This window comes from Polypterus senegalus, chromosome 8 (genome assembly GCF_016835505.1).
Source record: "Polypterus senegalus isolate Bchr_013 chromosome 8, ASM1683550v1, whole genome shotgun sequence".
Classification (NCBI taxonomy): domain Eukaryota; kingdom Metazoa; phylum Chordata; class Cladistia; order Polypteriformes; family Polypteridae; genus Polypterus; species Polypterus senegalus.
In genome coordinates this window covers 161,570,537-161,709,966 of record NC_053161.1, presented here as the reverse complement: position 1 = coordinate 161,709,966, position 139,430 = coordinate 161,570,537, and the positions used below count along the sequence as shown (strand labels likewise).

At 40.3% G+C, this 139,430-nt stretch overlaps 2 protein-coding genes and 1 long non-coding RNA gene across 3 annotated transcripts; 1 reads left to right on the top strand and 2 right to left on the bottom strand.

Annotated features, from left to right (window-relative positions):
* Positions 1 to 6,534: 6,534 nt before the first annotated feature.
* On the top strand, positions 6,535 to 7,058 carry LOC120533385. The gene is made up of 3 exons (XR_005634488.1): positions 6,535 to 6,614; positions 6,747 to 6,839; positions 7,001 to 7,058. It is a non-coding gene; the product is annotated as an uncharacterized LOC120533385 (long non-coding RNA).
* Positions 7,059 to 32,054: 24,996 nt separating this feature from the next.
* On the bottom strand, positions 32,055 to 105,226 carry LOC120534658 (zinc finger protein 658B-like). The gene is made up of 6 exons (XM_039762249.1): positions 104,994 to 105,226; positions 92,048 to 92,562; positions 82,894 to 84,128; positions 63,291 to 63,315; positions 62,654 to 63,184; positions 32,055 to 34,413 (listed from the first exon to the last, which is right to left on the bottom strand). The coding sequence occupies exons 2-6, from the start codon at positions 92,496 to 92,498 to the stop codon at positions 32,996 to 32,998; spliced, it is 3,660 nt and encodes a 1,219-aa protein (XP_039618183.1). The 5' UTR covers positions 92,499 to 92,562; positions 104,994 to 105,226; the 3' UTR covers positions 32,055 to 32,995.
* Positions 105,227 to 106,478: 1,252 nt separating this feature from the next.
* LOC120534657 (E3 SUMO-protein ligase KIAA1586-like) lies at positions 106,479 to 134,833 on the bottom strand. Its single transcript, XM_039762248.1, has 5 exons — positions 134,596 to 134,833; positions 131,967 to 132,496; positions 117,230 to 118,003; positions 108,497 to 108,592; positions 106,479 to 108,361 (listed from the first exon to the last, which is right to left on the bottom strand). Exons 2-5 carry the CDS (start codon positions 132,340 to 132,342, stop codon positions 106,479 to 106,481), a joined length of 3,129 nt encoding a protein of 1,042 aa, XP_039618182.1. The 5' UTR covers positions 132,343 to 132,496; positions 134,596 to 134,833.
* Positions 134,834 to 139,430: the final 4,597 nt, after the last annotated feature.

Here is a 139,430-nt window from a genome sequence, read left to right as displayed (position 1 = left end):
TCTGTGAGTATTTGGTGGCAGTCTGACGAAGTTGCTTTGGAAGACGGCGTTAGCCGCGGAGCTCAGCTCAGAGCGAAATGAGATGAATGGGAGGGGAGATGATGACGTGACTCCCCACCCTTAACTGTCAATCCCCACAAACACAGTCTCTCGGAATTTGCATAAGCACACCCCTTCACCTACAATTTTAACTTAGTTACAAAGTGATCAAAACTCTCGTTTATATCCTGCGTCCTCTCATTAAACTTGTATCCCGCATTACCTGTGGGCATGTGAAACGCCAGCGGTAGCCTGTCTATGAACTTAATTTAAAGTTTAGGTTTACACCTTGCTTTTTTTCGAGGTAGCAGCACTCATGAATATGGTAGTATATGTCACTCGCTCGCTTCTTATTGTTTCGCTGCCTTCTCAATTATATAATGCATGTTTTCTTAAGCGCTTTTTGGAGGTCTTCCTGGTTTTCTACGTACTGCGTTGATAGTCAGTTCACGTGATTACGTGGGAGGCGTGATGATGTCACACGAAACTCCGCCCCCACGGCCATCCAGCTCAACTCCATTACAGTTAATGGAGAAAAATAGGTTCCAGTTATGACCATTAGGCGTAGAATTTCAAAATGAAACCTGCCCAACTTTTGAAAGTAAGCTGTAAGGAATGAGCCTCCCAAATTTCAGCCTTCTACCTTCACGGGAAGTTGGAGAATTAGTGATGAGTGAGTAAGTGAGTGAGTGAGGGCTTTGCCTTTTATTAGTATAGATCAGTTGTAAATGATAAAATGAAACGTTTCTGTTTTTCATTACAGAATGACATTTGGTAATACTTATTGTAACTTAAGGCAATTTTAAATATAGCAGTAATGATTTGCAATGCACATTTTACATTCCCGCGAAATTAAACGGCTGTGTTTGAATCTGAAACTCGTGTGCGCTGCCTCATCCAATCACAGAGCAGCAGAATGTGTTTCTGTTCTCTCATTGGACTAAATTATTTCGCGGCTTGCGGCTGAGTTCGTGTGTCCTCTTTAGTAGCGTCTGGAAAATCACGCCGAAAACCACTGGTAAGCTAACAATTCATTTCCTTCAAAATTGAATTACATGACCGTTTGTTGTCACAAGGATACTGCTTTTGTTTGTGGCCAAAGATATTGTAGCGACCCGTGGTTGAGTCTTAAAGTTTTCAGAGCCGAACTCTGCCGTGCACTTCTCCCAAGCTGTCGGCTAGCAGACTGCCAGCGTTATGCACGCAGCTGTACCCAGCTCTTTAAGTAGCGAGCACTCGTGTCCCATACACCGCACGACTCCGAGTGTCTCGGCAATAATTGCTTAGATGAAATCTTAGCAATACACAGCTCTGTCCTGTTGTATCTCTTTATTAGAGCAGATAGTCAGAAAACAAAGCTCAATCTCATTGCATAGCAATTGCCAAGGTCATTAACGAAGCCATCTTTCTCATTGATGGTAACTATTTACAATTAATAACCCCGGACGGCAATAACCCAAACCCACCCCACCAGTTGAATACAAACACATACAACAATTACAACAGGAAAAACAATTCGATTACCTTGCTAATTTAACACAACAGTAAACTTTACATAAATTACCCACAATGCATCATGCCGCCCGCGCTGGCTGCCGGGTCACTACAATATATTTTACAGTCATAACGCCGACTATGCGGGTGTTAATTAGTCTGGTAGGTTTCATGCTTAATGTTGAACTCTTTCGGATGGTTCGTTTTCAGGTAGTTTTTTAGTTCGCCATGCTGTTGTGGAACGGTGGTTTTGGCAGCGTCATATCCGCGATGGGTAAAACATTTAAAAAATGATGTTTTTATTAGTTTTCTAAAAATGATTACCTGCCGTTTTTGCAGCAAAACATTAGCTTCGTTGAGGAGTTACGTGCTGCATTGTAGAGTTTACAGGAACGAACCGCATTGCTCTTTCAAATGTGTTTGTGCAGACTGCAAGCGGACATTTTGAACTTACGCAGCTTTTAAAGCTCATTTCTATCGGGTTCGCAAGGCGCCTGCACACTCTCTTACCACTAGAGCCGTTGTTACACATTTTCAGTGCGCCATTTCGCTATGTGAGCGCCAGTTTCACACCGTGAAAGAACTCGTATATCCCACTTAAAAGAGCGTATAGTGGAGGGGCGACCTGTGGGATGTCCAGTAACAGCTTGTAAAAATACGTTTACTGTGGAGTCATCATTTTACTGCTCACATGTCCAGGAAACACTGGGCTTGTTCAGTGAATAGCATAAGTGACATGTCCAGGGGAAACGTCTCTCGGCATTCTGCTCTCATTGCATGTGAGCTCAAATGAAAGCGTCGGTTTGCCTCAGAATTTCAGTGAGACCTTTCTTAGGAATGTATGCTTACTCTACCTAAAACTGCAAGGGGAGCTCCTCCTTCCAACTTCAACAGTACAGACAGTTGTTGAAGAGCTGTAAAATGTGCACGAGTTGGAACATGATTACACTTTAAGTAAACTACGTTCACTTTTGAAAAAGGACATGTTTCAAACAAATGATGCTGTTGTTAAAATCCGTGATTGTATGAGGGATTCAGATCTGTCCTCTGTCTTGTCATCAGGGACCTCTAAGAACAACCTATTCAAGAGCTCAGATATTTAAAAAGATTTTCAAATACACTGAGCCTACAAAAGTAACATTAGAAAATGATGAAAATATGACACAAACGTTTGCTTACTACATACCTGTGATGCAAATATTAAGTAGCTCATTAGAATCAGAATTATGGAAGAATTCAGTGTCATAACAGTATTGTGAAACAGACTCTGATTATTTTGGTGACCTAAATGATGGACAAAACTTTTGGTCCAACCAGTTCTTCATTGAAAATCAAGGATGCCTGAAGCTAATTCTGTACCAGGATGCTTTTGAAATTGTCAATCCCCTTGGCTCTGCTAGGAAAAAACACAACAGTTGTTGCAGTCTATCTTTGTGTGGCAAATTTACCTGCTTTATGTATGATGCTGATCACATGTCCCTTGTCTTACTGTGTAGAGAGCTTGACCTCAAATAATTTGGAAGTGCCACGGTTTTCTCAGAGATGTTACTGGATTTAAAAGATTTGGTGGAAGATGGAATCACGATACGTGCAGGTGAAAGGGGCGCTGTATTGTATTGCAGGGGACAATTTGGGCTCACACAGCATTGGTGGGTTTGCTGAAAACTTTGGTCATTCTCGGTACTTTTACAGGTTACTGTGAAATCACGCAAAGTGAGCTTCATAGTGATGATCCAAATGTATGTGGTCCACAGCGCACCCCTGAAAGTTTTGATTCTGCTGTTGGTAATCTACAAGCTGAAGACAGTCAAGACATCAAAGGTGTAAAGATAAACTCTGTTTTCAATGCTTTGAAATCTTTTCACGTTTACCACCTTGTTTAGGCCATGATGTATTTGAGGGTATCTTTTCCTTTGATGTTGCACAGTACTTTGAAGCATTTCATTAAGAAAAAGAAATGGCTTACATATTTGCTTTTGAACCGGCGCATCAAGCAGTTCAGGTACAGGATCTGATGCTCTCCCAAAGTCATGTGCTGTCAACTCTGAGGTGTCCAAGCTTTCGGGTCAATCCATTCAGAATTGGAATTTCTTAAGGTTGCTGTCTGTATTAATTGGTGACAAAGTACAAAATCCAGAAGATGATGTGTGGCAGTCAACTCTACAGCTTAAAGATATTGTTTATATGATTTGTGCACAAAAGGTTTCTTTGTCACAGGTAGCCTATCTTGACATTATAATCCAAGACTATTTGGACTGAAGAAAATGTTTACTTCCTGAGAGTCCACTAAAACCAAAACACCATTTTTTTGCGGCACTGTTCAGCACTAATTTTGAAATGTGGCCCCTTGATCAGATTATGGACAATGTGTTTTGAAAGTAAACACAGCTGCTTCAAGAGATGTGACAGACTTTTGAAAAACTTTAAAAAACATCTGCTTAACTTTATCTGAAAGACATCAGATGTTTCCGGTGTATCTTTCAGCCGGTGTCTGGGTGCAGTGAGCTGCTGCAAGTCCAAAACACTTGTACTTTTTATTCAGCCTTTACAGTGACACAATTAAAAACCCCTTATCAAGCGGGGTCATTTTTGCTAAATCGCTTGTAATTTGACCTCTCCAAATTAGAATCATTGCTGTTATTGAACCATGTGGAGTATAAACACATGTTTGGTCTCTTTGTAAAGGTAACATTCTCTAGTTTCACCCTTAGTAGTCAGAATCACTGTAGGTGTGACTGATCAAAAGTTATGCACATTAGAACTCACAAAAAAAACGAATTTTTTGTTCTCGCCTAAGTTTTTTTTATGAAAATAAAGGAAAATAAAGCTGCAGTAGGTAGGTGGGGACAGAAACACACTATGTACCAACAGAATAACTTGTTGACTACTCACATTTCATAATTTTGAAAAGAATACCTGTAAAAATGACATTTTTACACCAGTTTTTATGTGGGCATGTCCAGTGGCTTTTTAGAGGGACCATTATCCACATTTTGGAATGTATGGAAAAAGTGTAATAACTTTTGAATGCTTCAACCCACAGATATCAATGAGGGCTCTACTGAAAGCTTACACCTAAAGGAATCTATATCTACACACAGTGTCACTCTATTAGTTATAAAAATAATAAAAACAATAAAAAATACACATTTCTATGTAAAAATAGACAATACAAGTCTTATGGGCCAAAAATATATTTATATTTTTTACTTTTTTTATAAAATGCACACAAACTATATATATTTCTTTTACAAACTGTTACAACACAGCTCAGCGTTTTTCCATGTGCCACTTGATGGCAGCAATCACTAGCAAGCAGAAAGCACAAGGGCGTGGCACATGTCGCTCTCTCCCATTATACGCCCCGTGTGCCAGTTGAATACTTTTGCAACACGTACATGCATCTATTATTTAATTGAGCGTTTATTTACGTTTAAACTTCTACTTTTATTCATATTTAAAATGCGAAAAAACTTGGCGAAATCACAAAAAACAACCACGCACCAACTCTGCAGACTGGCACAAATGCCACCTTCACGCAGCTCCGATCGTTTTGTTTACAAGTTAGTATGGCAAGTTACCTATCAAAATGCTCGGCTGCTCATTGGCTGTAAGTTTTGAGTGTCAGTCACAGTGTCCAATGAAACTGGTAGATTCTACCAGAGTTCAGAGCTATACGTCATCCTTCAAACTGTCTGTGACACTCGTTGGCTATACGAGGTGCCAGTCAACCCCAGACCCGTCGTAATTGGCCAACTTAGGTGTCGATCAGAAGCTAACACTTCCGTGTTTCATGCGGTAGCATGGTTAGTGCAGACAGAAACAAATTACGTCTGATATGATCAATATAAATGAAAAAAAATTACGTAGGTGGTCTCAAGTTATGAAATGTTTTCTGGAGTTTTTGTCCCTTTGAGGATGTATCGTGTGTTTTGGACCTAATCGTTTTACTGGATTATATTCGCTGGAGCCTTACGGACACAATGGGATCAATACTGCTCGGAAATATTGATGTTTGACTTGCAGGGGGTCTTCAAAGGTAGGGAAAGTCAACTCTTAAAAGAATGTACTTCTCTGTAAAAAAGGCTTTAGTGTCAGTGCTGTGGTTGTTGTGTGTCAAAATGGTTTATATCATCGGAAAGACGAGACTTTGAAGTTTCATTTGATGGGTAGGGTGTCGAGATGTATGGCAGATGGGCATGCACACATTACTGTAACGTTTTTAAAACGCTGTTATGTCCCGGGACCGGTACGTGTGCGCGTTAAGAGTGCAGTGAGTGACTTTGGCGTTTCAGAAAACAATATTTGTGTCTCCACAGACATACTGTATAAAGGAACATCATATCAAAAAGGCAATTTCCTTTTGTCAAAAAATGATGAGCCAGTGGAGTTTGGGGGAACTTCTCATTAGTTTAATTCCAAATGATGCAAGTGTGTATTTTCTGATGAATATACATAATGCTGACTGACATTCTGAATACCACCAGTGACAAATCCGAGCACAAGACAGTAATGTTAGAACATTAATGACTTAGTAGATTTGTATCCGTTACCTTTATACGTTCTTAATGGGCACTCCACTGAAACACAGTGTGTTGTTGAAATAAACACGATCTTGCCAAGTGTGATGGAGAAACAAAATGCATATGTATGCTTAGTAAAAACAATAAAGTACTATTTGAAAAATATGAAAGTGACAGCAGTTTTTACTTTTAGTTGTAAAGAAATAAAGAGTGCAAATCCTCACCCACGTTATATACTCAAAGCCGAGGTTCCTCTTATTGGTATTTATGTCCAGTGTTACTTGAATGAATGTCTAATTATGCCTGTCTTTTATTTATAATCTTGAAAACCGGTGCCATTCTTCCTCAATTCCAGAAATGACTGACTTGGAGCAAATATTTCTACGCAGCGCTATCACTGATCTCTTGCCTGACCTTTCAGAGGTCACAAAAGATATTCTGGAAGAGAACTTGCAATCCTTTGGGGTGGAGACATATGATGATTTGTGGTATATTGAGGAAGCCGATTTGCTGTCAGCGTTGAAGCCAGAAAAGTCCTTGCTGCTTGGAAGCTGAGATGTAAGTCAAGTATTGCAGTACAGGATGCAACCAGTACCCAAAGTAGCCTGCATAAAAGATCAATCATAAATATGGAAACATAGTGCTCCTTGTAATTCTTTTTATATGTGTGTGTGTGTGTGTGTTTTGCAGGCCAGACTCCTGAAAGCAGCAGTTCTTCTGTTGGTGCCTCACCAGGACCTCCCGGATCCTTTGTCTCCTTCACCCAGTTCATCCTCTGTTACTGTAAGCACTAAATCTGCACATACAGTGATTTCTGTACTGATAGTAAGCAATTTTAAATGACCTTAAAAAACTAAAAACAAATCCTCCAATTGCTTTGTGAAATATTTTAGAAATACAAGACTTGTTTTAATTTTGTTTGAATTTTTTTTTTTTCTATTTAGGACAATCCTGCTATTTTTCCAAGACGGCTCATGCTGAGTGTAGATCGAAACATTGTAAGCAACAACGTACCCTCCTTCGTTTCTGCTCTGTGCAGAAGTGATGAAGTTGGTTCATTATTAATAATATGGTCATCTGTGTTTCTTCTAGTTCCCAAAGTGTTTTTTCTCCATCAACCCAGAGAAGGTCACTAAAGTGCAGTAGACAAACACATCGCGTCTTCATGTTAACCCCGGAGTAGTTACCTTGATTCAAGGAGTTTCGGATCATGAGTGACGTGATGTCTGACTATGGACATTAATATTTATGGCATTTATTGATGTGCCTCACTTATAGTTTGAATTTTTGTTTTTCAGTTCATTATCTGCTCAGCTGTACAAGTTCAAGAAGCAAGTAAAAGTTTCAGATGAAATTGTTACAAAGTTTGTAAGCAATATTACTGAGTTTCTGTTGGTCTTGTATTTCCTCATTTCTATGCCTGTACCTCAATTTGAAGAGCTTGTATGAAAATATTTGTACATTTATGTTAGGTAGAATGCCCAGAGGGGACTGGGTGGTCTCATGGTCTGGAATCCCTACAGATTTTATTTTTTCTCCAGCCGTCTGGAGTTTTTTTTTTGTTTTTTCTGTCCCCCCTGGCCATTGAACCTTTACTCTTATTTGATGTTAATTAATGTTGATTTATTTTATTTTCTTACTGTGTCTTTCATTTTTCTATTCTTTAATATGTAAAGCACTTTGAGCTACTGTTTGTATGAAAATGTGCTATAGAAATAAATGTTGTTGTTGTTGTACATGTGTTCTATGTATTCTAGTAAGGAAATGCAGTAGGTGTTAAAAACTTACATTTTCTCATAAAAAATAACCCCTTAATTGTCCTTAAGACCTGTTTAGAATGAAAGTCCTTTCCTTCTTTCTTGCCCTCTTTCTCTATTTTTCTTTTTCGCTCTTTCTCTGCATCTTTCTTCTTTCAGTTACAATAAGATAACCATTAATCTGTTTTGTAAAGTTTGTAATTGGAATATGTATGTTGAACAAAAAACATCTCGTTTTCACTACTTTGAGGTTAATAAATTATTGGAAAAGCAACTTACTATCTTATCTTTAAAACTGCAGAAGACACTAAAACAAAATTTGAGTAAAAAAAATTAGTTTTCAGTTAAATGACAGTCTTATAATGAGGTTTTTACAGTTAAACAATTTTGTTTGGTACACTGTAAAAAAATAAAAATCTGTTGTTTTTACGAAAACAAACTGGCAGCTGTGGTTGCCAGAATAATTCTGTTAAAATACAGTGAAAATGTGAACAACTTTACAGAACAACCTGTAAATTTTACACTTTAAAACTGTTATTAAAATAAAAAAATAAAAAAAATACAGTTTAAACTGGTAAGTCCAACTTCTCTTTTCTGCTGAATTAGCACGAGATCACAGTACAGTTAAATGGGGTTCATTGTAAAATAAACAACAACTGCATGTAAATTTTACCTAAAAAATCGGTTTAATAGCAGTGTGGTCATGTTAATTCGGCAGAAAAGGACTGTTGGATTTACCAGTTTAAATTGTTTTTTTTTTAAAGTGTGAAATTTACAGGTTTGTTCTGTAAAGTTGTTCACATCTTCACCATATTTTTTACAGAATTATTCTGGCAACCACAGCTGCCAGTTTTTTTTTTTTTTTTGTAAAAACAACAGATTTTTTTTTACAGTGTAGGTTTGGTCAATGATTTGGGGAAGAATATCCCGGCGGGGCCACTGCTTGAGCTTTTGAAGAATAACCCATCATGGACATGGGGTAAAGCCCAGCAAGTAGCGCTCGAGCGCCTTAAAGAGCTGTTGAGAAGAGCACCAGTTCTTGTTTACTATGACGCTAACAGAGCTACAGCTGTTTGTTATAATATTAAGGTTAATGTCACCGTCTCTGTAAAACACTTTGAAAGGATTCATTCACATGTGAAGGCTCAGTCTGGCACACAGGCGCTAGTCTGCCTGCATTTAGAAAACCATTACTTTAGCAGTTTGAAGAATGAAGGGGGCAACTGTGAAGGCATTGTACTATTTTTGAGATGAAATTGAGTCCTTTTCTTTGCTTGTTTGGAGACCAGAGAGAGCCTGCACGCGGAGCAGCCCAGTATAAAAGGGCTTGGACAACAGCCAACCCCTTCGAAGCTGACGGCCGGATGATGTTCTCGTCATCCGTCCCGAAAATCCTTTCAGCACAGCAACAGAAAATGGCAGACTATATACATCAAGATCCGACCTTGTGTATTGTCTGCTATAGCTTCCTCCGTTTGTAAAGCCACATAAATCGTCATTAAAGAAAGCTAAGTATAAATCTCTGATGAGATGTGTAACTGCCGTATCACTATGGGAGGGATATTGCCTTTTAATATCATATCTCTATATTTTTCAGTTACTTAAAATGCCGCAATTTAAAAGAACATATTCCAATTAGGGAGCTTTTGCTTCTAAAGGAAACACTGTTTCAGCTGTTGCAAGCAGCTATGGAATTGGTGGAGTTTTACTTCCAACTCCACGAAGAAGAATGGAAGCCAGTGGCATATTGTTCCAGGCGTCTCACAGAAGCGGAAAGATGCTATGCGCAAATAGAACTGGCATGCGTCCGGGCCTGTGAAAAATTTGAAAAGTACCAAGATGGATTAGAGGATTTCAAGCTGGTAACCGATCACAAGCCTTTAGTGCCTCTCATCAACAGCAAAGTTCCACCACGCTGCCAGAGACTTCTTATGCGGCTCATGAGGTTTAAGCAAACAGCAGAACATGCGCCAGGGAAAACTCTCATTGTGGCAGACGCACGATCACGGAGTCATAAATGCTGCACTGACAAAGAAACTGAGACACAAGAGGAGGTGGAGTGCTTTGTGGCAGCGGTTATGGAGGGCATCCCCTCTAAAAATGGATGTGTTATAGCGGGTCCACAGCTCACGTCAAGAGGCCAGTTTTAGATAAATAACCGTCTCGCTTGCAGCTTAGCGAGGGGGTGTGGTGGTTGAGTGGCTGAAGCAGTTCCAGGGGGATGCGTGGTGTGGACGTTTCTCACCTAAGTGCGCAGGTGATAGACCATCCACATCTGTAATTTTCCCCAGGAGCTACTGATTGCTACAGCTTCCGTGTTCTCTTCATAAATAGAAGCACAAGGTGGTTTGAGAAAGTAAGAAGGAAGAAGAAAAAAGGAAAGAGAAAAAAAAAAACCGGAGGTTGCAGGAAGCAGTGCAGAGAAAGCCGGTGTGAGAGAGAGAGAGCGAAGGCTCGGAGGCAGGCAGCTGGACAGTGAGCTCTAGCAGGGGTGTTTGGCCGACACTCGGTGGGGCAGAAGGAAGCAGCCGCTCCAGCTGAGCAGAGAAGGAGGACGGCTGGCTGCATAAGGCCAAGATGGCAGCGGGAGTCGTGGAGTCTTGGGAAGGTGAGCCTTAGCATGAGTGACCTGGCCATTGAGGAACCCAAGTCTCGGCCTGGTAAAGTAGCCGTACGGAGCCAGGGAATGGAAGGCAACCGGACAGTAATGAGGTCAGCTGCAGGAAGGGCAACTCTCCTGTTGAGAAGCCCGCATGGGAGAAGCAGGGGAGCCGCCAGGTAAAGAAGACACCGGTCTGTGTTGGTTTTAAAGGAGTCTGCTTCCAGCATTGTTTTAACCTCGTTTTAAAGGGTTGTTTTTCTATTTGTTTAATTTTTTAACCTCCATAGTTTCACTTCCTGTTTTTATGGATTATTTATTTAATGACTTTGAATGCACTGCACTTACTTAATTTGGACTTTGTTTTGTTGGTTGTTTTTAATAAAAGCACTCTGCACCTATTTGCACCATCCCCTTGCTCTATTTGTTATGCCTCACTGTGAAGCTCATCGGTGACATTACCGACGGTGTCAGGTTCTGAGCTCCCGTGAGGATGATGGGAGCATGCAGCGAGCCTGCATCGTCACAATGAAATGCATTCGAGCAGAAACGGCAAAAGATGAGGAACTGCTGGCAAGTGATTAAGATGATCAAATCTGGGTGGCCAAAGTACATGAAAAATACCCCAGTGATGGTTAGGGAATTCTTCCCATTGAGAGGAGAGTTGTCAGTGTTCAATGGCATAATCACTAGGGGAAGCAGAATAGTTGTACCCCAGGCTATGAGATCAGACATTTTGGAGATGATACATGACGGGCATCAAGGCCCAATTAAATGCAGGGAAAGGGTGAATGCCTCAGTATGGTGGCCAGAGATATCATCAGATATCCAGAACAAAGTTATGTCTTGTCAGTCGTGTTGTGAACTGAAAAGACAGCCTTTGTTATCCACACCACTACCTGACCGGCCATGGAAGAAAATTGCTATAGACCTCTGTGAACATAATAAACACAATTATTTAGTTATATCAGACTACTACTCAAGGTTTATTGAGGTTCTACATGTTACCTCAACCACCAGCAAACAAATTATACTACAGCTGAAAGCAATTGTTGCTAGATTTGGAATCCCAGAAGAAGTTGTGAGTGACAATGGTCCTCAGTTCTCCTGTGCTGAGTTTAAGGAACTGGCGAGACAGTAGGACTTCGGGCATATTACATCAGGTCCTCACAATCCACAAGGTAATGGTCAAGCAGAGAGGGCAGTGCAAACTGCAAAGAGGATTCTTAAGCAAGACAACCCACCACTCGCCCTAATGTGCTATAGGTCAACACCATGTGTCACTACCAGGACCAGCCCAGCCGAGTTACTTATGGGGAGAAGATTACAACAACTCTACCCACCCTGGAGAAAAATCTTCAACATAATGGCCAAATCAAAAGAAAATTAGACTAAAGGATGCAGCTGAGAAGTCAAAACAAGCCTATTGCTACAACAGGCGTTACGGCGTAAGGCTTCTCCAAAACCTACATCCAGGTGACATGGTCCTCACCAAACTGGACCATGAGAAGTCTTGGGCTAGTCCTGCAGTTGTTGTGCGTGGAAGTTGTGGAAAAATAATAAAAAGTTGATCAGTATTGATCAATCTGGTGTACGTAACAAAAGCCACACAGGCCTGTCTTGTCTATAAGTGCATATGACAAGTGCAACTTCCTGTTTTTCCTAACAGACAAAAAACCACAAGTGACCAACTGATGAACTTTAAAAATGTTGATCTAAGCAAATTGTTGTAAAGATGTAATGTCTTGAAATTCTTGTGCAACTAAAGTCATAAGACAAAGCTTTGCCCTATAAAAGATTTGGGACACCGACCCCTCAGGGCAGACGAAGGGCAGGTGTCCTAGGACTGTGCTTCTCTGTCATCTTACCTTTGCCTGGTGTTTATTAATAAAAGATTTTTTACAAACTTTAATTATATTTCTCTGTCTTAAGTCACAAGAAACGACACTAGAGAAAAAGTGTCCACAAAGTGTGACACCCAGGTCGTATATCGTTGAAACGGATTATGGAGAAACACAAAGAAGAAACCAGAGTCACCTCCAAGCAATGCCCAAAACCAATTCAGCTGGTGAACTTCCATCTACATTAGAAAGCACTCTGAGCTCTCGGGAGGGCACACAATTGGACAAAACAGCTCCACCTGAGTCTGCTCCATCTACTTTACGTGCCAGTAAAGATCAGACAATTACAAGATCTGGTAGAATCAGCAAACCAGTGGTCAGACTAAATTTGTAAATGAATAGAAAAGAAAAAAAAAAAGAACAGAAGAAACAAATGGGCTGCTTGCAAGTTTAACGATATTGATAAAAAAAATGTTATTCCTTGTTTAACAAATGGGCAATGTTATTAAAATGCCAATAGTTTTCTCTGAGGAAGGGAAAAGTTACATTAATAGTAATTGAAATAGGAAAATAGAGGAAGCACGTATTAGCCTGTGGAATTCTATTTACTAGTCAGTGAAAGTAGAAATGATGCCTACTGTTTATTTTGAAGTGGGGGGAGATGTCATGTAGTGATATTTACGACAGTTGTATTATCGTAAGGGAAGGGCGTAGCGTGTATGTTTGTATGTGCAGCATTCAATAAAAGGGTTCCTGTGTTCAAGATACTTACCTCCGACTGGACATTCAATGTTATGACAATCACCACCACAGAGAAGCGGAAAAAGAACAGCTAAGACAGTAGGGCTTAATAAGGATTGTGGAGCCATAATAAAGACGATAATTCAATACATACACAGAATATCAGGGTTACACTAAGATGAAGCGATGAGAAAGCCATGTTAAAGTAATGTGTTTTCAGCAGTGTTTTAAAGTGCTCCACTGTATCAGCCTGGCGAATTTCTATCGATCAGCTATTCCAGATTTTAGGTGCATAACAGCAGAAGGCCGCCTCACCACTTCTTTTAAGTTTAGCTTTTGGAATTCTAAGCAGACCCTCATTTGAAGATCTAAGGTTACAATTTGGAGTGTAAGGTGACAGACATTCTGAAATATAAGATGGAGCAGATTATTTAAGGCTTTGTAAACCATAAGCAGTATTTTAAAGTCAATTCTGAAGGACACAGGTAACCAGTGTAGTGACATTAAAACTGGAGAAATATGGTCAGATTTTCATTTCCGAGTTAAGATTCTAGCAGCTCCATTCTGCACTCGTTGCAAGTGATTTATGTCTTTTTTGGGTGGTCCTGAGAGGAGTGCGTTACAGTAATCTAGTCGACTGAAAACAAAAGCGTGAATTAATTTCTCAGCATCTTTCAGTGATATAAGAGGTCTAACTTTACTTATGTTTCTTAAGTGAAAAAATGCTGTCCAAGTGATCTGATTAATATGTGATTTAAAATTCAGGTCACAGTCAACAGTTACCTTTAAATTCTTTACCTCCGTCTTGACTTTGAAGCCTAATGGATCAAGTTTATTTCTAATAACCTCATTATATCCATTTTTCCCAATCACTAACATTTCAGTTTTCTCCTTACTTAGTTTGAGAAAATTACTACTCATCCACTCAGAAACACAAGTCAGACATTGTGTCAGTGAGTCAAGAGAGTCAGGGTCATCAGGTGCTATTGATAAGTACAGCTGTGTGTCATCAGCATAGCTGTGGTAGCTCACGTTGTGCCTTGAGATAATCTGACCTAACGGAAGCATGTAAATCGAAAAGAGCAGCAGACCCAGAATAGAGCCTTGTGGAACACCATATTGGATATCATGTGTCTTTGACCACAACTAACAAAATATTTTCTCCCTGCCAGGTAGGATTCAAACCAATTTAAGACCCTGCCGGAGAGGCCCACCCATTGACTAAGGTGATTTCTAAGAATGTTGTGATCAATGGTGTCAAATGCAGCACTCAGATCTAAGAGGATGAGAACAGATAAATGGCCTCTGTTTGCGTTCACCCGTAAATCATTTACTACTTTAACGAGTGCAGTTTCTGTGCTGTGATTTGTTCTGAAACCCGACTGAAATTTATCAAGAATAGCAGGTTTATTGAGGTGGTCATTTAAAGATGAAACATTTCAGACCTGAGACTGATCACCAAATCATTTTTCAAGGTTTATCAGTTATATAAAATACAAAAAATGGACACAAGTTAAAAAAAAAATTATTAAATTAAAATTATTAAATTACAACTCAGATGTTGAACTGCCTGCAAGCATATTCAGAAGAGTGTATTGTTAACAGTGGAGCAGCTTTGGAAAAACAGTTATTTAAAATAAGCGACATTGATTAATTATTTTTACCACTTCATTCCTTATTCTGGCACCATGAGGCAAGTGAATAAATTAATTTATCATTTATTTTGTTCTTTTGAAAATCAACACATTCTTGAGCCACAGCCATTATAAAGCATTTATTTTTTGCCCCTTCACTGAAGCCTATGCTAAGCGTTTACACAGGTAGGGACATTCCTCAGAAATTCAGTGCAATTGAATGATAATTACTGTTTTAGTAACAATATGTTTGCTTTCCACTTTAATCTTTTAGTAATTAGAAAGTATTTTTAATGCCCACTGTTATTTGTCTACAGCAGTGCTTCCCAAACTCTGTCCTGGGGTCCCACTATGGCTGCAGGTTTTTGTACCCACCGACGTCCGTCCATTTTTCATTGGACTCTTAGCCTAATTAAGTGAGTCGTTATTTCCCAGTTTCTGTGTTTTGGAGTCAATGTAGAAATTACAAACTAAGTTTGGTAGATTTTTATTAAAATGTAATAAGCAGTTATATGGGGAATATGTATATTTTTTAAGTTGTTAACAGTTTGTTCAACCTAATTTTCATTCTGCTTTTCGACGTATTCTGGTTATTTAATTGATTATTTTACTAATATGCGAGTCTGACACTGAAGTCATTCTTGCTTTCATTATCCTGGGTGTCTGCTCTGCTTGTTGTTAATTATTACTATTGGGGTTAAATGAAGGGAGCAAACTACACAGGAAAAGGGAAAAATAATAGGAATACAATAAAATGGGTGTTAAGTGTGTAAGGCTTTAGAAAAAAAAATAGAAATATTCCTAAATGTCTTATAAATGTAAAAACAGTGCTGTTGTTTTTTCTGAATACAGAATAAGAGAACAGTAAGAAAAGACCAGCTAATTAAATGAGATCAGTTGTTGTCGATTATTATTACCAATCTGGCTGGAATAAAAACCTGCAGCCACAGGGAGTCCTCAGGACTGAGTTTGGGAAGCACTGCTCTACAGCATGTCTGGCTCTGCTGCCATTATGTTAATAATCCTCTTCTTGATTCCCAACATGGCACTAATTAACCGGTTTGTATCCTCTGATTAAAAAGTGTAAGGACCCTTAACAATAAAGACTTTAAGGCATTGTAATATAACATATAAGCTGGAGGTCTGCAACTTATATGTACAGAAGTTGAGAAAAGTGGTTCTTGAATATAAAAGGATTGGGAGCCACGGCTCTAACAGGTAGAGTGATTACAGGATTAAGATTTGTATCTTCTCAGCAACAGGAACTCCAGTGCTGAGTATTCCCTACACAGGCTTTAAGGCAGTTTACAAATGTAAAGATCTCAGAAGCTACGTATTATGGCAGCAAGAAACTGGGACAGACACTCCTCTAATTAGGACATCAGTCAAATATTTAGGGTTTACGTGACAGAGGTGGCAGCTGTAGCCTCAACATTCTTATTCTTCTTGTAGGTAAAACGGCTAATGTCTCCATAGTCAGTAATTATGTAAAAGAATTCCCGTAACACTTTATATATATATATATATATATATATATATATATATATATATATATATATATATATATATATATATATATATATATATATATATATATACAGTAATCCCTCCTCGATCACAGGGGTTGCATTCCAGACCCCCGCGATAGGTGAAAATCCGTGAAGTAGAAACCATATGTTTGTATGGTTATTTTTATATATTTTAAGCCCTTATAAACTCTCCCACCCTGTTAACATTATTAGAGCCCTCTAGACATGAAATAACACCCTTTAGTCAAAAGTTTAAACTGTGCTCCATGACAAGACAGAGATGGCAGTTCTTTCTCACAATTAAAAGAGTGCAAACATATCTTATCTTCAAAGGAGCACCGTGAAGAGCAGATAATGTCAGAGAGAGCGCTCGCTAAGAAAAGCAAACAATCAAAAAATCAATACATGCTTTAAAGTAAGCAGAAGCACCGCGATAAAGCGGCATTTTGTAGAGGAGCGTCAGCGTCCTCTGTGCAAACAGCCCCTCCGTCAGGCAGAGAGAGTGAGAGAGATAGAGAGAAGCAAACAATCTCAAGCGCCACGCGGGAAGCATATCGTATATCATTGAGGAGTTTTATTTAATACGTAATACATGCTCTGATTGGGTAGCTTCTAAGCCTTTCGCCAATAGCTTCCCTTGTATGAAATCAACTGGGCAAACAAACTGAGGAAGCATGTGCCATAAATTAAAAGACACATTGTCTGCAGAAAGCGGCGAACCAGCGAAAAATGCGTGATATATATTTAGATGTGCTTACATTTAAAATCTGCGATAGAGTGAAGCCGTGAAAGTCGAAGCGTGATATAGGGAGGGATTACTGTATATATATATAAATATATCTCACATGTACATGGGAGGATCTCTTAGCAGGCTCTGTCGAGGTATGCAATACCCCATCCTGACATGAGGGGGTGCCGTTTCTAACAATGTTTTCACCTCCTCTCCCCAATACTATCCACTTGCAGAGGCACAGCACCATACGTCACCGCAGTTCTAGATCCGGAAGTGGCGTCACCTTCGTTTCAGGACTGACTTCGTAAAATTCTTTTGGAAGGTTTCAGCAGGTCTCGGCAAAGCCCGGAAAGTAACGCCGGGTCAAGGACCCGTTCATAAATTAAGCGATAAAAATAAGAAGGGATGAACAGTACATCAAACCAAATAATACGCATCATTGTACAGTTCAGAGGGTTTCTGCCATCACGTTGTGTCACACATCAAACTAAACAATACGGATCGTTTCTGTGAAATATTAATATTACCATTTACATTGTGTTCGGGTCTGTGGGAGCCATTTAACAGGTCGACAAAATTAAAATCATCAAGATCTGTGTTAATTGAAAATAGTTTTTTAGTTTCCGTTCATGAAATGAAGCAATGTTTACACCACGTTAGAGTTTAGTAAAACGTTAATAATAAAAGTGAATATGTTTTTTAAAATGTACTATGCATGTGTGCAATATTGTTCTAAACCAATTTAGAATAAACATTTAAGCCAATCTAATATTTTTAAATATGCATGTGAAGAAAACGGCAATGCATATTCTTATGGATTTCTTCACTGTGTCCGTATATTTGTTTTCACCTTGGCCCTAATACGCTTCCGTATATTCTACACTGAATTATGCTATATATTAATTGCCTTATACAGAACTGCTCTAGTTTTTGTCACTTATTATTATAAACGATGTGCCATCAAAATAAAAAAGAAAAAAATACTAATAAGAACACAATTTATTTATATAGCACCCTGCCCAGAATTCAGAAAGAACAATGGGACCTATATAACATTGGCTACAAATTATATCTCACTAAATAAAGATAAATACAGGATATACAAAACATTCAAATAGAATAAAATACAATAATGCAGACTGAAATACAACATATAATACTACAAAAAAAATCTTGAACAAATAACATAAATTGTGATAAAAATGCAAACCCTGAGTACCTGGACAGACCGAGGGGGTAAACTGAAAGAAGGGGCCGAATGTCAGGTCTGTTTAACGTCTTCTTAAACAAATGAATGGAGTCAGCTGATCTCATTAATTTCGGGAGGTCATTCCAGAGTCAGGGCGCTATATACAGCTGAAGGCCCTGCCGTCACCCACAGAGTGCAGGTTAGTGAGGGGCACAGAATGAGAGGACCTTAGTGGGCAAGTTAAGAACAGAATTTGATATTCAATCCTGTAAGACACAGGGAGCAGTGAAGGTGCAGCAGGATAATAATAATAATAATAATAATAATTCATTACATTTATATAGCACTTTTCTCAGTATGGCTGTGATGTGCTCGCTGTTGTTGATTCGTGTCAGGACTCTTGCAGTTGAGTTTTCAATCAGCTGGAGCTATGACATAAGATTAGTAGTGACACCTGCCAGTAGTGACTTACAATAATCAATGTGGGATGTGATAAAAGCAGGGACAAGATTCTCAGCATTAGAAAAGGAGAGGAAGGAGCAAACATAAGAAAGGTGACACAGGTGAAAGTTTCTTAATATGGCTTACATGGTGTAATGAGAAAAGGAGGAATCAAAGTGACGCCAAAAATCTTTGCAGTAAAAGAAGGTCTGATGAGATCATCACCCAGAATGGCGGAAGAGGAGCTTGTTTTCTTAAGTTGCACTTTAGTGCCACTTTGCAGGAGTTCATTTATGTTGAAGAGTTTTGCTCTGCTCAGGTTTTAATTTTAATTTAATTTCACTGAGGCAAGTTGTGAGCTGAGAAAGCTGTGATGAAGTGTCAGTTTTAACACTTAAATAGATCTAAGCATCATCTGCATAAAAATGATAAAGCTATGAATAACTTGCTCAAGGGGAAGCACAGAGGAGATACAGAAGAGCAGAGGATGTCATTTCATTAACAAAGGGAAGTCAGATGGAGGAACTCCTGTGAGAAATTAAGGCATGAGGGTTGCCCTGGACATGACATAAGCTACACGGCCACAACGCCATATGCAATAATTTACTTTTACACAAACTGGGACAGGAGCTCCTCAAGAGGAAGGTAACAATGCTTAGCACAATAAGGAAAAATAAGCCAGAGCTCCCATCTCAACTGCTGGCCACACAGAATAGGACAGTGAAGACCTTCACGTTTGTCTAAACATATGAGACATCTTTGGTGAACAATGTGACCTGCACAGGGATAGGAGATTCCATGGCCAGAAATGATAATGGACGCTAATGCTACAAAAAGAAGAGCGGAGAATTTAGACACAACATTATGCTGGATGCTGGCCACAGGCAATTTTTTCAACAAATTGAACATCTCAGAAAAAAATACTTTTGTCATCTGGACAACCTTGACTGGAACAGGGAGAAGGAGACAGAGCCATCATGAGGAGCAGGAGAAACCATTGGTGACACCTCACAAGCTACTGAGATGACATGTGCCAAAGACGCCAGCATGTCCACCCATTGTGTTGATTTAACAGTCCAATCCACAGAGGAGTCAATGATGGCACCCATAGTGTGTATGCATAGTGTGTGTGTGTGTCTCACTGTGTGAACTGTACAGTTACTGTATTACAGTATTGTGTAGAAAATGAAAATATTCAGTTCTGTTTGATAAACACATAGAATGTGATCTGAGGGTGAAGAGTAAACAGGTTATTTACATTGCTTGTTAAAATAAAGTGGCCATCTGATTTATAAAAAAAAAAAGTCCCTCAATAGTACATAAATCATAAATTGAGATTCACCACAATTATATTTCATGCTTCTCAAAGAGAAATTAAAATACGATGTTTGTAAACTACTGCATTTGTGAAGGACTGAAGTGTGAGGCTCTCTAAAACTATCATTGAGTTACTTCAGTAATGTGTGAAGTGACTTAGAAAACCACAATATTACATTAAAATATACTGCTCAAAAAATTAAAGGATCCCTTTTTAATCTGAGTATCACATCAAGTCAGTGAAACTTGTGAACTATTGATCTGCTCAGTGAAGTAGCAGAGGGGCTTGTTCATCAGTTTCAGCTGCTTTGGTGCACTAGAGGGGCAACACTGACCCCCAAAACAGGAATGAATGGTTTAACAGGTGGAGGGAGGCCATGGACATTTTTCCCCTCCTCATCTGTTTTGTCACTCGTTTTGCATTTGGCTACGGTCAGTGTCACTACTGGTAGCATGAGGCCATACCTGGACCCTACAGAGCTGGTACAGGTAGTCCAACTTCTCCAGGATGGCAGACACATCAATATGTGAAACGCCAGAAGGTTTGCTGCGTCTCCCAGCACAGTCTCAAGGGCATGGAGGAGATTCCAGGAGACAGGAAGTTACTCTAGGAGAGCTGGGCAGGGCACCTCGTAGAAGATCCTTAACCCATCAGCAGGACCAAAGGGAACAGGATGGGCACTGCCAAAGCATACAAAATGATCTCCAGCAGGCAGGCCACTGGTATGAATGTCTCTGAGCAAACAATCAGAAACAGACTTCATGAGGGTGGCCCAAGGTCCCAACATCCTCTAGTGGGCACTGTGGAGCTCAACTGGAATTTGCCATAGAATACCAGGATTGGCAGGTCCACCACTGGTGCCCTGTGCTTTTCACAGATGAGAGAAGGTTCACCCTGGGCACATGTGACAGACATGAAAGGGTCTGGAGAAGCCGCGGAGAACGTTATGCTGCCTGTAACATCATTCAGCATGACCGGTTTGGTGGTGGGTCAGTGATGGTCAGACTGGGGAGGCATATCCATGGAGGGACGCACAGACCTCTACAGGCTAGACAACGACACCTTGACTGCCATTACGTATCGGGATGAAATCCTTGGACCCATTGTCAGACACAATGTAGCTTATGTCATGTCCAGGGCAACCCTCATACCTTAATTTATAATATAATAATTAAGTTATCTTAATTTTATAATAATATAATCTTATATCACAGCTCCAGCTGATTCAAAACTCAACTGCAAGAGTCCTGACATGGACCAACAACAGCGAGCACACCACAGCCATCCTGCTGCACCTTCACGGCTCCCTGTGTCTTACAGGACTGAATATCAAATTCTGTTATTAACTTGCCCACTAAGGTCCTCTGATTCTGTGCCCGAATCAGACCCGAACACAACGTAAATGTTAATATTAATATTTCACAGATACGATCCGTGTTGTTTAGTTTGATGTATGACGTGATGGCAAAAACCCTCTGAACTTCACAATGATGCGTATTATTTGGTTTGAGGTACTTTTTTTCCTTCTCAGTTTTGTCTTTTAATTTCTGAACGGGTCATTGACCCGACATTACTTTCCGGGCTTTGCCAAAACCTGCCGAAACCTTCCAAAAGTAATTTGACGAAGTCAGTCCTGAAACGACACAGACGTCACTTCCGGGTCTGTAACTGCGGTGACGTATGGTGCTGTGGCTCTGCAAGTGGATGCTTCTCCCTCTCCCTGCAACACCAAGACACCACCCACTGAGGTCACCTAACTCCGCCCCTTGCAGTTCCCAGGCCATTAGAAGCCCGGCTCCCTACAGGAGGTGTCATTTTGGTAAGAGTGACCTGTCAGACAGAGCTCCAAGCAAACTGGCACTAATCCACAGCTAGTGCCGAAACGTTATTGTGTTGTTTTGAAGCCCGAGGTAAGAGATGTAATCAGGAGTGGAGCTTTATTGTTTGGAACTTTCCCTTTTTTTAATTAAATGGGACAGCCTGGTTGGCATCCCAAATTGTTTTCAGTGACCTGTCATTCCTGCACCGGGCCACATTTTATTTGGCTTTAAAAGCTCAATGCTCAAACTTTGAATTGAACTTCAAACTCCCACAAGACTTTCTTTCAAAAGTCTGAAGTGCGCAGGTCAAAGTGTGTGAGATTCTAACTGCTGCTTTGGCTGCTCTTATTGGCTTCAGACACTTGGAAAGCTCAAAGCAAAATCATCAGAATTTGCCCAAAACTTCATCCTTAAGTCTATTGAGTGCAAATACAAACCTTACAATAATTTTCTTCTCGGGATATCAAAATGCATTTTTACATTGAAATTCCAAAGACAATATGAAATGCAGACCAGTCATTCACGGGCAACAGGGGACCATGCCCACCTTATCAGACTGCTAGGCCCAACCAGCAAAGATATATATATATATATTTTATTAGTAAAATACTCATGTATTATAAGAAGGCTGTATTGTAATGTTGCGTAATTCACAGCGCATCACTTTTTCCACATTTTGTTATGTTATAGCCTTATTCCAAAGTGGATTAAATTCATTTTTTTCCTCAGAATTCTACACACAACACCCCATAATGACAACGTGAAAAAAGTTTACTTGAGGTTTTTGCAAATTTATTAAAAATAAAAAAACTGAGAAATCACATGTACATAAGTATTCACAGCCTTTGCTCAATACTTTGTCGATGCACCTTTGGCAGCAATTCCAGCCTCAAGTCTTTTTGAATGTGATGCCACAAGCTTGGCACACCTATCCTTGGCCAGTTTCGCCCATTCCTCTTTGCAGCACCTCTCAAGCTCCATCAGGTTGGATGGGAAGCGTCAGTGCACAGCCATTTTAAGATCTTCAATAAGATTCAAGTCTGGGCTCTGGCTGGGCCACTCAAGGACATTCACAGAGTTGTCCTGAAGCCACTCCATTGATATCTTGGCTGTGTGCTTAGGGTCGTTGTCCTGCTGAAAGATGAACCGTCGCCCCAGTCTGAGGTCAAGAGTGCTCTGGAGCAGGTTTTCATCCAGGATGTCTCTGTACATTGCTGCAGTCATCTTTCTGTTTATCCTGACTAGTCTCCCAGTTCCTGCCGCTGAAAAACATCCCCACAACATGATGCTGCCACCACAATGCTTCACTGTAGGGATGGTATTGGCCTGGTGATGAGCAGTGCCTGGTTTCCTCCAAACGTGACGCCTGGCAATTACACCAAAGAGTTCAATCTTTGTCTCATCAGACCAGAGAATTTTGTTTCTCATGGTCTGAGAGTCCTTCAGGTGCCTTTTAGCAAACTCCAGGTGGGCTGCCATGTGCCTTTTAGTAAGGAGTGGCTTCCGTCTGGCCACTCTTACCATACAGGCCTGATTGGTGGATTGCTGCAGAGATGGTTGTCCTTCTGGAAGGTTCTCCTCTCTCCACAGAGGACCTCTGGAGCTCTGACAGAGTGACCATTGGGTTCCTGGTCACCTCCCTGACTAAGGCCCTTCTCCCCCGATCGCTCAGTTTAGATGGCCGGCCAGCTTTAGGAAGAGTCCTGGTGGTTTCGAACTTCTTCAACTTACGGATGATGGAGGCCACTGTGCTCATTGGGACCTTCAAAGCAGCAGAAATTTTTCTGTAACCTTCCCCAGATTTGTGCCTCGAGACAATCCTGTCTCGGAGGTCTACAGACAATTCCTTTGACTTCATGCTTGGTTTGTGCTCTGACATGAACTGTCAACTGTGGGACCTTCTATAGACAGGTGTGTGCCTTTCCAAATCAGGTCCAATCAACTGAATTCACCACAGGTGGACTCCAATTAAACATCTCAAGGATGATCAGGGGAAACAGGATGCACCTGAGCTCAGTTTTGAGCTTCATGGCAAAGGCTGTGAATACTTACTCAATTTTTTATTTTTAATAAATTTGCAAAAACCTCAAGTAAACTTTTTTCACGTTGTCATTATGGGGTGTTGTGTGTAGAATGCTGGGGAAAAAAATGAATTTAATCCATTTTGGAATAAGGCTGTGACATAACAAAATGTGGAAAAAGTGATGCGCAGTATATATTTGCACTTTGCATCGGGGCCATGGCACTGGAGCTTGGGCCCGTGGCCACCACCATGGGGGTGCTTGGACATTCCAGGAGCCTTGAATTGCAGCACTTCCACCATACCAGGAAGTGCTGCAGGAAGATAGTCAAGGAAGCACTTGGAGCACATCCAGGTGAACTATAAAAGGGGCCGCCTCACTCCATTCGGGAAGCTGGAGTTGGGAGGAAGATGACAGACCTTGAGAGAGAGGAGTGGAGGCGGCAGTGAAGAAAGAGAGGAGCAAAGAAAAGACTGAGAATTGTGGGTTTGTGCATTATGTGGTATTGCAGAAGACAGAAGAACAATAAATGTGTGTCTTGTGTCTGTCTGTGTCAAGACTGAATTTTCCACAATATATATATATACACACACATTATATATATATATATATATATATATATATATATATATATATATATATATATATATATATATATATATATATACTGCTGAAAAGAATTAAAGGAACACTTTTTAATCAGAGTATAGCATAAAGTCAATGAAACTTATGGGATATTAATCTGGTCAGTTAAGTAGCAGAGGGGGTTGTTAATCAGTTTCAGCTGCTGTGGTGTTAATGAAATTAACAACAGATGCACTAGAGGGGCAACAATGAGATGACCCCCAAAACAGGAATGGTTTAACAGGTGGAGGCCACTGACATTTTTCCCTCCTCGTCTTTTCTGACTGTTTCTTCACTAGTTTTGCATTTGGCTACAGTCAGTATCACTACTGGTAGTATGAGGTGATACCTGGACCCTACAGAGGTTGCACAGGTAGTCCAACTTCTCCAGGATGGCACATCAATACTTGTCATTGCCAGAAGGTTTGCTGTGTCTCCCTGCACAGTCTCAAGGGCATGGAGGAGATTCCAGGAGACAAGCAGTTACTCTAGGAGAGCTGGACAGGGCTGTAGAAGGTCCATAACCCATCAGCAGGACCAGTATCTGCTCCTTTGGGCAAGGAGGAACAGGATGAGCACTGCCAGAGCCCTACAAAATAACCTCCATCAGACCTCTGGAGTGAATGTCTCTGACCAAACATTCAGAAACAGACTTCATAAGGGTGGCCTGAGGGCCCGACGTCCTCTAGTGGGCCCTGTGCTCACTGCCTGGCATTGTGGAGCTTGATTGACTTTGCCATAGAATACCGGAATTGGCAGGTCCACCACTGGCACCCTTTGCTTTTCACAGAAGAGAGTAGGTTCATCCTGAGCACATGTGACAGACGTAAAAGGGTCTGGGGAAGTCGTGGAAAACATTATGCTGCCTGTAACATTGTTCAACATGACCAGTTTGGTGCGGGGTCAGTGATGATCTGGGGAGGCATATCCACGCGGGGACGCACAGACCTCTACAGGCTAGACAACGGCACCTTGACTGCCATTAGGTATCAGGATGAAATCCTTGGACACATTGACAGACCCTATGCTGGTGCAGTGGTTCCTGGGTTCCTCCTGGTGCATGACAATGCCCGGCCTCATGTGGCAAGAGTATGCAGGCAGTACCTGGAGGATGAAGGAATTGAAACAATTGAATGGCCTTCACAATCCCCTGACTTAAACCCAATAGAACATCTGTGGGACATTATGTTTCGGTCCATTAGGCGCCGCCAGGTTGCTCCTCAGACTGTACAACAGCTCAGGGATGCCCTCATACAGATCTGGGAGGAAATGCCACAAGACACCATCCGTCATCTCATTAGGAGCATGCCCCGACGTTGTCAAGCATGCATACAAGCTCGTGGGGGCCACACAAGATACTGAAAAGCATTTTGAGGAGCAGAAATTAAGTTTTTGAAAAAATGGACTAGCCTGCCACATCTTCATTTCACTCTGATTTTACGGTGTCTACACAATTGAGCCCTCTGTAGGCAGAAAACTTTTATTTCCATTAAAAGACTTGGCATCCTTTTGTTCCTAAGACATTGCCCTGTCGTTATATGTATAGATATCCAACTTCATATTGAGATCTGATGTATCTAATGTGTTTCTTTAAAGTGTTCCTTTAATTGTTGTGAGCAGAGAGAAAGCATTCCTAGTTTATCTAATAAATATAAAAAACATTTTTTGTAAAATCAAAATTTTTTATTACTGAAATTTTGGAAAACCTACAACTACTAAATGTATGCCCATTCTATACATTTTATTAATTTCAATGTATTCATTTAGCAGACACATTTATTCAAAGAGACGTACAAATGAAAAACCCCTGACATATAAACTGTCCAGAGACCCCCACAGCCTGCCTTGTCAGTTCCCATTGTTCGCCCCCCATGCTGCTGTTGCCCCAAACTTCCCAGTGTGGCTTGTGCTTTTTGGGTGTTGACTTTTTTCAAGAGCCGTTTAGAAAGTCAAGACGCGGTTTCTTTAACTTTCTTCTTTGCTGTGTGTGTTTCGGTGTTGATGACACAGTAAGCCTGCACTGCTCGCTCTTTCTATCAATTCTTTCTTACTGTTCAATTTGTGGATGTGCCGTATTCTGTTCATTCAATTGATACACAAGTAGTAATTCTGTATTTGCATTTAGACAATGGTAATCTGTTTCTGTCTGATTAATCACTCTATGGCCACACCACCAAGCAGATGATTCTCCGTTCATTTCTAGCATTGGCTTTACAAGGTGCCCACGCTTTTGTTCTGCAGATATTTTTAGTGTTTTTTTCCATCTTTGTACCTTTACCCTCATTTGCATCCAAATATTTCTGGTTCTGAAGACAAATACAGTAATCCCTCGCTATATCGCGCTTCGACTTTTGCGGCTTCACTCTATCGCTGATTTTATATGAAAGCATAACTAAATATATAACGCTGATTTTTCGCTGCTTTGCGGGTTTTGCGGACAATGGGTCTTTTTACTTCCTGTACATGCTTCCTCAGTTGGTTTGCCCAGTTGATTTCATACAAGGGACGCTATTGGCGGAAGGCAGAGAAGCTAACCAATCAGAGCACGCAGTTAAGTTTGTATGTGCTGACTGGCTCAGCGACGCAGCGCCGCATTTGATACCACGGCGTTAACCAGGAAGTCTCGTCTCGCTCATTCAGCATCAACGTGTTTCGCTGTGTAAAGAGTTGTGCTCTTTTGTGTTTATCTTTGTGCGTAGTCAAGCCCTTCATTATGGCTCCAAAACAATCTGCTCCGGCTACTGCTTCAGGGTCTGTGCCCAAGCGCCAACGGAAGATGGCAACGATTGCCGAAAAGGTAAACGTTTTGGATATGTTGAAGGAAGGGAAAAGCTACACCGCTGTAGGACGCCATTACAGTATGAATGAGGCTACAATTCTTTATATTTAAAAAGGTGGAACAGAATATAAGATCTACGGCCGCAGTGTCCTTTTAAACAATGAGTTGCAAGTGTACTTAATAAGGCAGTAGTCCAGATGGAATCTGCTTTAGGGATTTGGATTGAAGGAGAACAATGGCGGTGCTTCACATTCGCCTGAAGAGGCTCCTTTAAGGGCTGTAACGCTCTCCTTTGTTGTGCAGTAAAATTAAACTCATTGTTATCGGACAAGTCATCGTGTCATTGTTGGTGAGTAACCATAATTAATTTTCTACTTACAGTACTTAGTACATGTACGTACGTTTAGTGTCACTGTACACACATTTTACTGTATACAATTTTTCTTGCATTGTACGTATTTATTGCTGGTGGCCTGTCTATCGTAATGGCTGTAACGTGATATCAGAGACAGTCAATATCTTTAAAATAATATTTAGGTTTTACTGTATATAAACAGTGTGTTTACATACATAATTTCAATGAATCTTACCTAATATCTAAGAGAATACAAAGGGATTATGCTGTATAACTGTGCAGGAAATGTTTAGAAGAATGTCAGAGTTTATAAGGGCTTAAAATATATAACAACCATATGAACATATGGTTTTTACTTCAAGGATTTTCACTTTTCGTGGGGGGTTCTGGAACGCAACCTCCGTGATCGAGGAGGGATTACCATACCACCCAATTGTGTCTTTTTTTTGTGTCATAGTGGCCACCAATCACCGTGGAGCATCACCTACTGGATCCATCCCTCTTGGAGAGCCGCTGACAATTGTTGTCGTGTATCGTATTTATCCCTTTTTTTGACACCCACTGCACACCTAACCTACCTGAAAAGGGGTCTCTCTTTGAATTGCCTTTCCCGAGATTTCTTCCATCCCCACCAAGGTTTTTTTTTCTTGTCTTCTTACGCAAGGCTCGCTGCTGTCAAAAGACAGGGCCTGTTAGAGCCCATTGCACCACTCCTTGTGTGATTTTAGGCTATACAATTTATTTTTGTATCGTATTGTATTGTATTGTCCCTTACCTCATGCAGAATCACCGCCATTCATCAGTCTTTGCTGGTCACAAGCGCCCCCCCCCCTTGCCTGCAGCGGGCCACAAACTGCTCAAAACCCTTTTGTGATTCACGACTCTGAGAGACCCAAGTTCAGAGATCATGTGACCCAGACACACACTGAAGGTGGTCGCGTTGGTCCCCTTAGTGGGCTCAAATGCCACTATGATGACCCTTCAGGAGTTTATCATCTCATGAAGATCAGAACGGTTTTGCCTGCTGAACCCGTGTGTTTGTGTGTCCATCCGCACAAACTAGGTGATTATATTCTGAGGAATTCACTTGGTATTAAGTCTGTGCCCTTGGTTTGGTTTAATGCCAGACCGGTAGGCAGTGATGGCCGAGATTCTCCACAGTAGTAATCCTTACCCAGCCTTCAACCTGAGGAAGTGTGCTGACTGAGATGAAGGCTATGCCAGGGCATTCAGTCCAAGATGTTGGCACAACACGAACAGGGTAGGGGCTTCACTCACCGGTTCAAAACTTTGTTCATCTGTTACAGTTTTACTTGCTGAATTTTTAAAAATGCAAACAAAGCAAACCTCCTCCCACTCCACACAGAATTACTGTGCATAATAACAGTGCCATCGTTGCCATTTGCCTCAAAGAGCCTCTACAGCTCACCATAGTTAAGGCCCTCACTAAACCTCAATCTGGCAGTGAGTGAACTTGACACAGGCGCAGCTTTGAGGTCCTCACATCCGTCACGTGAACGACTAGAGGAACACACAATGGGCCAAGCGAGACGCGGCCATTCCAGTCATCAAGTGCACACGGTGGACGAATAGGCCAGCTATCACAACACCTCTTCTGTGTGTCCAGATGTTTGACTCAGCTGTACCACTTGGTATTTAATTGAAGTCCCATGATCCTCTATTTCCTGGCTCAAATCTTCATTTCCATTGGTGGGTGTCCTCGAGCACATGACTTACTGGTTAACTGAAGGAATGCTGCTGCATAAATTTAGATGAAGCTTCAGGGGCCCAAATAGGTTAAAGAGGTTTAACAGAAAGACTGCCTCAGAGAGATCCCAGCATGCATTTGGGCTCTCCTCCCTGGACCGCCACAGAGAAGTCCCAGCATGCATTTGGGCTCTCCTCCCTGCCCAAACAAATGCTTTCTGACACGCAGTCTACGACACGCTCAGGGTGCAGCCTTTCTTGTGACACTCCACGAGTATTTCAACAGTAATGGCGTCGAGTGAACGTCTTTATCCTCATTCCATGTTACCACCCACATGTGTTTGTGATCCAGATGTTTGTAAATCCTTTTGGTAAATTTAAAATGCTTGTGTATGCTAGCCGTGTATATTACAGAGTGGCACTTCTTTGGCATATGTGTCAGTTCTGACTTCCAGAACAGCAACGTGACTCATGTGTCCATGACTTGTGGAGGGATGTCTGTTGTTTTTTTTAACTCCGATGTTGGCTGTAGTGGTGGTAGCTTTTGGCTAACAGCAATCCCATGTTTTGTTTCAATATCCTTGGACATCACATAAAACAAGAACGGAGTGGCCTAAGCGATCATCTGTGTTTCTCAGCAAATGGTGTGTTCCTACATTTCCGTTCACTCTGCTTGGGTATTTGTCCTTAGGTTATCCTGCTCTCCTAATGTTATATAAAATACTAACATTATAATGAACACAACTAGCTGGCCCAGTCTACAATAAATCGTGCACTTTGTGGTATCGTGCCTAATTCATGAATTCAGCAAAGTGGAAACACAGTCCCCAATAGCAGCAACGTCACACTCTAGACGCTGACTCAGGGGCATCCTTCTTAACACACCCATGCCAAGGTTACCTGTCGTGTTTATTCATATAATTACACTACATTTTCATTTCAACAGATGGCACTTACACCCTACACTATAACTTAGTAAAGGAAATTTTAAGCATACAAGAATGGTACAAAAAAAAATGGTGGCTAGAGGAAGCACTAATCCCAATGAAGCCCATGGACTGTCACACAGTAGCAGATGACCTGGCTGCAGGGGTCTCATAGGGTCCAGGGAGGTCAGTGTGCCCCCCCCCCGCCTTTTTAGCTATTAATGGAATGAGTTTTTCATTAATATATTCCTTATTTCACTACACTATTGAGAGCAGATCACCAGAATATTTATTTAACTCAAACAGATTAGTACAACCTCTGATTCTTTATTTCCTACTTTTATTATTCACTAGGGGGCTTTGCCCCCTGCTCGTTTCACTCGCCAACCCCAGGCACTATACACCAGCCACTTCGCGTTTCTGCTTGAGTATGTGGATTTCACGTTCACCAAACAACAAATCTTTTAATTCTCACGGATATGCCACTTCATTGGGAAGAAACACTACTTTTCCCTGATGGCAAAACGAATTAGATGATCTACAAGTCTCTGACTTAAAGTTTAAAGCCAAACAATACACTTGTTCTCTTTTCGCTGTTCCGTTACTTCACAGAGTAATATTTTCCGTTTGTTTGCTCTAACGTGCTCTTTACTATCATTTTTTGAGACTTTCGAATTTTCATGCTTCCATTATCTCCAACTTGCAACATTTCTGAATTCTTTACGACGTTCTACTTTGTCATCTACTCTTTGTCTTTTATTTCCAGCCCGGGTGTGGTTAAATGTCTTGGCACAAAGTCTCTTGGGACACGATAGTGTCTCTCTGAGAAAGTCGCATCTTGTCCCAGGATTTTTTTTTTATTATAATAGAGAGAAATGTTTTTTTCTTAGCCATAAGGTCAGTTTATCTGTTGCTTCAGTTACAGGACAGCTGGTAAAGATCTCTCAACAGCAGGGCTAATAACTTCAACAGGCCATCTGTTGGCACAAAAGATACCATTCACCTTAATACCACATGCAGTACACAATAAAATCGCAGTAGACGGCACAATGTAAACATTACTGCTGAAAATGCTTAACAGAGTGGAAGCTTTATCTAGCAATCTATCTATTTATTACAAAAACAAGAAAATACAAACATAACTCCAGTTCTGAAATCCTTACATTGGCCCCCAGTGAAGTTTAGGGCAGACTTCAAAATCCTCCTTTTAACATATAAAGCATTAAATGGCCAAGGTTCGGCTTACTTGTCTGAACTTATCATGACTTACAAACCAGAGCGCACATTAAGATGTCAAGATGCCGGTCTGCTTAGGATTCCAAGGATTAATAAAATAACAGTGGGAGGTCGAGCTTTTAGTTACAGGACCCCTAAACTGTGGAGTGGTCTGCCTGTTACTATAAGAGATGTCCCTTCAGTCTCGGCTTTTAAATCCCGGCTGAAGACTCACTACTTCAGTTTAGCACACCATGCCTAGAGCTGTCGATTAACTGTACAGACTGCATCTCTGTTGTTAGTCATTAGCACTATAAAACAATTTGTTACTAACCCTCCTCTATATTCTGTTTTTCTTCTCGGTACTCAAATCTGACACTTGGTGCCATGGCCCACCTGCCAAGTTATTTTGCCTACCTAAGGGTAAAGTCATCTCTGATGGAGGATCACAGGAATTGTCAGAATTTCATCAGATTGGCCGGCCCACCACTGACTCAGCTGTGCATTGGCTAGTAGGTGGGAGGCAGCTTGTTGGCGGAGGTCTCCAGGACTCTAAACAAATTGTAATCACATTACCCGATATCAGCTACTCTTGCACTTTGCTCTGTATTTGTAATATTACTATTAAATTGTATTGAGAATTACTTGTGTTCTGCGCATTGTATTTACCCCAATTTTTGATACCCACTGGATACCTAATCTCCCTGGAAAAGGGTCTCACTCTCTGAATTGCCTTTCCTGACATTTCAACCACTTTCTGTCTACAAGGTTTTTTTTTTGTCTTGTCTTCTTAGACAGTTAAGGTTGGGGACGTTAAAACCCAATTACAGCCCTCCTCCTTTGACTTTGGGCTAAATAAAAATAAACTATTCTATCTATACACACATGGTGGAACGATCAATTAAGTATGGAGCCCCCTTCACTTTTTACACACTTGATTGCATTGAAGATTTCACTTTAAAATGTTTTCATATCCCATCTTTTGCCCATCAATCTACACTCAATAACCCATAATTACAGAGCGGAAGCAGGTTTTCAGAAATGTTAGCACATTTATTAAAAATCAAAAAGTGAAACTCCTCACTTGTATAAGCTCTCAGAGTCTCAGCTCTTTCCCTTCAAATTGTGCTCATCCTTGAGACACGTCTAGAACTTGACAGGAGTTCGCCTGTGGCAAACAATTGACTGGACGTCGTTCAGAAAAGACACACACCTGTGTAGAGAAGGTCCCACAGATTGCACGACATAGCAGCACAAAAACCAACCATGAAGTTGAAGGACCTCTCTGTAGACCAGCATGATCAAACTGTGGTGACGCACAGGTCAGAGTAAGGGGATAGCACCATTTCTCAGGTTTTGAGTGACTCTAGGAGCACAGTGACCCCGATCACTGGGAAATGGAAGAAGTTTGGAACCACCAGAATTGTTTCTACAGCTGACCAACTGGATAAACTGCGTAATGTGGTTGTGTTGGTGACCAAGAACCCAGTGGTTACTCTGTCAAAGCTTCACAAGTCCTGCATTAAGATGGCAGAACCCGTCAGGACGACCACCTCAGCAGACCTCCATCTATAAGGTACCTAATAACAGCTAGCTGGGAGTTTGCTGAAGAGCATTTAAAGGAATCCGAGAGCCCAAGGAAAAAGATCCTCTAGTCTGGAGACAAAAATGGGACTGTCTGGACAGAACTCTAAAAATTAGTTGTTGTAATTAGGCCATAAAAGCAACAACTTGTACCATCTCTTTATCTTTTTTTTCCTGTTCCCTTGTGTGTATTCTTAAATGACTTCGAAGAGTACTTTTATCAGAGAATCTCTTGTCACATTCAGAACAAGAATAAGGCTTCTCTCCTGTGTGAATTCTAAAATGGCAACGAAGACTGCTGTTGGTGGAGAACCGCTTACCACATTCAGAGCAGGAATATGGCTTCTCTCCTGTGTGTGTTCTTATGTGGATCTGAAGATGCCTCTTGTACAAAAATCGCTTGCCACATTCTGAACAGCAATATGGCCTCTCTCCAATGTGAATTTTTGAGTGTACTTGTAAATTGCAATTGGCAAAAAATTGTTTCCCACATTCAGAACAATGAAATGGCTTCTCACCAGTGTGTATTCTTGTATGTATTTGAAGACGACTTCTGTCGGTGAATTGCTTGTTACATTCAGAACAGTGATATGGTTTCTGTCCAGTGTGAATGCTCATGTGTTTCTGCAGACTGCTGCTTGCTGAAAATCCTTTGCCACATTCAGAACAACAATATGGCTTCTCTCCAGTATGAATTCTTGAGTGGCTCCGAAGTTGATTCCTGTTAATGAATCCTTTGCCACATTCAGAACAGGAATGAGGCCTCTTTCCAGTGTGAATTTTCATGTGTCTCCGAAGACTGCTTCTATCAGCAAACCGTTTCCCACATTCAGAACAACAATAAGGCTTCTCACCGGTGTGAATTCTTGTATGGGTCTTAAGAAGCTCGCTGGACGAGAATCTTTTCCCGCATACAGAACAACAAAATGGCTTCTCACCTGTGTGAATTCTCATGTGAGTCCGAAAACTGTTGCTGTGCAAGAATCGTTTACCACATTCAGAACAGCAATATTGTTTCTCTCCAATGTGAATTTTTATATGGGCCCGAAGATGGCTCCTATCATAGAACTGTTTGCCACAGTCTGAACAGCAATATGGCTTTTCTCCAGTGTGGATTCTTGTGTGGATCTGAAGATTCCCACTGGTGGAGAATCGCTTGTCACATGTGGTACAAGAATATGGCCTTTCTCCAGTGTGAATTCGCGTGTGTTTCTTTAGGCTGCTCTTTAGTGAGAAATGTTTCCCACATTCAGAACAGCTATACGGCTTCTGTCTATTTTGACTCTGCTTGCATTCCGATTCACTTTTAAATTGTTCTTTCTGCTCTTGACAGACATATGATGTTGATGAATTTGCATTGAATGCCTGTAATTGAATGTCAATTGTATCACCAAGCAGAGAGTTACTCTCCAAAAAAGCTGATCTCAAACTCTCTGATTCACATGTTGATTTCTTCATATTTTCATCATGTGGTGGCTGTTGTGGTCTGCACTGTAGATAAGTCTGAGTCAATGAAGATACGCAGCTGCCACTCTTTATGAAATCTGTAGAAATACAAAAAGTGTATGATTAGGAAATATCAAAAATGATCTGACATTTAATGTTACAACATTCTGCTTGAAAAGACCCTAGTCCAATGGGCTCTGAAGCTTAAAACTGCTCCAGGGACACAGTACAATGGTTGACCCTGAACTATGATACCAAACAGTCATGTGAAATGACAATTTCCTCTAACGGATTAACAAAGTATTTCAAAACAAAAATCAAACCAAATAAAAAAAAAATACCCCCAGAATCCCTATAACTCCTATTTTGTCGGTGACAGATTCAGTTTCCTTTGCTTAGCAGTTTGGTTTTCCAGCAATCCTAATTGACAAAGAAAAAAATGATTTTTACAAAATGTTGATGGCTGACCAATGCCTTGAGAAGAGAATGGAAGAAAAACTGTTGGAAGTTTTGGGTCACCACCATGAAACCAAAGTTTAAAGTATGTCACAGTGATCTGTTAAGTTTATTTCATTTCTGCTTTAATTCAAATGTACAGAAACCAGACACATTTAGGTAAGACGGCTGACAGAAAAAGACACACATCTCTCACATTACACACGAGACAAGGGGATTGACAGAGGGGGCAGATTCGCTAGGGTTAGCAAAATGACAAAATGATAAGCAACAAACAACTGTTCACTGCCAAGGAAGGATATACCAACAGAATCCAGCTGCAGAACAGACAGCCTGAAGCTTCAGCAACCTGAGACATTGAGGCTCGTAAGCGGTAGCCCTTGTCAGTGGCATGTCTTTTGACTCCACCCACTTTCCAAGAGCCAATCCCAGTTCGCCGGGGTACTGATGCATATATTATTATTATAAATAGTGAGGTTTCTAAACTCTTTTGGGACTCCCCCCAAATGGGACAACACAGCGAAGAGCGTCCCGAAGTGCAATCACAGAGTCTGTGGAAGAGAGCTTATCCGTTGCTGGGGCAACTGCAGCAATTGAGGTCAAGCTATAAGCGCCTGCTGTCGACGGGCGATGCAAGGAACGTTATAAATGCAGGAAACAGTATTACTTGGCCACTAACCTTGCCATGACCCTGCCTGACTGTGTCTGTGTATAGGAGAGTGGCAGATCACATTACAATAAATAACTGTGCTGTTCCCGTTTCAAGCTGAATAAAGCTGGTTTTGCTAAGGGACTGAAATTCAGCCTTGTGCTTTAGGGTGCAAGACAGGGATTCACATGTCACATGGTACCAGAAGAGGGGTCCTTGCAGCGATGGATCCCCAATAAATACAGCAACCCCCCAAGCCCCCAACAGCCATGAGTTATCCTTGTGAAGATGGCTCCCTCAGACGACCCGACGGTTTCCTATTCTGCTTTGAATTTTGTGCTGGAACAGGGGAGCCTGGGCAGCTATTAGGGCCCTTTTTTAACCGGAAAAGCCCGCCAAGCCATGCGGAATCTCCCTCCCAAAACACTCAATAATTTTGACTACCTGATGCAACAGATCCTCCTCCGCACAGCTGTGAGCCAGGTGGTCAAGGGCTGCCAGTGTCAGCTGCGGCATATTGATCCGGATCGCCCTGTACGAGGACAGATCCGGGGCTTAGTGTACCCGCTAAAAACTCACTATTGATGCAGTTCTGGGAGGGATAGATGAGAGCATTTATGACGAAATGCTATGGAGCGATGTCCACTTGCTGCTGGATCTGACCCACACTCTCGAGGGTGCATACACCACCTGGAAACAATGGGACTGTCAAGGCTTGACCCCGATTTCAATGCAGCCAGCACAGACCTTCAGGGTCTCCAGGGCCACAGGTGGAAGACTCCATAGTGTGAACTCCATTAGTATGGACTAATAGCTGCTTTTGCTGTGATCAGCTGGGACACCTGGCTCGGGAGTGCCATCTTTCACCTGTGCAAACAATGGATATCGGTCTGGCACAGGTATGCGGCTCGCAAGCTTTCCCCAAGAAGTTAGAGGAGGACAATTTTAAGGTCTATTACGTTGGCCAGACGGGAATTCTAAGCACTTTTGGACTCTGGTAGCAACCTCTGCGTAGTCTGCCACGAATTGCTCCAGCAAAATGATATTCTATATGGTGTTCCACAAGGCTCTATCCTGGGTCCGCTGCTCTTCTCAATCTACATGCTTCCGTTAGGTCAGATTATCTCAGGGCACAACGTGAGCTACCACAGCTATGCTGATGACACACAGCTGTACTTATCAATAGCACCTGATGACTCCGACTCTTTCGATATACTAACACAATGTCTTACTGGTATTTCTGAATGGATGAATAGTAACTTTCTCAAACTAAATAAAGAGAAAACTGAAATTTTAGTAATTGGCAATAATGGATTCAATGAGGTTATCAGAAATAAACTTGATGCACTAGGAATAAAAGTTAAGATGGAAGTAAAAAACTTAGGGGTAATTTTTGACTGTAATCTGAATTTTAAATCGCATATTAATCAGATCACTAGGACAGCATTTTTTCACTTAAGAAACATAGCTAAAGTTAGACCTCTTATATCACTGAAAGATGCTGATAAATTAATTCACGCTTTTGTTTTCAGTCGACTAGATTACTGTAACGCACTCCTCTCAGGACTACCCAAGAAAGACATAAATCACTTGCAACGAGTGCAGAATACAGCTGCTAGAATCCTAACTAGGAAAAGAAAATCCGAGCACATCTCTCCAGTTTTGATGTCACTACACTGGTTACCTGTGTCATTCAGGATTGACTTTAAAATTCTGCTTATGATTTATAAAGCCTTAAATAATCTCGCTCCATCTTATATATCGGAATGCCTGACACGTTATATTCCAAATCGTAACCTTAAGCTAAACTTAAAAGAAGTGGTGAGGCGGCCTTCTGCTGTTATGCACCTAAAATCTGGAATAGCCTGCCAATAGGAATTCGCCAGGCTGATACAGTGGAGCACTTTAAAACACTGCTGAAAACACATTACTTTAACATGGCCTTCTCCTAACTTCACTTTATCTTAATCTGGATACTCTGCATGTTCAATTCATCATGATAACTATTCATGGTGGCTCCAAAATCCGTACTGACCCCTACTCTCTCTTCTGTTTCTTTTTCCGGTTTCTTTGTGGTGGCGGCCTGCGCCACCACCACCTACTCAAAGCATCATGATGCACCAACATTGATGGACTGAAAGCCAGAAGTCTACGTGACCATCATCATCAGGTCCTTCCATGAAAACCCTAAATCCAAAGAGGACTGTTTGACTTATGTTAGGTAGATTGCCCAGAGGGGACTGGGCGGTCTCTTGGTCTGGAACCCCTACAGATTTTATTTTTTCTCCAGCTTTTGGAGTTTTTTTTTTTTCTGTCCACCCTGGCCATCGGACCTTACTTATTCTATGTTAATTAATGTTGACTTATGTTTATTTTTTATTGTGTTTTCTATTTTTCTATTCTTCATTTTGTAAAGCACTTTGAGCTACATTTTGTTTGTATGAAAATGTGCTATATAAATAAATGATTGATTGATTGAGCAGACCCCTTATAAGACCACGGACAAAGTTAACATCCGCTGCGTCCATGGGGATATTAAAACATATGAGACTATATTACTCCCTCTGAAATTTAAAGGGAAGAACTTTAAGGTTTGGACTGCCATCTCAGACACTTCACTCTGGCCACTCCTAATAGGAAAAAGGAATGCCCTCTTCTCATGGGTTTTGGCCACCTGCAGAGCGCCTAACTGTGGCTAGATAGAGATAGAGGATAAAGAGGGGCTCACCGCAGACAATGTCAGTCAAGGAACCGGGTTTGAAATTGAACCAGAGTTAGCCAGTGAGGTGGGAGACAAATCCTCAAGTGAACACCCGGGACAGCCTGCAAACTTTTTCAAGCCGGCACACACACCAACAGCTTCCCCAGACCAGACATTCAATACGGATACGCACGAAAATGAAACCGCAATGGTGGGTGAGTGTGATTCTGCATCGGACACAGAGGACGCAGAGATGGCAATCCAGGTGGAGTTTGCTCACTACAACAATTTGGATTTTGCATTCAGACAAGCCCACATCGCAAATGACCAATTATCTGGAGAGAGAGAGAGAGAGAGGACCTGAATTTTAAAACACCACAATTTCTACTTAACACTAAAATTACCTGAGCCAACGAAAAAAAAAAACTCGTAAATCCGCCCACCTTAAATCCCTTTGCACCTCTCCCTCAGCGACTTTTGGCTTCTAAATGTGTCGATAAGCCCAAGTAGCCTGCTATACTATTCCCCCACCCCGTTGTCCCAGTTCCTGCCTTGATTATCTGGGAGTGCACTACCCAGAACTATAACAGGAAATAATTTGATTTGTGTTATGTCCACAACAATCTATGTAAACACATCGCTAAAACAGAAATTTTTTCATGTTTTAGTAATAAATAACAAAATGTAGGGAGAGTGTGAACGTGAGAGAATAAAATTGAAAAAAGTCAACTTTTAGAAATACCATACAGTTACAGCTGATCTGACATTGATCGTTTTCAAATAATATTGCATTAGTGTGATGTTTTTTGATTAGTACTATTCAGATCATAAAATGATTTCATTAAAATGTCACATATATTTGTCTCTTTCTTTTTTGCCCGGTGCTGCATTGACATCGTGCACCAGAAGGCAGGAGCTTATTCAGTGCGGCCGGAGCAAGCAGGTTGGCGGTTGCTTGTGCTATAACAAGCTTGACTTGGCGGTAATCAATGCACATGTGCTGTGCAAGGCATGTACGGGGTCCACTGAGAAAAGAAGAGTGTTCATGGCTCACCTTGCAGAGTTGCTTCATCGTCACTTCTTAAAAGGCGATGGATAAAGCAAAAGAGGATTCAACATCGACAAGCTTCTGTTCCAAGACCGTCACTCCCACCCGGCCCCTTCAGTGTAATAGTAACCACAGCACAGAGAGAAGTGTGTGCATTGCAACAGGTGCACATGTCGTAAATGTGAACTGTTAACTTTTGAATCTGAGGATTGCCTATAGTGCGGAACTGACCTCTCTGTACTATTCTTTCCTCTGCATGTCCTGGAGTACAAAAGAAACACCCCAATGAACCCAAAAGTGGACACTGGCAAGATTTATAAAAAAAACGCGGTCACTGATTACAAGCGCAAGAAGGCGTGCGAATGAATATGAATAATATCAATAATGTTGCATCAGTGTCACAATGTTTTCCGAAATGTGCTATACAGGCCATAAAATGAATAATTCCAAATATCATATATACCTATGTCTGTTTTTTTTGTCAGTGCGGCTTTGACATCATGGACCATAAGGTGCATACTAATTCAGTGTGAGCAGGAACACTCAATAAAACTGAATAAAAAAAAAAAAATCAAATAATGGTGAGCTACGAAGGCGGCAGATTCACTAGTGTTTGTGCATCAGCTTTTATCCCTCCAGATTAGAGAATTTCCAGTTCCATTGTTTCAAAACACCAATCGCATCTATAGTTATTCCCAGTTTCAGATAAAAAGTAACCGCGTCAGATCAGGGGTGTGGGATCTTGGGTGTTGTATTGTGATCGAGAAAATAAAAGTCAAAAGAAAAAAAAAAGCTAACTTTTACAAGTGCTATAAATTTACACCAGCTGTTCCAGACACAAATCAAATGTACGTTTTTCTTGTATAATATTAACATTAAGAGCAGCTCACTACTCAAAACGATAAGTTTGCCGGGGAGCTGGTTTTGAACTCACGACCTCTGGATTATAAGTCAGCAGATCTTACTGCTGCACCACAGAAGCTGTAGTGTTGTACTTGGACCTTCTGTGAAAGTGTTGATTTGATATTTGGCCATCAGACTTCACACATTATACATGTCTACATTTTGTTATTTATTACTAAAACACAAAAAACGTTTCTGTTTAAAACGATGTGTTGACAAAAAGATCGTTGTAGACACAAAACACACATCAAATTATTTCCCCTTACAATTCTGGGTAGCTCACTCCCAGTTAAAGCAGGAACTGGAAGAACTTCTTGCTCGTTTATCAGGCGGTTGGGATGGTGTAGCAGGCTGCTTGGGCTTAACACATTTAGAAGACAAAAGATGCTGATGGAGAGGTGCGAAGGGATTTAAGGTGGGCCAGATTTACGCGTTTTTTCATTGGCTCAGGTAATTCTAGTGTTAAGGATGGTTTTCTGTATTGTATGGGCAATGGAAGTATCAAGCAGTTGGTAGTACCAAGTGAGCATAGGGAGAAGGTTTTATAAATTGCTCACAGTTACGTTTGAGGGGTCACTTTGGTGTGGAAAAGATGAAGGAACGCATTTCGAAACACTTTTATTGGTTGAATATGGGCCAGGAAGTGCAGCAATTTTGTAAGGCCTGTCCTGACTGTCAAATAGTTTCCGCTCACAGACTCGCCAGGGCACCCCTTATACTGATGCCTTTTTTTAGACATCCCCTTTGAGAGGATAGGATTAGATAATTGCTAGTCCGCTTCCCAGGAGTAAAAGTGGCTTTCAGTATGTGCTCATGTTAATTGAGATACCCAAATGTAGCCGTGCTATGGTGGGTGGACGCCTGGACTACTGCAAAAGTACTTTTATGTTCACACACATTGGTATCCCTCATGAAATTTTCACTGATCAGGGTACGCCCTTTTATGTCTCGCATCATGAAGCATCTATGCAAAAGTTACAGAATTAATGGTTTATCATCTGCAGATGAATGGTCTGACTTAACAGTTTAATTAAACCCTAAAACAGATGATTTGGAGGTTGGCCCATGACTATTCAATCTGCTGGGATATGGCAGTGCCTTTCTTTCTGTTTGCTGTCCGGGAATCCCCCGCAACCATCCCTTGGGAGGAGACGTTTCAAACTATTATTTGGCCACCAACCATGCGGGGTGTTGGACACTTCTCAGGAAGAATGGATGGGGACTCATGAGACCCCCTGTGGTGGGAGGTTTGTCGACCGAGTTGTTTTCACTGCAAGAGAAGATTACCAGATTGTCCTCTATTGTGGTAGAACATCAGCAGCATGAGCAGGAGGCAACAAGGAAAGCGATACATGAGGAAGTCTGCCTGATGCTCCAATTAGACGTTATTCAGCTGAGCAAAAGTGAATGGCAAAGCCCAATTGTACTTGTCTCAAAGCCGGATGCTTCGGTTTGGTTCTGTATTGATTTTAGGCATTTGAATAAGATTTCCAAGTCTGATGCCTACCCAGTGCCACATGTGGAGAAGCTGTTGGAAAAGCTCGGGCAAGCTTCATATATCTGCACCCTAGACCTCACAAAGGGTTATTGGCTGGTCCCCTTGGAGGAGTCTACTTGCAAGAAGACCGCATTCGCCACTCCGAACGAGTTGTTTGAATTTACAGTGCTCCCTTTTCGTCTCCATGGTGCACTGTTGACCTTTCAGCAAATGATGGACCAGATCCTGCATCCCTACGGGTGCCTATCCTGATGATGTGGTCATTTTCAGTAATGACTGGGAATCTCATCTCGTCTGCCTTTGGGCGGTGCTTGAAAGTTTGTGGCTTGCGGGGTTGACGGCTAACACTAAGAAGTGCAGGCTGGGTATGTCGTAAAAACATTACCAGGGATATTCCATGGGGAATGGTTTGCTCAAGCCTCAAATGGACAATGAGGGGGAGGTGCTAGCATATTCCCATTCCGAAACACAAAGGCAGGTTCGTGCCTTCCTCGGACTCGCGGGATATTACAGGCAGTTCATTCCCAATTTTGCACATCAGGTCACCTCCCCTCACGGACTTGATAAAGGGCAAAAAAAAAAAAATTGTAGCGTTGCCTGGACCGACGCCTGTACGAGCAGTTTTCTCAGACCTAAAACGCACTTTATCATTGTTCCTGGTTCTGCGCAATCCAGACTTTTCACAGGAATATATTCGGCAAACAGATGCTAGCGCTTTTGGTTTAGGAGCAGTGCTCCAACAATGATTTGAGGGGGAAGAACATTCCATGCAGAGGATTATTGGACTAGTGAAAAGGGGTGCTTGGCGATTAGTGGGCGGTGGAGGCCCTCCGTTACTATCTCTGGGGATGAAAGTTTACCCAAGAGACTTACCATGCCCCACTTAAGTGGCTGTACAAACAGAAGGATACGAATGCTCGGCTTACTCGGTGGTCTATTAGTTTGCAGGCTTTTGATGTTTGCCACCGTCCACTTACCAATGCTGACGTTCTCTTCTGTTCGACTGAGCCTGGTGTAGACAAAGATGGTTAGGCATGTGAGGTTTCTAAACTCTTTGGGACTTCTCCCAACGGGACGACACGCCAAAAAAAGTGTCCAGAAAGCATGATCACCACATTTGTCAGGGCAACTGCAGGCTCACAGCGCTGGAGCAGCTCGTCACAGAAGCAAATCCGGGCCAATCGTGGTCACGCTATTGTCGATGGGTGATATAATGAACGTTACAAATGCAGGGAATACTATTACCTGGCCATGACCCTGACTGATTGCTGTGGCTGTGGCTGTGTATAGGAGAGTGGTAGATCATGCCACAATAAATAACTGGGCTGTTCATGTTCCAAGCTTAATAAAGCTGGTTTTGCTAAAGTACTGAGACTCAGCTTTGTGTTTTGGGGTGCAAGACAGGGACTCACACGTCACATGGTACCTGTTTGTGTGGAAAAAAAAAAAAACAACAGGAACCAAGTTTCTAGGTAAAGCAACACAACCTTAAAAGTGTCCATTGAACAAAAAGTGTCCATCTAACCCCTACTCTCTTTTCTGTTTCTTTTTCCGGTTTCTTTGTGGTGGCGGCCGGCGCCACCACCACCTACTCAAAGCATCATGATGCTACAACATTGATGGACTGAAAGCCAGAAGTCTACGTGACCATCACCATCGAGTCCTTCCGTGAGAACCCTAACTACAAAGAGGACTGTTTCACTTATGTTAGGTAGATTGCCCAGAGGGGACAGGGCAGTCTAATGGTCTGGAATCCCTGTAGATTTTATTTTTTTTTCTCCAGCCGTCTGGAGTTTTTTTTTTGTCTTTTCTGTCCACCCTGGCCATCGGACCTTACTTATTCTATGTTAATTAATGTTGACTTATTTTATTTTCTTACTGTGTCTTTAATTTTTCTATTCTTCATTTTGTAAAGCACTTTGAGCTACATTTTTTTGTATGAAAATGTGCTATATAAATAAATGTGGTTGCTGTTGAATCCAATTAGTAAATTATTTAATTGCACAGTTACACAAGAGATAAAAATAAATGTTGTGCTTCTCACATGAATACAAAAAGGTTCTGGGCATCAGAATCTGAAGTGCTCATATCTGTTGGAGGCCTAAAACTGTCCTGACTGCAGCTCGATACTTTTCAGATATTCAGGGAAAGAAGGAGCATGCAGTAACCTGAACGTTCAGTGAGTGCTTTAAAGTGTGTGTTCTATTTCTTGTGAGTGATTAACCAACAAACCAGAATGTATGAGCTGGCAAGATCGTGTTTCAGACTCTTGAACTGTAGGAAATGTATAAAAGCTTAGACATTACCCAGAACAGCAGAGCTTACCAATAGACAGATGGTAGACTTTGCTCCTGCCCGGGCCTGGACAAGCACCGACTGCAGGAAACACCAGCTGTATCATGCTTAGGCCAAGCAGCTCTTCTTCAAGCATTATATTCTTGTGAGTACTAAGCCTATTAAACAGAAGCTGGAAGAATTTTCCTTTAGTGTTATTGATTCTTTATATATATATATATATATATATATATATATATATATATATATATATATATATATTGTTGGAAGAGGTTCATTACAAATTGCATCCATTACTAACTCAAGGGTGCATGTGCCCCCTGCCGTAGACACCCCATTACTGTATTTAACTGAAATGCACAATTTAGTGCTTCACCAAAAGTGCAGCCAAGCAAAAGAACAGTGACAAGTGAAACGTAACCCACCTTGAAAGTTTGACTTTCTACAAGTGGGATGTAAATGGTGCTGCTCACATTTCTTAATCAATAGCAACCCTCCAACAAGACTCAAGCAAGCTAACACTTGGAAGCAAATTGGTTTTCACCTGATAAGAAAAGAAAACAGGCTGTGGGGTATGTGCTCCACTGTTCAATCTGCCCTACATCCTGGCAAAGGGCAACAGTAGGAACAAAAAAGCATGGAGGGAGAGTGTAGTGTGTCAAAAGAGGAAAGGGAGAACATAAACACACATGAAGAGCACAGAAAGCAATCAGAGAAACCATTAAAACAACAATGCTCCAGCCTCACATCTCTCTACACTCTAGGCAGGAGTAAAGGGAGACCAACCTTGACAAACTGATTGGTGTAACTGTTTAACACTAGAATTACCAGAGCCTACGAAAAAACTCGTAATTCCGTCCCACCTTAAACTGCTTCTTAAATCCCTTCACACCTCTCCGCCAGCGTCCTTTGTCTTCTAAATGTGCTGATAAAGAGAAGCTGGAGCAGCCGGCTATTCCATCCCCCCACCAATTTAGAACGTGCACGAACTTCTCTCAGCTCAGGCCTTGATTGAGTATCTGGTAGTGAAGTGGAGTTTTAGAGTGGAAATAATAGATCGTTGTTTGGAACACACGCATTTCATGTCTGTTCCGTTTCTACAGTAATCTGTGTCAACACATTGTTAAAACAGAAACGTTTTTTTATATTCTAGTAGTAGATGACAAAATGTAGGCATAAACTATATAATGTATGAAGCCTGAAGTCCAAATAGCAAAGAAACATTTTCACAAGAATAACACAATTGCGCTTTTATTCAAAAATATAACTGCAGAAACAAAAAGCCGCCTTAACATGCGACATTGACACCAGTTTATTGTAACTGCCTCTGTGGTTCAATAGACTCAGCCCCCGCTTGGGAATCAAAAGGTCACGAGTTCGATCCTGCGCCCCTCCGTTTTGAGAAGTAAACTGCTCTTAGTCTTACTGTTTTAGAATAAAAGCATACATTTGATTTCAGTCTGTAACAGCCGGTGCAATTTATGATCCTTGTAAAGGTTAGCTTTTTTTTTTATTCACTTTTCATTCTCTCAGTCGCGTTCAGAATCAATCCATACAACCCCATCTGACACGGCTGTTTTCACTAAACGCGCTATAGCTCTGCAGTGTACCACGATGCATACTAACGCCAAACACCACCCCCCCGGGTTCTGACACACAATCGCTGGCGAAGCTGCCTTCTTTGTATCTCACCGTCACTTGCTTTTCTTTTATTCAGTTTTATTGAGTGTTCCTGCCAGTCCCGCATGTTGCTGTATGCTGTTTCTTTTGTACTCCAGGACATGCAGAGGAAAGAATGGTAAAGACCAGTAACTTCGGCGCTATATGCAATCATCAGACACTCCCCATCTGCCCGTGTCGCTCAAACACAGGAACATATATTGGTGTAAAAGTATAACAAAAGTGCACTTTTTCCATCGCCTTTTCCTGTAAGAAGCAATGTCTCTCTATGCTGTGGTTTCTATTACACACCTGAAAGAAAGAGACAATATATGTGAAAATATAATCGCACTAATGCAATATTATTTGAAAACGAACAGCGTCAGATCAGGTGTGAATTTATGCAGGAACTGGAAATTCTCTGATGCGGACCTTCCCCAGGGAAGAAAGTACAGTGTCAGGTGCTCATTCAGTGTAATAGAAACCATAGCACAGAGAGGTGTGTACACGGCAACAAGTACACATGTCGTAAATGTAGGAAGGACGGTCCTTGGGTGTGTGGGAACTGTTAATATTTGAATGTGATGATTTTATATAGCACGGAATGAAAATCTGCACTTCTTAGCATTGCACCATGCAAGATGTCGTATCAATCGCCTACTGTAACTTGCTTTCTTTTTCTTCGGTTATACAGGTAGTTTTGAATAAAAGTGCACTTGTTTTGTTTGCGAAATGAAGTGTCTGCGTGCACTTTTCGTGGCATTACGTGTATTTTTGAGCATGCCCGCTTGAGCAGTATAAAAGTATTGAAAAGTATAACAAAACAACGGGCAGATGGGGAGTGTCTGATGATTGCATATAGCGCCGAACTTACTGCTCTTTACTATTCTCTCCTCTGCGTGCCCTGGAGTACAAAAGAAACAGAATACAGACGCGCTATAGCTCTGCGTTGTACCACGATGCATACTAACGCCCCCACCGGTTCTGACACACAGACGCTGGCGAAGCTGCCTTCTTCTTCTTATCTCACCGTCACTTGATTTTCTTTTTATTCAGTTTTATTGAGTGTTCCTGCCAGTCCCGCATGTTGCTGTATGCTGGATATTTTCACATGTATTGTCTCTTTCTTTCAGGTGTGTAATAGAAACCACAGCATAGAGAGACATTGCTTCTTACAGGAAAAGGCGATGGAAAAAGTGCACTTGAATAAAAGTGCACTTTTGTTATACTTTTACACCAATATATGTTCCTGTGTTTGAACGACACGGGCAGATGGGGAGTGTCTGATGATTGCATATAGCGCCGGTTACTGGTCTTTACCATTCTTTCCTCTGCATGTCCTGGAGTACAAAAGAAAAGCATACAGCAACATGCGGGGACTGGCAGGAACACTCAATAAAACTGAATAAAAAGAAAAGCAAGTGACGGTGAGATACAAGAAGGCAGCTTCGCCAGCGCTTGTGTGTCAGAACCTGGGGCGTTAGTATGCATCGTGGTACACTGCAGAGCTATAGCGCCTTTAGTGAAAACAGCCGTGTCAGATGGGGTTGTATGGATTGATTCTGAAGCGACTGAGAGAATGAAAAGTGAATAAAAAAAAAAGCTAACCTTTACAAGGATCATAAATTGCACCGGCTGTTACAGACTGAAATCAAATGTATGCTTTTATTCTAAAACAGTAAGACTAAGAGCAGTTTACTTCTCAAAACGGAGGGGCAGGATCGAACTCGTGACCTTTGATTCCAAGCGGGGCTGAGTCTATTGAACCACAGAGGCAGTTACAATAAAGTGGTGTCAATGTTGCATGTTTAGGTGGCTTTTTGTTTCTGCAGTTATATTTTGAATAAAAGCGCAATTGTGTTATTCTTGTGAAAATGTTTCTTTGCTATTTGGACTTCAGGCTTCATACACTATATAGTTTATGCCTACATTTTGTCATCTACTACTAGAATATAAAAAACGTTTCTGTTTTAACAATGTGTTGACACAGATTACTGTAGAAACGGAACAGACATGAAATGCGTGTGTTCCAAACAACGATCTATTATTTCCACTCTAAAACTCCACTTCACTCCCAGATACTCAATCAAGGCCTGAGCTGAGAGAAGTTCGTGCACGTTCTAAATTGGTGGGGGGATGGAATAGCCGGCTGCTCCGAGCTTCTCTTTATCAGCACATTTAGAAGACAAAGGACGCTGGCGGAGAGGTGTGAAGGGATTTAAGAAGCAGTTTAAGGTGGGACGGAATTACGAGTTTTTTCGTAGGCTCTGGTAATTCTAGTGTTAAATACATCATAAAAAGCACATAGGAATTAAATAAACACTGGTGCCTGATAGAAATTCTTCAAGAAAAGCTTAAGATATGGAGGCAATTTTTTTTTTTTTAACTTTAGGTCACCATTGTCCTGTATTCAGAGTAAAGTGAAGTTCTAATACACATTGCCATAATGTATCCAGTACCATAATGAAAATAACTATCTTACACTGAACCATCCGATTTCCTTCACCAAAAATGTCGAACAACAATCTACAATGAAATGGATTCTATGTTTTATCTGTTCCTGCCACCGTATCTCATTGGAACATTTCTCATATTTGTCTTTAATTAGGCATGTATCACTTTAAGAAGGAATGTGGATGATCTATACCAGAGGCTACTTGTATGGGCTGCTAAGCTTTGTCTTCTTTTCAAAATGGGAGGTGTGCTTCTTACAAGGAGGAATGAACACTGAAAACAAAGACAGTTTAGAATTAAAAGGAAAAACATGCAAACAGACAGGATGGCCATCAACGTCTACTGACAGAGTTGCAGGGTTTGCCTATGGGACTTCAGAATTGGTCAAATTGCAGCACTGTTTCAGATCTCCAAAATGCTGCTTGAACAGAAGAGACATTTTAAAAACTGGACTTGCCTCCATACTTGAAGCACGTGTCTATTATACATTGATCAGCCACAACATTAAAACTACTTAAAGGTCAAGTCAATAACATTCATTATCTCGTTACAATGGCACCTGTCAAAGGGGTGGGATACATTAGGCAGCAAGTGAACAGACTGTTCTTGAAGGTGATTTGTTGGAAGCAGAAAAAACGGTCGAGTGTTAGGATCTGAGTGACTCTGACAAGGAACAAATGGTGATGGCTAGACGACTGGGTCAGAGCATCTCCAAAATGGCAGGTCGTGTGAGGTTTTTCTTGTATGCAGCGGTTAATACCTGCCAAATTTGGTCCAAGGTAGGACGAGTAGTGAACCGGTGACTCAGTCACAAATGCTAGCCCGTCTGGTCCAATCCCAAAGAAAACCTACTGTAGCACAAATCTATACTAATAAAAGGCAAAGCCCTCACTGACTGACTCACTCATCACTAATTCTCCAACTTCCCGTGTAGGTAGAAGGCTGAATTTTGGCAGGCTCATTCCTTACAGGTTACTTACGAAAGTTAAACAGGTTTAATTTCGAAATTCTATGCGTAACGGTCATAACTGAATCCTACTTACGTACATATACAGTATAAGTCCATAGCCTGCAGCTCGGTCGCCGTGTGAGGCGGAGTTGCGTCCCCCATCACCACGCCTCCCACGTAGTTGGCTGCCTGCCTATATTGCATCGCCCCTCCCCACACCTCCCACATAATTGACTGCCTGCCCATATAAGGCCGTCCGTCAGCAGCAATCCAAGCTGTGAGAAAACAGTAAAAAGGAGGCGTGTCAGACGTCGTGGTACATTTTCTGATGCAGCTAGACGGAAACAACTTCGTGATGCTGCCGCCAAATACTCGCAGGCAAATCCACAAGTTCATAGAGCCGCTGCCGCTAAATACTCGCAGAAAAATCCACAAGTTAATAGACATGCTGTCGCCAAGTACTCGCAGGCAATTCCACAACTTAATAGAGACGCTGCTGCTAAATACTCGTAGGCAAATCCACAACTTCATAGAGACGCTGTCGCTAAATATTCGCAGGCGATTCCACAAGTTAATACCGGGAATGCCTGTTAAACATCTTAGATTCACAAGTAGAGATTTGAGTAATGAACACTTTGATGAATGAAACCTGTTATCTTTACAACGGTTGACAAACACGGAATGTAACTTGAACACAACACATCCTCCAAATACGAACCTGATTGAAAGAAATAATGATAATCAAATAAAGGGTTAACCCTTTCCACCACTGAAAGTGCTTACAATAGACCGAACTGGACCATGGAACAATGGAGGTCCACCGTCTGCTCTGATGAATTAAATTCTCTTTTAGATCATGAGGATGGCTGTGCACATGTGCATCGTTTCCCTGTAGAAGAGATGGCAGCAGAATGTACTTTGGAAAGAAGGTAAGACGCAAGACGTAGTGCGATAATCTAGTCCAGGGGTCCACAACACCAGTCCTGGAGGGCCGCAGGTTTTCATTCTGACCCTTAATTAGCGACCCGCTGATAATTTAACTTCTTTTGAATTAACTATTTGATATGTGCTTGACTCAGACCCCTGAATCGTTTCTTTTTCCTTAATTAGCAGCCAAACACTAACGAGACAGAAAATGAGCCAAAACAGGACCAGCAAACTGAGTCTTTCATAAAATATCTGAAAATAAAGAAAAACCTCATGAATGTTGATCCGCTCACATCTACGAAGCATTTGAACAGTGCCCTTAGAAAAGAGAAAAAAAATCAACAATTTCAGAAATGTCTGCTATTGCACAATGAGAGAAGCAACACACCATGGAATTAAAGAGCGGGTTTAATTAACAACAAGAATCAGAGCCTAATTAAGCAACTGATTGGACTTGTACAGTATTTGGTCTTCTGTTAGCTGCCTCACTTCAAATTTAATTTCTGGTTGGAAGCCATTTAAGGAAAGAAATGAAGCAATTCAAAGGAACGATAAAGAAATTCATGGGAAAAAATCTTAAAAAAAAAAAAACAAGTCAATTCAAATGAAAGAAAAAGGAGTTCATTAGCAGCAAAAACTGGCCACCAATTAATAAAAGGGTTAGAAAGAAATCCTGCAGCCACTGCCGCTCTCCACAAGTTGGAGACCACTGCTCTAGTCAATGGTCTGATGGGAAACCCTGGGCCCTGCCATTCATGTGGATGTTAGTTTGACACGCATCACCTTCCTGAAGATTATTGCAGAGCACATGAACCCCTTCACAGAAATGCTAGTTGCCTCTATCAGCAGGATAACGTGCTCTGCTGCACTGCAAAAATTCTTCAGGAACGGTTTGTGGAGCATGACAAAGAGCTTATGGTGTTGACATGGCCTCGGAATTCTCCAGCTCTCAATCTGATCAAGCATCTGCGAGATCCGATCTATGGAGGCCCCACCTCACAACACACAGGAATGAAAGGATCTGCTATTAATATCTTGGTGTGAGATACGACAGGACACCTCTAGAGGACTTGTGGAGTCGACACCTTGATGGATCAGCGCTGTTCTGGCAGCACGAGGGAGAACTGCACATCATCAGGCAGGTGGTGTTGTGGCTTATCGGTGGATGGTAGGTGCACCAAGTAACCTTCCAACACTTTCAGGTTATTACAGTGAATGATGTGCTTGGACAGATCAGTCATAGCTATTTTACTACGAAATGTTTGTGGGGACTGCTGTATGGTGGGGTGAAAGAAAAGAGTGGGGATGGGCTCATTATATACACACATGTTGGGCTTTTGTTTTGAAAGTAAATACAGTAGAATGTTGATCATTCAAACTAATTGGGACCAAAGTTGGTTAGGTGGACCAAAAAAGTTTTGATAATCTAATCCGGTCTATAAGAGACAAACTGCAATAAGGTCTATAATTAAATAGCTAAACTGTAGCAGGCTGAAGCACTTATTAGTCATGCCAGGCCAAGAACTGTGAAATTTGTAGTTAATATAAAACTCTAACTTAAGCAAAAAAAGATTAAGAGGTGACATGATTGAAGTGTTTAAAATTATGAAGGGAATTAGTCCAGTGGATCGAGACTTGTATTTTAAAATGAGTTCATCAAGAACACGGGGACACAGTTGGAAACTTGTTAAGGGTAAATTTCGCACAAACATTAGGAAGCTTTTCTTTACACAAAGAACGATAGACACTTGGAATAAGTGACCAAGTAGTGTGGTAGACAGTAAGACGTTAGGGACTTTCAAAACTCGACTTGATGTTTTCTTGGAGGAAGCAAGTGGATAGGACTGTTGTTGGGCTGAATGGCCTGTTCTCGTCTAGATTGTTCTAATGTTCTAACAATCTATTAGAAGAACATATACAAGTACAGCCATAACAGAATGAATTAATTAACACATGGAAAAGGATTGAGTGTAACTCATGGCTTCTGAACACTATGTCCACTATGACTCTTAAATCCTTCTCATAAGGTGTACTCTCGATTTTCTGACCGCCCATTGTGTATTCAAACCTAATATTTTTACTTCCTATGTGTAATACTTTACATTTACTGACATTAAATGTCATCTGCCACAAATCTGCCCAAGCCTGTATGCTATCCAAGTCCTTCTGTAATGATATAACGGATTCCAAATTATCTGCTGATCCACCTCTCTTGGTATCATCTGCAAACTTAACCAGCTTGTTACTTATATTCCTATCTAAATCATTTATATATATTAAAAATAGCAGCGGCCCCAATACTGACCCCTGCTGGTTGCCACTCTTAACGTCGGCCAATTCTGATGTGTCTGCGCCAATTACGCGCCCATCTAAAAACATCACCCTGAACTCCCACTTCTTTTAGTTTGATGCCCAACCTCTCATGTGGCACCTTATCAAATGCTTTCTGAAAGTCAAGATAAATTATTTCATAAGCTCAACTCTCGTATCCTTTTGTTGCCTCCTCATAGAATTCCAGCATGTTAGTAAAACACGACCTCCCTCTTCTGAGCCCATGCTGACCGTTCAGTTAAACTCCTGTCCTTACCAGGTGTTACTCAATCGTAGCCTTAATAATTGCCTGCATCTGCCCAGTCACCCTTTTAATATAATGGGATGATATTTGCCATTTTCCAGTCCTTGCACTGTGTCAAGGGTTTATATCTGTAGTCGCTAGCCTCCATAATAACTCGAGAGTAAATATTATCTGGTCCTGGTGATTTGTTTGATTTCAGTTTATTTAATCTGAGCAGCACTTCTCCCTCTACAATTTCCTAATCCTTCAGTACCTCCTTAGTAGTCGTGTTTACCTCTGGCAGGTTATCCACTTGCTCACTTGTAAACACCTCAGAAAAATGTAAGTTTAGAGCATCCGCTATTTCATTGTCTGTATCTTTTAATCCCCCTTTACTATTTCTGATGCACTTTACCTCCTCCTCGACTACTCTTTTACTACTAGAATACTGAAAGAATCTCGTAGTGTTGTCTTTCACCTTATCTGCTATATTCCTCTCCAACTGTCTTTTAGCCTCCCTGATATCCTTCTTAATGGTTTCCCTCATGTTCTCATACGCCCTACGATTCACTTTGCAGTCATTAGTCTTATATGCCTTATTTAACTGGTTTTTTTTCTTTGCAGCTTCTCCAGCTCTTTATTAATCTACTATAGATGATTTTTTTTTTGTTTTTTTAACTTCCTACTATTTCCAAATTTAGGTATTTACTTGTCCTGCATTACATGCAAAACATTTTGAATCCTGTTCTACTGCTCCTTGACTGTCTCCACACTTAAAAGCTTATCCCAGTCTATCCTCCTTAGACTTTGCAGCATTTGCCTACCAAAGTTAAGCTTAACAAATTGTGTTTTTGCATTCACAGTGTTACAAAATACTGAGCAGTGTATTATATTATGGTCACTTGACCGTAGTGGTTCAATCACCTCTACACCCTCAATTCTATCCTGATTATTACAAAATACTAAATCCAGACAGGCTTCACCCCGGGTTGGTGCTTTAACATGCTGTGTCAAAAAACGGTCACGGATTACTTCTAAAAACTCCTGCTCTTGTGCTCCTCCATCTGGAAGGTTATCCCAGTTAAAGTTCAGATAGTTAAAGTCCCCCATGAATATAATATGCTCCTGTAAAGTTGCCTTTTTGATATTACTAGGAAGATGTGCATTGAAATTACTGTCTGCATTGGGTGGTCTATAACACACTGCTAAAATAAGACCCCTTTCCCAAATGCTTTCCAGGCAAAGCCACATGTCCTCACTAAGATGGAGCTCAAGAGGACTTAGACTTAAATTCTGTTTGACATAAACAGCAAACTCACCAACTGTTCTCTCTATATTTCCTAAAATTGTGTATCCCTCTATGTTACACTCATTCCCCATCTTTGTTATTCAGCCAGGTTTCCATTATTGCTATAGTATCACAATTATGCTCTGCTACATACAGCCCCAGCTCACCTTATTTTTTTGATACTTCTAGCATTAAAACACTGTTTTTAAACGTTTGGTTAGAATTTACATTACTATGCATTTTAAATTTCAAAACTGTTGTTTTTTTCCTCTAGGTACAGTTCATCCAGAAAGTATTCACAGCGCATCACTTTTTCCACATTTTGTTAAGTTACAGCCTTATTCCAAAATGGATTAAATTCATTTTTTTCCTCAGAATTCTACACACAACACCCCATAATGACAAAGTGAAAAAAGTTTCCTTGAGGGTTTTGCAAATTTATTAAAAATAAAAAAACTGAGACATCACATGTCCATAAGTATTCACAGCCTTTGCTCAATACTTTGTCGATGCACCTTTGGCAGCAATTCCAGCCTCAAGTCATTTTGAATATGATGCCACAAGCTTGGCACACCTATCCTTGGCCAGTTTCGCCCATTCCTCTTTGCAGCTCCTCTCAAGCTCCATCAGGTTGGATGGGAAGCATCGGTGCACAGCCATTTTAAGATCTCTCCAGAGATGTTCAATTAGATTCAAGTCTGGGCCACTCAAGGACATTCACAGAGTTGTCCTGAAGCCACTCCTTTGATATCTTGGCTGTGTGCTTAGGGTCGTTGTCCTGCTGAAAGATGAACTGTCGACCCAGTCTGAGGTCAAGAGCGCTCTGGAGCAGGTTTTCATCCAGGATGTCTCTGTACGTTGCTGCAGTCATCTTTCCCTTTATCCTGACTAGTCTCCCAGTTCCTCCGCTGAAAAACATCCCCACAGCATGATGCTGCCACCACAATGCTTCACTGTAGGGATGGTATTGGCCTGGTGATGAGCGGTGCCTGGTTTCCTCCAAACGTGATGCATGGCATTCACACCAAAGAGTTCAATCTTTGTCTCATCAGACCAGAGAATTTTGGTTCTCATGGTCTGAGAGTCCTTCAGGTGCCTTTTGGGAATCTCCAGGCGGGCTGCCATGTGCATTTCACTAAGGAGTGGCTTCTGTCTGGCCACTCTACCATACAGGCCTGATTGGTGGATTGCTGCAGAGATGGTTGTCCTTCTGAAAGGTTCTCTTCTCTCCACAGAGGACCTCTGGAGCTATGACAGAGTGACCATCGGGTTCTTGGTCACCTCCCTGACTAAGGCCCTTCTCCCCTGATCGCTCAGTTTAGATGGTCGGCCAGCTCTAGGAAGAGTCCTGGTGGTTTCTAACTTCTTCCACTTACAGATGATAGAGGCCACTGTGCTCATTGGGACCTTCAAAGCAGCAGAAATTTTTCTGTAACCTTCCCCAGATTTGTGCCTCAAGACAATCCTGTCTCGGAGGTCTACAGACAATTCCTTTGACTTCATGCTTGGTTTGTGCTCTGACATGAACTCTCAACTGTGGGACCTTCTATAGACAGGTGTGAGCCTTTCCAAATCATGTCCAATCAACTGAATTTACCACAGATGTACTCCAATTAAGCTGCAGAAACATCTCAAGGATGATCAGGGGAAACAGGATGCACCTGAGCTCAATTTGGAGCTTCATGGCAAAGGCTGTGAATACTTATGTACATGCGCTTTCTCAGTTATTTTTATTTTTAATACATTTGCAAAAATCTCAAGTAAAGTTTTTTCATGTTGTCATTATAGTCAGCTCTGTGAATACTTTCCAGATGCACTGTATAGATCTAAACCTGGCTTGTCCTAAACATAAGCAAACACCCCCCCATTTCGTAGTTTAAACAATCCTCGGCTAGCCTACACATACGTCTTTCCAATACATTGGTGCCCCACCAGTTCAGATGTAACCAGTCACAGCGGAAAAGGTCCCACCTGTTCCAAAAGGAGTCCCAATGCCACATAAATCTATACCTTTCTACCCTGCATTGAGATGTTAGCCACGCGTTAAGGCTTCTTATCTCCTCAGTCTTACCTGGACTGGCGCGTGGCACAGGCAGAACTTTGGAGAAGACTACCTTGTCAGTTCTGCTCATCAGCCTGGTATCTAATTGTTTGAATTTGGATGGCAGAACTGAAAGATTATCCTTATGTATGTCATTTGTTCCAACATGGACAAGGATCTACCCACACCCTGGCCAAGAGTCAATCCACTTTTCCAGGGAGGTCTCTCACCTGTGCACCCGGAAGGCGACACACCATGTGAGACTCTCCGTCTCTTAAGCAGACCCACTTTTCAATTCCCCCTAATGATCAAGTCCTCAACGATCATTAACTCTCTCATTCTAGGAACTGGTTTTGAGGTGGCCTATTGGAGCTTGTCATGCCGGTCTACCACCTCAGAATCATCAGACACCCCATCCAGCTCCACAAGGACCTGAAGATGGTTTGACACTTCTAATTCTGGGGTTGATGCCCCCGGACAGTGTGCACCCTTTACCTTATGCCTTGTGACTGTGAATCACCTCTTTTTACCTGTCTGGTCTGGAATCTCATCTCGCATCACCTTCGGGGTGCACACTATATCTCTAAAGACGACCTGGGCCAGGTCCACTAATTATCTACTACAATGCAGTTCAGCCAACTCCTCCTTCAGTTCAGCAACCCTGCGCTTGAGGTGCTGGATCAGCTGGCATCTCCTGAAGATGTAGCCCTCAGATGACTGACTCTTCCAAACCATCATCTAAAAAGTCCAACATCCAACAGGACTTGCATTGCACTGACCTCATTACTAAAAATTTGACTTAGGACTATTAAAACTGCCTTTTTTCATTTTTTCAACTAAAATTAAATGATTTAACTTAAATGGTAAAACTAAAAAAAAAAAAAAAAAGCCAAAGAAATTAGATTATAGAACTTCTACAGTTATTTTATACCTTCTGTCCCCTTAAGCCCCTGTGCTGTTCACCCTCTCAAATGCCTGCTGTTTGTTCATCTTTGATGTTAACTTTACTTTTCTCGGTCTGTGCTCCTAACTTTTCGTTCCTCTTATTCTTATTATTCCTCTCCACTCACACTGTTTGTATTTCCCTGTATTAATTAACCATTTACGCTGTTGCTCTCTTAACTGGTCTACTTCTGGACCCACTAAGAACTGTTCATCTAAAATAGATAAATAAATAAAACTTGCTTAGTGAATATCTGCTGCGAGGTAATTTCTTACTGTCTTATCTGCTCCTACAACCCCTTGTTCCTGACCGGGCATCTTAACGCTGGCTGCTTACCTATTCACTGCTGAGCCTTCCCTTTTATTGTTTGGAAGTCAGCTGCGGCCCTTTTTTTTTAAATAAGGAATAGGTGTGTTACTTATTAACTATTCATTGCCACCATATGGTTATTTACTTATAGATGCAGATATCAGTTACTGCTGCTTTCTGCCCTGCGTCTTTGATGCTAATTCAAATACAACTACACGTACACGTACAAGCAACTTTTCCAACAGCACTCCCAATTACTCGGCTACTTTTGCTCCTGCGCAGGTAAAAAAATACCTTCGAAAAAGGGGGAAAAAAACCTTTACAAATTCCAGTATGGTTCCTTTGAAGCAACAACCATTTTGCTCCAATTAACTTGTATTTATTGATTAACTCTCACACCACCAAACACTCTCAGCAGCCTCTGTCATTTGCAAAGCTGATGTCAGCACGGTCAAGATGATAACCCGTACCAGAATTACTACAGGTAAAATTCCATTATAACAAATATCTTTACAATGAAATTTTCATTACAACGAAGTAGTGCTGGGCGATATGGAAAAATCATATATCACGATATGGATTATTTTATATCACAATAACGATATATATCACGATATACCACCCACAATAAAGTACGTTTCCAGTTATTCTCTGAAAAGTTTGACAAAAATATCATTGCATACTTTTTTTTGCAACTTTATTTTGAAGTGACATTTAACTGAACTGTCACAAAACCACAAGATAGAGTTTCTTTGCGAAAAAGTTCATTTTTATTCTTGATTATCACTTATATAAAGGGTAGAGTATGCATTGCATAGCGACAAGACATTATCATTCATTTGTCATAGCCTATTTAATGCAATATTTTCTTTAGTAATTGATAAAATTAGGTTAGAAACGATAGAAACGATAGAAGAGAAATAGGACGATAGACACTTTTCTATCGTCCCCACGATATATATCGTCATATCGCCCAGCACCACAACGAAGTATTTTTATTGTCCCGACAGCTTCTCCATATGACACGAGTAAATAGAAATCTTGTTACTACGAAGTACATTCAGCAGATACTTTCATTACCATGAAGTGCACAAAGACCTCGAAATGCCTGAATGGATCATCCACATAGCAGTTAGTTCTGTGGCCGCAGCTCAGTTGTGCACAACGATCCCCAAACAGAAATACTGTACAGTGATCCCTCGCTATATCATGCTTCGACTTTCGTGGCTTCACTCTATGACGATTTTTTTCTCATACACGCTTACGTCACTACGCATGCGCTTTCTGAGAACTTTTATCTAGGCCCTACGATGGCTCCTAAACGTGCTGCTTTTTTTAAGCCTTCTGACAATAAAACTAAGCGCCTGAGGAAGATGCTTACTATCCAGGAGAAGGTGAAACTCTTGGATATGATTAAAGATGGCAATACCCTACAAAAGCCTCCTTATGCATATGAAAAGACAGCACCAGCAACTGCCTATCAAGATGTTCTTCAGCCACGCACCCAGACACCCACTGCCTACTCCCAGTACTCCTTCAGCGGAAGAAGACAACAACGCACCTGCTGAAGATACTGCACCACCTCTGAAGACTCTCCTACTGAGGTCGTGCATTCATAGGTTAGTGGTTGTGTGTAAGAACTGTGTGCGTTTGTGTGCAATTAAATGTACAGTACAATAACCTACTATATAAAAGCAGTCGGGATTGTCCTTCTGTCCCGTGAGTGCAAAGCGTAGCGGTATTCCACTTATTACAGACTTACTACTTGTTGCTTGAGGCACGAAGTGACGCGATGTGAGCAGAGTTCTGGTGCTCTCATCGTTCCCTTGCTTTTGTGTGCGATGCGCTGGAAAAATAGACAAAATTATGTCTCTGAAAATAATTAATGTTGATGGAGTACAAATGCCTCACTGCGTAGTAAATATCAGGGGAGATGGTGCTTGCTTATTCTCATCTATAGCTTATTTAGTGCATGAAACTCCGTCTTTAGCGGTACAGATTCGGGCTGACATTATACGACTTTGGACAGACACTTGAGGTTTTCAGGAGATTTAATGAATGGGCACTTTGATGTTCTCATTCCCTACACTTACATGCCTGATGTACACATGGAGCGCACAAAAATTGAGGATAAAAGTCGGTCGCCTTAAAAGGCGAGTACGCCTAGTAATATATTTGTAACGTCTAATATGTCTTATTTTCTCTAATATATTGGGTAATACCAGTGTAATGGTGACTAAAATGTGTTATTTCATTTCTAGAGGGCTCTAATAATGTTAAAAAAAATGTATTTAGAAGGTCGTAAACAGGTTTTCTATACTCTAACTGCGAAAATATTCGATTTATAAATAAAGAATCCTACTTCGCGAAAATTCATTTATCACGGTAGAGTCTGGAACGGATTAACCGTGATAAACGAGGGTTCACTCTAATTTTTTTTTTCTTTCTTCAGACTTTCCTCGTACTGTTTTGTTTGTTTTTTTTTTTTGCCGTTTTTGTTTTTGGTGGTTTTCAGTGATACCTGTTTCTTATTGCTCGTTAACATTTGAAAAACATCCATTGGAATTTAACTCAGTTACACTCCTATAGAAACGGCAGACACGAAAAAAACGATAACAGTTCATATTAGAGAGAAAAAAAAAAACACTCATTTTTTGCAGCTCTCGATTGCTGCAAAAAGAAAAAAAACACTGCCAGTGAATTTGGAATTTTGCCATCGACACTGTCAACTTTCTTGAAAGACAGAGCAAAAAAAGGGGAAAAATCTCAGGTTGCAAACGTATGTGAACTGCTGCATTTGAGGACGTCGAAAAAGCCGTTTTTATGTGGTTCAGTGATGCTCATTCAAGAAACATGCCTATTAATGCAGCACTCATTCAAGAAAATGTGAGCTTTGTAAACTCTCTTGGGACCTCCCCCAACTAGACAGCAAGCCAAAGAGCGTCCCGAAGTGCGATCTCCACGTCTGTACGGGGCAATAGCAGGCTCACAGATATGCTGCGTCTCTCCGCCAAAGTAAACAGAAAAGTTCTCAATGGGTGATGCAAGGTTAGGAGCATGTAAATTGTAAATGCAGATACTGGAGCAGGATTACCTGATCACTGACCTGGCCACGATCCTGCCTGACTGCTTTGTCTGTGTATAACAGAGTGGCAGATCACGCTACAATAAATAACTGTGCCGTTCCTGTTTCAAGCTGAATAAAGCTGGTTTTGCTAAAGTACTGAGACTAAGCCTCATGTTTTGGGGTGCAAGACAGGGGACTTATGGTGTGACCCTGATCTTTTATGATTTGCTTCTGTCGCGCTTCACTGCACCGCTGTGAGCCTCCTATTGCCCCCCAAACAATCTTCCACAGATGCTGCACTCGCGCTTCAGGACGCACTTCAGCATGTCGTTCCCATTGGGTGGGGTCTCAAAAGAGTTCAGAAACCTCACAATATGAAGAAATAATGATTCAGCTCCTGACTGATAACTGTGCTGCCCACAACATGCTTCCACATTCAGATAATGTTTGCATTGAGATCCTCCCACCCAATTGCACGGCAGTGCTTCAGCCATTGGATTTGGGCATCATTCGCACCCTCAAAGTGTATTATCGCAAGGAAATGCTGAGAATAATTCTCACCAGCATAATTTGTAGGCAGGAGGAGATTAAAAGGAACGCAAAAGAAGCTATTGAAATGATTGCAAACGCCTGGACACAAGTTAAAGAAAGCACTAGAGTAGCAAATACAGAATCTCATTACAACAAAATATTTTTTAGGTCCCTGGGAGTTTGTTATAATGGAATTTTACCTCTATATTTTTGGAAATAAACTTCTTACTTGGCTTTACCAGTGAGGCATTATGCAGGAATCAACAAGTTAATTTAAACAACAGGCTCAGTTATGGTATACACCCTGGACCCCCTGAAGGTCACAGCAAAGCAAAGAATTAAAACAAAATGGAGTTCCAAATATGAACTATGCTGTACACACTCTGTGACACAGTAATACTGAGGGCTTTCAGCCAATGAATTATTCAGCAGAAGTATGTCAAGAAACGTGATTGATGATCCTTTATAGCAACAGCAGTACAACTGCATGATGAACACCTCAATGAGACTGGGAGAGACAAGTCAGAGGTTTTTCATTATTTTATATTTTATTATATAGTGTGTGTGTATTAATTTTTATACTTGCTAATTTAAACAGCTTCTGTAAAAAGCTACATTTCACCCGTGGAGAAACATTCTCTCAATCTAAGGAGTCTCTTTTTATATTTTCACTTATGCCTTGGGTTTTGAATAAAGTTACTGTACCTCTTGTAAGCTGTAAAATGAGAATAAAGGAAGCTGGTACCTGTAAGGGGCACACAATAGGGTACGGATAACCCCAGCGAGACCGCAAAAGAAATGAAAGAAAGAGAAAGGGTTCTTCTCGTAGAACACTGCAGAAGGTAACCGACTGCTTTCAGACCATCAGAGTGAGCTGCCAATTTCTAGCTACTCACCCTCATTCCAGACTTATGAGATAACCTGTGTAAAGTTAACATCTCCATATCTGACTAATATTTAAAACTAGCCAATGCCCGCCGTACCATACAGCGGTGTAAGAATAGAAATGGAAAACGGTGAGAAAGGAATTCAGTATAACAAAGGCTTAGGAAACCACCGTCGCAGTTTAACGAAAATAACAAGGAGCGAAACCAATGCCAATGGTCGCAGGCAACGGAAAACATAGACATATATAGATAGACGCCGCATTCACGGTGTTGCCAGTCGACACGATAAGTCAGCGCGTCCGCCCTATTGCGAGTGGTAAAAGTGCCATTTAAACTATTACAGGTAGACGTGGAAATCGGGTTTTCTGATGAAATAACAATAACGTTTTAAACAGCTGAAATACAACAGATTTTGGCGAATCGTTTACATGCAATTATTTATATCCATTTATACACTAAATGCATGCGTATCCCATGGTCTTAGAGTAGGTGGGCGTGGCATGCATCGATAGATAGATAGATAGATAGATAGATAGATAGATAGATAGATAGATAGATAGATAGATAGATAGATAGATAGATAGATAGATAGATAGATAGATAGATAGATAGATAGATAGATAGATAGATAGATAGATAGATAGATAGATAGATAGATAGATAGATAGATAGATAGATAGATAGATAGATAGATAGATACCCAAACCCACTTGATTTATTTTCAACCTCTTCTTGGCTTGATAATGGAGGTCTTAGTTTAAACAAAGCTTTTCTCGTTGAGAAAGACATTCATGCAATGATTCTATTATACTGATGGTGCACACTTGAAAAGATGGAGTTCCGCTTATTTGAGACGACAAAACAGAACAAGAAACCTCTTAGTCTATCATTTCCTTGTGGTACCAGTCTCCTCTGCGCCCATTGAACACCTGCAAACTGACCTTTTTATGTGGCAAAAATGATGTCAATACCCATAACGATAGCATTTTCAATTAAACACATTTTGCTGATATACAGTAAATGGCTCGTTTAAATCAAAACGTGTACTTATGTGTGCCCATTTCACCTTTCAGCACAAACCCACAGATTAAAACAGGCCTGCACTTGAGGTCAATGATAACGGATCAGGATTTTCATTAGTAAATCCCATCTATCCTGATTTTATTTTTTAGCACCTACCTTCGTCATGATGGGTATCCCTCAATGCGTTTGCAGTCTTCTTCATGTCAGATTCCAAAGATTCAGACTTCAAATGATGTTGCAGGGAGCACAGACTACCGGGCGTCAAGCCTAATCCAGCAGACTTTTCATCGGGATAGAAACACTGAGAGTCCGACTCCGATTTAAGGTTTTCTTTCTTTATGCCACTGAGAGTTTCATTTCTCTGAATGTTGGTGCTGTCAGAAGCTGGTTCAGAGTCTCCTTTAACGTCCCAGACCACTCTTTCACAGTACTCCTCCTTAATGCTGAGGTGCTCCTGCTGTAAGTAAGCAGACTCCCACTCACAGTCTTCTTCCTTAATGTTCATACGTCTGTTCTCCATGGTAGATATAGAAACGAAGCTATTGCGCAGTGTGAGGTTATTCTTTTCCTCCTCGTCCCACACTTTGTCCAAGACCCCCTCTTCACCTTTACGTGCCATATCTAGACGTGCCTGCACAGCTGGCCACACCCGGTCCATATTGTACAACGTGAAATGGCAGCATCCTTCTTACCTGTAGAAAAAACACTAGAATTCAGAATTGCATCACAAAGCACTAAACAGATTTGAGTCGACTCCCATAAGCCACAGGCCAGTGGTCTTGACAGAGTTTACCTTCTCCTCCCTTTGACCTCGTCCACTGTGGACAACAGCACCGCACATTTTGCAGATGTGACCTCACAAGTGAGATATTATAACGGGTACCTCTGCTATTTCATTAACACCACTAGTCTGGAGTTTGGCTCAGGGACTCTTATCTGTAAGATTTCACTGACCAAGCTGATATTAACACAGGAGTCAGGTGTACATTGGGCAAGTTGTCTATAAAAAATAACCCATTACGTTAACGCATTCTCACTTATCATGGTTCCAGAGAGTGTACACAAGTTGTATGTCAATCAGACATGCAAGTAAGAATTTTATTGTCTTCTTAAGCATGGCCTCTGTCGGCTCATACTGCGCATAATGTGGCCACCATAGGACAACATTGTATTCACCTCTTGAATTGCTTCTGAGCAGCACAGAGATGTTCACTTGGACCACCAAATGTTTCTCAAAATGAGTGCCATAAAGTTCACCTTCTGGTATCTTATGGTATTATAGTTAAGTTTCGTTCAATATGTCGGTCCACCTCGTCCAATTCGGTGAAAGTTCATTATGCCCTCAAGTGCTCTTTTCTCTCCCAAAATGAATTCCACACTCGACATTAAACTGCGGCCTTGACCTCCACAGGTAGTTTGGAGTTTCTTGAAGTCGCCTCTCATGATGTGCCAAACGAAAGGTTTTCTCCAAGTCGAGGTAAGTCCTGCTGTCCGCGTCACTACAATGACGGGCTTTGGTTGTTCTCTCTTGTGCTGCCCAATACAGACTTACACTGATATTGTGATCATTTTAAACCAAACTGCGTAATTCAATATTTCTCAATATATTTTCAAAATACCTTAAACTGAAGATCAGCACCATAATGACATGGACATACATGTTGTTTTCTATACAAAGTCCCAAACCTTGTATATTTTCTAACATTACAAATATGAAATATTTATTCAACTCACCCACTTTTCCTGGTGAAGGTCGTGGTGGTATGAAATACCATATTAGCAAAGGAACAATTTCCTGACTCTCTGTGCCTCAAGTAAAACTCAAATAACACGTCGCATCCAACTCTTTTCATTTCACGTCTCCTCTATTTGTTTTTCTGTTTCTGTTGTGTTTGTTCAAAACCTCACCTGCCTTACTGACGTCAGTGTCGGAGGGTCCACAATCACTGCAATCTCTTTCTCTGCGTTTGACTGTTTTATATAAAGACACAAAGTTTTGATTCTTCCCAACACAAATCACAGATCATAATATACACATGTATATTGTACATATATATACTTTTTATGATGTCCAACATTATGCATTAGCATACACGTGCCCTTTCATTATAGCCATCCATCCATCATCCAACCCGCTATAACCTAAAACAGGGTCACGGGGGTCTGCTGGAGCCAATCCCAGCCAGCACAGGCAGGAAACAAACCCCGGGCAGGGTGTACACACACTCTCACACACACACGGGACAATTTCAGATCGCACCTAACCTGCATGTCTTTGGACTGTGGGAGGAAATCCACGCAGACACGGGGAGAACATGCAAACTCCACGCCGGGTGGACCCAAGAAGCGAACCCAGGTCTCCTTACTGATTGGCAGCAGCACTACCACTGTGCCACCGTGCTGCCCCTCATTACATCCGATTTTCTAAATATAAAGTAATGCAGTGTTTCAGTCTGATGAATTTTATTTGAATATACAGTAGTATCTTGAGATACGAGTGCCCCAACGTATGAGTTTTTTGAGATACGAGCCGTCACTAGGTCGATTTTTTGACTTGAGTTACGTGCCAAAATTCAAAATACGAGCCATCAAAGAGCTTGTCGCCGCACATTCCAAGGAACCGACGACGGAGGAGCTGACGGAACTACAGACGCGGCAACATACGGAGATTCTGCAGGAGATCGGTATCGCGGAGGAGGCTGAGGTCTCATAAAGTGAGATAAAGGAAGTGTTTGCAATGTGGGAAAAAGTTTTGAACTTTAAAGAAAAGAAACACCCTGAAAAAGTTGCAACTGAACGTGCAGCGGCGCTATTTAATGACACTTGCCTAACTCATTTCAGGAAACATTCTAAAGGGGAGGACTAAACAAAGCTCCTTGGACAGGTTTCGTTTGAAACGCCTTGAAAATGAAAAAAGCGTGGCCCAAAAAAAAAAACAAAACAAGTGAAGAAGATAAGTTAAGCAAAAGTGAAAGAAAAAACATTACAATACGCTAATCGGCTTCGCCAACATCTGTTTATTTCTTGAGATTCTTTTATGTATTAGGTTTTATTTTGTTTGTATGCAATATTTGTTCATTATAAATACATTTTTCTTATGTTAAAAACATTTAACAAAAAATTGGGGTGGTTTTTTGGGGGCTGGCACAAATTCATCTCATTTCAATTAATTTCAATGGGGAAAATTGATTTGAGATACGAGCATTTTGACATACGAGCTCGGTCACGGAACGAATTAAACTCGTATCTCAAGGTACCACTGTATTTGAAAAATAATGTAACACAATAGTTAAATTACAACAAACAATGAGTAAAATACAATCTCTTTGCAGTGCTTTTGACAATTCAAGTTAAAACAGTTTTGCAAAATTAACAGAGTTTGTAGTAAAGTAATTTGCATTTATCTAAAAGACGCGCCATGCACAAAAAAAAAAAAAAAAAGAAATGCAGCATAGAAAATACTGCCACATATCGTGTTTAAAGTTGTGATTGAAAGTTGCTAGAGATATAATAGAAAAGGAAAGAGAGACAGGTAATATAACTAAAGATAGCCATTATACATATCACAGAGAGCAGCAAACAGCTTTTTACCAGCAGTAAATAATTCAATTGCTTTTTGCAGAGACCAACGAGCAAATAGTAGCAGTTAATTTTTTCTCCCCTGAAACCTCCAAGAACAAAATCATGAACAGAAAAGAGTGGAATGGTGCGAGACCATCAATGGAAGCCCTGAAGTCTGTCACAACATTAGCTGCCCAAACATCAGCAGGCCCAAAACAATAAAACATTTCACAGACTGAACCAAAATAGCTTTTTATCTATTTTGTAAATAAATAATTCAATAGCTTTTTGCTTATATCAAGGAGCAAATAGTAGTGCATTTCATTTTTTCTCCCTCGACACCTCCAACCAGAAAAACGTGAACAAAAAAGAGAGAAGCGGTTCAAGATTACCAATGGTAAACCTAAAGTCTGTCGTAACATTAAGTACACAAACATCAGCAGGCCCTAAACGATAAGACATCATCAGTAATATTAACAACTGATCAGTCCTATCTTTCAAAAAACTGTAACGCGGATGGTTTTTTTATTATCAAAATGACCTACAGCGGGACGTTCACCTGCATATGTAGTCCCCAAAGCTAAACATCTCTTAGGTCTGAATGTGTCTCCTGCACGAAACAAAAAAAAATCACACTGTCTTTAGGGTACAGAAACAAAACTCCTCTCGCATGAATACACATCTCATTTACTCTCTTTAGCGCAACTGAAAGGATGAAGGGCGCCACCACTATTATCATGAACAGGTTTGAATCCTCACACAGCGTGTCCAGAGTCCTGAGCTCATTCACCATATGATGCCGAGTGCCCAGGAGAGCCTGGCGCTCTAGACCAGGGGATCTCAAAGTCGGTCTTGGGGTTCCACTGTGCCTTCAGGTTATCGGTCCAGTCAGATTCAACTGATAACACTGATCTCAATTAATTAGCGGTTTATTTTTCTCTGCTCTTAGTCTACATTCAGAAAAGCACAAAGGCATGATTTTTACACGTATAAGACATTTAGAAATATTTCTTTTTTGCTATAGATTGAAATGCTTAACTCACGTTTGTTGATTTAAATATATTTTAACCTTTCTCTGTGCAGTTTGTCCTTATTAACATACAATGAAGGGAGCAGTTAAAAGCGAGCAGAGCAGACGCCCATGAAATCACGAAAGGCTGCAACTACTTTAGCGTTAGGCCCACTAAATAGAAAACAATGGATTGGATTAATTAAACAATTTGAACACCCAGAAAATTGGAATGAACATTAAGATGAAAGTATTGTTAAAAAGAATAAAAAATACATTATTCCCATATAACTGCTTAGTACATTTTTTTTTTTTTTTTTTACCAAACTCAGTTTTCTGATTCCTATATTGTTCCCAAAATACAGAATCTGGGAAATAACAGTTCACTTCATTAGCCCAGGAGTCCAACTAAACACAGAAGACAATTGGAACAAAAACCTGCAGCCACTTGGGGGTCCCCCAGGACCGACTTTGAGAACCTCTGCTCTACAGGATTACTTTCAACAGCTGTCAAGATTCTGCCAGAGTTCTCCTCAATGTATTATTGTCTCTTTATTTTCTTTGTAAATGATTTAGCTCCTTTTGATTATTTACATTCCTCTATTATCCAACCTTTTAAAATTATATTTACACCTTTTTAAATTATTATATAAATTTGTCATATTTTCTAACCTGTATAATACAAACCAGTGCTGGGGGGAGTTGAAGCCTATCCCAGGTAGCAGAGGGCAAAGCAGGAACTGGAACGGGCACCATACCATCACATTGGAAACACGCCGACACACAAGGGCCAATTCAACGTCGCATAACAACAGGAGGAAACCAGAGGACCCAAAGGAAACCCACACAGGGAGGACTCAGGACATGAAGCCTGGTCTCCTTAGTGTGAGGGAACAGTGCGATCACTGTGGCACCAAGCTGCTCATGTCATTTTGTATGCCTGTTCACTACTTCTCTTTAGTTTGACCCCCGAGGGGGTGGGACCTCCCAGTTACACAGGTAATGGGGCCCAGCTGAAGGGCTGAGCTAACTGCTGTGGCATGGAGTTTGTTCTCTTTGTCGCTCAGTTTGTTTTAGCTTAGTTCAGGTGAGCTTGATGGGCTCTGCTGTTAAATTTTATTATTTTTTTCTAGGCTTACCATTTATGCCTCTACATTATTGAATTAAATTCTGATGCTTTTGTTTTATTTATTACATTTCCTGAAAATTGGCCATTCTTTGTTCTTGGCCTTAGTGTCTTATTTGTCTGTAGTTTGAGCTCTGGTCTCTACTCTTTGTAAGGATGATTTTTTTTTTTATTATTAGTATTATAATTATTGTTTTTATAATACAGTTGTATTCACCTTGCCCTATCTGTTTGTCCGGGTCAAAGTTTGCAACAGTTTTATTGCCAACTTTTAAGAAATCGATTTCCTTCAAACTTTGCATGCATACTTACAGTGGTGTGAAAAACTATTTGCCCCCTTCCTGATTTCTTATTCTCTTGCATGTTTGTCACACAAAATGTTTCTGATCATCAAACACATTTAACCATTAGTCAAATATAACACAAGTAAACACAAAATGCAGTTTTTAAATGATGGTTTTTATTATTTAGGGAGAAAAAAAATCCAAACCTACATGACCCTGTGTGAAAAAGTAATTGCCCCTGGTTGGGCCACCCTTAGCAGCAATAACTGTAATCAAGCGTTTGCGATAACTTGCAATGAGTCTTTTACAGTGCTCTGGAGGAATTTTGGCCCACTCATCTTTGCAGAATTGTTGTAATTCAGCTTTATTTGAGGGTTTTCTAGCATGAGCCGCCTTTTTAAGGTCATGCCATAGCATCTCAATTGGATTCAGGTCAGGACTTTGACTAGGCCACTCCAAAGTCTTCATTTTGTTTTTCTTCAGCCATTCAGAGGTGGATTTGCTGGTGTGTTTTGGGTCATTGTCCTGTTGTAGCACCCAAGATCGCTTCAGCTTGAGTTGACGAACAGATGGCCGGACATTCTCCTTCAGGATTTTTGGTAGACAGTAGAATTCATGGTTCCATCTATCACAGCAAGCCGTCCAGGTCCTGAAGCAGCAAAACAACCCCAGACCATCACACTACCACCACCATATTTTACTGTTGGTATGATGTTCTTTTTCTGAAATGCTGTGTTCCTTTTACGCCAGATGTAACGGGACATTTGCCTTCCAAAAGTTCAACTTTTGTCTCATCAGTCCACAAGGTATTTTCCCAAAAGTCTTGGCAATCATTGAGATGTTTCTTAGCAAAATTGAGACGAGCCCTAATGTTCTTTTTGCTTAACAGTGGCTTGCATCTTGGAAATCTGCCATGCAGGCCGTTTTTGCCCAGTCTCTTTCTTATGGTGGAGTCGTGAACACTGACCTTAATTGAGGCAAGTGAGGCCTGCAGTTCTTTAGACATTGTCCTGGGGTCTTTTGTGACCTCTCGGATGAGTCGTCTCTGCGCTCTTGGGGTAATTTTGGTCGGCCGGCCACTCCTTGGAAGGTTCACCACTGTTCCATGTTTTTGCCATTTGTGGATAATGGCTCTCACTGTGGTTCGCTGGAGTCCCAAAGCTTTAGAAATGGCTTTATAACCTTTACCAGACTGATAGATCTCAATTACTTCTGTTCTCATTTGTTCCTGAATTTCTTTGGATCTTGGCATGATGTCTAGCTTTGGAGGTGCTTTTGGTCTACTTCTCTGTGTCAGGCAGCTCCTATTTAAGTGATTTCTTGATTGAAACAGGTGTGGCAGTAATCAGGCCTGGGGGTGGCTACGGAAATTGAACTCAGGTGTGATACACCACAGTTAGGTTATTTTTTAACAAGGGGGCAATTACTTTTTCACACAGGGCCATGTAGGTTTGGATTTTTTTTTCTTCTTAAATAATAAAAACCATCATTTAAAAACTGCATTTTGTGTTTACTTGTGTTATATTTGACTAATGGTTAAATGTGTTTGATGATCAGAAACATTTTGTGTGACAAACATGCAAAAGAATAAGAAATCAGGAAGGGGGCAAATAGTTTTTCACACCACTATATCTCCAGTGGCGATGCAATATTTTGTGAGCTTTGACACCGGGATCTGTACTTTAATTATCAATTACGTAATTACATCAAATTTCTCATTTCCTTATATGTTTAGCAAATACACATATAAATAAAAAATTAGCAGTGTTGGTCAAGTGGTTAGCAGATTGGACTTTCAAGCAAATGGTCGAAGGTTGGAGACCAATGCAGACAAATGAGATCGACAGACAGATAGATAAAATTATGATTAATTGATATTAAAGTTTTGTCAACTTACTTATATGACAGTTAAGCAGCACTGGTCAAGTGGTTAGCGTATTGGACATTCAATCAAATGGTCAAAGGTTCGAGACCAATCTACACAAACCAATTTTTTTTCCTAGTTTTTCATCATGTATATAGAAATTTGGAGAAACTATTTTCAGTGAGTTGGCGATATTGACTTAGCAGATAAAGTGTTGGGCTTTTCCAAGAAAGACTGAAGGTTTAATTCTCCAGTATACAGACACACATTTCCATTATTTCACACGTTTCACCGTGGTTAGGATTTTGTGAAATGAGAAATGAACAGGAACGAATGTTACGTTTCACATTAAGATTGTATGTTTGATTCCACTCTTTCACTAAAGTCAGTTGTGTATAATCGCCTTCACACCCAAGTCAAGGTTTTTGGTAACGTGCCAAGGACTGTGTGGCATTAGGGTGGTTTAGACAACAAAGATATTTAAGTGACACAATTTTATTCAAAAATGAGCTAAAAATTAAAAAATAAAATGTTTTTCTTGTACTGTGATTTTGTTGGTCATATGTAACTAAAAATAAATTCCTTGGGCACACATAAAACCTAAATCAATTAAAATGCAAACCCACATACACACATATCTCAAAATGTTGACCATTTGATATTGAATAACTTTCATTATTGACCGGATTAGTTAGGAATTTGAAAAGGTTGCTGTAATTTATTAGTGCATTCTTCTGTTATGTTTAAAATATTTTATAGCCAACCTTATTATTATTCTCATTTTCTCAGATTTCTTCCCTGTTTGCATCATACAACTTATAACCTTCACAAATGCAATTTTTAGCTTTAGTTTACCTACTATTACTGTTTCTTGTTTAATGCCATAATCATCAAGTAGCTCTCCTGTTGCATTGTTTATTTGTTCAGAACCATCTTCCATTACTACCGGTGGCATCTTTTTTCACCCCACACAGCCTTTACTTTTTCTCGAGTTACACTAATATGCTTGCCATCCTTCTCTGTTAACTGTTCTTACTGGTTCTGTTTTTTGCCTTCTTGATAATTATTTCAACATTTAAAAATCAATTCTTTTCGTTCTTCCTAACAATGACCGCTGCCAAATTTGCACATCTTTAAAAATCCCTGCTGTACATCCAAATCTTTGACATTTAAAACATCAAAGTACACTGTGTGCACAATTATTAGGCAAGTGAGTATTTTGACCATATAATCATTTTTAATGCGTATATTCCAACTCCAAGCTGTATTAACTTGAATGCTTATTGGATTTAAGCACGTCAGGTGATGTGTATTTGTGTAATGAGGGAGGGTGTGGCCTAAGGAGATCAACACCCTATATCAAGGTGTGCAGAATTATTAGGCAGCTAGTTTTCCTCGGGCAAAATGGGCCAAAAAAGAGATTTAACTGACTCTGAAAAGTCAAAAATTGTAAAAAGTCTTTCAGAGGGATGCAGCACTTTTGGAATTGCTAAGATATTGGTGTGTGATCACAGAACCATCAAACATTTTGTTGCAAATAGTCAACAGGGTCGCAAGGAACGTGTTGAGAACAAAAGACGCAAATTAGCTGCCAAAGATTTGAGAAGAATCAAACGTGAAGCTACAAGGAACCCATTATCCTCCAGTACTTTCATATTCCAGAGCTGCAACCTACCTGGAGTGCCCAGAAGTACAAGGTGTTCAGTGCTCAAAGACATGGCCAAGGTAAGGAGGGCTGAAACCCAACCACCACTGAACAAGAAACATAAGTTGAAACGTCAAAACTGGGCCAAGAAATATCTGAAGACAGATTTTTTCAAAGGTTTTATGGACCGATGAGATGAGAGTGACTCTTGATGGACCAGATGGATGGACCTGTGGATCAGTAATGGGCACAGAGCTCCACTCCAACGTGGAGGTGGGGTACTGGTATGAGCTGGTATTTTTAAAGATGAGCTAGTTGGACCTTTTGCATTGAAGATGAACTCAAAATCAACTCCCAAACCTACTGCCAGTTTTTCAAGACACTTTCTTCAAACAGTGATACAGGAAAAAGACCATGATTTTTATGCAGGCCAATGCTCCATCACTTGCATCGAAGTTCTCCACTGCGTGGCCAGCCAGTAAAGGCCTTAAAGATGAAGGAATAATGACATGGCCCCCTTCCTCATCTGACCTAAACCCTATCGAGAACTTGTGGGCACTTCTTAAACGCTAGATTTACGGGGGAGAAAAACAATACACCTCTCTGAAGAGTGTCTGGGAGGCTGTAGTCACTGCTCCACAAAAAGCTGATCGTCAACAGATCAAGAAACTGACAGACTCCATAAATGGAAAGGCTTATGACTGTTATTGGAAAGAAGGGTGGCTATATTGGTCATTGATTGATTGATTTTTTTTTTAAATGTCAGAGATGTTTATTTGTAAATTTTGAGGTGTTTGTTTATTATTCTCACTATAACAGATGAAAATAAACAAGTGAGATGGGAAAATTTTCATTTTTCCTTTAGTTGCATAATAAATCTGCACACTAATAGTTGCCTAATTGTGCGCACATATGTATTCCCCTGATGATGTTCACACTCACATTTCCGTTGTGAAACATTCAGGTTTCAGGTTTATTAACATTTTGGATTGACTGATAGCACTGTGTTTGTTCCATATTAAAATTAATCCTCAAAAATACAACTTGCCTAATAATTGTGCACACAGTGTAGTTGCGGTATATAAACTCTAACTGGAAACATCTCAGACCCCGATTTCACTTTACTGAGTAAATTACCCTTAAAAGACAACAAAATGGGATTTGTCGGAATTAACATCCCTTCTCTTTTAATAGTAATAAGCAATCCGTGTACTAAGTTTTGTTTTCTTAAATGCCCTTATTATTTCTTTAATCTACTACTCGCCAAACCTCCTCCAGGGACATACGCCTCAAACAATATTTTCCTAAACTAGAAAAAGTTCATGCTTCTTCGTATCGTTCCCTAGTTTTACAAAAATCATTAAACGGACGCTCAACAATGTTTTAATTTCTTTAACTCCCCCGATCATATTTTTAATCCATGACAATAAGCGGAATAAAATCTCCCAATTTTATCCCTTCATCCATTACCTTATAATGAACTACAAAATCCTCTTCCTCTTTTTCGCTAGAAGAGCCCGCATCCTCGTGTCTCGCTCCTTCCTCCATTATATTAGATACGGGCCTATTCTGGCGGCCTCAGAGGTAAACTCTAACCGGTGCCGATCACAACACGTTCGTCTCCCTCGCCAGCTCTCTCTCCCCTGTTCATCTCAGCGAGACGCTTTCTACCAAAAGTTCTCCGAAAGTTTTTCCCCTTAGAAAGGGATCTCACAGCCGGCACCCGAGTCCCCTCGCACCTCATTCGAGGTTTTCCTTTGTTCCTATTTATCCATCTGTTTTATGTCGTGCAAGTACTTACCTCGAGTCTTTCTTGTTCTTAATCATCTTCTTTTATTTAATGCCGGTTGGCAAACCAACTTAAGGTGCATTACCGACACCAACTGGACTGGAGTGACATGAAGATAGGAAACAAAATATTATGATTAAAAATACCTGTATTTTTCAATTACCTCGTGTCTTTACGCTCGTCTGCTTGTGTACAACTCACAGTAGCAGCCGGCAGGAATTAGCAGCAGAAGCGTGAAACTTCCGGTCGTAAGTGAACAGCAGTGTATCAAAATAAAAGTCTCTGAACGGCGGCAACTGTGTCAACATACTGTACCAAGCATTCATGGGACTGAGCTCTTTTACTAATAAACAAGCGAGTTGGAATGGAGTGGAACGGAATAAGGTAACGTTACAAAACTGAGACAAATCTGATTTTTGTTGCTTTTTTTTTTTGGAGACTTGGGGGCTTTGCCCACTGCTTGCTTCGTCGCCAACCCCGTGATTGGTGTTCCAGATACACACGTTTAAGTTTTTTTTTTCTTTGAATTGTTGTTATTTCATTGATTTCACTTTTATTTCAGAACTTCCGTAAAAACAATATTTGGAATCTTTGGAGTCCCAACGTGCTGAATCTTTTTAATGAGGTCAGTGAGACATGTGTTTAATGTACCATAATTCAGGATAGGTTTCTCTGTTTGGAATTTCAGCACAGACAAAACGATCTATGGAGGAATATTGCGGACAAAATGAAATAAATAAATAAATACGTAAATAAATAAAAGTACTGTGAAATGTGAGCATAAATAAATAAAAGTGTCATGAAATGAGAGCCTTAATAAATAAATGTGTCACGAAATATGTTTTTCTTTGCTTATTTATTTATTTCATTTTGTCCGTAACATTCCTGCAAACAAATACGTAACATCTTCGGCAGAATCCATTTCATCGGCAGTAGTAAGCATTTTTCTAATTCATTCTTGTGCTATCGATTCACCAATCAGTAACTAGAGGGCGTGTTAGAGCCCACCCTCTCAACTTTGACGAGTGAAAGTGACAGTTTTATTTTAAGCCGTAGTTCATGACGGTTTGCAGGAATGTTACGGACAAAATGAAATAAATAAATAAGCAACGAAAAACATATTTCGTGACACATTTATTTATGCTCTCCTTTCATGACATTTATTTATTAAGGCTCTCATTTCATGACACATTTATTTATGCTCACATTTCACAGTACTTTTATTTATTTACGCATTTATTTATTTATTTATTTATTTCATTTTGTCCGAAATATTCCTCCATAACGATCCACATCATCAGCAGTTAATAAATTTTTTTGCAAAGTAACCAATAAATGCATTTGTCGTAAAATTCTCTGACTTAAACATCAAACCCTTACAATATTTACATACTTTTGACATATCGCCTATGTCCATTTATTCGATCTCTATTCGCCTTTTCGTTATTTCTCCGAGTAATAATTTCTCTTTTTTTGCGCTAATGCGATGTTTACTTTCTTTGTTTTGACACTCTGCATGTGTTTCTACGAGTCTTTTGAATTCCAGTTTTCATCATCTCTAACCTGCTCTGCAAGTGTTTGCCCCCCTTGTTTTTTAACCTCTTTATGACATTTTACTTTGTTTTCTACTCTGTCTTTTATTTCTGACCTCGTTTCATCCTGCTTTTTTTTCACTGACACCTGGTCCGTGGTGATTATTTTGCCTTTGTCGAGTAATAATTTCCATTTGTTTGCGCTACTGTGATCTTTACTTTCTTTCTTGTATACTTTATCATTTTCCTACTTTCATATTCTTTAACTTGCTCTACATGTGTATCGTGCCAATTTTTTTTTTTTTTTGAGCCTTTCGAATTCCACTGGTTTCATAATCTCTAACCTGCGCTGCATTTGTATAGCGCCAACATCCGGATTGGAAGTGCATTTTTTTCCAGTTCCACTTGTTCCGGGCTGATAATTACTTTCCTTAATTTCTGAATTTGCCCCGAGATTATTCTTTTTCTTTTTTGCTCTTTTTTTCTCTCCAACGCTTTTGAGTCTCTTTTCTCCGCGCTGCTTTCTTCTTCGCTTAGTCGTTGACGTTTCATTTCTGACGTTCATTTCTAACATATTGTCCTTATACGCTTTATATGCGCTGAGACCCTGGATCTGTGTGTGCTCAAATCATTCACACAACTGATTGTTTTGCTGCCCATAGTTATTTGATATTGATTGTAAGAAGGGCATGTCTTGCAAGAATCTCATGTTCTACGTCATTGCGAGACGGTCCTGGGTCAATCTCTTTCATCTCGTGGGTCTTTTAACTGTCTTCTATGATCTTAATGTGAAGATCACGTCTGGTCTCCCGTCTTTCTCTCCACAGGATTTTTTTTTTTTTTTTTTTATAATAGACAGATGTTGCAGAATAGCTTAAACATGGCTGTTCAGACTGGTGATTTCCATTATCTCAAAAGCTAAGAGTTGTGGCAGCATAAAACTGGGGTGGAAGCGAACCCAGGTCTCCTAACTGTGAAGCAGCAGCGCAACCCACTGCACCACCGTGTCACCCTTCTTTCAGCAATAATTATTTAAAAATGTTTAATTAGCAGAAGAAATCCATATTTTTTTAATGCCAATTATTATTTGTCTACAGTATGTCTGACTCTGCTCTCATTATGTTAATAATACTCTTCTTGATTCCCATTAGAGCAATCATTTTCCAGTTTGCGTCCTCAGATTAAAAAAAGTTTAGAATCCTTAATCTATTGAAGAAAACAATTAAGAGTTTATGGCTTTGAAATATTACATATAAGCTGGTGGTCCACAGTAGGTGAGAAAAGTGGTCGTTGAATGTAAAAAGATTGGTAGCTATGGCTCCAACTTGTAGAGCGATTACAGGATTAAGATTTTTTCCTTTTCAGCAACAGCAACTCCAATGCTGAGTATTCCCTACACAGGCTTTAAGGCTGACTAACGCAGTTTACAAATGTAAAGTATTTGAAAAACAAAAAAATATCGCAGCATAAAACTGGGACAGACACTCCTCTAATTAGTACAATAGTCAAACATTTAGGGTTTACGTGACAGAGGTGGCAACTGTAACCTCAATATTCTTCTTCTTCTTGTAGGTAAAAGGGCTAATGTCGCCATAGTCAGTAATTATATAAAATAATTCCCGTAACACTAATATATATACTAGTCATGTGCGCCTAACTACGTTGCGCGTGTTAAAGTTGTCTGTGAAGGGCTCCCTGTTTAAACGCGGCTGCCAGTCGTGAACTGGGCCCTTCGTCGCACAGCATTATGATTTTTTTATAAGGGAAACACAATTACAAAAGAAAACCCTTAGATATTGATTTGATAGGAACGGCCTAATCAGAATCACTGTCTGAATCATAATTATGTGGTGGTGTAGGAGTATTTCTATGTCTGTCCGTTCACAGTCTGTCTCGTTTTCACGACGCTGTCGTTTCCTCTCATGATGTCTTCTCTCCAATCTCGCACGTTGCTTTGTGGCAATCCAAAGAGTAAGGCAATATACACGGAGCAATGGTTATAAAAGGGGGACACACAGGTATCCAGGCTCTTTAAAGCATAAATAGGGATCACTTCACTGACATGTGAGCAAGCCACGGTACAACTGTGAGACGCGCAGCACTCGCCAGCTACAAGGTAACAATAATAATTTTTGGAACGTGCTGTTACGTTGTCATTCATTTTACCCACTGTCTTTCTTTCATTCATATGTTACGTAGGCACATTACCTTTTATCTTCGGCAATCTCATTCTCTAACCAGACCTCGGGAGCTAACCAGCGTAACACTGTCCACCACCCCTTTCGTTATTCTGGCACATTGTTGGCATCCGTGAGTAACAACAACATACTAAACTGGAAGGTGGTCTACGCATGCGTGGAATTCGCGGACAGCAAAGATCAAGATCTAAATGAAGATGTCTTTAGTTAATTTAAAGCACAACAATTTGTTTAATTTGAGTGTATGTGTTTTGAGGTGTGACTGGCATACTACACGGGGCCGGCTCTACGCTGGGGCAAGGGGGGGCAATGCCCCCTTAAACAAACATCCTGCCCCCTTAAATCAAACTTTTAGAAGCTGAGAGAGAAAATAATAGATTACCCACAAACTGAATATGGACAAGATTTACTACAGTAGCTGAAAAATCCACTGGAAAAGGCACAAATGAGATGATAGGTTTCACCTCTTGTTCGCTCTTTCCCTCCGTGCTCTGTTTTTCTGCAGCTCACACAGCACTCAGCAGAGAGCCCCAACTCACCCTCCCCCCAGCTAAACATCCAATCACTGTTAGTATGCAAATGACCCGGTGTCAGGTTTCTCAGTAGGCAGGGCAGAATAAAATGAGTTGTGCAACAGCGGGAGGCTTTGAGGAAGCAGCAAATCTCTGTCGTCAACATCATAGCGACTTGTGAGATAATTAACAACAACTAAAAAATACATCTATATTTGTACAGTCAATGGGAGACTAGTCCATTGTTCTTCTCACAGTTTCAGTCTGGTAGAGAAGTGTTTCTTTCTCGATCCCACAAGCACCACTGTGAGCCTATCTGCTACATAGAGCCGACTAGAGGACCTGTGCCTGTCTGTCAGACCCCGACACAAAGCCCCGCTCCAGCTTTCAACTCTGCACTCAACAGTTTTCTCGTTTCATATACTGATGTAATCCCAGCGATTTTAGTAAAGCTTAATTACTTTCCTCCCCAGCTTCCAGCAGTTCACAAAGGGAAAGTTAATGCTGTGAGATGCATCCTTTTTCCCAAGCTTTTAAAAAGTGTGACGCTGCTCCTGCCTGTACCAATAGCAGTAGCAATGATCAGAGACAACAACTAGCATGTCTACTCCTGTGGCATCAACAGGCACTTCTTCTCCTGTACCTCTGCCAACAATTGCTGCCCCAAAGCAACCCGCTCAGCTACCCAGTGACTTAAATGGCAATACACCATCCCAGCCAATACTGGGTAGTTACCCCAAACGTGTATTTGGTGGTACAACATTAAGATCATTCAATCCTGCCTGGTACTGCACACGACCATGGCTGGAGTACTCCATTGGGCGGGATGCATGCTTCTGTTTCCCCTGTCGGAAATATGGCAGCTCTGTTAATGAGAGGGATGTAGTTTTTACCTTAACTGGTTTTAACAACTGGAAAGCAGCACTTGATCGAGACAAGGGGCTACAGAGGCATGTGTCCAGCCACAGCCAAGTGCATGCTTCCATCATCTGGACTGAGCATAAAAGTAGAGAGGCCACAGGGGAGACAGTGGATTCAATGTTGGCTGGTAAAACACAACTTGAAAAAAAAACATTATTATGTCAAGAGTATCGGTAGTGTTATAAGGTTTCTCTGTGTAAATGAGTTGGGGCTCCATGGGACTGCAGAAACCTTGAGACATGATGCAGTGGGTAATGATGATGACATTGCTTCAGGTATTTTTCTAAAACTGATGGAATATACCTTAGAGAAGGATGAGAAGCTAGCAAGCATTGCTAAGGGTGTCCCATAAAATGCAAAATACACATGTAAGGATATCCAAAATGAAATTATCCAAACACTGGCTGACATGGTGCTTGGAGAGGTCAGGAAAAAATATGAAAGTGCTGATTCTGCAGGTTTTTGCCTCAAAAGTGATGGGACCAGGGATAGGTGCAATGTGGAAAATGTGTCTGTGATAATACGGTTTGTCAGACATTCCATGCCATGCACCTCCGAGGAAATAGAAAACTCGCTTAGCCACTGATAACACAAGCAGGGCTAACACGTCAGCAAAATGAAACCTCCAAAGAAAGACAAAGTCATTAAGCCGCTAACATCTATTAAACAGTAACCTTTTTACTTTTCCTCCCGGCACTAATACACAAGCAAGGCGAGCACATCAGCAAAACGAATCTTCCTAGGAGAAAGACGCCCAGAGTAGTTACTTTCCATTACCGGACATCTCTACATTTCAGTTTTTTTTCTGACAATTTCAATAGTTTCTAGGACCCCGGGCTTTTTACAGCACGGGCTTACATAACTAGTATATACAGTATATATCACACACACACACACACACATTATATATAGGATTACTACAGTTTATCACAAAGACTCTTTTCGGTAAAATCAGAATTCTTTATGCCTGAAATTTTGGAAGACCTACAACTACCAAAAGAATGCCCACTCTATACATTTGATTCATTTAGATGTATTCGTTTAGCAGACACATTTATTCAAAGAGACTTACAAATGAAAAACCTTGACATATAAACTGTCCAGAGACCCCCACAGCCTGCCTTGTCAGTTCCCATTGTTTGACCCCCATGCTGCTGTTGCCCCAAATTTCCCAGTGTGGCTTGTGCTTTTTGGGTGTTGACTTTTTTCAAGAGCCGTTTAGAAAGTTAAGACGCGGTTTAACTTTCTTCATTGCTGTGTGTGTTTCGGTGTTGATGACACACAGTAAGCCTGCACTGCTCTCTTTCTTTCTATCAATTCTTTCCTACTGTTCAATTTCTGGATGTGCCGTATTCTGTTCATTCAATTGATACACAAGTAGTAATTCTGTATTTGCATTTAGACAATGGTAATCTGTTTCTGTCTGATTAATCACTCTATAGCCACACCACCAAGCAGATGATTCTCCATTCATTTCTAGCATTGGCTTTACAAGGTGCCCACGCTTTTTCCCCCCAATTGTGACTTTTTTGTGTCATAGTGACCCAAAATCACCATGAAGCATCATCCACTGCATCCATCCATCTTGGATAATCGCTGCCAATTGTCATCTCTTACCCATTGGAGAATCACCACCATTCATCATGCCTTGGTGGTGATGAGCTTCCCTTGCCCGCGGTGGGCCCCAACCTCCTCACAACCCTCTTGTGATTCACGACTCAGAGTGACCCGGACCCACATGCGTAGCGGACTGCATCTGTTCACTGCAGAAGGTCGTGTTGGTCCGCTTAGTGGGCTCAAACATCACAAGGACGAACCTTTAGAATATTTACCATCTCGTGAAGATCAGGCAGGTTTTTCTTGCTGAATCTGTCTATCTTCATTCCATCCACAGATACCAGTTGCCTATACTCTGATGAGGTTACTTGGTATAATGTCCATGCCATTTGGTTGCTTTAACGCCAGACCGGTAGGCACTGGTGACAGAGATTCTCCACGGTAGAAATCCATACCCAGCCTTCATAATGATGGTGCATGCTGAATGAGATGAAGGCCAGGACAGGTGGAATCAGTCCAAGATGTAGGCACAACCCAAACCGGCTAGGGGCCTCGCTCACAGTCTTCACTGTTTACGTCAGTAGTTGGCCAGAGTGTTGGTATCTTTTGGCTAACGGCAATTCCATGTTTGGTGTCATCATCCTTAGACATCACATATAGAAAGAATGGGGCAGCCTAAGCCATCGTCAATGTTTCTCTGCAAATGATGTGTTCCTAGATTTCCATTTAGTCTACTGGGGTATTTGGCCTCAGGTGATCCTGCCCACTCAATGTTATATAAAACACTAAATTATAACAAACCTAACTAGCTGGCCCAGTCCAGGATAAATCACGAACTTTGTGGTACTGTAAGTGACAAGCGTCGCCTAATTCATGTAGCCATCAAAATGGAAATGCAGTCCGTAACAGCTACGACGTCACACACCAGACGCAGATTTAAGGACGTCATTCTTGACACACCCATTTCAAGGTGTGTCGTGTTTATTAAAAAAAAGGAAAAAAATACACTGCATTTTTCATTCCAACAGATGGCACTTGCATTCACTAGTATAACTTAAATGATTTTTTTTTTTACAGACAAGAATGATGCAAAATTAAAACAGGCTGAAAGAGGAAGCACTAAACCCATTGAAGCCTGCGGTCTCTTGCACAGTAGCTGATGGGCTCAAACTAGGGACCTTGGAGGTCAGTGTGCCCCCCTTTACAACTGTTAGAATTATTTATTTACATGATTTATTTCTACTCCTATTTTACTACAGTAATAAGGGCAGGTCACCAGAATATTTATTTGACTCAAATGAGATTAGTACTCCGTCTATGATTCATTTCCTATTTTTTTTTTAAATTTAAAATTCCTTTCTTAGACATAGTGTCAGTTTATCTGTTGCTTCAATATCGGGGGATTTGGTAAAGGATTCCCAGCAGCAGTCCTAAGGATTGCAATATGCCATCTGTTGGAATGAAAGAGGCAATGTATTTTATTACCACATGCAGTACACAAATTGCAGTAGATAACACAATGTGAACGTTACTGCTGAGAAATTCTATTTCCCTCTCTATTTATATACACAAACACGCACAAGACCTATTAAATATTGAGACCCCTTCACTTTTTGCACAATTGATTGCGTTGTAGATTTCACTTTAAAATGTTTTCATATACCACCTTTTGCCATAATTACAAAGTGAAAGCAGGTTTTCAGAAAGGTTTGCAAATTTATTAAAAATCAAAAAGTGAAACTCCTCACTTGTATAAGCTCTCAGAGTCTCAGCTCTTTCCGTTCAAATTGTGCTCATCCTTGAGACTCGTCTAGAACTTGACCAGAGAACGCCTATGGCAAACTGAATTGACTGGATGTCGTTCAGAAAAGACACACACACCTGTGTAGAGAAGGTCCCACAGATTGCACGACATAGCAGCACAAAAACCAACCATGAAGTTCAAAGACCTCTCTGTAGACCTGCATGATCAAACTGTGGTGACACACAGATCAGAGTAAGGGGACAGCACCACTTCTCAAGTTTTGCGTTTTCCTAGGAGCTCAGTGACCCCAACAATTGTGAAATGGATGAAGTTTAGAATCACCAGGATTATTTCTTACAGCTGACCCCCTGGACAAACTGAGTAATGTGGTTATGTAGGTGACAAAGAACCCAGTGGTCACTCTGTCAGAGCTTCACAGGTCCTGTATTAAGACGGCAGAACCTGTCAGGAGGACGACCACCTCAGCAGCACTCCATCTATAAAGGTGCCTAATAACAGTGAGCTGGGAGTTTGCCAAACATCATTTAAAGAAATTGAAGAGCCTGAGTAAAAAGATCCTTTGGTCTGAAGACAAAAAATGGAACCATCTGGACAGAACTCTAAAAATCAGTTGATGTAATTAAATCATAAAAGCAACAATTTCGCCATCTCTTTCTCTTTTCTGTCCCTCTCCCTTGTGTGACTTCTTAAATGATTTCGACGACTACTTTTATCAGAGAATCTCTTGCCACATTCAGAACAAGAATAAGGCTTCTCTCCTGTGTGAATTCTGATATGGCAATGAAGACTGCTGTTGGTGGAGAACCGCTTACCACATTCAGAGCAGGAATATGGCTTCTCTCCTGTGTGTGTTCTTATGTGGATCTGAAGATGGCTCTTGCACAAGAATCGCTTGCCACATTCTGAACAGCAATATGGCCTCTCTCCAATGTGAATTCTTGAATGTACTTGCAAATTGTAATTGCCAAAAAATTGTTTCCCACATTCAAAACAATGAAATGGTTTCTCACCAGTGTGAATTCTTTTATGTGTCTGAAGACTGCTCCTGTCGGTGAACTGCTTGTTACATTCAGAACAACAATATGGCTTCTGTCCAGTATGACTTCTTATGTGGGTCTGAAGATGGCTCTTATGCAGGAATCCTTTGCCACATTCAGAACAGAAATGAGTCTTCTCCCCAGTGTGAATTTTCACGTGTCTACGAAGGCTGCTTCTATCAGCGAATCGTTTACCACATTCAGAACAACAATAAGGCTTCTCTCCGGTGTGAATTGTTGTGTGGTTCCTAAGAATTGCACTGGAGGAGAATCCTTTCCCACATTCAGAACAGCAATACAGTTTCTCTCCCGTGTGAATTTTCATATGAACCCGAAGACGGCTCCTTTCATAGAATTGTTTGCCACAGTCTAAACAGCAAAATTGCTTTTCTCCAGTGTGGATTTTTGCATGGATCCGAAGAGCCCCACTGGTGGAGAATCGCTTGTCACATGTGGTACAAGAATATGGCCTCTCTCCAGTGTGAATTCGCATGTGTTTCTTTAGGCTGCTCTTTAGTGTGAGTTGTCTGCCACATTCAGAACAGGTATAAAGTTTCTGTCTATTCTGACTCTGCTTGCATTTCGATTCAGTTTTAAATTGTTCTTTCTGCTCTTGGCATATAAATGAAGTTGATGAATTTGTACAGAGTCCCTCTAATGGAGTGTCAATTGCATCACCAAGCAGAGAGCTACCATCTAAAAAAGCTGATCTCAAACTCTCCGAGTCACATGTTGATTTCTTCATATTTTCATCAGGTATTGTCTGTTGTGATCTGCACGTTAGAGACGTCTGAGCCAATGAAGATAAGCAGCTGCTACTCTTTATGAAATCTGTAGAAATACAAAGTATATGATTAGGAAATATCAAAAATGATCCGATATGAAACTTATTTAACGTTAAAATATTCTGCTAGAAAGGACCCTAGCCCATTGGGCTCTGAAGCTGAAAACTGCTCCAGGGACACAGTACAATGGCTGACTCTGCACTCTTATACCAGACAGTCATGTGAAATGACAATTTCCTCTTAGGGATTAACAAAGTATTTCAAAACAAAAATCAAAACAAATAAAAATACCCCCATCCCTATAACTCCTCCTTAGTTGATAACAGATTCACTTTTCTCTGCTTAGCATTTTGGTTTTCCAGCAATCCTGTCAAAGAAAAGATGATTTTTACAAAATGTTGATGGCTGGGAATCCTCCACAACCGTTCCTTTGGATGAGCCCTTTTGAACTATTTTTTGGCCAATCGCATGATACCCCATGGAGGAAGGTTTGTCAAGTGAGTCATTTCGCTGCAAGAGCAGATTGCCAGATTGTCCTCTATTTTGGCAGAATATCATTAGTGCGAGCAGGAAGCAAGAAGGAAAGGGATATCAGAGGAAGTCTGCCTGATGCTCCAATTATTCGGCCGATCTAAAGTGAATGGCGAAGTCCAATTGTACTCGTCTCAAAGCCAGATGGTTTGGTACAGTATTGATTCTAGGTGTTTGTATAAGATTTCCAAGTTTGATGCATACCCAATGCCACGTATTGGACGAGCTGTTGGAAAAGCTTGGGCAAGCTTCGTATATATCTCCACCCTAGACCTCACAAAGGGTTATTGGCAGGTGCCCTTGGAGAAGTCTAGGTGCGAGAAGACCTCATTCACCACTCCAGACAAGTGGTTTGAATTTACGGCGATCACTTTTGGTCTCCATGGTGCACGGTTGACCTTTCAGCGAATGATGGATCAGATCCTGTGTCCCCACGGGTGCCTATCCTGACGATGCAATTCATTTTCAGTAATGACTGGGAATCTCATTTTGTCTGTCTTCAGGCAGTGCTTGACAATTTGCGGCTACTGGGGTAGACAGCCAACCCTAAGAAGTGCAAGCTGGGTACGTCAGAAACCCAATACCTAGGATATTCAATGGGGAAGGGTTTGCTCAGGCCTCAAATGGACAAGGTCGGGGAGGTGCTTGAATATTCCTGTCCCGAAACCCAGAGGCAGGTTTGTGTCTTCTTCTGGCTCGCGAGGTATTACAGGCAGTTCATTCCCAATTTTGCACATGAGGCTATAACCGCCTGTCATCGATAAGTAATGCAAGGAACATTGTAAATGCAGGGAACAGGATTACATGGCCATGACTCTGCCTGACTGATGTGTCTGTGTATAGGAGAGTGGCAAATCCTGCTACAATAAATAACTGTGCTATTCCTGTTTCAAGATGAATAAAGCTGCATTTGCTAAAGTACTGAGACTCAGCCTCGTGTTTTGGGGTGCATCACAATATACTGTATATACATACATACACAAACATACATAGACATACACACATACATACCCGGGTTTTTTTTTGGGGTGGGGGGGGGGGAATTGGACGGTTAATGTTAACATTATTCAAAGTTATTGTCTGTTTTTTACCTGCATTTTTATTACTATTTAATTTTTTTTTTTTTTTGCATCAGTATGCTGCTGCTGGATTATGTGAATTTCCCCTTGGGATTAATAAAGTATCTACATACATGAATATGGCCGCCAGCTTATCCCAGCCAATACTCCCAAGCCGTCAGATGGAGCCATCCCTGCAACATGGAGGGGCCCCGAATTCCAGCAGGGCATCATGGAACTTGGAGTCTTTCATCACAGCCCTGCGGAATAATATGGGGGCTGCCAGGGGACGCTGCAGGGACTTATATTCTTTGTACAGCCCTGAAGAAAAGGAGTTTTCACCCGACCCGGAAGTGTTATAAAGTCACATGGACTGAGGGACAGAAACACTTCCGGGTCAAGAACTTTAAAAGGACCGTGGGAGATCCCAGCAGTGGGCCAAGTTGGGAGGAAGGGTGACTGAGCTGCTAAGAGATGTGGAGAATTTATTATTGTGTTTATTATTAAGTATTGTGGAGGTGCTTTGTTCACGTTATTGTCTAAATAAATTAATTTCTTGGACTTTTACCTGGTGTCTGACACATTGTCTGAGGGTTCAAGGGGACGACAGAGCCCCTTATCTGTCACAGTGGCGTAGTCGGCAGGATTCTCTGGCTGTCGGTTTGGCAGAGGACCTGGGGAAAAAATTTCTGTGGGCTGAAAACCCCAAGATGACAATGCGTCAGACACCAGGTAAAAGTCCACCTGCTTTAGTGCAAGCAGGCTCTCACTTTCCCACGCAAAAGTCTTATTCATAGGTACTTTTAATTTTTTCCAAACTTTTTACCAACAAGAGCAAAAAATGTGTTCAGAAAACAACACTGCTCAGTTATTTCAGAAAAGAGACGCCACAAACTAATGAAGATGCAGCGTCAACTCATCATGTGGCAAATTCAGACAAAGACATTACAGAAACTGGTCCATCAGGGGAAATCTCTTCAGCACACACTCTGCCAATTGATAAATCGAAGCACCACTAATCTGGCATACACAAACAATGGTTTCAACATTTAAATTGGCTAATGGTCAAAGAAAATGGTATGTGATGCTTATTGTACATGAAATATTCAAACAAACACCTCCTCAAGGAGGGGTTCTTTGGGTAAACGTGCCATACACAAGAATTTGAAAAGAAAGCTTACTGGACCATGAAAAAAGTAAAACACACATTGAGTCTTCTGCTGACCTCTTAGGAAAGCGTGTACTAGAGCAAAGTGGAATCGGTCAAATTGAAAGATCTATATCTGTGTTAAATAACTTACAGAGAGATGCCTTTGTGGGAGCTTTAAGATCCATGTACTGGTTGGCAAAAAATGAGATGCCATATACAACATTGTTTGAAAAGCTTTTGGAGTACTGTAAAGAAATGGGTTGTTCCTTTTTACAACATCTCAATGTGGGTAAAAATGCACATTACACCTCTGAAAGAATAATCCATGAGCTGCTGGATGTCTTAGCATCAGAAATAAAGTTTAACATATTGAAAAATATACATGCAGAAAATGTTTTCAGTATTCTGTGTGACGAAACTACAGACATCTCAGTTGTAAAAAAATTAATTATTGTTATAATACGTTTGCTATAATATTAAGGTTAATGTCACTGTCTCTGTCAAACACTTTTATGGATTCATTCACATGAGCAGGCCAAGTTTGGCACAAGGGGGGGGTAGTCTTCCTGCATTTAGAAACCACTAGTTTAGCAGTTTTGAAGGGGACAACTGCAGTGTAGGCATTGTGATATTTTATTTTTGGAGGTGGGGTTGAGTCTTTACTGCCCTTGTTTGGAGACCAGAGAGGACCAGCACATGGAGCAGCCAGTATAAAAAGGTGTGGACGACTGCCAAACCCTTTGAAGCTGAGGCCGGATGATATGGTCATCTGTCCCGAAAATCCTTTCAGCGCAGCAACGCAAAAATGGCAGACTGTATACATCAAGCTCCGACCTTGGTATTGTCTGCTATAGCTTCCTCCGTTCATAAAGCCGCATCATTAAAGAAAGCCAAGTATATATCTCTGATGTGATTTGTAACCGCTGTAATCACTATTGGAGGGATATCACCTTTTAATATCATAGCTCTATATTTTTGGTTATTTAATATGCCGCAATTTAAAAGAATTTATTCCAACAAGGGAGCTTTTGCTTCTAAAGGTAACAATTATTTACATTAAATATGTTTTCCAGGTCACTAAAGAGGTGAGAATTAGTTTTGTATTAACCCACAATATGATTGATGGCAAAGTGGAGACTATAACCAACACACTGAGTGAGACTATGGACACTCCAGGCTTGAAAACTGCTAATCTTGTTGGACTAGGGTCAGATGAAGTAGCTGTTATGATTGGGAAACAGAAAGGTGTGGCAAAATTGCTTAAAGATAAAACATCTGGACTCCTGGTCAACTGCCACTGTGTAAACCGCCGATTGGCCCTTCAAGTGCCCAAGCAGCAGCTGCTGTACCTTATTTAACAAAACTGAACAACATCTTAAGGCAGCTGTTCTATTTCTTCCAAAATTCTTCAGTTAGGATGGCTGGTTTAACAGAAATTTAAAATATTCTGAACATTCCCCAAATTAAGCTGAAAATGGCCAGGGACACTAGATGGCTGTCTCATGACTTTGCAGTACAGTCACTATGACAGTGTATGATGAGTGATCTCTTTGGAGGGCCCAGATCCTGGGGACTTTGATTATGGGAAAGATGCAGACAACTGGGCCTCTAGGAAGAAAAGAAGAATAAATATTTAACTGAAGACACCTTTTGCATATGCAAGTTGGCTTTGAAGAATATTTTTTAAAATTTTCTTCATTAGGTTTCCCATACTTTTTGTTCATTGTTTTCACTTTTCTTCCCGACTGCGACAATACTTGTGCCTCTTGGTTTATGTCATAACAATTGTTATTTAAAATTTCTGTTAGGGTTGCAGGATTCTGAATTGGATACTACTTAAATTTAATAAAAAATATTCTGATACGGGTGGCGCAGTGGTAACGCTGCTGCCTCGCAGTTAGGAGACCCTCGCTTCCCTCGGTTCACTTCCTGGGTCCTCCCTGCGTGGAGTTTGCATGTTCTCCCCGTGTCTGCATGGATTTCCTCTGTGCGCTCCGGTTTCCTCCCACAGTCCAAAGACATGCTGGTTAGGTGGACTGGCGATTCTAAATTGGCCCTAGTGTGTGAGTGTGGGTGTGTCTGTGTGTGTCCTGTGGTGGGTTGGCTGCCCTGTGTTGGCTGGGATTGGCTCCAGCGGACCCCCGTGACCCTGTGTTTGAATTCAGCGGGTTGGAAAATGGATGGATGGATATTCTGTCAAACCTTGAAAAAGGAAGTCATATTGAGCATTGGAAAATAATAATAATTAACTAATAAAAATAGTGCACATTTAATTCCCCCCCACCAAATTTCCCCACCAGGCTATTTTTTCATGCCACCCGGCTGGAAAAAATTTCTGGGGAGAACACTGTACACCCATCATCTGCATGTCCCCTCTCACCACAACCATAAACCTTCTCTTTGGCCTTCCTCTTTTCCTCTTCCCTGGCAGCTCTATCCTGAACATCCTTCTCCCAATATACTCAGTATCGCTCCTCTGCAAATGTCCAAACTAACACAATCTCGCCTCTCTGACTTTGTCTCCCAACTAGGGCTGCAACTAATGATTATTTTGGTAGTCGACTAATCGTTCAATTTATTTTTCAATTAGTCACAATTATTTCATGCCTGACTATTTTGATGCCTGCGATCTGTGGTTGCACATCCTGTTCTGGGCTCCAGTGCAGGTCTTACCTCATCTGCTCAAGTCTGTCAACCTGTGAATGTCACCCTGATGTGTCTGCATCAACACGATTAAATTAATAATAATCAAATTAAAATAACCAGTGAAACATATGAATTTGAAAATAATCAGATGTTTATATTAGTGTGACCATCACAATAAAAAAAGAAATACATTAAACATTATAAACTAAAGTGCTTGTAGTCTTTAAACAAAAAAAGTGCATTTAACTTAACCAAAAAAAAATTGTTAAACTGAAACATTTTTCATATTTTAGTAATAAGTGACATAATGTAGACAAACTATATAATGTGTAAAGCCTGAAGTGCAAAGATCAAATAAACACTTTCACAAAAGGTTCAAGGACGATACAATAGCTTCTGTGGTGCAGTGGTAGGAATTGCAGACTTATCATCAAGAGTCCCCCGGTTCTATCCTGACTGCCGCATATATTTACCGTTTTGAGTAGCGAGTTGCTCTTATTAATATTATACAAAAAACACATACATTTGGTTTGCGTCTGTAACAGCCACTGTATTAAATGTATAGTACTTGTAAAAAAAGTTACCTTTTTTTTCCACTTTCATTATGTCAGTCACGATCACGATACATACTACCGCCCCCCCAGGGATCTGACGCGGTTGCTTTTTATCAGCAGCTGGGAATAACTGTAGAGGTCAGTGGTGTTTTGAGAAAATCGAACTGGAAATTCTCTGATCTGGATGGATTAAAGCTGACACACAAACGCTGGCAAATCTGTCTTTTTCGTATCTCATTGTCACTTGATTTTTGTTTTTATTCAATTTTGAGTGTTCCTGCTTACGCTGAATTAGTATGCGCCTTAAGGCCTGTGATGTCAAAGCCACACTGACAAAAACACAAGAGATATAGGTATATATGAGATTTGGAATTATTCATTTTATGACCTTACTAGCGACTGGGAGCCCAATCGAATTGTGAAATCCATACTTTCTCTGCAAAGAATTTTTTTTTTTTTTAAGTACTTGAAATGATTTTGTTATCATGGCACTGATTTGTGCTTAAAATAGACTTTTTTCGGCCGATGTAATGAAGAGCTGCCTGTTTAAACGGGGCTGCGAGACATGAACTGAGCTCTTCGGCGCACCTCATTTGATTTTTTCCGGCAAACAAATTTTCAAAACAAACCGGATTTTACGACTCTAATCAGAGTCAGAGTAATCATCATGTTAGCGTGGTCATTTTAGATCTGAGATCGGCTAAAATTTAAACAATGAACGTTGTTAACACCCAGCGGTCATTACTCAGTTTGCCAATAGATGTCAGAAGGACGGATGCCAAAAAGGAAGTTTGCCACGTTATGTTCCAACTACAAAGGCAGAGTCCCATTGCATGTTTCTAACTTGTATTGAGTTGAGGTATTGACGTGAACACCATACATACGGATAGTATCAAATTATATATAAGGATAGTACATTTCGGAAAACATTGTGGCACGGATGCAACATTATTCATATTCATTCGCATACCTTCTTGCGGTTCTAATCAATGACCGCGTTACCCCACCCCAATCTTGCCCAGTCTGCACAGGACTCCAGGACATGCAGAAGAAAGAATGTTCCTCTGCAAGTTGTGCCATGAACACTCTTTTCTCAGTGGACCACGTACATGCCTTGCACAGTACATGTACTTTGATCGCCACCAGGTCAAGCTTGTTATAGCATAAGCAACCGGCCACCTGCACGCTGCTGCTAGCACTGAATAAGCTCACGCCTTCTGGTGTCAGCGCACAGCACGGGGTTAGGTGGAGGGAAGAAAGAGACAAATATATGTGACATTTTGAAGAAATCATTGTATGACCTGAATAGTACCAATCAGAAAACATCATTGCACTAATGCATTCCCGTAACCACATGGAAAAAAAAAAAGCCGTGTGCTCTGTGGTTACTCTCACAGGTGGGTGTTAGCATGTCGTAATCTCTTTGACCAATAGCGCGAGTTTTCCACATTCAACGTATACGACCAACATTATAAAATACCAGAAATTAAACGTTAAAATAAACTCCCAACCTGTCTGCGGGAGAACTTACCCGCGAGTATATACGTTATATAAAAAAAAAAAAGTAAACACAAGCCTACTTGATTTATTTTCAACCCCTCATGGTTTGGTAATGGAGGTCGAAGTTTAAACAAAGCTTTTCTTGGTGAGAAAGACATTCATGCACTGATTCTATTATACTGAAAGTGCACACATGAAACGTTCTGCTGGTTTGAAATGACAAAATACGACAAGATACTTCTTTGCCTATCATTTACTTGTGGTGACGGCCTCCTCTGTGCCCTTCTAACACCTGAAAACTGACCTTTTCATGTGGCAAAATAATAAATAAAATAAATAAATAATAAATAAAATAAATACCCATAATGATGTTTACTTAAGTGTGTCCATTTCACCTTTCAGCACAAACCCACAGATTAAAACAGGCCTGCATTTCTGAGGTCAGTGATAAAGGACCAGGACTTTCATTAGTAAATCCCATCTATCCTAACCTTAGGCGGATTGTTTTTTTTTTTTTAGCACCTACCTTCTTCATGATGGATATCCCCCAGTGCTTTTGCAGTCTTCTTCATGTCAGATTCCAAAGATTCAGCCTTCAGTTGATGTTGCAGGGAGCACAGGCTACTAGGCGTCAAGCCCAATCCAGGAGCCTTTTCATCGGGATAGAAACACAGAGAGTCCGACTCCGATTTTAGGTTTTCTTTCTTTATGCCACTGATAGTTTCATTTCTCTGAATGTTGGTGATGTCAGAAGCTGGTTCCGAGTCTTCTTTAATGTCCCAGACCACTCTTTCATAGTCCTCCTCCTTAATTCCGAGGTGGTGCTGCTGTAAATATGCAGACTCCCACTCACAGTCCTCTTCCTTGATGTTCTTCATAGTAGGCATAGAAATGAGGCTCTTGTGTAGTGTGAGGTTATTCTTTTCCTCTTCATCCCACACTTTGTCTGAGACCCCCTCTTCATCTTTATATGCCATATCTAGATGTACCTGCACAGCTGGCCACACCAACTCGATATTGAAGTGGCAGCGTCCTTCTTACCTGTAGAGAAAACAGAGTAGAATTCAGATTGGCATCAAAAAGCACCAAACAGATTTGAGTCAACATCCATAAGTCACAGCCCAGTGGACTCGAAAGAGCTCACCTTATCCCCCTTTGATCTCGTCCAATGTGGACAACAAGCACCGCACAGTTTTCCAGATGTGACCTCACAAGAGAGATATTATAACGGGTACCTCTGCTATTTCATTAGCACAACTATTCTGGAGTTTGTCTCAGGAATTCTTTTCTGTGAGATTTCACTGAGACCAAGTGATACTGACACAGGAGTTAGGTGTACACGGTCTATAAAAAATAACCCATTAATGTTAACTCATTCTCACTTTTCTTGGTTTCAGAGAGCACAGACATGTATGTCAATCAGACACGCAAATGAGAATTTCATTGTCTTCTTAAGCATGGCCTCTGTCGGCTCGTACTGCACATAATGTGGGCAATGCAGAACAACATTGCATTCACCTCTTGAATTGCTTCTGAGCAGCACTGAGATGCTCACTTGGACCACCAGATATTTCTCAGAATGAGTGCCATAAAGTTCACCACAGTATCTTATGGTATTAAAAGCTAACGTTTTTGATCAATAATATGTCAGTCCACATCATCCAATCTGGTGAAAGTTCATTATGCCCTCAAGCGGCCTTAACTCTCCCTAAACGAAATCCACACTCGCTTTTAAACTGCGGCCTCGACCTCCGCATGTAGTTTGGAGTTTCCTGAACTCACCTATCATGATGTGCCAAACCAAAGGTTTTCTCCAAGTCGAGGTAAGTCCTGCTGGTCACGTCACTACAATGATGGGCTTTTATTGCTCTCCCTGCAGCTGCCCAATACAGACTTACATTGCGATTGTGATTATTTTACAGCAAAATGCATTATTCAGTATTTCTCTATTTTCAAAATACCTTAAAGACTAAAAGATCAGCACCATATAGACATGGACATGTTTTATTCAACTTTGAATATTTTCTCGTATTAAAAATATGAAATTTGCTCAGCTCATCTTCCCATCTACTTTTCCTGGTGAAGGTTGTGGTGATATGAGTTATTAGCGAAGGAAACTATATATTTTATTCAACATGTAACAATTTAATGAGTATCTGAGCCTCAAATAAACATATCAACAACATGTCCTATCCAACTCTTTCATTTCACGTCTCCTCTACTTGGTTGTTGACTTTCTGCTGTGTTTTTCAAAACCTCACCTGCCTTACTGACATCAGTGTCTGAGAGTCTATAAACACTGTGATCTCTTTCTCGCTATTTGACTGTTTCAAATAAAGAAAGACAGAGCTCTCGATTCTTTGACTCACAGATCATAACACAGGCACACGTGTATTATTTACATGTGTAATTTTTTTGATTTCCAATATTATGCATTTGCATATACGTGCCCTTTGTGACTCCCATCAGAGAGCACAGAGGGTGACTGTATATCTAATTATTATTATTTTCTAAATATAAAGAAATTCAGGTCTTCAGTTTGATGACATTTGAATGTATTCTAAAATAATGTAACACAACAGGTAAATTATAACAAATGCCAAGTAAAATGCAATCTATTTACAGTGCGCTTTTGACAGCTCAAGTTAAAACAGTTTTGAAAAACAATTAACAGAATCTGTGGTAAAATTTGGGTTAATCTAAAAGGCACGTCATGCTCACGAAGCAAGAAAAAATGCAGTACATAAAATGCTGCCACATTTGTGGCAAGATATGAAAGACTGCTTGTTAAAGAGGTAATAGAAATGGAAAGATAGACAGGTAATACATAACTAAAGATAGCCATGATAAAAAGCTATTTTGGTTCAGTCTGTGATATTTATCTGTATAAATTATTTTGTAAATAAATAATTCAATAGCTTTTTGCTTATATCAAGAAGCAAATAGTAGTGCATTTCATTTTTTCTCCCCCGACACCTCCAACCAGAAAAACGTGAACAGAAAAGAGTGGAGCGGTTCGAGATTACCAATGGTAACCCTAAAGTCTGTTGTAACATTAAGTACACAAACATCAGCAGGCCCTAAACGATAAGACATCATCAGTAATATTAACAACGGATTAGTCCTGCCCTTCAAAAAACAGAAACCTTAGAGATTCTTTTTTTATGAAGAACCACAGCGGGACGTTCACCTGCATATGCACCTCCAAAAACTAATCATCACTTAGGTCTGAATGGGTCTCCAGCACAAAACAAAAAAGTCACACTGCCTTTACAAGAAAACAGACGTGAAACTCCTCTCGCATGAATGCACATTTACTCCGTTTAGCACAACTGAAAGGATGAAGGGCTCCACAATTATGATCAACGGGTCTGAATCCTCATTCAGTGTGTACAGAGTCCTGAACACATTCACCATACTATGCTGCTATTGAGAGCCTGACACTCACGAGGATTATTTTCTGTTCTGTTAGGAATCAGAGGGGGGCTCAACAGTGTATTGTTCTGCTCACAAGCCCCAAGACATCATTAGGAATGAACATCACTGTAAAATTGTCAAAGTGTGGTGGTGTATTTACAGTAAATTTGTTTTATGGGTTTTGAAAGAAACGTCTTAAAGTTATTCATTAATCCCGACAACTTCTGTGTTTTTTAAGATGCAAGATGTAAGAGAAAATGGGAAATTAGGGGTGCACAAAAGAACAGTGCAACGGGCTAGTCATTATACAGTAAGTAGTTGCATTGTTAACGTTTTGCTACATTGCCTATCATAAAGGCAGTTGATAACATGTGGGTCCAGTTTTAATGGGGTATGTGTTATTTTAAATAACACGGTATTTTAGCACGTTTTTCGATATTCCAGATGCAATCTTCAAATTTGTAGAAGATGATGCGGAGATAAAGGGATGCAGTACGGGTTGTTTGTGTACCAGTGCGCTCTCTGCCTTAGCTTTAACCTAGCAAGGCTGAAGAGCCACCCATATGTGCATATAAATACTACTTCAGGCTGCTCCCTCCTGATGCCACTTTTCAGCTACTGTCAGACAAGACAAACGGGTAGGCAGAGCAATTTTTTTAGTCGCGGGCGGCGCTTGCATCGCATTTTTGTTTTGTGGAAACCCACAAAAAAACACGAGATGAAGGGTGTTGTGGCAGCGTTACAAATAGAGATGGGACTAGACTGGCAATATAACTTTAGGGAGCCTTGGTCCTAATGTGCTTTGTCCCCTGGTGGCTTTGGACAGGTTATGCCACGTGATAGGTACGTGCTGCTGCAAAGTTTTATTCACTTCTGTGATAACCAGAAGAAAATCCCAAGGGGTGAACCAGGCTGTAACCCCATGTATAAAGTTCAGCCTCTGCTTGACAATGTGGAACCAACATAAAAACAATTTTATCAGCCTGGCCGTGATTTGTCTGTGCATGAATCTATGATAAAATACAAGGGACGGCAATATATGCCAGACAAGCCTGCAAAGTATGGCATAAAGGATTTTGTACTGTCAGAAACAAACACAGGTTTCTGCCTGAAAGTAATTACATATACAGGAAAGTATTTCTTTCAAAGAGAGAACGGTCCCTTGACAAGTCGGGTTGTGCTGGAGCTGCTTCAGGGCTATGAACATTTGGGTCATGTTGTGTACATGGACGATTTTTATACATGCCCAGAATTGTTCATGGAGCTACAGAGCAGGGGAATTGGAGCTTAAGGCACAGTGAGGGTGAACAGGAGACACAGGCCTTCACAGTTGAAGCCAGACAGGCTGAAGATGAAACGAGCTGACATTATGGTTTTCATGTGGGCAGATAACTTGGGTGCAGTGGCATGACACGATGTCATACGGGTGACTTGTCTCTCTATAGTACACACTAACAATATATGTGAAAAAGTGCAACAACAGACAATTGAAAAGGAGGCACCAAGGCATCACATATTGTAAGCAGTGCAATGTGGCAATGACTGAAATTGGCTGCTTTGAGCGAGATCAGACTTTGCAGGACTTTGCTGTGTAACATGTACAGTATGTGAAATCATAGAGTATGCAGGCTCATACAACATGCAAGATGGTAAAATTTGTCAAAAATAAGTATTTTTTGTTGATTTGATATGTTAAACAACTGCTTTGTGCTCTTTTTAAAAAAAAATGTTTTTGGAAAAATATATATAAAAACAATAAAAAAAAAAAAATTAGCCCTAAAAGAGTTAAGAAAGTGAAGTCTTCTCCTCCACAGCCTCAAGAGGATGAGTTTCTCCTCTCAACTTCCGCAAGTAGAACCTTCCTACGTCTTTCCTTGAGGAATTCTCTGACTTAATGTCAATTTTAGTTACAAACTATGACGCACTCTTAATAGTCGGCGACTTTAACTTTCATGTCGACAATCAGTGTGATCTAAAAGTAAAGGAATTCATGAACCTCCTGGACTCTCTTGATTTGAGGCAGCTAGTTAATCAGCCTACACATAAAGCAGGTCATACGTTAGACTTAGTGATTGCTATAGGAGTTAAAGTTGATATAAAGCAGGTCCTTTCAGACCATTTCCTTCTACTATTTAATATAGAAATAAAGATAGAAAACGCTCATGAGAAGCATTTTGTTAAAACACGCTTCTTTGACTCATCAGCAGCTTTAAAGCTTACAACTATTCTAAGCAATCAGTCCGTTTATAATGCCAGCTATAATAGCGAGGATAATGTAAATAGTAAAGTGGAAAACTTTAATTCTAAAGTAAGAACTGCTGTTGACATAGTTGCACCTGAAAAGACAGTTAAAAAATCTTCTAGTACTGTTATTCCATGGAAGACCCAAAGAGTGTCCGATTTAAAAAGAACATGTCGTAGAGCTGAGCGTAAATGGAGGAAAACTAAACTAACTATCCATTATGAGATATTGAAGTTAAAATAACAGAATACAATAACACAGTCCGTATTGAGAGGCGCTGCTATTTCTCTAATATTATAAATAACAATGCTAGTAATCCCAGAGTCTTATTTTCAACAATTGACCTCTGTTAAACCCAGGTAACACAAAGGAATGCCCCAGAATACTTCCAGTGAAACCTGTGAGAACATTGCTGTATTTTTCAATCAAAAATTAATATTATTAGAGATAACATAGTATATCTCCCCAACACTGCAGAACCTCCAAAGCCCTGGTACTCCGTTATAAACAAATTAAATGCTTTCACCAGGATAGATTTACCTGAGTTACACAGTATAATCTCTCAACTGAAACCCTCCACCTCGTCCTTGACCCAATACCAACCAGGTTTTTCAAAGAAATATCAGGCGCTAATTGACAATATTCTGGACATAGTTAATTGTCATTAGATACGGGGTCTTTCCAGACTGTCTTAAGACTGCTGTAGTTAAACCCCTTCTTAAGAAACATAATCTTGACCCTCTGCCTTTGAAAATTTTAGACCCATTTCTAACCTGCCCTTCTTAAGTAAAATTCTAGAGAAGGCAGTCATTATGCAGTTAAATGACCACCTCAATAAACCTGCTATTCTTGATACATTTCAGTCAGGCTTCAGAATAAATCACAGTACAGAAACTGCACACGTTAAAGTAGTAAATAACTTGCGGGTAAATGCAGACAGAGGCCATTTATCTGTTCTCATCCTCTTAGATCTGAGTGCTGCATTTGACACCATTGATCATAATATTCTTAGAAATCGCCTTAGTCAATGGGTGGGCCTCTCTGGCAGTGTCTTAAATTGGTTTGAATCCTACCTGGCAGGGAGAAAATTCTTTGTGAGTTGTGGTAATCAAATCTCAAAGACACATGATATCCGATATGGTGTTCCACAAGGCTCTATCCTGGGTCCGCTGTTATTCTCAATCTACATGCTTCCGTTAGGTCAGATTATCTCAGGTTACAACGTGAGCTACCACAGCTATGCTGATGACACACAGCTGTACTTATCTATAGCACCTGATGACTCCGACTCTTTCGATACACTAACACAATGTCTTACTGGTATTTCTGAATGGATGAATAGTAATTTTCTCAAACTAAATAAAGAGAAAACTGAAATTTTAGTAATTGGCAATAATGGATTCAGCGAGGTTATCAGAAATAAACTTGATGCACTAGGATTAAAAGTTAAGACGGAAGTAAAAAATTTAGGGGTAACCGTTGACTGTAATCTGAATTTTAAATCGCATATTCATCAGACCACTAGGACAGCATTTTTCACTTAAGAAACATAGCTAAAGTTAGACCTCTTATATCATTGAAAGATGCTGAGAAATTAATTCACGCTTTTGTTTTCAGTAGACTAGATTACTGTAACGCACTCCTCTCAGGACTACCCAAAAAGACATAAATCATTTGCAACGAGTGCAGAATGCAGCTGCTAGAATCCTAACTGGGAAAAGAAAATCCGAACACATTTCTCCAGTTTTGATGTCACTACACTGGTTGCCTGTGTCATTCAGGATTGACTTTAAAATACTGCTTATGGTTTATAAAGCCTTAAATAATCTCGCTCCATCTTATATATCGGAATGCCTGACACGTTATATTCCAAATCGTAACCTTAGATCTTCAAATGAGTGTCTCCTTATAATTCCAAAAGCTAAACTTAAAAGAAGTGGTGAGGCGGCCTTCTGCTGTTATGCACCTAAAATCTGGAATAGCCTGCCAATAGGAATTCGCCAGGCAAATACAGTAGAGCACTTTAAAAAACTGCTGAAAACACATTACTTTAACATGGCCTTTTATAACTTCACTTTAACATAATCCTGATACTCTGTATGTTCAATTCTTCATAATAACTATTCACAGTGGACGCAAAATCCATACTGACCCCTACTCTCTTCTGTTTCTTTTTCCGGTTTCTTTGTGGTGGCGGCCTGCCACCACCACCTACTCAAAGCATCATGATGCACCAACATTAATGGACTGAAAGCCAGAAGTCTACGTGACCATCATCATCAGGTCCTTCCATGAAAACCCTAAATACAAAGAGAACTGTTTGACTTATGTTAGGTAGATTGCCCAGAGGGGACTGGGGGTCTCGTGGTCTGGAACCCTACAGATTTTTTTTTTTCTCCAGCCTTTGGAGTTTTTTTTGTTTTTCTGTCCACCCTGGCCATCGGACCTTACTCTTATTCTATGTTAATTAATGTTGACTTATGTTTATCTTTTATTGTGTCTTCTATTTCTCTATTCATTTTGTAAAGCACTTTGAGCTACATTTTTTTTGTATGAATATGTGCTATATAAATAAATGTTGATTGATTGAACCTTCCCATCTGCCTCTACCCCAAAAAAAAAAAGACAATAAAAGGTGACATGTCCACGCTGTTCACTGCTCTTATATAAAAAGAACCTACACACTCACATGGCTAGGAGGCACTCATACACAGCAAAGGGTGTGAATATCCAATCACATCTTGCCAGCGTTTGTGCAGACGCAAGAAATGGTGTGACTAAGTGCAAAGAACATTGGGTTAAGTGTGAATTGGAGGAATGATGGCAATATCAGCTCTTGGCTTGCTGGAGTCAACTTGTGTGTTCAGCGAGTGCCACCATAGAAAACCGCAGAGGAAGAGATTCAACCTGGAAGTGTGTGGAAGAAATGGCTGCATGCAAGTTCTATGGAGCGACAAAAAAACATTATTTATTGAAAACAACATATTGGACATTTCTGACAACTAAACTTAAAGATTTTAATAGAAATGTAAAATATTATAGGCTCCTTAGAAAAAAAATTATATAGTTTACACAGTAAAAACTGTATATTGGCCAGTACCAACATGTTTGTTATTAATTGGCAAAACATTTAAGTTAGGTAATTGTACAATTATTGTATGTTATTATAATTATTAATTTTATTGAATTGAATAAAAGCACATAACATTCCATACAAACAAGTCAAACTTAAAACGAAGTTCAAATCGACCCCCATCCAAAAGATAGACAGGAAGGCCAACAGCCGGAATAAAATTTAAAAAGAGTAAAAAAAGAGAGAAGAGAATCCCCAACAACCCTCGACCGCCCCAAAATAAAAGCTTACTCTAAAATGTAATTTCCTGCTCATTTGCGAACCTGGCGCGTTCTTCATCTATTCTGGTCATATCACTGATCAACACTAAGGCCTTCTTGGTTTCCGAATTATTTTTGTGGGAGATACAAGATAATCCGTCCTCTTTAAAATGTCTTCAAAGTTTCCCAGAGTATTCTTGCGGGAATCTCCAAGAATGTATCTGTCTCTAAAAAAAATTTGGAAGTTTGGAAATAAACTCTGTATAGTTCTCATCAGCTAATAAAAATGGGCTAAGATGCCAGCTAAGAGACGAGTATGTGTGGGGTATAACGATTTGAGCTCAATGATCAGAGGGGCATGGTCGCAGATAACAATAATGTTGTATTTGCAAAATTTAATGGTAGGCAAAAAATTGTTATCTATAAAGAAATAATATTTTTTTGAGAAACAGTGGTGTACTGGTGAGAAGAAGTGATATGCTCTTGAGTCTGGGTTTAGACATCTCCAGGGGTCTGATAAGTTGTGATCAGTTACAAAGTGTGAAACTGCTCTTGTGGTGTTAGATGTCATCACCCCTGTGGCTAAAGACCTATTCAGGTCTGGATTTAAAACACAAAGTCTCTAGCCATTACAATTTTATGAGTGTTCACATTAGGAATAGATGCAAATAAGTTTTGGATGAAGTCTCATCCATATTGGATGTGTAGATATTTATCAGAATTACTTTACAGCTAAACAAATTACCCATGACGATCACATATCACCCTTCAGGATCAGATAGTACAATTTCATTTGTAATATCAGATGTAGTATGTATTAAAATTCCCACATCTCTATTTTTTGCTGTAAAGCTGGAGCGGAATATTTGGCCAGTCCAATCTCTTTGCAACCAAACCTGATCCTTACTGATTAAGCGAGTCTCCTGTTGGCGTTTAGACCCGTTAGGTGAGAGAATACTTACTTCCTCTTTCATTCATGATTGAGACCTTTGACATTCCAACTCACAAAGTTTGGTCATGGAGACATTGCTTTTGATCTTTTGTTGACATTTTGTAGTCTTAAATGAAGGTAGTACATTAATACATAAGCCAGCTTTGACCTTAATTTCCAATTTTGCCAGGGGTTAAGGCTTTGAAGCCTATTGTTGTGTTGGCACTTACAGTTGTGGGGGGGTAAAAAGGATACATTAGAAATAGCACCACGTGAGGCTAGACCACACTCATGAAGTCCCAGTCCTACGATATGCCCAGAGACAGAGCACATCGAGAACAAAACTAGCCTCCCAGCAGCAGTGTAGAAGGATTAAAGTAGAGATATTGCTTGGCAAATACAATCCAAATACTGTAAACCTAGAATATAATGTTAAAGAATAAACCCAGGGAATGATGATAAACAGTAGCCCTGGATAAGCAGTTAATGTAGGATATAATAATTTTATATTATTGGAGAGAGCTTCACAATATGATTAATGCTAAACTTGTGTGAATTAAAAATGAATTACTAGGTCTTAATATATTTACGTAATTAAGAAATGTAATCAGTACACTGTAATAGGAGGTAAGAAAGTCCAAATTGGCTCTGTAATAGATTTATTTGGGTAAACTAAACTATACAACTGTTTTGTAAATCAAAAATGAATAATCTGTACATTTTATTGTGGGAGGCAATTAAATTGTTAACCATGTAATGCTCAATTTTTTAAATTAATTGCAATTCTATTCTCACTGTTAGTCTGCACGGACACGTAAAGGTGGGTACCATTGAACAATAGTATTTCATATATATATATATATATATATATATATAGAAAGAAAATAAGTATTTAAAATATATGTGGGCTCTAGTCTGATACTTCAATTAATTGTGTAAATACAATGTTACGTGCCATTATTGTGAATTACAGTATTTTCAGAAGTACGATACAGTCAAGATGATAACTGACAGTAAATACACAGCCATATCTTGAGCAGGTGACAAATACACATTATTATTTAATAATTTTGAAGTCTCAGAATAATGGCATGACAGATACAAAAACAAGATTGCTTTTAGAGCATCAAAGACACAAAATGAAGTCAAAATGCCAGTACCAGTTGCACTTACAAAAATCAATAAAAACCATCAAGAGAAATGCACCATAACAACCTCACAATGAGCGTCAAGGCATCAAAATTCTCAGCTAAAGTCATACGTCGTGGGGCTTCGATGTTCGTTGTTAATGACATCTGGGGGCTTGTGAGCAGTCAGGTACTTGTGACAGAGCTCTCCTCAGGCATTAGTTCTGCTTATTATCTTTGTAAATGATTTTGTAAAGATGATCCTTTTTATTATTTAGATTCCTCCATTATGCAACTGTTTTTTCATTATATTTACACCTTTCTCATCATGATGTAGCTTTGTTAGGTCATATTTTCTAACCTGCATAAACCAAACCAGGGCTGGGTGGAGCTGATGCCTATCCCAGCTGGCAGAGCACACATAGCAGGAACTGGAACTGGACTGGGCACCATACCATCACATTGCAAACACACACACACACACCAAATGCAGACAAGGGCCAATTCAGTGTCGCCTAACAGGAAGAGGAAACCAGAGCACCCAGATGATACCCAAAGATATGGGGAATATATATGGAAACTCCACACAGGCAGGACCCGGGGCATGAAGCCTGGTCTCCTAAGTGTGAGGCAGCAACACTAGGACTGTGACACCATGACGCTATTGTAATTTTAATGTGGTTTCTTAGTTGTGTTTTTGTTTGCCTGTTCACTTCTTCTCTTTAGTTTGACCCCCGAGCGGGTGGGACCTCCCAGTTACACAGGAGTGCAGCTAATGGGGCCCAGTTGAAGGGCTGAGCTAACTGCTGTGGCATGGAGTTTGTTCTCGTTGTCACTCAGTTTCTTTTAGCTTAAGTTCAGGTGAGCTTGGTAGGCTTGGCTGTTAAATTATTTTTGTAGGCTTACTATTTATGCCTCCAATTTAACCTAACAAAAATACAACACACACCACCCTGAGTTACTTGACCTTTCTAAATACAATCAGAACCCCATAAATTAAATGATAAAATGAGCCTTTAGTCAGGTTTATGGTACACAATTCAAAACTGCTAAAATGTCAACAGATAAGATAAATTGCTTAAATTCTTGACCATTTGCTATTATCTTCAATAATTTTCATTACTGTCCTAATTAGCTAGACATTTGAAAGCGTTGCTGTGATTTATCAGTGCATTCTTCTGTTATGTTTAAATATTGAAGAGCTTTACAGTTGACCTCATCATTTTCACTTATAAACTCAACAATTACAAATTTAACATTGTAATTTATCCACTAGTAATGTTTCTTGTTTATAATCATCAAGTAGCTCTCTTGTTGCACTGTTTATTTGTTCAGAAACATCTTCCATTACCACCGGTGGCATCTTCCCCCCATAGCCTTTACTTTTTCTCGAGTTACACCATTATGCTTTCCATCCTTCGCTCTGCTTCTGAATACGATATTTTTAATTCTCTTTGTACATTTTTTTTTTTTTGATAATAGTTACATCGCTTCATAAGCCGCACTGTTATTCCCATCACAATTTCAACATTTAAAAATAAGTTATGTTCATTCTTCTTAATTATGATCACCGCCACACTTTTGCACATCTTTACAAATTCCGGCTGTACGTCCAAATCTCAGACATTTGAAAAATCTAACTGGTTGCGGTATATACACTCTAACTGGAAACAAACCGTACCCCGATTTCACTTTACTTTGGTAAATTATCTTCAAAAGACAACACAATGGACTTTGTCGGAATTCACATCCTCTCTGTATTAATATCAATACGGTATCCATCAACTAACTTTTGTTTTCTTAAATGCTCTTATTATTTCTTTAATATTTACATCTGCTGCTTGCCACACCTCTTCCAAGCACATGCGCCTCAAATATTTTCCTAAACTAGAAAAAGTTAATGCTTTTTGTTGTTGTTCCCTTTTCTTTTTTTTTTTTACAAACATCACTAAACGAGCGCTCAATAATGTTTTACCTTCTTTAACATCCCCCATCATACTATTCCTCGACGCCAAATTAATTGGACTAAAATCTCCCAACTTTCTCCGTTCCGCCATCGCCTAATAAATAACCATAAAATCCTCTTTCTCGTCCCCTGTCTCTTTGTCGCTTGAAGAACCCGAGTCATCGTGTCTCCCTCTGTTTTCACTCCATCATATTAGGTACGGGCCTATTCTGGCGGCCTCAGAGGTAAACTCTCACCGGTGCCGATAGCAACACTTTCGTCTCTCTCTCTCTCTCTCTCTCTCTCTCCTGTACAACCCACCGAGACGCTTTCTGCCACGTTAGCGAGAAATGTTCTCCGAAAGTTTCTCCCCTTGGAAGGGAATCTCACAACCAGCACCCGAGTCCCCTCGCGCATCCCTCAAGGCTTTCCTTTGTTCCCATTTATCCAGCTGCTTTATGTCCTGCAAGTACTTACCACGTGTATTTACTTTTCTTCATCATCTCCTTCGTTTATTTAATGATGGTTGGCAAACCAACTCAAGGTGCATTACCGACACCAACTGGACTGGAGTGTGATGAAGATAAGGAAAAAAAAAAAAATAATAATAACCTTACGCCTAGAAATACCTGTATTTTCCAATGACCTCCTGTCTTTACACACGTCTAATGCGTATAACTGAGTGAAGAAGCCAGCAGCAATTAGCAGCAGAAGCGAGCAACTTCCGGTTGGAAGTGCACAGCTGTGTATCAAAATAAAAGACTCCGAACTGAAGCAATGCTACCAATGTACCCAGTTTTAAAGATCAGCATTTTAAAAGACAAATCTCTTATTTTACTACATAACAAGCTACCTGGAATGGAAATGGACTAAAGAGGTGGTGCACTATATTGTACAAAACTCAGACAAAGTCTGAGAAGTTTTTTTTGAGATGTTTCAGAACGGCTTATATACAGTGGTGTAGTGGTGTCTGGAGAAGTGGGTATACTGAAAATTTAGCCCCTTACTTTTTTTAGCGGCCTACACAGCAAAACATTAACAGTGACAGTCTTACATATTTAGTTCCCACTAGAAAGGGACAATACTATTTGCTGCCTGACTTCATTCAGTTCAAGGATCATTATGAGATTTTGAGATCTGTCTGGTTCATAGATTACAGAGTAATTCAACTGCATATTGCATACATTTTCTTAGTCCATTGGGAAAGTAGATTCTTTTGTAAACAGTGTCTTAAAATATCTAAGCTGCAAAGGATAGTGAAGGCCAGAGAGTGATACAATTGTAAAATTAAAATGATTTGTCAGTGGCAGTATGTGAAAATTACTGGTGGTACAGAGGCCCATTTCATTAATAGTCGATACATTTAACATGAAGCCTTTTCAGTCAGAGATACGTTTATTTTTACAAAATTTAAACAGCTCATTTTCAAAATAAAATAAATGGATTTGACCATTCTGAATATTCATTAACTAGGACAACAGAGAGCAATAAGTAATGCAATTTTTCATACTTTGGCAATGCATCCTTGTTCCTGTTTCACCTAGTGTAAAAAAGACCCATCATACTCTTTTCAAGTAAATTCAAAACCCAATCCTAAAACTGCAAATGAAATAAATAATTTGGGTCGGGTATCAAACATATTTGGTACATATGTGTAGAAAAATATCACATTATATAACAATGCATTTAAAATAATGTGTTACAAAATTACAATATGTAGTTAATAATACACAATATATATATATATATTTTCCACCTCATTGATGAAGATGAATGTGATATACTTTCTCAATACAATGAAGGGTATCTAAATAAGTGCTTACATTAAGAGAATTAACACCAGGTACTTAGATAAGTAGTGGTATACTTCTATAAACAACATCAAATACATTACAGATAAGAACACAAGATTTATAGTCAATGCAGATCTGTAAACCTATCCACAGTTTGCCGACACTTGCACTACAGTATTCTCCAGACAGACTTGCTTTCCACAGGGGTTTTCACCCTGCACTGCCTAGAACTAGCAGTATGGTGGCTCATCAGCCAGGTCCTCGTATATTTTTGAGGTTCAAACTTGGAAGTAGGGGGGCCGTTGATGTTAATCATCATCAAGTTTGATATGTTTGAAACCAGTAGGACAGCCCTTTTGTCTGTGTTTATATTGTTCATAAGGCTAAAGTTCCTCCCACACTCTGCTGTGCTGACAGGGAATGTTTTCATACAGTTAATGAGTGGTTTGAGGTCCTTGGGCTTACTGTTTGGCTCTTCCAACAAGTCCCGCATCCCGTTCAGTGCTTGGTCTTCGCACAAGTTAAATCGCTTGCAGAGTCTCTTAATTTGTTCCTCACCATGGCGAATGCTGGGGTTTGATGGCCATTTACTCTGATCAAGGATGCTGAGGTCCTTGATGATCTCATCTTCAAAAGACAAGCGTTGTTCGAGATTGTTCACAATGCTTTGCAGGAATTGTCTGGGATGGATAGAGGTGAGCTTTGCATTTTGTTTCAAGGCAACAGACCGGTACCTTCCCCTGGCTTCTGCTTCTAAAGCCTCACTGTATTTTTGCCCTGGACTCTCTTTAAATGAATGTATCACTCTTAATGTGCATTTTAGTAGATGGTCTGCTCTAAGGAGAGTAACAGAACGAGCCTGAAGTTCCTGTGACAGGAGACTTAGTTCATGGAGTGTGTCATACATGAGCCCAAGATCACACAGAAATTCAGGACTTTGAACACGGTCTAATAGACCTCTGTACATTTGTTTCTCTTTGCTGGATCTTGTCTCATCATGACAAGCACTCTTAAAGTGCTGCACAAGAGCTTCCAGTGATGTCCAAACTGCATGAACAGTCCGAAAGCTACTGGCCACCCAGCGTACATCTAAAACTCTGCCAATACGAAGAAGCTGCGACTCTACTTCAGCGGCCGCATCTTTAAGTTCATGCTCATTTTTGTCTGACGCACTATACAGAGAGTACAGCTTCTGCATAAAAGCTTTAAAGTGATTGACAGAGTTTACCTCATCAACTGCATCTGACACAGCTAGCTCAAGTCTATGGTTCATGCAGTGCCATACAAAAAGCCTTGGGAATTTTGAGGTCAGCCTTGTTGCTACACCTGACTTTTTTCCTAACACGGCACTGGCTCCATCACATACAAATGTCACCCAGTTTTCATGAAGCCATTCCTCCATAAAGCCAGCATTAGTTAAACAACTGAGTAAAGCCTCTGCTATGCCATCAGCTCTCTGATTTTCAAGTTCAACAAGTTCAAGGAATATGAATTCAGGACTGTTTTCCTCAAATGATGCTTTCACAGAAACAGTCATGACAGCTTTGCGATTTAAAGAAGAAGTCTCATCAACTAGGACGGCCAACTTACTTGATGATGCTATTATACTACTGACAATTTTTTTTTTCATCTCATTAGCAACATGCTCGATTATTTGTGTTGCACTGTAACATGAATGAAGTACTGAGCCCATCTTTATGCCATTCAATTCCTGCAGTTCCATGAGGCTCTCGTGGTCAGCAAAAGGTCTATTCCTTTTGGCTAAATGGTAGGCTGTTCTGAACACAGCTTCGGTTTCCTTCATGTAGGACTCTGTCATGGCCTCCATTGCATTTTCAATGGTCGCTTCTTTCTGTTGCTCTTTAATCTTCACAGCTTGAATGTGTGCTTTGGACAAAGCATGTTTCCTCACCTTATTTCTTAAGGCGGACAGACTTGTCTCTCTACTGCTTAGGCCAGACGCTTGAATTTCAAAGTTCATCCATTCTCTTGAGAACGATACACCTTTCTCCTTGTTACCATCAATGGACACAGTGCTACAGACCAAACATCCTGTGAAGCATAAACAAAAAATAGATTCACATCTGTATTTTTCTCCCACATACATATTCAAACACACACACTGTACATTTTTCAGTGTCCACAGTTATAGAATCTAAGCCTAATCAAAAATCAATGTACACTTACCCAATTTTCTACTTTTGAATCCTAACCAGGGGTTCTTGGATTGGAAATCCTCTTTCTGTTTGGCTGTCCATACCTGTGGCCATTCATTATTGGTGTCTACATAAAAAAAAAACCATTAGTCATAAAATTATTGGTATGAAAATGGTACTAACACACTAACACAGTTTCAAGTTTAAAATCAGCATTTCTCAGGAAGAATAGCATACCTAGCTAGAAAGGCTTTAATGCCGTTTGGACACCGGCTAGTGCTCGGGGAAAACGGTGTAAGTGTAACGTTATAAACTCTCCCCAACACCTGTTACTCTGTCTATACTCAAAAATAAACATTGAGGGGAAAGTCAGGTTGAAATATCTGCGTTTTAAAATGCAACCAACCGGAATTTGTTGACAGCTAGCAGATTTGATGCTAATGAAAGTCAGGGAAGCTAACTTAACACTAGCCACAGGCTGCATGAGCAAATTGGAACAGCAAAAAATAAACTAAATAAAAAAGCTGCTAGTTAACACTAGAATTACCAGAGCCTACGAAAAAACTCATAGATCCGTCCCACCTTAAATCGCTTCTTAGATCCCTTCACACCTCTCCGCCAGCGTCCTTTGTCCTCTAAATGTGCTGATAAAGAGAAGCTACAAGCAACTGGCTATTCCATCCCCCCGCCGACTTAGAATGTGCACAAACGTCTCCCAGCTCATGCCTTGATTGATTATCTGGGAGTGAAGTGGAGTTTTAGAGTGGAAATAATAGATCGTACTTGGAACACACGCATTTCATGTCTGTTCCGTTTCTACAGTAATCTGTGTAAACACATTGTTAAAACAGAAACTTTTTTATATTTTAGTAGTAGATGACAAAATGTAGGCATAAACTATATAATGTATGAAGCCTGAAGTCCAAATATCAAAGAAACACTTTCACAAAAGGTACAAATATAAACACAACAAATGCACTTTTATTCAAAAATATAACTGCAGAAAAAAAAAGGCACCTTAACATGCGACATTGACACCTGTTTATTATGACTGTCTCTGTGGCACAATAGAATCAGCTGCCGACTGGGAATCAAAAGGTCACGAGTTCAATTCTGCACCACTCTGTTTTGAGAAGTAAACTGCTCTTAGTCTTACTATTTTAGAATAAAAACATACATTTGATTTCAGTCTGTAACATCCGGTGTAATTTATGATACTTGTAAAGGTTAGCTTTGTTTTTTGTTTTTTTTTAGTCAGTTTTATTATCTCAGCCGCGTTCACAAGTCCAAACACACCCCACCCCCGCATCTGACACTGCTGTTTTCACATAGACGCAATGTAACAGAGGTAAACTGAGCTCCCTTCTACATCGGAGGAAGAACGCACATACCATTGCTGGCATACTAAAGTGTCAGCAGGTACTTTTCATGGCTTTACACACAGTTTTGAGTATGCCCTCTGCCCACAACTTGTGACTTTAAGCTTTAGGAAGTGAGCAAATAAATAAAGGTAAATCGCGTCATAAAATGATTTCTTCAAAACATCACATATATTTGTCTCTTTTTTTAAAATGTGCGTTGATCACCGCCAGCATGTTCTTGCGCGCACTGAATAAGAGACAAATATACAGTGCATCCTGTGCGTACAGTGCAATATTATTTGAAAATGAACAGCATCAAATCGGGTGTGAATTTACAGTGGTGTGAAAAACTATTTGCCCCCTTCCTGATTTCTTATTCTTTTGCATGTTTGTCACACAAAATGTTTCTGATCATCAAGCACATTTAACCATTAGTCAAATATAACACAAGTAAACACAAAATGCAGTTTTTAAATGGTGGTTTTTATTATTTAGGGAGAAAAAATCCAAACCTACATGGCCCTGTGTGAAAAAGTAATTGCCCCCTGAACCTAATAACTGGTTGGGCCACCCTTAGCAGCAATAACTGCAATCAAGCGTTTGCGATAACTTGCAATGAGTCTTTTACAGCGCTCTGGAGGAATTTTGGCCCACTCATCTTTGCAGAATTGTTGTAATGCAGCTTTATTTGAGGGTTTTCTAGCATGACCGCCTTTTTAAGGTCATGCCATAGCATCTCAATTGGATTCAGGTCAGGACTTTGACTAGGCCACTCCAAAGTCTTCATTTTGTTTTTCTTCAGCCATTCAGAGGTGGATTTGCTGGTGTGTTTTGGGTCATTGTCCTGTTGCAGCACCCAAGATCGCTTCAGCTTGAGTTGACGAACAGATGGCCAGACATTCTCTTTCAGGATTTTTTGGTAGACAGTAGAATTCATGGTTCCATCTGTCACAGCAAGCCTTCCAGGTCCTGAAGCAGCAAAACAACCCCAGACCATCACACTACCACCACCATATTTTACTGTTGGTATGATGTTCTTTTTCTGAAATGCTGTGTTCCTTTTACACCAGATGTAACGGGACATTTGCCTTCCAAAAAGTTCAACTTTTGTCTCATCAGTCCACAAGGTATTTTCCCAAAAGTCTTGGCAATCATTGAGATGTTTCTTAGCAAAATTGAGACGAGCCCTAATGTTCTTTTTGCTTAAGAGTGGTTTGCGTCTTGGAAATCTGCCATGCAGGCCGTTTCTGCCCAGTCTCTTTCTTATGGTGGAGTCGTGAACACTGACCTTAATTGAGGCAAGTGAGGCCGGCAGTTCTTTAGACGTTGTCCTAGGACTCGTCTGTTCCATGTTTTTGCCATTTGTGGATAATGGCTCTCACTGTGGTTCGCTGGAGTCCCAAAGCTTTAGAAATGGCTTTATAACCTTTACCAGACTGATAGATCTCAATTACTTCTGTTCTCATTTGTTTCTGAATTTCTTTGGATCTTGGCATGATGTCTAGTGTTTGAGGTGCTTTTGGTCTACTTCTCTGTGTCAGGCAGCTCCTATTTAAGTGATTTCTTGATTGAAACAGGTGTGGCAGTAATCAGGCCTGGGGTGCTATAAATTGAACTCAGGTGTGATACACCACAGTTAGGTTATTTTTTAACAAGGGGGCAATTACTTTTTCACACAGGGCCATGTAGGTTTGGATTTTTTTTTCTCCCTAAATAATAAAAACCACCATTTAAAAACTGCATTTTGTGTTTACTTGTGTTATATTTGACTAATGGTTAAATGTGTTTGATGATCAGAAACATTTTGTGACAAACATGCAAAAGAATAAGAAATCAGGAAGGGGGCAAATAGTTTTTCACACCACTGTATGCTGCCGCTGTTAGAGTCAGATCAGAAGGGGGGCAAGGGAGAGCATGATCATGACTGAGAGAATCAGACTGAAAAAAAGCAAACATTTAGAAATGCCATACTTTTACAGCTGATCTGACGCTGTTCGTTTTCAAATAATATTGCATTAGTGCAACAATGTTTTCTGATTGGTACTATTCAGGTCATCAAATAATTTCTTCAAAATGTCACATGTATTTGTCTCCTTCTTTTTATTCCACTGCTGCGCTGACATCGTGCACCAGAAGGCGTGAACTTATTCAGTGCGGCTGGAGCATGCAGGTGGCCAGTTGCTTGTACTATCACAAGCTTTTTTTAAAATGTGCGTTGATCACCGCCAGCATGTTGTATGTAGCACACAGCAACTGGCCACCTGCATGTTCTTGCGCGCACTGAATAAGCTCCTGATCTGACTCTAAGTAATAGCGCCAGCATAAATTCACACCCGATCTGATGCTATTCATTTTCAAATAATATTGCATTAGTACAATGACGTTTTCACATATATTGTCTCTTTCTTTCAGGTGTGCAATAGAAACCACAGCATAGAGAGAAGTGTGTACAACGCTTCTTACAGGAAAAAAGAAAAGATGATGCAGCATCAACAAGCTTCAGTTCTAAGACCTCAGCTTCCAACAGGGAAGAAAGTACAGTAAGTACAGTGTCAGGTGCTCATTCAGTGTAATAGGAACCATAGCACAGAGAGGTGTGTACACTGCAACAAGAACACATGCCGCAAATGTAGGAAGGGCGGATGCAATTTACCTTTATTTATTTGCTTGCTTCCTAAAGCCTAAAGTCACAAGTAGTGTGCAGAGGGCATGCTCAAAAAATATGTGCAATGCCATGAAAAGTGCCTGCTGACACTTTAGTACGTAAGCAATGGTAAGAAAATGCAGTTATTTTTTTTTGCGGCACATACACCGTCCAGATCTAAACACTAGTGTGTGGAGTCGCTTGCGTTCTACATCAGAGCATTGCTTTAGAATGTTATTTACCTATTTACCTTTATTTATTTACTCACTTCCTACAGCGTAAAGGCACAAGTAAAATGCAGAGCTTCCCATATACATATACAAAGTACAGTGATGGCAAAAGGGTGATGTGCATTCTTGCTCCGACGTAGAAGGGAGCCGAGTTTACCTCTGTTGTAGTGCGTCTATGTGAAAACAGCAGTGTCAAATGCGGAGGTGGGGTGTGTTTGGGCTCGTGAACGTGGCAGAGATAATAAAACTGACTAATAAAAAATAAAAAAAAGCTAACCTTTACAAGTATCATAAATTACACCGGCTGTTACAGACTGAAATCAAATGTATGTTTTTATTCTAAAATAGTAAGAATAAGAGCAGCTCACTTCTCAAAACAGAGTGGTGCAGGATCAAACTCGCGACCTTTTGATTCCCAGTCAGCAGCTGATTCTATTGTGCCACGGTGGCGGTCATAATAAACAGGTGTCAATGTCGCATGTTAAGGCGGCTTTTTTTTTCTGCAGTTATATTTTTGAATAAAAGCACAATTGTTGTGTTATATTTGTACCTTTTGTGAAAGTGTTTCTTTGATATTTGGACTTCAGGCTTCATACATTATATAGCAGGGGTATTCAATTAAAAGTCACTGAGGTCCAGTTATTAAATTTCGTCCAAGTAGAAGGTCCGAACCAAACTCCATCTTGTGTCTTGTAGCCTTCCCCTTATAGCAAATAAATTCAAGGCCTTTATTTTAGATTAAAGAACAGAAACATAATAAAATAAATTTAAAAAAGTGCAAACAGAGTGGAATAACTCCTTTTCTCTTAAATTAAAGAGGTCCCAACCTGAAGAATTGAAGGCCTACACTTCAAGTAAAAAAGTCAACTCAGAAAACAATAACTAAAAATTGCAAACATAGCATTGACTTAACATTTTCTCTTCTTTGTTCTTAAAATAAGGAGATTCCAGCCTAAAAACAATTGAGGGCTTACTTTTCAAGAAAAAAAAAATCCACATCTTCAACAAGTGGCTTTTTAGGGGGCGAAATGCAAACACAGCTTTGAACTTTTCTCTTTTAATTCTTCTTTTTTTTACTTTTCTTAATGAGAGAAATGGGCATGTGGCTGCCCTGCCAGTAATTTAAATCTTGGTTGGAATGGAGTTAGTGCCATTCTCATACAGATATGTAGGTGTTCATTGTTAAGCCTAGAACGGTACTTGTTTTTGATAATGTTCATAGTGGAAAAAGCTGACTCACAGCTGTAAGTTGATCCAAACATAGTCAAGGTGTGCAGTGCTACTTTGGTTAGACCAGGGAACACACTCTCAGAAACAGTCTGTAACCAGAAAGTAGCAGGGTCAGTTGTCTCAAAATGCTCTCTTAATGCAGCATTTCCTTGCAGATCAATGAGCTCAAGCTGTAAAGATCCTGCATGTGCCCACTTGAATGTCTGAGTCGCCTCCTTCGAAAATTGTCTGACTTCTCTGATGAGGAAAGGATTCTGGATTAGCAGGAGGAGCTGTTCCCCAAGGCAGAAGCTGTTGAACCTGTTACTGAAATTTCCAATCAGCTTGTTAATGAAGTCCACATAGGGAGAAAAATTTCTCTCACCCTGAATCTGTTCCTGCAGTTTTGGGAAGTGTTCACACTCCCCTTCAGGATCTTCTCTGAAAATGTCCAGCTTCCTCTGGAAAGAGCGAACAGCTGTCATTAAGTCATCAGTTCGGTTATTTTGCGTGCCCTCAGCTCGGACTTCAGGGGATAACTTTGCTCAAAAGAGCTGTGCTTTGTTTCGTAGTGGCATTTCACATTGCTGCTTTTAATTAATGCCACGTTTTCGCAGCATATGAGGCACACCGGTTTTGAACTGCTCGCCGGAAGAATGAACATATATTTCTCCGTCTATTCATCTTTAAAACAACGATTTTCATCATCTACTTTCCGCCTTTTGGAGCAAGCCATGTTGTCTCTTAACTTAACCCTCTTTCTCTCTGCTTTTGTAAACTAACGATTTTATTGGCTCAACTGAGTGAAGCTATTGTCGTATTAACTGGAGTAGCAGCGCCTGCTATCAATAGCCACGACCGTCCAAAATAATGCTCCATGAAAATTATTTAATGTCGTGAATTTACCAGACTGGTCATGGGTCCGGACAGAACCACCACTCGGTCCGGATCTGGACCGAGGTCCGCCATTTGGTGATGCCTGTTATATAGTTTATGCCTACATTTTGTCATCTACTACTAGAATATAAAAAATGTTTCTGTTCTAACAATTTGTTTACACAGATTACTGTAGAAACGGAACAGACATGAAATGCGTGTGTACAAAATAACGCTGTTATTTCCACTCTAAAACTCCACTTTACTCCCAGATAATCAATCAAGGCATGAGCTGAGAGAAGTTCGTGGACGTTTTGCAGCTGTGGGGGGATGGAACAGCCGGCTACATGCTACTTGTCTTTATCAGCACATTTAGATGACAAAAGACGCTGGTGGAGAGGTGTGAAGGGATTTAAGAAGCGATTTAAGGTGGGACGGATCTACAAGTTTTTTCGTAAGGCTCTGGTAGTTCTAGTGTTAATTCTGTAGAAATGCTGTATTAACATAATTTACAAATCTTGCTATTATAAAGTATTCACCATGGCTGACGTGTTCTTCCATTGAATTTGCAACGTCGATCGGAGATTTAGCGCCTCCACCGTCAACACCCCCTCCAACTGGGACTGGGGACTGAGAGGCTGTGGGTGTTGGGCTGTGGCTACCTGTCCGGCTGGATAGTAGCAATAATTTAGCTTCACAAGGTCGTTTGATCTGAAAGCTTATTTTTGTTTGTATGGTTCGCTTCATTTTCACTATTAACTTGGTTATATTAACTTTTGACTCAAGGACATATTTTGGTGTGTAACAAATGGACCGACAGGAAGGTGACGGCAAAGGATAATTTTCCCGGTTTAGCAAAGGAACGGCATGTCCCGCCCTACTCTGCCTCTGATTGGCGTAATCCGTTTGCCCTAGCCAATCATTAATTCTCCCAAAACGTAACCAAAACAGACAACAATGGCAGAAAAAAAATTGACATGCCTGCAGCACATAAATGCGTGTCACTGTGGATGTAGACTGTAACAGTGTGTGGACTGAAAAGCGCCGTATACAGTAATCCCTCGCTATATCGCGCTTTGACTTTCGCGGTTTCGCTCTATCGCGGATTTTATATGAAAGAATAACTAAATATATAACGCGGATTTTTAGCGGTTCTGGACAATGTGTCTTTTACTTCCTGTACATGCTTCCTCAGTTGGTTTGCCCAGTTGATTTCATACAAGGGACGCTATTGGCGGATGACTGAGAAGCTAACCAATCAGAGCACGCAGTTAAGTTCCTGCTTGTTGAATGCAGTGTTAACCAGGAAGTCTCGTCTCACTCATTCAGCATCAACGTGTTTCGCTGTGTAAAGAGTTGTGCTCTTTTGTGTTTATCTTTGTGCATAGTCAAGCCCTTCATTATGGCTCCAAAATGATCTGGTACTGCTTCAGGGGCCGTGCCCAAGCGCAAACGGAAGATGTTAATGATTGCCAAAAAGGTAAACGTTTTGGATTTGTTGAAGGCTACGATTCTTTTTATTTAAAAAGTAGGAAAGGAATATAAGATCTACGGCCGCAGTGTCCTTTTAACCAGGGTGCAAAACAAGTTGTAAGTGGATGTAATAAGGCAGTAGTCTGGATGGAATCTGCTTTAGGGATTTGGATTGAAGACTGCCAGAAGAAGAACAACGGCAGTGCTACACAATCGCCTGAAGTGGCTCCTTTAAGGGCTGTAACGCTCTCCTTTGTTGTGCAGTAAAATTAAACTCATTGTTATCGGACAAGTCATCGTGTCATTGTTGGTGAGTAACCATAATTCATTTTCTACTTACAGTACTTAGTACATGTACGTACGTTTAGTGTCACTGTACACACACATTTACTGTATACTATTTTTGTTGCATTGTACGTATTTATTGCTGGTGGCATGTCTATCGTAATGGCTGTAACGTGATATCGGAGACACTCAATATCTTTAAAATAATATTTAGGTTTTACTGTATATAAACAGTGTGTTTATATACATAATTGCAATGAATCTTACCTAATATCTAAGAGAATACAAAGGGATTATGCTGTATAACTGTGCGGGGAATATTTATAAACAGTGTGGGAGAGTTTATAAGGGCTTAAAATATATAAAAATAACCACAGAAACATATGGTTTCTACTTCGCGGATTTTCACCTATCGCTGGGGTCTGGAACGCAACCCCCGAGATCGAGGAAGGATTACTGTACCCATGTATATCCTGTATTACACTGCAGCATATACCCGTAACAGGGGGATTTAGAACTGGGTATACACTGTGACAACCTAATAAGAAGTGGGTATACGCCGTATACCTGCGTATACCCTGGACCACACTACTGCTTCTCTCCAGTATGAACTCTTGTGTGGATCTAAAGATGGCACTTAATAATGAATCCATTGCCACATTCCGAACAGAAATGAGTCTTCTCACCAGTGTGAATTTTCATGTGTCTCCGAAGGCTGCTTCTATCAGAGAATCGTTTCCCACATTCAGAACAACAATAAGGCTTCTCACCGCTGTGAATTCTTGTGTGGGTCCTAAGAAGTGCATTGGAGGAGAATCCATTCCCACAATCAGAACAACAAAATGACTTCTCTCCAGTGTGAATTCTCATGTGGGTCTGAAGACTGCTGCTGTGCAAGAATTGTTTGCCACATTCAAAACAGCAACACTGTTGCTCTCCAGTGTGAATTTTCATATGGACCAGAAGACGAGTCAATTGATAGAATTGTTTCCCACAGTCTGAACAGCAATATGGCTTTTCTCTAGTGTGGATTCTTGTGTGGATCCGAAGATCCCCACTGGTGGAGAATCGCTTGTCACATGTGGAACAAGAATATGGCCTCTCTCCAGTGTGAATTCGCATGTGTTTCTTTAGGCTGCTCTTTAGTGTGAGTTGTCTGCCACATTCAGAACAACTATAAAGTTTCTGTCTATTCCGACTCTGCTTGCATTTTGATTCCCTTTTAAATTGTTCCTTCTGCACTTGGGAGACAAATGAAGTTGATGAATTTGTACCGAGTCCCTCTAATTGAGTGTCAATTGCATCACCAAGCAGAGAGCTACCCTCCAGAAAAGCTGATCTCAAACTCTCCGATTCACATGTTGATTTCTTCATACTTTCATCATGTGGTGGCTGTTGTGATCTGCACTGTAGAGACGTCTGAGCCAATGAAGATAAGCAGTTGCCACTCTTTATGAAATCTGTAGAAATACAAAGTGTATGATTAGGAAATATCAAAAATGATCTGACATGAAACTCATTTAACGTTCAAATATTCCACTAGAAAGGATCCTAGCCCATTGGGCTCTGAAGCTGAAAACTGCTCCAGGGACACAGTACAATGGCTGACCCTGCACTACAATACCAAACAGTCATGTGAAATGACAATTTCCTCTCAGGGATTAGCAAAGTATTTCAAAACAAAAATCAAACCAAATAAACAGTAATACCCCCAAATCCCCATACTCCTCTTTTGTCGGTGACAGATTCACTTTTTCTCTGCTTAACACTTGTAAAAAATCAAACTGTTGATGGCTCACCAAAGACTTGAGAAGAGAATGGAAGAAAAACTGTTGGAAGTTCTGGGTCACCACCATGATACCAAAGTTTAAAGTATGTCACTGTGATCTGTTAAGTTTATTTCATTTCTTCTGATTGTACTCATATGAACAAGATATGAACAAAACCAGACATATTTAGTGAAGACAGCTGACAGAAAAAGTGATGCGTCTCTCACATAACACGCAAGGCAAGGGGACTGACAGAGGGGGCAGATTCGCTAGGGTTAGCAAAATGATGGGATGATAAGCAACAAACAACTGTTCATTGCCAAGGCAGGATATTCAGGGAAAGAAGGAGTAGGCAGTAACCTGAACGTTCAGTTACTGCATTAAAGTGGCTGTTCTGTTTTCTTGTGAGCGATGAACCAGCAAACCAGAATGTACCTGTGAACAATGTATGTTCTGTCAAGGTGGAAGTAAAAAAGTATGGTTAACTGTTGACTGTAATCTGAATTTTAAATCGCATATTCATCAGACCACTAGGACAGCATTTTTTCACTTAAGAAACGGCAAAAGTTAGACCTCTTATATAATTGAAAGATGCTGAGAAATTAGTTCACACTTTTGTTTTCAGTCGGCTAGATTACTGTAACGCACTCCTCTCAGGACCACCCAAAAAAGACATAAATCATTTGCAACGAGTGCAGAATGCAGCTGCTAGAATCCTAACTAGGAAAAGAAAATCCGAGCACATTTCTCCAGTTTTAATGTCACTAAACTGGTTACCTGTGTCATTCAGGATTGACTTTAAAATACTGCTTATGGTTTATAAAGCCTTAAATAATCTCGCTCCATCTTATATATCGGAATGTCTGACACCATAAATACCAAATCGTAACCTTAGATCCTCAAATGAGTGTCTCCTTAGAATTCCAAATGCTAAACTTAAAAGAAGTGGTGAGGTGGCCTTCTGCTGTTATGCACCTAAAATCTGGAATAGCCTGCCAATAGGAATTCGCCAGGCTGACACAGTAGAGCACTTTAAAACACTGCTGAAAACACATTACTTTAACATGGCCTTCTCATAACTTCACTTTAATTTAATCCTGATACTCTATGTTCAATTTATTATAATAACTATTCATGGTGGCTCTAAAATCCATACTAACCCATACTCTTTTTCTGTTTCTTTTTCCGGTTTCTTTGTGGTGGCGGCCTGCACTACCACCACCTACTCAAAGCATCATGATGCTCCAACATTGATGGAATAAAAGGCAGAAGTCTACGTGACCATCATCATCAAGTCCTTCCGTAAGAACCCTAAATCCAAAGAGGACTGTTTCATTTATGTTAGATAGAATGCCCAGAGGGGACTGGGTGGTCTCATGGTCTGGAATCCCTGCAGATTTTATCTTTTTCTCCAACAGACTGGAGTTTTTTTGTTTTTTCTGTCCTCCCTGGCCATCAGACCTTACTCTTATTCTGTGTTAACTAATGTTGACTTATTTTAATTTCTTACTATGTCTTTTTATTTTTCTATTCTTCATTATGTAAAGCACTTTGAGCTACTGTTTGTATGAAAATGTGCTATATAAATAAATGTGGTTGTTGTTTTCAGCTGGCAAGATCGTGTTTCAGACTCTTGACCTGAAGGAAATTTACAAAAGCTTAGACATTACCCAGAACAGCCGAGCTCACCTATGGACAGATGGTAGACTTTGCTCCTGCTCGTGCCTAGGACATCATGCTTTCCCACACTCTGTTTTGAAGTTGGACAAGCGCCGACTGCGGGAAACACCAGCTCAATCATGTTTTGGCCAAGTAGCTTTCCTTCAAGTATTATATTCGTGTCAGTGCTAAGCCTATTAAACAGAAGCTGGTAGAATTTTCCTTTAGTGTTACTGTTTCTTTATTTGATTAAGAGTCAATGCTGTACCACTAAGGAAAGATATAAGATATATCTTTATGTATACTGTTGGGTTAGTAATGGCTGCAATCTCTAAAGAATATTATCCAAGAGGACATGTGCCCCCTGCTGGATACACCCCATTACTGTACTTAACTGAAATGCACAATACGTGCCTCATCAAAAGTGCAGCCAAGCAAAAGAACAGTTACAAGTAAAACGTAACCCACCTTGAACGTTTGGCTTTCTACAAATGGGGTGTAAATGTTGCTGCTCACATTTCTTAATTGAATTCACCCAAAAACAAGACTCAAGCAAGCTAACACTTAGAAGCATATTGGTTTTCATCTGATAAGAAAGGAAAACATGCTGTGGGGTATGTCCTCCACTGTTCAATGTGCCTTACATTTTGGAAAAGGGCAACAGTAGGAACAAAAAAGCATGGAGACAGAGTGTAGTGTGTTGAAAGAGCAAAGAGAGAACATAAACACACACGAAGAGCGCAGAAAGCAATCAGAGAAACCATTTAAAAAACATGGAGTAGTCGGACAGCTCTGCTCCAGCTTCACATCTCTCTACACTCCAGGCAGGAGTAAAGTGAAACCAACGTACAGTATACAAGCTGCCGAACATACAGTAACTGCTTAAGCCAGGGGTGCCCAACTCCTGTACTGGTGGGCCGCAGTGGCTGCAGGCTTTCCTTCTATCCCTTTTCCTACTCAGTGACCAGTTTTCACTGCTCATTAACTCCTTTCCCCTTCATTTTAATAGCCCTGTTTTTAAGGATTCAAATTCTGAATTGATTCGTTTCTTCATTAAATGGCAGCCAAACAGAAATAGGATGTGAAACGAGCCGACAGATGACCAGTGAAACTGGGATCTCAAACTCCAACCAGTTTCTTAATGAGAAGCCAATTATTGCTGCTAATGAATCTCAGGACTTGCTGCTAAGGACCCTATGATTTCCATGATGCGGAAAACACGGACTAAATCACGGAATTAACACAGAAAAAAAAAAAAAACAGATTTTAGATTAGAATTTAGAGACTGAAGGGGTGACTGTTCCAAAACTTCCCAATAAATTAAATGATTGAATAATCCGTAGTTCTGTCATTCAGATACTATTAATAAAGTATCTATCTATCTATCTATCTATCTATCTATCTATCTATCTATCTATCTATCTATCTATCTATCTATCTATCTATCTATCTATCTATCTATCTATCTATCTATCTATCTATCTATCTATCTATCTATCTATCTATCATATAGTGCCTTCTATCTATCTATCTATCTATTATAGAGCTCCTTTCCTATCTATCTATCTATCTATCTATCTATCTATCTATCTATCTATCTATCTATCTATCTATCTATCTATCTATTTTCTACTTTGTTGTTTTTCCAGTCGTGCCTCTATCTGTTTGTGTGTGCGTGCCTCCTGCATGTTTTCTTGTTAAAGGCACGCAGATTAGCTCACTGCATGAGACAGAAATGTCAAAGCGAGCAGCATCAGATACCTGAACTATATAAAATAAATAAATAAATAAATAAAACATGAACTTAACTACAAAATTGAGAGCACAACAATATCCTGGCGACTTTTACAAATCTGGGCAACAACTTTTCTGCAAGTTCTGCCAGCATACCACAGACTGGACATGAAAAGATACTTACAATGACCACATCAAATCTAAAAGCCATCTGAAAAACAAGGAAAAAATTAAGATGAAAAAGTGATCCCTAACAGGGGAAATAATAAAATCGTCAGATGCAAGATGCCAGTTTGTGTCCGCGCGAGTCAGACATACCGCTCGAAAAAATAACGAAGATGTGTCCTTTCTTTATTAAGCATTGGAAACAAGGAGGCGCGCTGCCAGAAAATGAGAGCAGTCTTTGTTAAACTCATCTGCCCTGTGTCTTTGAACAACATATGGACGCCGTTCTTCAAAAGATTTGTGGCAAAAAAAAAATATTTATGTTGTAGTTGATGAAACCACTGATAGCCGAGACCACGGCGTTCTCAACATAGTGATAGGCGAAGAAACATTTAGCTGTTTGGTGATTCTTTTATGTAGGCACTTCTAATTGTATGTGATGTATTTACTGTGAATTATTTAACTGATTAAAATTACATTTAAACGGTATTAACAGTCTTTCCCCTAGAAAAATGTTATCAGTCAACGGCACTACCTGTTAACAAGTTCCCTTTTAAAAATTAACGATGACGTGCTTCACGGTGCCGAGGCACACAAGGTCCACATTTGACTCTTCCATTGTAAACTCGGCCCCTACAACAAGAAGAGCAGGCTTCTCCTCAGATGCAATGAATCCTTCAAAGCGGGTGTTTTTCTCTCTCTAGTAACAGATCTTACAATTCTGGAGGGCACTCACTACTCTACTGCAGTCTCAGCATACAGCATCATGGAGGATCTGGGCTCCTGCCTGATGAATGGTTCAGTTGTGCTAGTGTGTCGTTTCACTAAAAGGAATGTAAAGTGCCATTTTATTATTGTTTTATTGTAGCTGTTACTACTTAGAGAAAAAAAAAAAATCCAAATCAAGGAATAATAAGAAAAAAAAAAACAATTTGTGAAAAAATAAAATGGATTCCATAGGGCCCTAGACTTGCTGCTCTCATTCTGCCATAGCAGACTGTTGATTTTCTGTTTTTTCTAAGACCACTGTCAAGACCAACATGACCAAGACCTTCCCCTTTCTTTATTTTCAGGTGAGCTGGTCAGGTGGCGGCTTGTTTTGTGTCTCCTTATTGTTTGGCTGCTCATGAAGGAAAAAGACACAACTTAAGGGGTCTGAGTCACGTCAATTAAAACTGAGGCAAAAGTTAATCAGCAGCAAAAATGGCTCACTAATTTAGAAGATGGTTAGAATGAAAACCTGCAGCCACTGCGGCCCAACAGGACTGGAGTTGTACACCCCCGGTTTAAATACATCATAAAAAGCACCAAGGAACCGAAGACCGGTGTCCCGTTGAATTTCTTCAAAAAATGCTTAGCTATGGAAGACTCATTTTTTAGTTTTAGGTCACCATTGCCCTGTGGTTAGAGTACACTGAATATCTAATACAAATTTCCATAATGTGTCCAGTGCCATAATGATAAGAACTATCCTGCCCTGAAACCCCTGACTTCCTCCATCAAAAACTCCCAGACCACAATTTATAAAGGAATGGACTCTACACGTTTTCTTTTGTATATTTTACTGTTACCTGCCACCATCTCTTTTTGGAACATTTCTTCCATTTGTCTTTAATTAGACACGTATCACTTTAAGAAGGAATGTGGATGATCTGTACCTGAGGGTCCCTGTATGGGCTGCTAAGCTTCGTCTTCCTTTCAACTTGTGAGGTGTGCTTTTTACAAGGAGGAAGGAACACTGAAAATGAAGACAGTTTAGAATTAAAAGGAAAAACACGCAAACAGACAGGATAGCCATCAATGTCTACTGACAGAGTTGTGGGGTTTGCTTATGAGACTTTAGAGTAGTGGTAGAAAACAGTTTTAAAAAAAAAAAAGGACCCAATCAGCCACAACATTAAAACTACTTACAGGTGAAGTGAATAACATTCATTATTTCGTTACAAAGGCACGTGTCGAGGGGTGGGTACGTTAGGCAGCAAGTGAACAGTCTGTTCTTGAAGGTGAGGTGTTGGAAGCAGAAAAATGAGCAAGTGTTAGGATCTGAGTGACTCTGACAAGGGCCAAATGGTGATGTCTAGACAACTGGGTCAGAGTATCTCCAAAACGTCAGGTCTTGTGGGGTGTTCTCAGAATACCTACCAAAAGTGGTCCAAGGAAGGCCAACCAGTGAATCAGTGACAGGATCATAGGCGCCAAAGACTCATTGATGTGCATAGGGAGTGAATGCTAGCCCATCTGGTTTGATCTCACAGAAGATCTACAGTAGCATAAATGGATGAAAAACTAATGCTGGCAATGAGAGAAAGGTCTCGGAACACATAGTGCATCATACCTGGCTGTGTATAGTGGTGTGTAGCGACAGACCAGTCAAAGTGCCAATATCACCATGACCCCTGTCCACCACTGAAAGTGCTTACATTATACACGCGAGTGTTAGAACTGGACCATGGAGCAATGGTGGAAGACCACCTGGTCTGACAAAAGACGTTCTCTTTTAGATCATGAGGATGGGCCTGTACATCTGCACTGTTTACTTGGGAAGAGATGGCAGCAGGATGTACTATGAGAGGAAGGGAAGATGGTAGTGTGATACTCTGGGCAATGTTCTGCTTGGAAACTCTGGGTCCTGGCATTCATGTGGATGTTAGATTAACACATATCACCTACATGAAGATTACTGCAGAGCACATGAACCTCTTCGTGGAAACGATAGTCCCTAATGGCAGGAGCCTCTGTGAGCAGGATAATGTACTCTGCCACACTGCAAAAATTGTTCAGGAACGGTTTGTGGAGTGTGACAAAGAGCTATTGGTGTTGACATGGCCTCTGAATTCCTCAGCTCTCAATCTGATCAAGCATCTGTGAGGTGTGCTGGAAATACACGTCCAATCCATGGAGGCCCAACCTCGCAACACACAGGACTTAAAGGATCTGCTGCTAACGCCTTGGTGTGAGATACGACAGGACACCTTCAGAGGACTTGTGGAGTCCACGCCTCGATGTGTCAGAGTGGTTCTGGTGGCATGAGGGAGACCTGCATAACATCAGGCAGTTGGTGTTAATGCAGTGACTGATCGGTGGATGGGAGGTGCACCAAGTAACCTTCAAACACTTTCAGATTATTGCAGTGAATGATGTGCTTGGATAGAGCAGTACTAACATTTATTAGTAAAATAATTACATTCGAACAATTGTTTCAATGTTTGCGGGGACTGGTACGGTGGGGAAAAAGAAATGAGTTGGTATTGGTTCATTATATACACACATATGTTGGGTTTCTGTTTTGAAAGTAAATACAGTAGAACGTCGATTACTTAAACTAACTGGGACCAAAGTTGGTTAGGTGGACCAAAATAGTTTTGATAATCCAGCATACTTGAGAATATCCAGTCCATAAGAGACAAACTGTAATTAGGCCTATAATTAAATTACTGCACTACTGCAGACTGAAGAACTTATTAGTAATGCGGAGGAAAGAACTGTGCAATTTTTAGTTAATATATAAAACATTTACAATTTATTATATACATTCACATATATACACACACATATACAGTACATATATACACATATATACAGGGTGGTCTAGATCTAATTATGCAGATCCAAATCGTCTGGATGACTTTGATTTATGCGGGGACGAATCCAATTTGGCGCAAAGACGATTCTTCTTGTCGTCAGTTTGCACATTTCTCTATGGTCCGGGATTTTTCAGGTGATTTTCTACGTAATAAAATGAATAAGTTATAGCATAATGAAAATTGAATAATTAGATCTGGACCACCATATATAATATATAATTTCATTACAACGAACTCCCAGGGAGCTAAAAAAATATTTCGTTGTAATGAGATTCTGTGTTTGTTACTCTAGTGCTTTCTTTAACTTGTATCCAGGAGTTTGCAATCATTTCAATAGCTTCTTTCGCATTAATTTTAATCTCCTCCTGCCTACAAGTTATGCTAATGAGAAGTTTTCTCAGCATTTCTTTGCGATAATACATTTTCAGGGTGTGAATGATGGCCAAATCCAATGGCTGAAGCACTGCTGTGCAATTGGGTGGGAGGAATTCAACGCGAACATTATCTGAATGTGGAAGCACATTGTGTGCAGCACAATTATCAGTCAGGAGCCGAATCATCCTTTTCTTCTTCATATTGTGAGGTTTCTGAACTCTTTTGAGAACCCTCTCCCCCACTCCCCACCCAACAGGAACGAGACGGTGAAGTGCGTTCTGAAGCGCGATTGCAGCGTCTGTGGAAGATTGTTTGTCTGTTGCCAGGGCAGGGCAAAAACAGGCTCATAGTGCTGCAGTGAAGCGACACAGAAGCAAATCATAGAAGATCAGGGTCGCGCTATAAGTCCCTGTCTTGCACCATAAAACACGAGGCTGAGTCTCAGTACTTTAGCAAAACCTGCTATATTCAGCTTGAAACAGGAACGGCACAGTTATTTATTGTAGCGTGATCTGCCACTCTGCTATACACAGACACAGCAGTCAGGCAGGATCGTGGCCAGGTCAGTGGTCAAGTAATCCTGTGCCCTGCATTTACATTGTTCCATGCATCACCTATCGAGATCTTTTCTGTTTACTTTGGTGGAGAGGCGCAGCACAGCTTTCAGCCCTGCCGTTTGCCCCGGCAACTGATAAACTGTCTTCCACAGACACAAAGATCGCACTTCAGCGTGCTGTCTAGTTGGCGGAGGTCCCAAGAGAGGTTACAAATCTTGCATTTTCTTGAATGAGTGCCGAATTAATAGGAATGTTTCTTAAATGAGCATTACTGAACCACATAAAAACTGCTTTTTTAATGTCTTCAAATGCAGCAGTTCACATACATTTGCAACCCGAGATTTTTCTTCTTTTTTTGCTCGGTCTTTCAAGAAAATCGACAGTGTCAATGGCAAAATTCCGAATTCACTGGCAACATCTTTTTTCTTTTTGTCGCAATCGAGATCTGCAAAAATGTAAAGTTGTTTTTTCCTAATATGAACTGTTATTTTTTCGTGTCTGCCATTTCTATAGGAGGGTGACAATGAGGTAAATTCCAATGGATGTTTTTCAAATGTTGATGAGCAATAAGCAAAAGGTATCACTGAAAACAGCAAGAAACAAAAAAGGCAAAAAAAAAAAAAACAGTACAAGGAAAGTTCGAAGAAAGAAAAACAAAAATTACTGTTTTGTAATTACTGTACACAACTGAGCTGCGACTACAGAACTAACTGCTCTCTGGATGATTCATTCAGGCATTTCAAGGTCTTTTGTGCACTTCGTTGTAATGAAAGTATCTGATGAATGTACTTTGTAGTAACGAGATTTTTATAGACTTGTGTCATATTGGGAAGCTGCCGGGACCATAAAAATACTTCGTTGTAATGAAAATTTCATTGTAATGGAATTTACCTGCATATATACATATACACACACGCGCACACATACATATATACACACACACACTCACTGTATATATAGTCACAGACGTGCAAATAGGTGGCAGCTAAAGGGCATGAGTAACTAATTCTGCATCAAACTAAGGGGGCGGCGGAGTGTGCCGACTGTCTCTCTCAGGTCCTTGTAGACCATTCTCAGGAAATCCTGCCAGGTCCCGGCGCCTCTGATGATGTCACTTCCGGTTCCAGCATAAATGACATTTCCTCCACTGGTCTTTAAAGCTAGCATCTTACCTCCACATATTCAGTTCTGTTTTGGACTCGGTCATGTAATCAACTTGCTTCAATTCGACCTTTTGCAGCCAGGGCATATTAGCCATTGCAATAGTCTTGAGTCGTTCTTATGACAATATATATAAATTGACAATACAGGATTGCTTGTCCGTCGCCAAGGCACCCGCCACATAATGCCCCTGTCACCTGAGGGTTGCTACTGACCTGGCCCCATCACTGCTTGTTCGCGGTGTCTGTGTGTATTGAAGTGCTAGCTGCCGTTTCAATAAATACCCCGACTGTTCCTGTTTTGATTGGAATAAAGTTTATTTTCTTGAAAGCGCTGGACTCAACCTCTTCTCTAAGGTGCAAGATAGCGTAAAGGAATGAATTATTAAACACGATGGAAAGGACTGAGTGTAACTCAAGGGTTAACTAAATGTAACTTAAAACTTTAAGCACATGAAGTCTCTGCCTTGTCTTAGAGAAGCTACCAATGTCATTTTCCAAGGTTAGAATGAGGAAAATAAGTTGGAAGCAGAGATAAACTGATGGGAAAGCCCAAGCATCTCTCTTATAAAGCGGTGATAAGATCAATGGGAGAATCCACAAGACACCCCCTCTTAAACTGGTGTTCAGAGTAATCACCATGAGTCAGAAATTACTGGTAGCTTTAGTTGATTGGAGGAGGAGATAAAGTTCTGCATATTAAGAGTCAGATGACTTGATGTACTAGAGGCGCCAATGGTAAGTTATAAAAGCAGGTCATTTGTTCGATTGATTGCTCCCTCCATGAATGGAAACATTTGTACGTAACTCTGGGCAAATTAAAGAATCACTTTGTATTCTCATCGAGGCTCCGTGACTTTGAAGATGGAGGAAAGCTTTCTCAACAACAACAATACCAGCAGTGATAATGCATGGGGATAACAATTAGAGCTGATTTGTAGCTACCTGATTGACAATGAGCTCTCTAGAAACAACCCATTTTTTACACAGCTTTCTAGGGGGCTGAGCATCCAGCAGCAGGAGGAAACAGTGAGACAGCAGCCTGTGAGGGGAAGACCGCCCGGATGACGACAAAAGGTGGATGGGGGAGCCGAAGATCTGCAATAGCCCTGAGGGTTCACATGTGGAAAAAGGCATTGCGAACAGGGGGGCCACAAGTCGACAGATGTATGACTGAAGTGTGCATGCAAAGGGGACACTCAAATTACGGTGAAACTTGTCCTGGTGTATAATGGTGTACTTGTTTTTTTAGGTATTGTTATTTAAAGAGCTTCTCTTAAAAAGGCAAAATTTCACCGGGCAGAAAAAAAAATTCCATCAGTCTATCTAGTGAGTGTCTTTTTATATTTTCACTTGTGCCTTGGGTTTTGAATAAATTTACTAAACCTTCTGTAAGCTGAAAAATGTGAATAAAGGAAGCTGGTATCTGTAAGGGCACCCAATAGGGTGCTGATAACCCCAGCAAGACAGAAAGGCTTCTTCTCTTCAGACACTGAAGTCAGAGAGAAGTCACTGCAGAAGGTAACCGACTGCTTTCAGACTATCAGAGTGAGCTGCCAATTTCTAGTTTCCCACCCTCATTCCAGACTTATGAGATAACCTGTGTAAAGTTAACATCTCCGTTTCAGACTAATAAAATATTTAAAAATAGTAAACACAAGCCTACTTGATTTGTTTTCAACTCCTCCTTGGTTTGGTAATGAAGGTTTAAGTTTAAACAAAGCTTTTCTCATTGAGAAAGACCTTCATGCAGTGATTCTATTCATGTGTGCACCATCAGTAGAAAAGATGGAGTTCTGCTTGTTTGAAAGGACAAAACACAACGAGTGTCTGATGGGGGTGTGGGGGGACATTAGGGGCGTTTCTGACAGCTCGGTCATTAACTCTCATGCTATCAACTACATGCTAATGTCACTCACAAAATGTGTCTTGTCAACCAGACACAAGGAGGATTATGGGTAAGAATGGTAAAGACACTTCTTTGCCTATCATTTACTTGTGGCAACAGCCTCCTCAGTGGCATTTTAACACCTGCAAAAAATTCTAATGGCATCGGTGGTAAAATGATGTCAATACACAAAATTAGTATTTTAAAAGAAATGAGTTCCTCTGGGATAAATGGCTTCATTAATTCAAAGTGTGTACTTAAGTGTGTCCATTTAACCTTTCAGCACAAACCCATAGATTAAAACAGGCCTGCATTTCTGAGGTCAGTGACAAAGGTCCAGGGACCTCATGTATAAACAGTTATGTTGCGTAAGAACGTTTCCACGTTCAAATTGCGATGTATAAAACCTAAACTTGGCGTAAAGCCACGCATTTTTCCACGGTACCTCATACCCTGTTGTACGCAAGTTCTCTGTTCGGTTTTGCAGACTGGAGGCACCCAGTGTCAAAGCAGTGCTACTGTTCCTGTGTGGTTACTCTTTATTTTCATGACGCGGCTTTATAAATACACAGAAACTAACCGCATATTGTTTATTAGTGTAATGCATCTGATTGTAATTAACCTGTAACAATATAATGGCCCAGGGAACAGCCATAGTATTCCAAATACCATAACTGCTTTAGCGTTGTTACTCTCACTTCTTCTTCTTCTTCTTCTTCTTCTTCTTTCAGCTCCTCCCGTTAGGAGTTGCCACAGCGGATCATCTTTTTCCATATTACTCTCACTGCACGACTCGGAGTATTTATATCACTGTATCTGAGTGTGAATCACAGCAGCAGCTGATCGGAAAGAGAATTATCGGTATACAGCTTTAAGGACACGCTGTCTCAGCCACGGCAAAACGTTTCAAAGCCTTTCCTGTACGGACCTCGCGGTTCAGAAACAGTTTTATCCCAAGGACTCTAAAAGCACTCAATCAAGTGCTCCTTGTAGAACGGTTTGTACTTATAAGTATTTACCTTACTGTAAACTTGCACTACAGTTATAATATCGCACAACCTGAGCCACTTTATAAAGCGCGTATTTACATATGATGATGATATCATTTTTAAGATGAAATGCAGCAAAATATGTTGATTATATTATACAGATAAAACTTTAACTTCATTTAGATAAACTGTATTAATAATTAAACATGTGAGGACATGGTGCCGCAGCACTAGCAAGATTACGTATTATTCCTGCCTCGCGCTGTATATTTACTGAGGCTATCACGACACTGGAAGGATAGACAGATAGAATAAATAAACACGTACTATGAAGATATTTCAATGTTTCTTAAAAGTTTTGAAGAATCGTCATTGTAAGCTTACAGATGGCTTAACGTCTATTACAGAGCTGATTGTGTGGTGATTGGGTATTTGGGGAAAGAAAACTAAGGACTAGAATTTGAGGTTAGTATGTTTGAAAGAGACAGTACTGCTGCAATAAATTATTTCATCGAAGGTCGCGCATGGAGCAGCAGCATTTGTGTGAGACATGAACAATCACTGCGCCATTGTGTTCTCATGTTTAATAACATGCTTTCATTCCAATCATCATGAAAATGATATCACGTATACATCTCAGTATTTTAATTATTCAGAGAGCTGTAATATCACAAATGTAATGGATTCTGTATCCAGTTGGAGAAAGAGAAGGAACGGAAGCACGTAGTGATTCACACACATAGAGAACATAGAAGATCAAATACAAAACAAAGCATTTAACGTGCTACTTTAATTACGATGTGATTTGAGAAACTAGTAAATTAAATGATTTTAAGATGAAGTTTATGATGTTCTACTTTAATGACAAAATAAACTACGTGATTAAAGTGGAAATTTTGAGATTGAAGTTGACATTTCGTGCTTTTTTCCCCACTGTGTGCCTATTTTTTTGTCTGTACTCTAATAAGCTCAGACGGTGGGCTACAACTCGCCTTTTCATGGTGACTTTGATATGTGACTTCTTTTTTATTTCCGGCACTGTGCGATTTGTGAATGTGAGCTTTCAAGTTTCTCCAACACGCTATGTCACTCGATCAACTTCCTTTTGTTGATTATACCACTGTTTAAACCAACAAATAGTATGCTTTTCCTTTGCCTCCACTTGGTATTCGCTAAAATTCGTATATTTTCCCTATTGTTTTTCCCATTGTCTTTTCACTGAAGGCTGAGCTTAAAGGCGATTTATATTGATTTGCATATTCAAAGGGGCATCATTCTGGGAAGAGTTGGGGTGGGACAGCACGCACATTACTTTTCAAGCTGACCGGGATTTATGTAGCGGAAGAACGTGGAAGATGGCGAACGCACAGATTCCTGCATCTGGATTTTTCTGTGCATAAGCACATTTCGGCTTTTGTGCTTACGTCATGTTATAGTGCGAAATCTACAAATGGCGTTATGCATGATGCCCCAGGACTTTCATTAGTAAATCCCATCTATCCTAACCTTAGGCAGATTTTTTTTTTTTTTTTTTTGCATCTACCTTCTTCATGATGGATATATCCCAGTGCTTCTGCTGTCTTCTTCATGTAAGATTCCAAATATTCAGACTTCAAATGATGTTGCAGGGAGCACAGACTACTGGGCGTCAAGTCTAATCCAGGATCCTTTTCATCGGGATAGAAACACAGACATTCTGACTCTGATTTAAGGTTTTCTTTCTTTATGCCACCAATAGTTTCATTTTTCTGAATGTTGGTGACGTCAGAAGCTGGTTCAGAGTCTTCTTTAATGTCACAGACCACTCTTTCATAGTCCTCCTCCACCTTAATGCTGAGGTGGTGCTGCTCTAAGTAAACAGACTCCCACTCACAGTCCTCTTCCTTAATGTTCATGCAACTTTTCTCCATGGTAGACATAGAAACAAGGCTCTTGTGCAGTGTGAGGTTATTCTTTTCCTCCTCATCCCACACTTAGTCTGAGACCCCTTCTTCACCTGTATATGCCATATCTAGACGTAACTGCACAGCTGGCCACACCTCCTCCATATTGAAGTGGCAGCGTCCTTCTTACCTGTAGAGAAAACAGAGTAGAATTCAGATTGGCATCAAAAAGCACCAAACAGATTTGAGGCGACTCCCATAAGCCACAGCCCATTGGTCTTGAAAGAGCTCACCTTATCCCCCTTTGACCTCGTCCAATGTGGACAACAGCACCGCACAGTTTTCCAGATGTGACCTCACAAGTGAGATATTATAACGAGTACCTCTGCTATTTCATTAACACAACTAGTCTGGAGTTTGTCTCAGGGATTCTTATCTGCAAGATTTCACTGAGACCAAGTGATACTGACACAGGAGTCAGGTGTACATTGTCCATACAAAAATAACCCCTTAACGTTAACTCATTATCACTTATCTTGGTTCCATAGAGCACAGACATGTATGTCAATCAGACACACAAATGAGAATTTCATTGTCTTCTTAAGCATGGCCTCTGTCGGCTCATACTGCACATAATGTGGGCAATGCAGAACAACATTGCATTCACCTCTTGAATTGCTTCTGAGCAGCCACTGAGATGCTCACTTGGACCACCAGATATTTCTCAGAATGAGTGCCATAAAGTTCACCACAGTATCTTATGGTATTAAAAATAAACATTTTTGACCAATATGTCAGTCCACATCATCCAATCTGTTAAAAGTTCATTATGCCATAAAGTGGCTTTTTCTTTCCCTAAACGAATTCTACACTCGCCTTTAAACTGCGGCCTCGACCTCCACATGTAGTTTGGAGTTTCCTGAACTCACCTCTCACGATGTGCCAAACCAAAGGTTTTCTCCAAGTCGAGGTAAATTCTGCTGGCCGCGTCATTACAATGATGGGCTCTTATTGCTCTCCCTGTGGCTGCCCAATGTGGACTTACATTGATATTGTGATTATTTTACACCAAAATGCATGAATCAGTATTTCTCGATTTATTTTCAAAATACACCTCCAACCAGAAAATCATGAACAGAAAAGAGTGGAGCGGATTGACATTACCAATGGTAAACCCTGAAGTCTGTCGTAACATTAAGTACACAAAAATCAGCAGGCCCTAAACAATAAGACATCATCAGTAATATTAGCAACTGATTAGTCCTGCCTTTCAAAAAACGGAAACCTTGGAGATTCGTTTTATTATGAAGAGCCACAGTGAGACGCTCACCTGCATATGTACATCCAAAAACTAATCGTCACTTAGGTCTGAATGTGTCTCTAGCACAAAACAAAAAAGTCACACTGCCTTTAAAAGAGTACAAACGTGAAACTCCTCTCACATGAATGCACATTTACTCCATTTAACTCTTTAGCACAACTGAAAGGATGAAGGGCTCCACAATTATGATCAACGGGTCTGAATCCTCATTCAGTGTGTACAGAGTCCTGAACACATTCACCATACTATGCTGCTATTGAGAGCCTGACACTCACGAGGATTATTTTCTGTTCTGTTAGGAATCAGAGGGGGGCTCAACAGTGTATTGTTCTGCTCACAAGCCCCAAGACATCATTAGGAATGAACATCACTGTAAAATTGTCAAAGTGTGGTGGTGTATTTACAGTAAATTTGTTTTATGGGTTTTGAAAGAAACGTCTTAAAGTTATTCATTAATCCCGACAACTTCTGTGTTTTCTAGCCTGGAAGTTGGAAGAAAAAATAGGAAATTTGGGGTGCACAAAAGAACAGTGCAACGGGCTAGTCATTATACAGTAAGTAGTTGCATTGTTAACGTTTTGCTACATTGCCTATGATAAAGGCAGTTGATAACATGTGGGCACCGTATGGGTCCAGTTTTAATGAGGTATTTATTATTTTTAATAGCACGGTATTTATTTTAGCACGTTTTTCGATATTCCAGATGCAATCTTCGATTGTGGCAGATGATGCGGAGATAAAGGGATGAAGTACAGGCTGTCGCTGTACCAGTACCCTCTCTGCCTTAGCTTTAACCCAGCAAGGCCGAAGAGCCACCCGTATGTGCATATAAATAATGGTGTGCTTTTTCCAAAGTAAGTCAGTTTCTTGCCATTTTCCTTTGGTGAAATAATATATGAAAATCGGACATCATAATTAAATCTAGGGTTTGTTTTCTGTAGATGTAAACATTTACAAGTCCTCCTTACCTTGTCAAAAGGATGGTCAGTTCCACTGTCTGAGGTGCAGTGACACAGCGCTTAAAAGAAGCACATTGGTGGAGCAGGAAAATCTTTTGATCATCCAGGCAAGATTAAAGAGTCCTCAGCTTTACTTCAGACAACCTCACTTCCCATTCCAATTACTTAAGAAAGTGAAGTCTTCTCCTCCACAGCCTCAAGAAGACGAATTCTCCTCTCAACTTCTGTAAGAAGTAGAACCTTCCCATCTGCCTCTACCCAAAAAAAAAAAGACAATAAAAGGTGACATGTCCACGCTGTTCACTGCTCTTATATTAAAAGAACCTACACACTCACATGGCTAGGAGGCACTCATACACAGCAAAGGGTGTGAATATCCAATCACATCTTGCCAGCGTTTGTGCAGATGCAAGAAATGGTGTAACTAAGGGCAAAGAACATTGGGTTAAGTGTGAATTGGAGGAATGATGGCGATATCAGATCTTGGCCTGCTGGAGTCGACTTGTGTATTCAGCGAGTGCCACCGTAGAAAACCGCAGAGGAAGAGATTCAACATGGAAGTGTGTAGGAAGAAATGGCTGCATGCAAGTTCTATGGAGCAGCATAAATAAAAACACTTTTAATTGAAAACATCATATTGGACATATCTGACAACTAAACTTAAAAGATTTTAATAGAAATTTAAAATATTATAGGCTCCTTACAAAAACATTATAGTTTACACAGTAAAAACTGTATATTGTATTTGGCTAGTACCAACACGTTTTTTGTTATTAATTGGCAAAACATTTAAGTTAGGTAATTGTATTGTATTATAATTATTTTATTCAATTGATTAAAAGCACATAACATTCCATGCAAACAAGTCAAACTTAAAACTAAGTTCAATTCAACCCCCACGCAAGAGAAAAACAGGAAGGCCAACAGCTGGAGCAAAACTTAAAAAGAGTAAAAAAGGGAAGAAAATCCCCAACAACCCTCGACCACCCACACCATTCCCAATGAAAAGCTTATTCTAATATGTCATTTCCTGCTCATTTGGGAACCTAGCGTGTTCATCTGTTCTGGTAATTTCACTGATCAACACTAAGGCCTTCTTGGTTTCTGATTTATTTTTGTGGGAGATACGAGATAATCTGTCCTCTTAAAAATCCCCCAGAGTACTCCTCCAAGAATGTATTTGTCTCTAGAAAAATGTGTTTGGAAATATACTCTGTATAGTTCTCATCAGCTAATAAAATTGGGCTAAGACGCCAGCTAAGAGATGAGTATGTGTGGGGTATAACGATTTGAGCTCTATGATCAGAAGGGCATGGTCGGAGATAACAATAAGGTTGTATTTGTAAGACTTAATGGTCTTATAGACCAGACTTAATAGGCAAAAAATTGTTATCTATAAAGAAATAATCATTTTTTGAGAAACAGTGATGTACTGGTGAGAAGAAGTGATATGCTCTTGAGTCTGGGTTTAGACATCTCCAGGGGTCTGATAAGTTGTGATCAGTTACAAACTGTGAAACTGCTCTTGTGGTGGTAGATGTCATTGCCCCTATGGCTGAATACCTATTCAGGTCTGGATTTAAAACACAATTAAAGTCTCTAGCCATTACAATTTTATGAGTATTCACATTAGGAATAGATGCAAATAAGTTTTGGATGAAGTCTCATCCATATTGGGTGTGCAGATATTTATCAAAATCACTTTACAGTTAAATAAATTACCCATGACAATCACATATTGCCCTTCAGGATCAGATAATACATCTGATATTACAAATGAAATTGTTCTATGTATTAAAATTCCCACATCTCTAGTTTTCACTGTAAAGCTGGAGCGGAATATCTGGCCAGTCCAATCTCTTTGCAAGCAAACCTGATCCTTACTGATTAAGCGAGTCTCCTGTTGGCGTTTAGACCCGTTAGGTGAGAGAATACTTACTTCCTCTTTCATTCATGATTGAGACCTTTGACATTCCAACTCACAAAGTTTGGTCATGGAGACATTGCTTTTGATCTTTTGTTGACATTTTGTAGTCTTAAATGAAGGTAGTACATTATTACATAAGCCAGCTTTGACTTTAATTTCCAATTTTGCCAGGGGTTAAGGCTTTGAAGCCTATTGTTGTGTTGGCACTTACAGTTGTGGGGGGTAAAAAGGATACATTAGAAATAGCTTGCTCTTGCTCTCCTGCCCGCCATTTTGCCTCACCACATGAGGCTAGACCACACTCATGAAGTCCCAGTCCTATGATATGCCCAGAGACAGAGCACATCGAGAACAAGACTAGCCTCCCAGCAGCAGTGTAGAAGAATTAAAGTAGAGATATTGCCTGGCAAAACAATCCAAATACTGTAAACCTAGAATATAATCTTAAAGAATAAACCCAGGGAATGATGATAAACAGTAGCCTTGGATAAGCAGTTAATGTAGGATACAATAATTTTATATTATTGGAGAGAGCTTCACAATATGATTAATGCTAAACTTGTGTGAATTAAAAATGAATTACTAGGTCTTGATATATTTATGTAATTAAGAAATGTAATCAGTACACTGTAATAGGAGGTAAGAAAGTCCAAACTGGCTCTGTAATAGATTTATTTGAGTAAACTAAACTATACAACTGTTTTGTAATTCAAAATTGAATACTCTACATTTTATCGTGGTAGGAAATGAAATTGTTAATAACCATGTAATGCTCAATTTTTCAAATTTATTTTAATTCTATTCTCACTGTTAGTCTGCACAGACATGTAAAGGAGGGTACCATTGAACAATAGTATTTCATTATTTTTATATATATATATACATGCATTCCCTTGGTTACGTACAAGATAGGGACTGTAGGTTTGTACTTAAGTTGAATTTGTATGTAAGTCGGAACAGGTACATTATTTTAATAAATGCTATTGTTGACCAACTGTAACCAAGTGCTCTGCCAATGAATGATGGAGTTTCACCTCTCTCTGACCTTTTTATTATTTCTACTTTATTTTCAATGGTGATGGCTTTTCTCTTCTTTACTATATCACCAGCACTTGCATTAGATTTGTGTTTCAGAGACATTATTGAAGGGTGAAGACAAAAGGTCAAGATGTGCTCTTCTACACAGCACTGCACATGCTATCACAGCAGGAAGGCACCCGTCGTCAACACGTCTGATGTACTGACAAGAGACAACTTCCTGCTATGTGTATAACAGTTACAAGCAGGCATGCTATTGAGAATGACTGGGGGCGTCGAGGGGGGGGTTCATCACTCGCCCACCACACAGTCACTTCCATTACAGTATGCTGCCTGCAGCATCCACTCACCGAGAATAAACACAGTGCGGTCAAAGGTAGGTAGTGAATCACCCCCATTCAACAGTCAGCCATCCGAGGCACACTACAATGCTACCGCCCGCCACCCCGTTCACCATCAATGGCTTCCGTTCAGCCACAACCGGGTCACCGCTTGCAGCATTACCAGCTGCCCAACGACAATGAACGGGGCAGCCGTGTGGGGTGGACGGGCAGTAAAACGCCCCCCTCTGATCCATCCAGCCTGCATCCAGTCAGGAGCAGTAGCTGTGGCGGTGTAGTGGGTGGGCAGCGAACCATTGACCTGCACACGAGTGATAGCTGTGGCCCCGGTGACTATGGACCACGGGTCACCGCTTGCAACCAGGAGCTGCCCGAGGGACACTACACTGCGCGAGCAGCAAAATTGCCCCCCTCCAGCCCCGGCTAAAGATGAAGGAGCGGCAGTTACTGAGGCACATGCGCCGTAGGTTGGATGTCCATAATCTGGGGACTACCTGTATATATATATATATATATACATATGGTAAGAAAAGAAGTATTTAAAATATATGTGGGCTATAGTCTGATGCTTCACAATAATGGCATGTAACATTGTATTTACACAATTAATTGAATTGTAGTATTTTCAGAAATACGATACAGTCAAGATCATAACTGACAGTAAATACACAGCCATGTCTTGAGCAGGTGACAAATACACATTATTATTTAATAATTTTGAAGTCTCAGAATAATGGCATGACATATAAAAATAAGATTGCTTTTAGAGCATCAAAGACACAAAATGAAGTCAAAATGCCAGTACCAGTTGCACTTACAAAAATCAATAAAAACCCTCAAGAGAAATGCACTATAACAACCTCACAATGAGCGTCAAGGCATCGAAATTCTCAGCTAAAGTCATACGTCGTGGGGCTTCGATGTTCGTTGTTAATGACATCTGGGGGCTTGTGAGCAGTCAGGTACTTGTGACAGAGCTCTCCTCAGACATTAGTTCTGCTTATTATCTTTGTAAATGATTTTGTAAAGATGATCCTTTTTATTATTTAGATTCCTCCATTATGCAACCGTTTTTTCATTATATTTACATCTTTCTAATCATAATGTAGCTTTGTTATGTCATATTTTCTAACCTGCATAAACCAAACCAGGGCTGGGTGGAGCTGATGCCTATCCCAGCTGGCAGAGCACACAAAGCAGGAACTGGAACTGGACTGGGCACCATACCATCACATTGCAAACACACACACACACACCAAATGCAGACAAGGGCCAATTCAGTGTCGCCTAACAGGAAGAGGAAACCAGAGCACCCAGATGATACCCAAAGATATGGGGAATATATATGGAAACTCCACACAGGCAGGACCCGGGACATGAAGCCTGGTCTCCTCAGTGTGAGGCAGCAACACTAGGACTGTGACGCCATGACGCTATTGTAATTTTAATGTGGTTTCTTAGTTGTGTTTTTGTTTGCCTGTTCACTTCTTCTCTTTAGTTTGACCCCCGAGCGGGTGGGACCTCCCAGTTACACAGGA

What these genes read in the sequence shown, in the direction of transcription:
- LOC120534657 (XM_039762248.1), bottom strand. Translation starts at nt 132,342, where the DNA reads ATGTCTACCATGGAGAAAAGTTGCATGAACATTAAGGAAGAGGACTGT. An exon ending in ATATATCCATCATGAAGAAG is followed by an intron (nt 118,004 to 131,966) that starts GTAGATGCAAAA and finishes GTATTTCTACAG; the next exon opens with ATTTCATAAAGAGTGGCAAC. An exon ending in ATTCAAAAGTAGAAAATTGG is followed by an intron (nt 108,362 to 108,496) that starts GTAAGTGTACAT and finishes TATGCTTCACAG; the next exon opens with GATGTTTGGTCTGTAGCACT.
- LOC120534658 (XM_039762249.1), bottom strand. Translation starts at nt 92,498, where the DNA reads ATGGCATATAAAGATGAAGAGGGGGTCTCAGACAAAGTGTGGGATGAA. An exon ending in GGATATCCATCATGAAGAAG is followed by an intron (nt 84,129 to 92,047) that starts GTAGGTGCTAAA and finishes GTATTTCTACAG; the next exon opens with ATTTCATAAAGAGTAGCAGC. An exon ending in GAGGTCAAAGGGAGGAGAAG is followed by an intron (nt 63,185 to 63,290) that starts GTAAACTCTGTC and finishes TCTACAGGTAAG; the next exon opens with AAGGATGCTGCCATTTCACG.